This window comes from Mauremys reevesii, linkage group 6 (genome assembly GCF_016161935.1).
Source record: "Mauremys reevesii isolate NIE-2019 linkage group 6, ASM1616193v1, whole genome shotgun sequence".
Classification (NCBI taxonomy): domain Eukaryota; kingdom Metazoa; phylum Chordata; order Testudines; family Geoemydidae; genus Mauremys; species Mauremys reevesii.
In genome coordinates, this window is record NC_052628.1 from 46,265,838 (window position 1) to 46,368,035 (window position 102,198).

General features: G+C 43.5%; 2 long non-coding RNA genes across 4 annotated transcripts; one reads left to right on the top strand and one right to left on the bottom strand.

Moving 5' to 3' along the window:
• Positions 1–5,669: 5,669 nt before the first annotated feature.
• Positions 5,670–14,653, bottom strand: LOC120408155. Of its 3 annotated transcripts, XR_005600469.1 has the most exons (5): positions 14,557–14,653; positions 14,142–14,256; positions 8,016–8,188; positions 7,407–7,575; positions 5,670–7,279 (listed from the first exon to the last, which is right to left on the bottom strand). It is a non-coding gene; the product is annotated as an uncharacterized LOC120408155 (long non-coding RNA). The 3 variants fall into 3 exon arrangements; XR_005600467.1 differs by having other exon boundaries at positions 7,407–8,188; XR_005600468.1 differs by having other exon boundaries at positions 7,407–8,188; positions 14,503–14,623.
• Positions 7,435–64,927, top strand: LOC120408156. The gene is made up of 4 exons (XR_005600470.1): positions 7,435–7,502; positions 19,334–19,475; positions 57,076–57,223; positions 58,216–64,927. It is a non-coding gene; the product is annotated as an uncharacterized LOC120408156 (long non-coding RNA).
• Positions 64,928–102,198: the final 37,271 nt, after the last annotated feature.

Here is a 102,198-nt window from a genome sequence, read left to right on the forward strand (position 1 = left end):
TTTCTGACGCCGTTCTCCCGAATGGTTCTGAGAAATGGATTTTAAATTGAAGACTTAATTACAAATCCAACTTCCCTCTCCTGCCGTGGTTAGATACTCTGGAATAAAAAGATATGTACATTTTGCTTTTAGTTTTATTAGTTGACATTCGTATATAACAGGATATGTTCATTACCTCATGTTTTTACTGGGAGCTCTTTTTGAAAGATAAATCTCTTAATATAAGTACAGGAGAACTGATTTATTAGAGTTAGTGCACATTCACAGCCCTATGACATAAATGTCTTTCCTAAGCTTTTTTCCCCTGGGGTGTGTTATGCATCATTTTCATCCCTCCCTCCGCCCCTTTTCCTCTCTTTTAGTAAACTAATGTGTTCTTACCCCTAATCTTTAGCCCAGGCAGGACTCCCATAACTACCCCTGGTTATTTTCACCATAATTCTAGATATGGCTCTCCTCACGAAGAGTAAGTGCGAACTTTACAATGTCACCCTGACCCAAGGAAATCCACTCATAACCAACTAGCGGATTTCAAGCCAGGGGTTTCGGGTTAGTCCTGGGTTTTTCTTACTGCTCTTCAGAGCCAACGGAGACAGATCATTCTATCTTCTAAACACTTCTGCTGCCATCATCCTTCCAAGCATAGAACAGCGACATTGAGATAATATAACCAAATAAAATTAAAAACCCCTCCACCTTCTCTTCATTAACTCTAGCCTGCTGCGCACAGATGCTTTAACTTACTGGCTTGATATGACCAAAGTGCCTTGAAAAAAAGCTCTCACTTATTACTTGGTAAGAGACGACCCCCCAAAAGTCAAATTAGAGCTCATTTGAAGAGTTACATTCCCCTGCGTCTGACAGGCCGCTGAGACTCCAGTGTGTTTGCGCAGCAAGGAAGTGGGCATGCACAGCTGTTTTTGAAGATTGTCCTCATTTGGGAAATGAAGCCGAATGGCTGATATTTCTCCAAGCTGTTTAATTTGTCGGAGAGTTACACTGGGAAATGGCACTTACTCCGCTGCCGCCAATGGTAGGACTGGAATTTCTACCGGTCCAGCTTTATCCCAGCACATTCAGAGCTGACAACATAGGGCATCGTGTTTGCCTCCAGAATTAATATGTGGGCTCACTCTTTATACCCTCCTTTACCCCATTCTTAATGTTACAGCACAGAGCACTCCCAGCAAGGTGAGGATTGAAGCCAGCAGGTCTACCACGATCCCACCCCCAGATACATTGTATTTCCAATGCACGCTAGGTTAGTAGACTTGGGAGAAGTTTTACAAATATGCATTATTGGGTGGATTCATACTGATCATTACTTAAACCTGTTAAATCCCAATCCCCACATTAAACATTGGCAGAGGGGGGAAGCATTCGGGACCAAATCTGCTCCCAATATAATCAAGGGGTGTTTTGCTAGAGGAAAGCCGGGAAGAATCTGGTTTTTGATCACAAAGGAGAGGAAAGTTGTGGAAATCCCACTACAGTGGTGGATGGTCCCAAACTTGTGAGAAGGAAGGGAATGGAACCAGTGTAGAACCTGCCCCGTCCCCGCCTAGGTGACAGAGTCCCCTGCGAATGGCCCCCACTCCAGGCTGGCTGTGGCCAGCTGCAGAGTGAAGGAAGTCTGGTCTGCGGCACACACGGAAACGGTAGTGGGAGACACTGCCTCTGGCGGGTTCGGTATTAACTCCCACTCGCTGTCTTTTATTACTCATCGTCTTCGGAGAGGCGGCTCACGGGCAAGTTATGGATGGGCAGTTCCTTAGACGGTTATGCTGCCAGCGGGAGGGGAAGGCAAGGAGAGTTTTATGAAGGATAATTCACTCCTCAAGGCTACACCAGGAAACATGGGGTTTGCCTTCAGATCTCAGCATTTCAGGGGGTTCATTCATTCCCTGTCTTCTCCTGCTTCTCCCAGCAGAGGGGTTGTAGTATCTGGAACTCTGTGCGGTTTCCAGGATAACTTTCCCCTTCTTGTGTGGGCTCTCCCTAGTCCCTATACCCTGCAGGAGTTAATAATGTCAGGACAGAATCTGCACATGTGCGTAATCCTTACACTTGTCTCAGTGAAGGCAATAGTGCTGGTCAAGTGCCTAAAGTCTTCTGGCCTGTAACAAGGTGCAGGACCTGCCACGCTGATTGTACTATAATCATTCCGTTAACTCTTCGCTGCAGTGTGATGGCTACAGAGGAGAAACTAGCTAAAGTAACTGGCCAGTACGGTTCTCTTTTCTACCGGAAGCCATGAGAAAAGCGTTTCCTTAAACAAGTAAAATAGAATAGTCCGTGTGTGTATATATAATATTAGGTATCCTGTGATAATGGGAGACATGCCTCAGATACAAAGTTTGGATCTGTAACTAGATCTGGACTTCTGCAAAAAACTCAAGGGAGTTCAGCTCCTGTGTTCCAGTTTGGCTCCGCAAGAGGCTGAGAGTAGGCACAATTAAATGCATTTATGATCAAGAATTAATCTGTGGTGAATCCTGAAGGAAAAAAGCATACTGGTCCTGAACACCATACTGGTGCTATCCATGTAAAATGCTAATAGAACATGTAATAAGTTAGGCCTTATTTTTCTCTCGTGCCAGTTTTAAGTCTTTTTAACTCCATGGTATTGAATGCAGTCCTGCCTCCCACACCCCCGATTTACACGGGGCTAGACCAGAGGAGGGTCAGTATCGCTGTGGAATGTTCTATTCGAATTTTAACAGATACAACACCAATTCTGATAAAGGAAAGACACGGGACATTAGTCCCATCTTTCTAAAAAAGGAGTGACCACGGAGGTGTTTTTATTTGATAAATACCATGAGTCTGCAGGGCGTTTAGAGGTGACTCTGGTCAGCTGTAAGGAGGGAAAGTAGTACGGTGCAGTCGGTGCTTCTCCTACTAGTGACCACTAGCGTCCATCATGAAAGCTCAGGCACTCTTTTTCTGGACTGGCCGCAGACCAGATACTTAGAGGATGCGAGTCAGTGTTTTCCAATGATTTTTTGTCTTTCGGAGACTTTTACTCAGGGCCAAAGAATGACGAAGAATATGATTAATCCATCAATTGTTCCTACCCTAAGAGGACACTTTTGTTGTTTACATGTTATGCTTTTTGCATGTGAATGTTAAAAATGGATAGTTGTTTTCTGGAAGAGCAGACCAATACAAGAAGTCGGAGCACGCCTCTTTCTGCGATCCAGCAAAGTTCATATAGATTCGTTTGCTCCTCCTCTTTACACCTTCTTCGGGCAGACGTGTGAAACAGAAGAGAAAGTATGAAAATGAGCATCATAACCTCAAAAGCATCAAATATGTGTTACCAAATAACTTCAAGCTGTAAGTGGTTGCTGCTGATTTGCTCACAGTAGACACTTGGAGATAACACTGGCCATTCACAATATTTTCAGTTTATGTCAAAGGCAGGAAACATGCTTCTTATCCTATTTTGTTTCTGTAAATTGAACAGGAGGGGGAAGGTGCAGAAGAGAGTAAAGACCTTGAGAGAACTCTCTAAGGGGCGGGGCCCCATAGTGCATGCCCTAGATCTGTGTGCACAACTCTCATCTATGTCAGTGGGAGTTCTCTTGGACTGAGGTCACTATCTGGCCCCAAGTATTATCCAACATATTTGTATATTGTCTACACAGCCTGGAACTTTTAATCCTGCTGGGCAGTACTGAACCTTCTCCTCTGGGCTGAGGAACCTGGATAACTTTTCATCTTGTTCATTTGGGCTGCTGTTTTAAAAATCGCAAAGCAACTAGTAAAACAAACCAAAATAAATAGACAGTGAATACATAAGTGTCATGGATGAATACATTATGGGAGCTGAGCTGGTGGTTTTTACAATCTTTTGGGACCAAATCCTGTTCCCTCTTCTTGTGCAGTCGGTCCTGTTGATTCTAGTGGGATTACCTGAGTGCGGCAGATAAGCGAGATTTGTTGATTTGTCCCTTTAGAGTTTAGCACTGCTTCCCCTGACTCTCCTGCCAAAAGTAAATGCCCTTATACAGCCACGTCTGAAGAGGGCTCTGAAGTTTGCGTATGTAGAATAACTATTTGTGCATATCTGCAAGTAATTACATCTCCAGCTCAGTTAAATCTTGTGCTCCTTTCTTCTAAATCGCTGGTGTGGGGCCATTGCAGGGCCATTTGGAACGGGCTGCTAAACCTGTAGATTCGGGGACAGCAGGTGGTGAAGGAGGTATCTTCTTACAGCTGTGAGTCTACTTGAGTTTAGAGCTTCACGGATTTCCCTAGGGCCAGTACCCAAGAAGCTATGAGCCTGATGACCTTTACAGTTCTAAAAACAAGTAGATCAATGGCTTAGGATGCGCCCTCCCCAGATCCAGGGTCTTCGCAGCTGAAGGCTTGGTAGCCAGTCTCAATCAGCAGGTAGTTGAAATGTTTGTCTAAGTTTTTTACATGCTTTTAGAGTGTTTCCCTTGTGGGTGTTACTGGTCAGTCTTCCTCGTTAGCACCGGTGGAATTTTTTTTTTAACCAAATGCTAGACAAAGTTGGGAACTCCGCTAATTAAAGTGAAATTACAATACAAAAGGTATAATTTAGACCACATCAGTACTATCCCTCTCCTGTACTAACCCATTCCAAGGATCTGGCAGTCACCAGCCACCTTTGCCCCCTGCCAGACTTGCAATGGATCGGACCGCTGCATCTTGTAAACGTGATCAAAACATCCACTTTATTCAACAAGGAAACCCCCCCACCAACTTCTGTGCATTTCATTGCAGAGTAAGAGCTACTGCTAAGTAACAGCTGAGGAGCGACTTGTAATTAATATACACTAAGATACACAGCAGTTTAGAAGAACCTCAACAGCCCCGAACCAAGCACCCTAGCTAGAGGCATACCCTCTCCCACACTGGTCACACCCCCATGTCCACACTACGCCACCACGGCATTCCTCAGATGGTTGGCTCAGGTGGTTTTCTGTCTGCTTTGCATAGAAAGATGACCAGGATCGAGCCATGGGTTAGGGATAACTAATTTCCTGGCTTTTGTGGATTTCACATCTCAAATTCAGAGTTGAAGTAAAGGGCCGAGTACTGCACATTGATATCAATGGGAGTTTGAGTAAGGACTACAGGATCAAGACAATGATATAGGTTTCCAGCCATTGGACTATCATGCTTCCTTTCAAATACTTACCGGTATATTTCATTTCCCTTGCTTATATAGTTCGTTTTGCATAGGAATCAAAAGCAAGAAATGGTCTTCTAAGAAAATGGAGGTGTGAGCAGAAGGGAAAATATTTGAAAATAATGAATTACAACATCGTATTCTTGTGTTTTTGCTACTGATGACTCTCTGTCTCCCTGCTCCTAATAAAAAACTTGAAGACAAAATTAAAGACCATTGTGATTTTTAAACCATCTGCAATCTATAATTCTGTATATTCCATTGCAGGTGATGGGAGGTTTGAGTGCATCAGGTCCAGTCCCTAGAGTAATTCAGAGCAGCTGGAAAAGCCAATGGAATCGGAGATTTCTAGGGCATAAGACAGGCTTTTCCTTGTGATGCTCCATACAAAGGAGGTTAGAGAGGGGTTGGTGTGGAGCCACTGCATCGCCTGGAGATTTTCTGTGCAGTGCGAGAAGAACTGGCCGTGTTTCCTACCAGAGCAATACAAAGCCTCGGAGTTAGATCACGCCATGATCTGAGATATCAGCCGAATATATTTCAAAAGTACTTCTCGATTTTTTCCAGGAGGAGTCAAATAGTGTTTAAATGGTCCAGGTTACCAAATACTCAAGAGAACGGCACTGGGAGTTCAGAAACAGGAATTTCTATTTCAATATCACAACCACAAAATGATAGTGGATGGGTTATTGACACGAGACTATGACAGGAGTTCATCAGGTATATTGTATAGGTTATAACTGTTGCTACAAGCAGCAGGAACTTCTGAGGAGTCTAGGAGCTAGAATGCCTCAGCTACATAGTTATATCTTTTCTTTTTATCTGCCCAACTGACAAAAACCCATGAACTTAAAAGGTTCACATTCTTCAGCTCAGTTAGTACAGTGCCTTATGATATGGTTATACGAAGAAACAACATTTTCTATAATTTGATAGTAAAAAAAGAAAAATGAAATTAAAATAAATATTTACCCGTCAGCAATGGAAGTTATTAAATTAACACACCAAAGGTTGCACCGTCTAATGAGTGCTGTCAGACATTATTTGTAAAAGAAAAATAGGTCAAAATACATTGTTTTTCCTTTGGCCAACTCAGCCCAGCATAAGAAAAACCTATTAATGTACATCATCAAGCCATGTAAGTCAATATTGCACCCATATAACAGAAGGTAAATAGATTATTTTGTTTTACCATGCTGAAAGATTTCGTGGAATAAAACTGGAGAGATCTAAATATTAATAGATTCGTTCAAGTGGAACAAAAGTTACAAATCATTAGCTGAAGAAAGCTGGCTTCCAGCCCACATTCTATAGGGGCACGAGGGAAGAGCAGTAACTGGGCTGTTAACATCTACAAAAAGGCCAATATTTGTATATAATTTATTTAGATGAAGTGTGCAGAATGTTTTTATTTGTTCTACATCTCCCTGTCTCACCTCTCTATGAACTCCCCAAACCCAGATCTACTCCAAATGCCGCTGCTCCCCTCTTCTGCACACTTCCCTCCAACGTGTTTGCTTTGGCAACTTTCATGTTCTTACAAACAATTCTTCCAACGATATCAATCACTCTTGCACCCAAAGAGAAATACTGTACACTCAATGCGATGACAAAATGAAACATGTTTGAAGCAAACCATGTGTTCTAGTGTGCCAGAGATTATGTTATTTGCTCGAGGAACCTGGTTAGAATGTGTTAGGTTTCCGTTACTCCTGTGATTGTAAATTTTGGAATTTATGATTTCAGAGACAACACAAATACCTTTTTATAGTGGGATAATTTCCAAATGTGAAATCTACCAGGTATTGCATGGGGGAAATTTATTGGAGAATAGCATTTTATTTTCGAATGCTGTTTGTCTTCGGATTCTTACAAAAACTCCGGCAAGTGCTTCTGAATCCTGACAGGAGCTTGTGGGTGAAGGCTTGATTTAAAACTCCTTTTCACTTTCAAATCTCGGGTGGAATAGGCAACCAGGGTCAAATCGAGAAGCTAGTGGGCTCATCAGTGCAAGGATAGGACGCCCTTCTGTGCACTTATCACGCCAGACTTCCGAGAGGGATTCCAGCTTTTACACAGTGGGAATAGCCCCGGGTCTCCCATCTCTCCTACGGCCTGCAAGAGAAGAAACCAGTCTGTAGGGGCAGATCGTCAGCAGCTGATGCAACTTGCCAGACATCAGCAGCTGAGGATTTGCCCTCACAGTATATGGACTCAAGCCACAGCCTGGCTCATTACTTACGGCTTAAGGAGTGCTGCTGCCTTCCTCAGCAGAGGGGCGTTTGAATGGTGGCGGAGGAGCTAGCTTGTGATGCGTTGGATTCGACCGAATTTTATGGTACAAAAAATCGTCAATGAATTTTGAAACCAGCTTTTGTGTCACTTAGCAGAGCAGAGGCTGCCTGAAGATTCTGTGTGGAAGATAGGAAAGAGCTAGTGGTATTCAGTGAAACGTTGTCTATGGTCTTTTCACTCTCTCCTTGACTTGCGTAGTTGGCGGAGGGCGGACATATCTGATGCAGCACCCACCTCCAACATCTGTTCTGCAAGTCAGTGGAAAGGCACATAGGAGAAGGGTGGAAAGTGGCAATGCAATGCAGTTATAGGTATCGTGCGTGCTCTTATTGCCACAGCACCTTGGCTTTGTCTCAATATTATTCTTCCCTATGATGAATTTTCTATTGGTGAAATATTGGTGTGAACTTTAACTCCCATCCAGGAGATCACATATTGCATAAAGACTAGAATCCCGGTGAACTAAGCTTAACGAGCTCTTGTCTCTCCGTTTGCTCTGGGTTGAAATTAGATAGTCTGGAATGTTGTGTGTATCCCACAAATTAGAAAGTCTCACACTCTTGGCATCTTCCCTCTGTAGACCTCAAGGAGACGTGCATGATGTCCCCAGTTGTAGCCTCAATATGTGAGCGAGGTGTACATTTGGTACCTGTAGTCTCTGAAGTAGAAAGGATTCATCTTTCAGTGTAACCGAGAATTCATGAATTACATATCTAATGTCCATTTGTTCTGTTGGATTTAATGAGATATGATTAAAATCCTGTTTTTTCCCACGCCTGTTTCTAAAAAATGGTCTGGGATGGACAAGTATAATACCTTTCCTACACGGAGAAGGACTCGGCCCATTAAAGAAATGGGTCACTCTGTTCATCCCTATCAGTTTATCACCAAATCAGTTTATTCGTGACCATTATGATTTTATGTTGTTATTTCTTTGTATTACCTTAGCTCCCAGGAGCCATGTTTCTCAACAAGGACCCCACTGTGCCAGGCGTTATATAAACACAGAACAAAAAAACTGTTGATCTCTCTATTCAAACCTAACTCCTTGAGTAGACCATTGTCACCAAAGCCTCTTTAAAATGTTGGTCGACCTTTTTATAAACACAGTATGACAGAAAACAGCTGAAGAGAACATGGTTTATCAAGATTCCAATAAGATATGATGTAGTGTTTACATATTGTGTTGCTAGGTGTAATTCAGTATCTAGCAAGACTTGCAATACGCTAGAATATTAAACTCGTTTCTGTCATAAGATCTTTCTGTTTTAGGGTCTCTCTCTCTCAGGATATCTTTCTGCCTTTTGCCAAGCCTGATCGAGTCTTTTAGTCTGGAATTCTGATTGGACCTTGGAGACATGTAATGGGGAGAGAGACAAACAGACCTCTTGAGGAAGGAGGTCAAATGTAAATGCATCTCCCATATTTTACAACGACCTTTGTAAAAATTTCTATTTCATGTCAAGATTATTTTTCTTAGTGACAAGTGTTTTGCTCTTTTTCCTCTTTTCTCTCTTTTTACACAATGACCAAAGGCAGAGGAGAGAACAGACATACACTAATGAAGACTAACCTTTTAGATGGATCAAGTTTTAACTATTGATTCCATTTCATGAACCAGAGTAGATGGTTCCCCTAGTCAGGGCGGGCAGGCTCTGTGTCTGTTTGTTTTTTAAATTACTATAAATCTTATTATTCTGTTTCCATAATATTTCCTATACTGCGATTGGAGCCCAGTCCTCCTTACCACAAGAGATGTTATGATTGTTTGGTTAGCACAGAGAGAGAGAGCCTGTTCTTTAGCCATAACAAGAGGATGGCTTTGTCTCCCAACAGGAGACTTCAAATATCATAGGAAGTTTACTATTGGATTTCATTATTGTATCATTTTCGATTTGGGCACTGCTTTTTAAAAAAAAAATGAGTTTTACTATGTCCCTCTGTGAATGATAATTCAGTGGATACAGGCATAGTTCTGGTCTGACCCTTCCTCTAGCCCAGTGGTTCCCAAACTTTAACAACCTATGCGGGGGCGGCATGCCTCGGGGGGCACTCTGCCGGTCCCGGGAGGGCGGCAGGCAGGGTGCCTTCGGCTGCATGCCTGCGGAGGGTCTGCTGGTCCTGCGGCTTTGGGGGGGACAAGCGGACCCTCCGCAGGCACGCCTGCGGGAGGTCCATCGGAGCCGCGGGACCGGTGAGCGGCAGAGCGCCCCCGCGGCATGACGCGGTGCTTGGGGCGGCGAAATGTCTAGAGCCCCCCCTGAACCTATGAACCCCTTTCACTAAAATGTCTAATCTTCTGAACCCCCTCCTAAAAATGAATATTTCCAGTAATTTTCTCCTTTACCTGAGTATAAATTATAAAAGCAGTGATCTTGGGAGTATAAAATTTGTTTTTATGACATGCTTATTATACACTTACTTATTATTAATCATTACAGTATTTTATTACATTTATGAAAACAGCAACACTCTTCCAAGATCTCACTTTGGTAGCTTGTATCACTTTGAATAAGCCTGTTTATAAGACAAGGCTCCTATGTTTCATCAAGGAGTATCAGATGTGAAACAGCATGAAAGTATTTAAGAATACAACTCCGAGTTCCTCCTACATAAACATTCAGGTCTTGAGCAGTTCAGGCAAACATATTACAACAAAACTTAAACTTGTTCTTCATAATTTAAAAAACAATACTAGCTGCCTATTTAATTTAAAAAACAGCAAAAAAAATCCATCTCCCTTTCCATTTTTATAAGGAGTCTTGAAGTTTAAATCTCCTCAGTGTGATAGACATGCTTGCTTTGATCTGCTTAGCTCTTGGAAGTCCAGGGGCTCCAGGCTGCAGGCCCTGTGCTGCCCGAGGTCCCTAAGGGACAGCTCTGTCTGCCATTAGGGAATTTTTTCCAGAGAACCCCCTGTAACATTTCACAAACCCCAGTTTGGGAACCATGCCTATCTTCTGAACTTGTATGAGACAATACAGTGGTGTGTCTGTGGGTCCACAGGCTTTGTCACTTCTCCTAAACCCTGGTCTCAGTTACACCGGTGGAAGTCTGCAGTAATTCCATTGAAATTGACAGTGACTCCAGATTTCCACCACTAGGGCTGCAATCAGAATCTGGCCTCGAAGGGTGATGGCATATGAGGACCAAAATCGCCCAATTACGATGCACAGGCAGGCTATATGTGTCTGCAGACCATATTCTCTGGCATGTTTGTTTTATTTTGATTTAGAACAAATTAATTTTATATTACTGAGTAATATATTGCTGAAGTGTCACCCGGCCAGTCAGAGTATCTGCTTTCTACTGGGGCCCAGGAATGTAGGCCTTGCTTATTGGTGAATACTTCTGGCCTTGGCCCGTGCAGATATTGCTGTTACCATGCCGCAATGGGCCTGATTTTGATCTGGCTAACATCAGTTTTATACTTCAATGGAACTACTCTTTCAATTGAAATAAATGAGAGCGGAATCAGGCCCTGTGTCTCTTAAAGTGCAATTATATTTTTGAAAGTGACTGGAGGTGACGTCACAGGGTTCCATGTTCCTGTGTCTCTGTTTCCTTAGCAAACTGGCTGTGTTCAAAAGTGAAAAGAAGTTTCTGCTATTTGCCAGCTCTGCAAATTCAGCCTGAGTTCTGAAGGTCAAGTTGTGATATTTCTGGCTCAGTAAACAAGATAATCAGTAATGAAGATTCTTCAATTAGAACTTAGCTAACAAATGTGTTGATGATGTATGAACCACATTTTCCTGTAGTTGTATTGATTCTGATGTTAACAGAAGTAAAAGGTAGTACAAATTTGCTATTATCTTTAAAGTAAGCAGATGTGTCTGACAGGAAGCAAAACTGTTGAGTAAGTAGGTGTCCTAATTACAGTGTCAGTTTTCTGATCCCAAACACGTTTAAAGAGAAGATCATACATTTCCACAGATCTAAATTTTCAACTTGTATGAATCTCATCTGGCAAGTGGTCAGGTTATGCAATGATTATTACAAATGAAACAGCTCTGACTGAGTCAGGCAGGTAAGAAAATATGCTGTAGGCCATAAAAGCCCCGAAGAGTGCTTTAATGGTCTCTGATGACAGTGTGCTTATGGTGAGAAAAGAGATTGGAAAACTTGGTACCTCAGCAAATCTATTTCCTGTTTGTATTTAGAGTAAATACCTTTTAGTTTTCTGACAAAAATGGGTTGATTTTATATCTCCTGTTGGCACTATAGAAACAAAACAAGAAGATTATTTTATGGCTTAGGCATTGATATCTCACCACCTAGTCTGCAGTGAATATTTAATATTCAATAAGTTATAATATGGGCTTGGTAGAGTTGGAGACCAAGCTTTTCAAAAGCAAGGCATGTAAAAGATTGAAGAGGATAACTGTTCGGTATGTTTTCTAAATCAGGCTTCTTTTAAGGTAGACAACAAAAGTGGAGGCACGTAAAATCACCAGGGTGGGGGTTTGTTTTTTTTAAATCTCGTCTATTTTTTAAATAAAAATATTCGTGATCATGAGCTTGTTTTAACACCCCTTTAAACACCTAAAGCCAAAGAACTGTACATTCCATTATGTTTGTTTGTTTCCTAGTCAGCGGCTGAACAGAGGGTAAATGTATGTTTTGTCTCTCAACCAGCACTCGCAGTCTCCTTTGCTTTCGGGAACATATGGTTATGGGACAGTGAAATGTGCTGGAAAATGCCAAGAGAGATGTGCTTGTGAATGTTCATTTCGCGTCCCAGAGAAACATCTCACGAATGATTGATCTCCGGAGTGATGGCAGAATAATCCCAACCACATTTGATTTTATAGCACCATTAATACCGCAGCCTCTATTGTTTAAGGGGAAGGCAAAAGCCAAACCAAAACCTCGTGAAAATAAATACTCATCAGCAAATATTTTGATTTAAGAACCTAAATTTTAAAAAGAAAATAATAATCAGAAAGGAGCGGAGGGTACTAACACCCCGGCCCACAGGCCATCTGTGAGCGAGAGAGAAAGGAGCCGCCAGTGATTAGTCCGCCATGGTGTGAGACACTAGGAATAGACTCAAAGTTTTATTTGCTATTATGTCATTTAGTGGCTCTCGTGATGTTGCAATCCACCCATTCAGTTAAAGGGTACGAAAGGGCGCGGATTAAAACCAGCCCCCCTGACGACATCTCACCCTGCCGAAGGAGATAGAGATCTCATTGTTTTACGGCTAAGAGCACTTTCCACGTGCGGCTATCAGGGAATTGACATTTGCACTGGCTTTCTCCTTGGCGTGTTTGGAGAGAAGTCTAACAACTGCACCTCGTGCAACAATATTTCCTAGCAGTAAACTACATCTTCCCGACCACGCTGCTTGTATCAACATGCGAGCGTTGTTGTGCAGGTTATAAACAACCCATAGAGTTCTCAGCTTTCTGGTCTGCGGGGCAGGAGGCTGGAAACCTTAAATGTCCAAAGCTGCCACAGTTCACAAACTGAAACCTCTATAAACTGATTTCCCTTAAACTCTTTATTAACTACCCCCAAGGACCATTACTGCTGCTTCTGCTCTTGCACGGCGGTGGTCTGGCTCCTCCACGAAGCACACATGCTAAACAGATTAACATGCTTTGGCTGACCCACACTTCACAAACCAGGGATAGAGTTTCTACAGCTCCATGTGGAAATTAACCTATATGTAGCAATGGTCAGCTGCAAAGAGGGAGTTCCAGCTCAGACCAGGCAATCTAAACAACCCACCGTGCTCTGTTACTCTTGGCCTTTCCCTCCCCTGCTCATGACTAAATATTTATTAGAAAGAAGCGATTTCCCCTCTTTGGCTGGGGTTGGGCATGTATCTGGAAGAGCTTTATTTGTAAGTGCTTTGGGGGCAACTCAAAGCTCTTTGCAGAATGAATAAAGCCTTGGCTGAATGGCTTGTTAAATCCTCTTGAAGGCCAGTTTAGATGTAACTACAGGTTTGGGACTGTTTGTGTGGCATTAAAGCTTTCAACCTCATTACCTTATTGTCATCTTCCCCCTCTTTGCCCCTCCTCGCCCTTCAGTTAAAAGTAAAAGCACAGGGAGGTGGAGCTCCTTACGGAGGGAGACAAAGCCAGTGTTTGGGATATTAACCCGCACCGACCGCTTCCTACGCTGTACGTTTCGGAGTTCGAGTCCTCCTTTCCCCCCCCCCCCAATTTAAACTCTGCATTTTTAGAGGGGGGTAGCAGCAAATGAAAGTCACTGTTGGCTTGTGTCATGAAGGGCTGTCATGGTAATAAACACACAGTGTCTCCTCCAGGAATTCCTAATCCTCCCTGTGTGGCTCTAGCCCTGTGGATAATATCATTACAGGGCTAAACAAATAAACAGTCTCTCCAAATCAAGCAGGAGGCACTGGGGACTACAGTTCCTCTCTGCAAAGAAGATACAAGTAAATTTACACTCATGACTTGGAGTCAGTCCAGTAGCTATGAATAGCTGTTCAGTTCTGTGGCGCTGGCTCTGAGCTGGGAAACAGCGCTGACCCTCCTGCTCTGTGTTTGCTGCAATCAATGTGAGCTATTCAGGGCTGTGTTTTCCTTACTATCCTCCGCGGGGAACATCAAGGACCAGGAACACTTTTATGAACCCAGGCTCAGCGAAGACGCTTTTAGTACAAAGTTAGCGTATTAAACCCACTGACATGAATTAAAGGTTAACCTACTTCTGCCAGCCAGGAGTCCAACGTGATCATGCGATTTCCTGTTGTTGCCGCTGCATCGGGTTTGACAAACGCACTCACTCATGTCCTGAAGTCCACAGCCACGTTCTTTCTAAACCTGTTAACAACACATACACACGCGAATCCAGTTGCAATCAAGGAGATCCAGCCTAACCAGACATTTTAATAACAACCCGTCCATTCTGGTGTCATGCCGCATGACGTATTGGAAGGGCTGAGGATTTACCTCCTCCCCCCGCAACAAAAATTTCAGGAATCAAACTTATCTGTTTGCAATGGCATCAAAACGTTCCATGACCCCGGGGTATTTTTAAAAATACAAATTCCGCACCAAATTCTACACCTTATTTCAGTGCATTGGTGTTCTATGCATTTCTTAAAGATGTTTTTAAAGCACCTAAAACTTCTGCTTTCAGGGATGGATGTAATATTTTTTCCTTCTTAGAAAGATGAATACAGCGTAGTTTTCTTGGCGAAAATTACCTCCGCCAGGACTCGGCAGAAATGTGATTTCTGCAGCTGAGAATATTTATAGCTATTTAGCTCCACTTAAAACCCTTTGATGTTTGGACAAACACGGGAGAAAGGTTTACACTTTCGACGTCGCTTATTTTTCTCTCTCTCCAATTACTAAAAGCCAGACAGGAGTAATTAAATAGTGTGGTTTTTTTTTAAACGTGTGAAGATTATTGATTGAAGTGGAAAATCCAATGTGATACAACGTACCTAACCTATTGCCTGCCTGAGAATAGATAAAGTAAGTTGTAACATTTATGATAAACGTTGGGCAGGGCTGCCTCTTGCATGACACTGAGTTTGCTGAGAGGAAATAAAATCTGGAGCCAAGTTTGATTGTACAAGTTGACAAAGAATTTGCTACATTTCTCATGTTTGTTGCTAATCTTGTGATCACTTAATTATTTTGTTGGAAGTGAGAGAACAACAGAGATGTCATTCTGGCGACGCTTTCACTATGTCAGGACACGGTAGCTCTTGATACATATAGTATCATGGTGTATGATTTATTCAAACGCCTTAGGCTGGCTCCGTGAAATCTCCCATCCCTCTTTCTAGGGCTATCCGTTATACTATCTGCACCGAAACCACACGGATTCGCTGATTGTATTTGCCATCAGGTTTTCTGTACGTGAAACGGTTTTCTATTTAAATCCGATTTCCTTTCCACTCCTCCAGTGTGAATCCAGCTGGACTACTCTAATTGTTCAATCAAGTAAAAAAAAAAAAGGAACGAGAGGGGGGCCGGATCTCGCAATCCGTAATGAGGCGTTTGCTTGAGTAGAAGAGGCAGGATCCGGGTTTGGAGGAGAAAACCTATTTGCTTCATTTTGCACTACCGAATCCTCAAGGGAAAGCAGCACATTTTGGTGTTGCCTTACGCTTTGTAGGATTGACATAGTTTCTGGGGTTGGAGGCTCCTTTAATCATGGATTTGTTAATGGACAATATTTCTGCGACCTCTAAAACTACTGCTCAGGTTGGTGAGTTAATCTGGATACACCGCAGGGCAATGAGCAACTGACCGCTGTGTGAGGTTGTGAATGTCACTTATGAGTGTTGTATAAAAACCATAACCATCACACAGCACTTAAAATCCACAACATTCAGCCCTCAAACCAAAGCGTGAACAGGAAACAATCTACTTAAAAAAATGGCAACAGCAGGTTGAGTTTGGTGTCGTTTTAACTGGGCGATAATAGCAATCCAGACAATCATTGCTATTCCCCGCTCCTCCCCCCCGCCCCCTATGGGCTGGATAATCTCACAGACCTCTCCCAGCGCAGCCCCTGGCACTCTCTCTTTCTGAGCCTGATGCTGCTGCTTTTAAAAAATGGTAAGAGCCAGAAAGGACAAACCATCCATAAATGAGCATATATACCCACTCACAATGCTGCTAAGCCATCCTTGACAAGAAACCCAGGGCTTGATTCTGTTCCTATTCGAATCAAAGGGGATTGTGCCATCGACTTCAATGTGAGAACTTGGGTAGGCCCCTCTATGACAATCATCATATTTAGATGATGTTCACAAGAATTGGGACAGTCTCTGATACCAATTTTTAGGCACCATTTTAAGTTTTCTGCTGACAGAGGGGAGACGGGGGTGGGGGTAGGTAGGGTGCTCCCAGTCAGATTGTTTCTTCTATGAAGTGAAATCACAATTGACAGCTCTTTCCAAAAATACATTGAACCTGGGGGAAGGGGCAGGCACATTTACTTCTTGGTAAAAGTGACTCTGGGATCCCCTGTTCTATTAGCGCCCTGTAACACAAACACCTTGGCCGGAGGGGATTTGCCTGAAATGCTTGTAAGATCGCTTCCTTAGAAACTCCCGATGAGAATAATCAAATCTGCTAGGTCTGTATTCAGTGAAGACAGAGTTCATCTATTCGAAGCAGGGGCCAGCAATGGAAGCCCGAGGAAAAGGCTCAGAGAAGAAATCGGATTCATTTCCTCAGTGAGATGTGTTCGGAGAATAGGGTTAGTTTCCTTGTGATGCTCAAACCACAAAAACAGTTGTAAGATCTACTTTGCCTTCCCCAGGATCTGTCACTGCCTGCCCCGATGTTAGTCTAGTCTAGTCTTATCGGGGGGCTTACACCTCTGTACCTTCCTCAAGCACGTTTATTCACACTGTCTGGTTGTCAGCAAAATCCAGGCATTACTGGCTCCTACATCTCTTTTCCATTCATAACCCCCAGCAGTTGACTCATTGCCTCCGGCCTCCTTTCTGCTGGAGTCAGAGGATGTGGCTGCTTTTACTGGCAAAATTGTAGCTACTTCAATGATGTGAAAATGCAGGGTGAGATTTAGAGCTCAGAACAGGGTGGACTTTCTGGGCGAAAGGGCTCCTCTGTCAATCCCCCTCCTGAGACACTTAGGTTTAAGGAAATGTTTGCACTGCCCTGGAGAAAAAGTTGGCCGTGTGTTTTTCTTTTGTGTTTAGGCACTCTGGAAGGAATTCCTCGGGGCACAATTATCTCACATGTGGTGAGTCAGAAAAAGTCCAAAGAGACAGATCATTTGGATGCTTCGGCCCAGCACAGTAAAGGGGGAAATCCATCTTGGCGAATAAAACAGATTCAGGGAGAGCTGGAAACCAAGCTGTAGTCAAAGGAGCAGGCAAGTGACCCCAAGATAACAAGCAGTCGACCAGTTAAAAACACCAAGGCAGAGTTCCATTCTGCACAGGGGCCCAAATGAGTCATTGGGGATCTCAAGGGAAAGGGATGAGGTGATTAAACTGTACAGGGAAAAGTCACCCATACATGCCTCAGGGTTGGTAGGAAAATATCTGTATAAAACCCCAGAGAACTAAGAACTCAGCAGATTCAGGGGAGGTACACTGGAGACAACAGAGCTGTTTCACAGCAGCTGAAGATCTGGCCCTACATCTCCTATTAACTGCAACTGCAACCTTCAGTCCTTTGAATGGAGAATATTTAGCATTCCGTGGAGCTGCACAGAACAATTAATCACCACAGCATCCTTGAGAGAGAGAGAGGAGTAAAAATATCCCCATTTTACAGATGGTGAAATTGAGGCTGAGAGGTAATGAGAAATTAATCCAAATCCTCCCAGTTAGCAGGGTAAGAACTGAGTGTCTTGATCCTCAGCAGCTTACTCCATCCTCCATGGCATAGTGCCACCCACAGGAAACAAATGAAAAGCAGGGGTGTGTTGTTTCAATCCAATTGCTTGAAAACCCCAGTAACTATACAGATGTCAATATTTACTACAGTAACTAACAAGGACCCATCTAATTCAATTCTAGGATGTCAATGTGTTGCTGTCTGCCATCTTGGCCCATACACTGGGGGACTGAACAGGGAACCCCAGAACTTAAAAGGATGAATTGCTACAGCTTCAGTTAAAGAGCCAGCCTCTGTAACTAGGGCCTGTAATAGACTCACATATCCTGTAGATTAGGCACAGAGAGGGACACAACACACTGACTAGTGGGTAACAACAATTTCTTGTTCATAAAACCAAATTACCACCACATCAGTTAAAATGGGAATATTCCAGTAATGCCTGAGAAGAGTTGGGGGTGTAGATAACAGAAGAAAGTTGAAAGGTTGGTAACAGAAAGTACAGGTGTAGGTGGGGAACAAGTGGACAGTTTATTGATTATAAGCAGCCCAGAGGCATTTAAAATCCTTATTCAAAAGCTCATTTTGTAAAGAGGAAACTGTTTACAGATCTCTTTACAATTCAAAGACTCATTAGCATCCGAGGAGTTTAAAAGCGCAGACAATTGCCCTATGCTATTTATCATAATTTTGTTATTAAATGTTTGTGCCCGTTGTGACTGTGCATGGTGATTTGCAAAGAGAAAGTCCCTGTGCTGAACATCTTAGAATCTATTAGATTCCTTGGCCACTTTCAGCCTCCTCCTAGGCAGGTTCCTGCTGTACCGCTGGTGTAAGTGGCCTCAGAAGAATCAGTATAAGGGATCCTCTGGTGGTGAAGAACCAGCATTGGAAAACACTCAGTGCACTACTAGCCTTCCTCAGTATTAATACCACAGAGTGAATCCTAAAAATGATTCAGTACCTACTGAAGTCAATGGGAGCTGGATCCAGCCTCAAGTTCTGAAATCACAGAACTTGTCAGATTGGGTTGTGGGGTATCAACAGCCTGGTAGACTCAGAGGTGTAAAAATCAGGGAAACCCCAGCATACAGGACAGCTTCCCAGACTGTTAGCATCTCTTGCTGTCTATTTTGGTACTGAGAAAGACAAGGCCATGGCAATAGTGGGTAATTTGCATGCCTGATTTTAGTTTTTCTAGCTTTGTTATGCACTCAGATATAAGTACAGTGAATCACATGTTTACCCCAAATCTCAGTGTAGAATAATAAGGAGGTGACATATACAACAGGTTCGACTCCTACCAGCATCTATCAACTGGGAGAATTAGAAACCTGTGTGCCTCCCACCCGTGTTGCAGTGAAATAAAGGATAAGAAGAATATAACCTTAAACAGGAAGAAGATTTATCAAGAGATAGATACAACTGGGGGAAGATTCACTATGGGGAACACTACAAAATACTAGATTCCAGTAAGGGGGGCATAAAGCCCAGGCCCTTAAACTCTCCCTTGGCTAAACTAATAAATGCCTACAAATAATTACTGTCTCTCTTTTAACTGTAGGTGGAGGACACTGGCAATGGATGGTCCGTCTTAGGATCTCTGGAACATCGGAGGATCTGGCTCTCTTACTGCCGAAGCAGATCAACAGATCTGAGCTGACAGCAAGCCTTCACTGGATCCTTTTGTGGATTACAGGAATTAGGTAAGTATCAGAGTCATTGACAGACGTTAGTAGCCAAAGTCTTGATCCAATGCCGCGCAAAGAACCTGGACGTGGCTGCTGACAGTTCCTTACATGCTCTCTGGGGTGCGCCTTTCTGAGGCACACACGGACAGGCACATACTGACAGGCCCTGCCCCCAAACGGTTCCAGACAGTTCTCAGTCCCTCAAGTTCTGTCTGGAAACAGAGTTTTGGCAGGAAAATGCCATGAAGAAGGGCATCAAGATGGAGTTCAAACCCTCCCTAACATATGCACCATCTTGAATTTCCAATCTCCATTTGAATTGCAGCAACATTCCTAACAGAATATAATCATGTACCAAAAACACCTTATACACAATTGCACATATTTGTACCTAAAGTGAATATGAGTCATACAGCCAGCCGATCACTACTATATATGCACCCGAAAAGGATACTTGTGATACATAAAACTTTGGGGGCCAAATTGTGACCTGTGGCATGTATCCATGCTGGGCTATCCAAGGGTCACAGTGCAGGGGAGAGAGCATTCCCTGCTGGGCCTCTACTTCCTTTCCCAGACATGTGGGCAAGGAGTGGATGGAGCGTTGGCTCCATCCCTCTCCCATCATGCCAGTCATTGCAGCTGAACTGGAGGAAGCAGCAAACTCTGTCTCATTTCTGTCCCTGGTCTGCTCATCATGCACCAGAACTATGTGCTGACCCTTTGTCAGGATCTTGCTCACTCCCTAGTCTAGCTCCTTGTAAGCACTCACTTTAAACAACAACTTGTACTATAATTCTTAGGCAGCCATGAAGTAATGCTAAAATCTTTAACATTGGGTCAAATTCGTCCTTGATGTAATGCAATTGATTTCAGCAAGTTTATACCCAGGATGGATTTGGTCCAATCTCAGTCACAGAGCACAAAGCTGAGACAAAGCTAGGTAGCATACTCAGTTCTTCCCAGACTTGACTTGTCCTGTAACAGGTTTTTTTGAGAGGTGGAAATATATATTATAGACTTGTAGACTTTAAGGCCAGAAGGGACCATTATGATCATCTAGTCTGACCTGCAGCACATTGCAGGCCACAGAACCTCACCCACCCACTCTTGTAATAGACCTTTAACCTCTGGCTGAGTTACTGAAGTCCTCAAATCATGATTATAGTATATTCCTGATTTTCTTAGGCCTGGTCTACACTAGGAGTTTATGTCGAATTTAGCAGTGTTAATTCGACTTAACCATGCACCCGTCCACACCAGGAAGCTAATTAGTTCGACCTAGAGGGCTCTTTAGTTCGAATTCTGTACTCCTCCCCGACGAGGGGAGTAGCGCTAAATTTGACATGGCTATGTCGAATTAGGCTATGTGTGGACGGAAATCAACCTTAGTAGCTCCGGGAGCTATCCCACAGTGCACCACTCTGTTGACGCTCTGGACAGCAGTCCGAGCTTGGATGTTCTGACCAGCCACACAGGAAATGCCCAGGGAAAATTTGACATGCTCCGGCGCCTTGTGGATGTTCTGCAGGACCGCAGGCAGGAGGACAGAGCCCCCCTGCACTGTATCTGCAACCGCCCTCCCCCGCCACAAAGTCCCAAACCCCCCTCACCCAAAGTAACAAGAAGGAGGGGCGACAGGGGCCGTGAAAACTGTCACTGCACCCCTGCAGAGTGCACAAATACAAGAAGGCTCTCATTCCCTAAATGTTGAGAAGTCCTTCCCTTCCTGGCTCACCAAAGCCCCAATCCCAGTTTCATCCCCTAACTGTGTAGTTGATTATTAAAAGTAGTTTGCTGTTAATTACTATTTCCGTCAAGTTTTTCTACAGAAGACTGTCTGTGAAGGGGGGGGAGGGGATTGTTAATTGCATAGGACAGTCACCTTTACCAGGGTACAGACACGGGGGCAGGATCAACAGCAGGTCACACACACAGTGCAGTCAGTAGGCACCCTGGTCGGTCTGGGAGGTGTTTTCCATGTTCTGTGTGGGTGGGGGGTACGTGACTTTGTGGCATGGGAGGGCGGTTACAGAACTTATGCAGCGGTCCTTGTCCCAGACCACAGAGCCATGCAGCAGGGGAATCTGTAACCGTCCTCCCCCGCCACAAGGTCACGTAGCCCCCGCACACAGAGTCCCGAAAAGGAGGGATGGCAGGCTCCGTTGAAACAACCAGTCCGGCACTGCAGACCACTCTAGGAGCAGGGGCCTATCATTCCTCAAGTGTAGAAGCGGTGTTAACATCACTGCACACCCTATCCACCACAGTCTGCGTCCCTGTTTCAACCCTTTAACGCGAATTCATTCATAAAGAAAACGTTGTTAATTAACAATGTTCCATTAACTTTATTTTTAAACGTGTGTTGGAAGGGGGGAAACGTGGTGAACGGGGTATGTAACCGCAGAAGAAAGTCACCAGTAACTGAAGCAGGGGCAGGTTCAGCTTCTCTGTAAAGAAACTGAACAGTCACAGGTTACCCTGCTCCCTGAGGAACCTAGCTTTCAAAGCCTCCCGGATGCACAGCGCTTCCCGCTGGGCTCTTCTAATTGCACGGCTGTCTGGCTGAGCGTAATCAGCAGCCAGGCGATTTGCCTCAACCTCCCATCCCGCCATAAAGGTCTCCCCCTTGCTCTCACAGAGATTGTGGAGCAAACAGCAAGCTGCAATAACAATGGGGATATTGGTTTCGCTGAGATCCGAGCGAGTCAGTAAGCTCCTCCATCTCCCCTTGAGACGTCCAAAAGCACGTTGAATGATGACAGTTACCCAAGACCACCCTCGACACATTTTTCCCCCCAGCATGCATTGTGGGGAAATCCCAGAATTCAAATGGGCATCAGGGACTGCGGGAACTGTGGGATAGCTTCCCACAGTGCACCGCTTCCAATGTCAATGCTTGCCCTGTTAGTGTGGACTCACAAAGTCGAATTAGTGTCCTTAGTGTGGACACACAAATTCGACTTTGTAAGGTCGATTCCACAAATTCGAATTAAGTTAAATCGAACTAATCTGGTAGTGTAGACATACCCTTAGTTAAATCTAGGAAACAGAATTTCTCTCAATCTCTTGTGAAACAGAGAGATTATCTTTATGCTACTTAACATTCCTTCAACTCTAGACTAAGAAAAAACTTGAGTGAGGAATTAAAATGAATCTTAATATAAGGACTTTTAAATAGTGCGTGTTATACAAAGGAAATTCTGAAGATTGATGCATACTGCACCCATAAGTCTCCATTATGAGATACTTCTGCTATAAGATTTCTCTGTTATGAAATGCAAATCTGTTTCCCTCCTGTGGTAAAACTGAAGACAATTTAATGGAAGGTAGAATTTGGCCCAATATTTTTGCAGTTCAGATCTCATTATAAATAAAAAATGTTTGGCTTCCAAAAGCAGCCGCCTAGTAATTATAAAATTTTTATACAGCATATACTACTGTATGTGTGTATGAAAGATGTACTGTTTATTTTTCTGGCACAGAGTTAACTTTAAAAAGAGATTACTTAATTGAAGAACACATTTCTTGACATGCAGAATCAACATTTGAACCAAATCTTCTCCTTTTGCATAAGGAGAGGATGGGTGCATTCTAGCCTGTTTAATCCATGAGACTCTCAGTTAATTCATTTTAAACCACTGAGACATTTGGTTGGTAAAACAAAATGTAGCACAGTGTGAAACAGCTTGCCATCAATTAAACAGTTTTGCTTAGGCAGATTGCTTTGGTAATCATTTTTATCTTGCAGGACTTTAAATAACTCCCCTAGAAATGTCCTATGAATGCAGTGTCTTTTTCTCTGTATATCTGACTGGCTGTTACTGAATATATTTTGTTTTCTGGGTGGTTCAGATACTTTTACTATTATTCTTTTATGCTTTCTTTGGTGGTGGGGGATTAAGACTATTATGTAAATTTACTAACATTTCTATTTGTATCAGCATTCTTCAAACTGGAAATACAGTGGGGCTGCCCAACTGTTAATATTTGACATTAAATGATGCTTTCTGAATATTGAATGGAGTCCTTTAATAACCACATTATTAATACTGGAGGCCTGAGATATTATTATATTTGTTAAGTACAATATATTTAATATTGTACAAAACAAAGATAAAGACAGTCTCTGTTCATGGAATTTGCCTTCTAAGGCCTGCCTCAACACTACTAGAGACTTACGCATGTGCTTAACTTTATATGTGAGTACCACTGGTGACGCCAATGGACCTGCCCACATGTCTAAAGTTACACATATATATATGTCTTTGAAGGGGTGGAGCCTAAAAGACAGACACAGTAGACAAGATGCATTAGAGCAGTGGTTCTCAGCCAGGGGTCAGGGGCCCCGAGCACATTTCAGGGGGTCCACCAAGGGGGACCAACATTAGACTTGTTGTGGCCCAGGGCAGAAAGCTGAAGCCCAACACATGGGGCTGAAGACTGGGGTTCCAAGCTCTGCCACCTAAGGCTGAAGCTGAAGCCTGAGCAACTTAGCTTTACAGGGCCCCCTGTGGTGTGGGGCCTCAGGCAATTGCCCTGCTTGCTACCCCCTGTCGCTGGCCCTGCCTTTTATATGCAGAAAAAGAATTGGTGTGGCACAGGTGGGCTGTTTTTATAGCATGTTGTGGGGCCTCAGAAAGAAAAATGTTGAGAAACCCTGCATTAGAGAATCGGAGTACCTTGAGCCACAATTTTCAAATTGGCAACTAAAATCCAGAATTAGGTACCTATATAAGCGACCTAACCTGTGGCTCTCATTGACTTCAATAGGATTTAGATGCCTAACATGGCCACATTTTAAAATCGTGATCTTAGATTTTTGTAACTGAATGAATGAATTTTATCCTTTATGCTGATCTCTCTCTTTTCTCCTCTCATGTATGCTTGGGGTGCAGAAGGCACATGCACAAAAATGTGCATTCAATTGCATGCCAGGGGACTTGCTGCAGCCAAAAGATTGGATAGGGAACATAGCAGCATGAGCAAGAGACTGCAGGGTCCAGAGTCAGGAACTGACCAATGTAGGAGAACGCTGGCTTGGATGAACTGACTAATATCACAATCCATTTTTTAAAGTTTTTTTTTTAAACAGGCCTCATTAAGCATGAAGCATTTTTTGACTTTTCCAAATAATTTTTGGTAGTTATTTATGTAGAAAAATGAGTATTAAACCCTTTTATTTTATTGTATTGATTGGGTTTTTTATTCCCATCTTCCAAACAGCCAAACTACATAAATAACTTTGCCCCACCACACACTCTCTCTCTCTCTCTCTCTCCGATATGCCAAGTTAGAGGCTGACAAAATATTTTGCTAAAATTATGAGCAATTGAAAAAAGGGGGATTTTTTATTGGAACTCCTCAACCTTTAGTATAGCATCACTAGTACAGAACTATAATTCATATGCATTAAGGGAGGTTAAATGGGTTCAGAAACAGTCAGGTATTCTAGGCACAAAAGGGAGTAGTTGGCTACATTACAAATGGTACCCCATTGTGGCAAAATAGTGGAGGCTTAATCTTCAATGGTACATTTATTTTCCTGTTTAAACTTCACGCCAGGCCATTAATATTCTTTTATTGTAGTTTATGATAGGTTAATTTCCTCATGTTTCCTTTTCTCCTTGAAGATTCCATATAGTTTCTGCAGCCCAGAGACTAAAGTTAAATTTACTGACAGAAACATTAAAATGTTTTACTATGTGAACTCACTGAGTGTAGTACTTGCTTTACCTGTGCATAGTACATGATTTATATGGTTTCCACATCCAAATGATAGAAATCACATCTGTTGCATGTTAAGCCACATTAAGCCTTCAGTAAGTCTGCTTTCACAATGCCTTCAGTTTTCCTAGAGCATGAATATTTTCTAAAAATGCTAATATCTCTGTTATATTGGACTAATATCCAATTTTGAAATAAACACACCCAAAACCACTGTAACAAGAAAAGCAAATTACAATTCATGTTAGTTATAGTGTAGAAGTACAAAAAGGAATTGTAGAACACCTCCTGCCACCCTTGTTATTCAGAACCCAACAACATTGTTTTTGGCTTATAAACTCCTATCCTCAAACATTCTAGTCAAGCTTTAGAAACCTGCATTTGATTTATAACTATAAAACGTAGGATTTGCCAAGCTGGACCACACCCATATCTTGCTCCTGGCAATTGTCAATACTTGATGCTTCAGAATAAGGTAAATCCTCTTCCACACACCCATAATCCACCTAGTTGACTGACGAATTCTGTCCATGTGGATGAAGGGTTCCTTCCTGACTCCTTCTCTGATCATCATGTACCCTGAAACACAATGCTTGGATTATTTTAACTATGTGGTTTTAAGAGAGGATATACAATTTTAGCACAATGTAATAATTGTATAACAGTTAAGTTTATAAGATTTTATTGTAGCTCGCGTTTCTAAATGACACAATAAGCCATGGCAGGCTGCACTGAGAGAGCTTTGTATCTGTGCCTCCCAGGGCACCAGTTCTGCAATGAAATCCATGTGGGTGGACCCTTGTGCTAATGCTTAGCTCTGCTGAGGCCAATGAACAAACATAAGGCTCCAGCCTTGTGGCTGAGAGTACAACTAAGGAATAAGGGAATTTTGCCAACAAAAGCAGTTTATTTACTGGGTAACAATGAAGGTTTCAGACCATGAAGCATCTCAAGGACAGTACTTATTTTACACACAGTATACATGCCTTCATACAGGCTCAACCAGACTGTGTTCTGGGGTTGGTACATATCACACCACTGTTGCCTCTTCCAAAGAAACCATCTTATTTGGTGATTGCTTACTTCCTCCTAACTGTTCCCTAGTACAGGTTTGCCAATTTATAGGAATTTTATTCCCATCAGGCCTTTTGGAGGGGATGGCCCTTTAAATCTGGCAAAGTCTTAAAGTCTTTAAAATGGCCATTTTACAAGTAGGTGTGGTCTACTAGGTCTTCCTCTCCTCCTTAATCCTTATGATGATTCCTTATCTTGTTCCTGAGGAGATAGCCCATTGTCACAGGGGATTTCAAGGTTTTTCATAGTGAGGAACACATCTTAATAGAGCAGGAGTGGGCAAACTGTGGCCCAGAGGCCACATCCGGCCCTTCAGACATTTTAATCTGTCCCTCGAGTTCCCGCCGAGGAGCAGGGTCCAGAGCTTGCCCTGGTCCGATGCTCCAGCTGGGCAGCAGGGTCAGGGGCTTGCCCCGCTCTGCACATGCCGTGGTGCTGTGCGGCTCCTGGAAGCAGTGGCATGTCCCCCTTTCTGGTTCCTATGCGTCGGGGCAGCCAGAGGGCTCTGCATGCTGCCCTTTCCCCAAGTGCCACCCATGCAGCTCCCATTGGCCTGGAAGCGTGGCCAGTGGGAGATGCAGGGGTGGCACCTGCAGACGGGGCGGTGCACAGAGCTGCCTGGCTGCCCCTCTGCGTAGGAGTTGGAGGTGGGACATGCTGCTGCTTATGGGAGCTGCTTGAGGGAAGCACCACCTGGAGCCTGCACCCCTGACCCCTTCCTGTGCCCTAACCCTCTGCCCCAGCCCTGATCCTTCTCCCACCCTCTTAACCCCTCAGTCCCAGCCTGGAGCACCCTCCTGCACCCCCAACCCCTCATCCCCAGCCCCACCCCAGAGCCTGCACCCCCAGCCAGAGCCCTCACTCCCTCCTGCACCCCAACCCCTAATTTCATGAGCATTCATGGCCCGCCATACAATTTCCATACCCAGATATGGCCCTCAGGCCAAAAAGTTTGCCCACCCATGTAATAGAGAAATGTTGTGGACATTTTCTCTCCTATTCATGATCATGTGCCATCCCTGTGGTGGCTACTGCAATACCTTTCATGGAATAGTAATAGGAGGAAAGTAACTTTTGTAGCTGTTTTAATGCAGTATGTGTTTTGGACTTTCAAAATCATCACATGATCTATTATGGGTTTTCATTGCTTTCATCCCTTGCCTCCTGTCTCTTCATCTCTCTCCCACTGCTCCCTCCCTCCACACACCCCATGTCCCGTCCCAGAGCCTGCACCCCGCACCCAAACTTTGTCCCAGAGCCCGACCCCCCCCCCTGCACCCCAACCCTCTGTCCCAATCAAGGTACTCATTTTATTTTCATTTACTTCCCATTACTTATAATATAGGAGGAGGATGAAGAAGAAAAGAATGAAAAATGGGGGGGGGGGAGATAAGAGAATGTTCTTTTTCTTGGCTGGGTCCCGAGGGGGGCCCCCCGAAAATGAACCTTTGCACAGGGCCCCAATAACTCTAAATCCACCACTGTCCAAGGGGCTGTTTAATTCCGGTGTAGATGTTTGGGTTTGGGGTTGTAGCCCAAGCTCTGGGACCCTCCCACCTTGCAGGACTTTAGATCCCAGGCTCTCGCCCAAGCACAAATGTCTACACAACAATTAAGCAGCCCCTTAGGCTGAGCCCCAGTCCATTGGCATGGGCCAGTCACAGATGTTTAATTACCCTCTGATTCTATGTTTCCCTGCTGCATGGTTCCCCTTGCCCTTGGACAGACTTCCCAGCCATGTGGTCTTCACGTTCCCCTGGATGTCTTGCCTGGCTGCCTTGTTTCCTTCTCCCCAGACATTCCTCTCCTGCTGGTATCTGACAACTCTAGTTCCACTAGTGGCTACAGTCCCAGAGGGTGGCTCCTATCTCATTTTCTCTTTTTATAGAGGACTAGGCACTAAGTTCTTCTTTACAATAAAGAACCAAGAGGCCTGTAGAAGCAGCTGGAAACATAAAGGAAAGCAAGCACCATGTGGTCAGCCAACTTTCCATCAGCCACCAGCAAATGATCAGGGAACATCGGCGGAGCCGGATAACAGTTTAGGAATTGCTGGGCTAATGCACTGTGCAGTGCGGTCTAGTAATCAGAGCTGAGGAATAGGACCAGGAACTCCCAAGTTATAATCCTTGTTTTCTCACCTTCTGCTTCTTCTGTAAAATGGGGAGATTAATTTATTTACCTGCCTGACAGGAGGTTTCGGGGATCGCTTAGTTAATGTTTGTACAGCGCCCTGAAGATGAAAAGTAGTAAATGTTTTGAGAGTCCTTTTCACATGATGGTCCCAAGGTGATTTGTCAGGAAAAAGGCATTTTCAGTTCATATTTATGGCGTAAGAACAATATATAGTTCCTGGGAATCCTCCACTCTACAGGTACATTTCTGCTCATTTTCCCTTTCATCCAGCATTTGTTTAATAACTTTAAAACATCAGTGGTTTTTATTTTTATCACCATTATGACAAATTCATAGCAAACATATATTAACTTATAAAAAACCCAACAACATACATTCATAGTGTTTTGATTAGAAAGATAAATGCTAAAAGGCACCTTGGGGAAAAAAAGAAATTGAATACAAATCTGATGTAGTGTATGAATCTCATGCAGTAAGTGTTGTTCCTCAGACTACCAGTGGTTTATGCAGCAGTAATGACAACTCTATCTATGCTTTTACAAGGCACCCATCACAATATTTGGTACCTTCTAAGTGTTGAGGAAAAGGTTTCTCTCTTGCTGCCTCACATTGGTTGGAACTTTTTTCTACCCTGCACTTAGCACACAGAACATCTGAATAGTTCAGCAGCAACCATTGGCTTAATCCTGCAGTGTCCTGAGTACCCTCAGCTCCTATTGGCTTCACCTGAAGTGGAGGGCTCCCAGCCTTTGGCTGGATTCAGGATTTGCCAAAGAACACTCCTAGGATTTTTATGCTCCTTATCCTTAAATTGCAACCTTCCCCATTCAGTGTCTGTAGCCACTCATTTTGATCACTTAGTTTCTGCATTTACGGCAAACAGCTTCCTCTCAGAGTGACAATACCACACAACTGCTTCTCTTCACAGAAGGTAAACAGGTCACAACTGCAAAGTACTCACACTCCAGTTTGATCTGTAAGAGTTTCAGGGCTCCAGTTCCAAACTCAGTTTGAGTGACTGCAACACTGAGCTAACTAAGTTTTCTAGCCCTTTGTTTGTAGTTCAGTCATTCTTTGCATGCAGTTCTCACTGTACAAAGCTTTAGCTGCAGGGAATATAACAAACAGCATATCCAAGAAACAAAAAGACACTTGTCTGATTGTTTAGAGGAACAGATGTAAAATGTTAGAAACAACAACAAACTACACCTGCGGCAATATGTTTCAGTACAGATGGGTACCCCAGTTAAGACATTAGAGACAAAGGCATGTTTTTTTCTAAGTATCTGGAATTTGATTACAAAGCCCCCTTTCTGATTTTGCCAAATTACCCATTGTCTCATATTGTTTCTGCAAGACCACAATTATAATATGACTTATTGGAAGAAATAAGAGGCCTGGTGTACTCCAATGAAGATAAAGGCTGTAAACTGTAGTTTATAGACAAGCAATTTTTGCCATGCAACTGCCCATGGCTCTTTCAAAGTAAACAGGAAAAAAGTAACACTGTATTTGAATTGTACTTAACGAAAAAGCAGATTCAGCAAGTCATTGAATTGTCCAAAACAAGCACTTACTCCTTGAATACTAGCTCTACTAAACCCACCGATCCAATTTAGCTTTAACTACCTCATAATACATCCATTCCTGAGAACAGTTTGCCCATCTGACTCAGTAATGAGGTTGGAGAGCTAGGTGCTCAGTAGAAATCTCTCAGTTCACTGATGTTTGCATCACCTTATCAGAGATTTGTCTTTATAGCTTTCCTGTTTTAACCCAGGTCATAAACACTGTAACCATTAACAGGTTTCACTGTTCAGAATACACAAATGTGCTCATAAATGGAAGTGCAAGATGCTGATCTGTAATTTCAGGCCAGTAATCAGGCCTATAAAATTGGGAGTATGGGGAGATTGAGGAGGGAAGAATGAGGGATGTTCTTATCACTTATGAAATATGGACTTCCAGTGACTCCTTTTTCAGCTGTAAATTTAAAAAAAAGTCCTTAAAAGTGGGGGGAGAGGGGTCTTTTCAGAATCCCAAGGTTCCCAGCTATTCCTAACCCCACACTGCTTCTCCTTCTGTCCTCAACTCTGTGTCAGATTGACCATCACTTTAGTAAAGAAGGGCTGGATACAGCTTTCTCAGACCTTGTTGATAGAGCTCCTGAGATGGTCAAACGGGCAGCTCAAAAACAGTGTAAATTGTCCCTTCCTTGCTGGGGCATGGAAAGCATGTTGTGCCTGTAGCACTCCCAGTCTTGCAAATCTGGGCAGAAATGACCAAGCTAGAGTCCTGAACTCAGACTTCCCCTCCTCCCCAGTCCTGTGTTACCTCTAAATTGCTGAGCTGGTTTCCAGAATTAATCTTTGAGTTTTCAGGAAGGGTGGGGGAGAGAGCGTGATCTATATGTGTACACACCTTAATTTAGTCTTGAATTGTAGCTTTGGATGTGCCTAGGAAGTGATTAGTGAATACATCCAGTGGCTACCAAATCCAGCTTGGAATAGGTTCTTTGGGCTTCAACGTTTTGACATTCCAGAACCATTGCTTAAATATCTCACCAAAGGATTGGTGGATGCAGAGGAGGCATGGACCTTTCCTCCACAACCATGTGACATCAAATACATTCAACATTGGAGAGAACATTTTCAAAAACTTAGTTTAAGTGGCCAGAGAGACATCTAACTGAATACCTAAGTAGAAAATGGGATGTAAGCAATTTTCAGAGGGGTGCGTAAACCCATGCAAGTATTGTCTGAGTACAGGGTGGTTGTGCCTAATATGTGGGTGCTACAAGTGTGGCCAAAGGTGGGGGCACCTGAGGACACTTAGGTGGTTGAAAGCTAGAGATGGTCAGGTAATGCCGGAGGTGAAAGGTACTGGATTGCATGGCCCTTTGGTGCCAAGTCAGTGCTGGAGAAGTTGCTCATGGAGAACATGTGAGGCTTTTTGCTCATACAGAGAAAGGTTAAAGGAACCCTGCCTGAGTGAGTCTGAGGCACGTGTGAATTTGATTTTAAGTGGTGTGGGGATTAAAGGAAAATGTAAAGGTCTGAAGTGCAGTGGTGAGGGTGGGGTGTATGTGCTTCTTATTTTGTTTGTGGCTTTTCGGTTGGCAGTTCTGAGCTGAACTAATACTATGCACTCCCCAGCTGGATGCTGCAACATGCCTTTACTCCACTTAACAAGTGGGATGGGGCACTGGCCTATGTCTGGCAAACTTGGGCTGAAGGACAGAGTCTCAGACAGATTAAGCTGTGGGAGCACCCAACTGTACGGGTTGCCACCCCTAGAACATGGGACAGGCAAACTGGGATCCCTATGCATGGCAGGCCTATCAATGATGCTGTTCTGGAGCCATGGTGGTGCTCAGGGCCACCCCACTCTGATTCTCTGCCTTTGTGTGAACCCCAGTTAACAATTCTGAGTGCCATCTCTTGGGCTTCCTATGAACTGCAGCCTGATTCACTATGCAGCCCTGCCTCATTCAATGTCCGTCCTGTGCACTGAAGGTGACAGAGGTCCAATGGCAAAAATAGTGTGCAATAATGTAACTAAGGGTTCTGATAAGCCATATGCACAAGGGAGCAACGTTACGATTACATGGCCACTTCCTACATTTTGAGTGCTTGACTTTCCAAGCCCAGTAACCTTCTTTTAACACAGGTTGTATTTGGATGGGTTATTCATTACTCTTGAGTTCTCTTTACAAGTGGAACACCACAGGACTCATTGTCTCCAGTGCAAAGAAGCTCAAGAGAAAAAGGCGGCACCAATGTGTTAGTTTTCTGAATAGCTTTCCCAAGCCACAATTTTAATAATCAGATTTATTTCATGTGGGATTCCAATATTCCAAAAGAATGGGGAAAAATGCCTCCAGAAGGATCATACTCAGCTGTACAATGTTTTCACAACATTTGAAGAGCCAATATCAGGAGAAAAACCCAGCACAAAAGCTAATAATCATACTTCAATCTCTAATATGCTTTAGAGTAAAAACCCAGTGGTTACCAAATCCAACTTGGAATAGTTTCTTTGGCCTTAAACTATCTGTCATTCAGGAATTTCTGTTTACATATTTCACCAAATAATTTGAATTTGTCTAAACTGGCCTCTTTCCAGACTTATGATGACAGAAGTATTTTGAGTTGGCTGTTTTCTGAGCATTTGCTTTTTAAAATATATTTGGGTCAGACCCTCAGCTGCTGTGAGTCAGCATAGCTTCACTGACTTTGATGGGCTTTGCCCAGTGCTTCATTTGTAATGAAAGAGATGCCAGGGCTCAAGCAATTGTTTTTACTTTTATAACTGACATGCAAAGCCTAGACGTGACAGAGCTATGAACCAGGAGCTACAGAAGCGCCCTAAAAGTGGGGGGCCACCAGTTCCCAAACCGAGGCCTTGTCCCTTCTCCCCAAGGCCCCACCCCTCTACTTGCTCGCTCCTCTCTCCCCTGTCGCTCATCCTTACAGCTGGTAAGAAGTGGCTATGCCCTCCCACTTTTAAAAGCAATGGTGCCATGGCCCCCTGACCTGCCCTGTTCCAGTGCCCCTGCTATGAACTGCCAAGCTTGGAGGTGCTGGGGCTCGACCTAGCACAAATTAAGCACTGGCTTTGTCAGTTTCCATCAGAGGATCTGGTCCACTGATATTTATCTCTGCCTAGTGTGAGGTTTCAAGTGTAATGGATTCCATTAACCATATCCAGGTTCAGCCACTTGACTACCAGTTAATGTAATTTGAATAAGCATGTGTGTATGTCTTAAAAAAGCTGCATTTTTAACTTGTTGTGGGATTTGCATAATGTGTAAATGGCCAGGCTAAGACTTACCTGCATACATGAGATGTTTGTTCAGGGTATGTTATGGTGCACTCTCACAACTCACCACCAGAATTACGGGCATCTTTATCTCCAGCACCCCTTCCTTATAGGCCATCTGCCTCTGTGCAATTCAGCCCTCCAGCTGAGAAGCATCTAGTTCAGATCACTTTTGAGGTAACAAAACCCCAAACTAATATCCAAAGTCTGTCAGCAAATCAGCCCTACCTCTAGGCTCTGTCTTCAATCTCCTTTCCCCGCTAGTCCAGAGTATTCTCCCTGAACTCTGGTACTGAGTGCTGGCCCCTCAGACTGTCTTCCTGAAGTGTCTGGGTATTTTCCTTCTAGCCCCTTCACAGGAGTCCTCCTAGTCCCAGTGATTCCTCCTCTGACTGAACTCTCAACAGCCACCTGGGCCTCATAATTAGCCTATCGCCTGGAGTGAATGTGGCTCTTCAACTGTTTCTAGCCCATGATGGAGTTTTATTCTATCACAAGGTAGTAGCAAAAGTAACTTAGTAGAAGCAACTTCTGTGGGAGTGGGACCTTTTTGGCTCCAAATGAAGAAAAAACTAGCTATCTACTGTAAAACATCCAGTGCAACCCTGTCTAATGTTATTTTCTATAGAATCTTACACACCAGTGATTAGAAGTACCCTTTGCTAAGCTGCTTTAAAGCAGTGGCAGAGTGAAGTAATAAACACTAGCAGTGGAAGACAGCAGTTAGGAGCTAAAGGTAAGGAAAGAAAGACCATCTCAGCTGCATTTTAAACTGAGCTGGACAGTCAGCGCAGCAGGGAGAACCCAGAAGGTGTCCAAGGCTGCAGAGAAAAAGGATCTTGGATGGAAAGACTAGAGTTGAGGGAATTGTTTGTAATTAATGATTTATTCAAGGAGCGTATGTCTCCCCTCTTCTATTGGTGAATTATTCATAACCCTGCCACAATTTTTTCTCCAGTTCACCCATTGCTCACGGATACTTTCAGAATACCTGTGGGAAACAGACTGTCTGCACAGCTTTTGGGGACTAAACTAGAAGACCCCCTGCTCCTTGTAAGGTTGCAAAGGAAGTAGCAGTCCCTATTCTCTTCCACCTCCCCTTGCAGGAAGCTGGATACTGAAAAGGAGGAGGAGGCAGCAGGGCCATATTACTGTATTTCCTCCATACCTCCTTTGGAATGGGACCAGCACAAGGGTGGGGAGCATTCTGTGCTAGACTACCACCTGGGGTAAATGTTCACCACACATAGGGAGAAGCATCTGAGGCAGAATTTCCTTAGTTCCTCCTGTGTGGCCCTTCCCCACTCCCTACTCCGGGTTTATGGCTAAATGCCACAGTCTAGCCCAGAGTCTATAGATGGTTTGCAAGAGATTCAATGAGGAAACTCTGTATGTAAAATTTGAAATGTATTGGTAATTTTCGTTGGCCACATGATATAATTTCTGTTATCTGATTGGATGAGCATAGCTCTTAGAATTGGGTTTCTGGCATGAATACTCAAACTGATGTATTCAAAATTCACCTCTGTGAATGTTCTGACATCTGTCTTCAAAATGTGCTGCTTCCATGACCATTCCTGCTAGTCAGTTCATTCACAATAGCCTAATGCCAAAGGCGTGTGAACACAGCTGAAGTAAATTAATTTTTGTATTCAAGTAAATTGTACTAGAACATTTTTCAAGGAATACACTTAGCTCCTGGAGGGACAAAAGGAGCAGAATGCTGAATGATCAGGAGCAAAGAAAGGAACAGAGAAAGAAAGAGAGACTACAGGAGAGAGCTCTCTGTGGAGAGCTTTAATAACAAAAAGGACAGTTTTGAACTGGGAGCCTATAGGATTGTTTGAAGTTGAAGTGAATGTTGTTTTTTGACACTTGCAAAAGAAACAGAAACAGAATCCTGCACATGCAGAAGAGGCCACACAGAAGAGAGCTGTGATAGTCCAGGTTACAGGACAGGTCCAGCTGATGCTGTGGAGTACACGTACAATGTGCAGAGGTAGGAGTAGGCAGACCTGCAAATCTGGGAGATGTGGAAGGAGAAAGAGGATTCCAAATGAGAGACTGTGCCAAGTTAACAGTCAATGGAGGTAAATCACAGGAGAGAAGAGTTGGAGAGTGAAGTCGCTCAAAATTCAAAGCGAAACTCTGCAGAAGTGGCAAGATTGGCCTGGTTTCAGGTTGAAAGTGTGGCCTGGAAACATATATTGTCCTACAGGTGCAGAAAGTTTTACAAACCAGGCCTGAGTTTTGGGTTTGTGAGCAAATCACAAACTAAGCAAACATTATTTTTGGGGAGATTGGGGTTTCAAAGCAAAAGTTTCTCCTGGCTGTTAGTGGTGGAGTGTGGAGAATTGGGTTCTCTTGGTTCCAAGTGTTTTCTTGGACAGGTCTCCCTTGATCCTCTAACCCAACTCTCTATTTATATTACACCCCTTGTGCCTATGCATTCTCTATTTAAGAAACTCATGCATTTTGCTTTGTTCTGAACCGCTGGGGGTCTTTCAGCAGAGTACTCACATTGCGTCAGTTGTGGTACAAATCAGAAGTGTATGCTGCATTTTGCCCAGCTTGGATTCTCTCATATTGAGCCAGCTAGAGCCATTGGCATCTACTTTTTCTAGTCACTCTCCTTTGCATCCTGAAGGGGGATATTTAAAGGATCTGAGGAGGCAAAGAGAGGGGAGAGAATGATGATTAGAGGCTTCTGAAGGGGGGGGTAAGGAATTTGGAACTATACCCTTTGAAAATTTGCGTGAGGCTTCTTAACGGTCCTTGACTCATTTTCCACTTGGCTGCTTTATGACTGAACTGTAAACTTAAAACGACATGGGCTCATTAATTTGGCAGTGACTGGCCAGATTTGGTCATTTAGCATACCCAGGAAACTATTGTTTAAGGCTGGGTCATGTCAAAGGTCAAGCTAAATATGGCTGAATCTCTGAAAGACTGAGTTTAGGAGTCCTAGAGCCTAAACCTCCTCTCTAACCTCTGATTGTCCTCAGCAGTGAGACCAGCTTGGGATTGCCGGGGAACACTTTACATACAGCTGCCAAGTTACTAGCAATATTATGTCAGTTTGACTTTTTTTTTTTTATAAAAGCTTTAATTATATCAGCCTCTCTTCACATCTGATAAACAGTGCAAAAGTGTTCACAATGTGTGCTTCAAAGGAAAGAAATTACTATGGTGCAGGGAACTATCATGAGGAACAGTTGCTAATATGGGATGAATCCCAGTCCAAATGCTTAACATGTCAAGTGCTGCAGAATCAGTGAAATATCCTTAGTACAGTGGTTCTCAACCAGGGGTATGTGTACCCCTGGGGGTACACAGAGGTCTTCTAGGGGGCACATCAACTCATCTAGATATTTGCCTAGTTTTACAACAGACGACATAAAAAGCGCTAGCAAAGTCAATGCAAACTAATATTTCTTACAGACAATGACTTGTTTATACCGCTCTATATACGATACACTGAAATGTACAGTATTTATATTCCAATTGATTTATTTTATAATTATATGGTAAAAATGAGAAAGGAAGCAATTTTTCAGTTATAATGTGCTGTGACACATTTGTATTTTTATGTCTGATTTTGTAAGCAAGTAGTTTTTAAGTGAGGGTACACAAGACAAATCAAACTCCTGAAAGGGGTACAGAAGTCTGGAAAGATTGAGAGACACTGCTTTAGTACATTGGGTTGATGCATCAGTTTGGTTTAGACCGTGGATTGTTAGTCCTCGTGTTGTCAAAAAAATGAACTTCCTGATAAGCAACCAGATCTCATGACTGAAGGCTGGAGGAGTTCTCTCCGAGCTTAGTTTTCATATATCCTCACGACGACTGCAGCCTGAGTAACATACAAACACATATACCTCTTTCAGATGTAAAAAGGGAATGAGAAAAAAATGGAGTCTTACAAAAGCCAGGGGCTTTCCCTCCCTCCCCCTTCCTCTTTCACGTCTGGCAGAGATGTTCTTTGTGTCTTTTGTATTATATTTGCTTCCACTTTCCCTTGTATTGATCCTGAAATAAAGGATGACAACCTGGCGCAAACCTCTCTCTTGCCCAGAGCTGCCCCTCAGTCAGGCAGGGGACTTGGGAAAAAAAAATGCTTTCCCTGGCTGGTCCATTCCTGACCAGGACATCTACATCTGAAAATAATACCTCTACTATTTATGCACGTGGTCCTGTCATGACCTCGTCTACTAGGATAGATTAACCAAATTTCTCCAATGTTTTCTTTTCTCCTTGATGGCTGCTATTGACATTGCTGTGTGATGAAGGCTTTCGAAGGAGCTAAACATGTATCAGCGCAGGAAACTTGCCATGCTTGAACTTTGGGGTAGCTTGCTATTCTGAGAGCTTTCAAATGCAATTTCTTCCTTTTTAAATGAAATCATACAAAGGCAAGAAGGACAAATAACTAGACAGGCATTTCCTCCCTTGTAAGCAGTAATCCTAATGAATTTCACAGAAGGCAGATCACAGTTCTTGGGTGTCAAAATTTAAGATTGCTTTATAAGTGCCAAAGAAAAACATTGGGAAATTTTTTGCAGGTTTACATTGCAGCGAAAAATGGTCACATTGATTTTTCATTTCTCGCATTTTAAAGTTCAAAGACAAAAACAAATTAAAAAACCCCAACCCAATACACATCCCATTTTTGACAAACTCATATTCTTCTGCAACTGTTCTTTTAGGTCTAACGTATAAATGTCTTGCCATCCTGGTTAGCCATTCAAATGAAACTCTTTTCATGTCAAGGACAAGCTCATTCCCCTTTTCAGTTCTGGATCATTCTGTTCCCCCCCTCTTCATTTCCAATTATTTTTTTTCTTTATATTTCTACATTTTTAAAAGGAATTGCACATAGGATTGATTAATTTTAGCAAGTTTCCTAGAAATGACTTAGCCCCTTTATGCCTTAAGGTGAAATTTTGTGACATTTAGCAGCAAAGAAAACTATTTCCTCTCCCATTCAAAGCTAACCATGTTTAATTGGCCTAGAAGTCTGTTGTAGTTTGAGAAAATGTTTGTGATATCCCATATGTTTTTTCATCTAGCCATTCAAGTGAGTCTGTGTTTATCTTCTTGTCGAGAAAATTGGTTTACATGTACAGTGATTCTTGATATGATGAAGTATTCCCTTGAACTAATGCTCTGGATCATATAGTTTTTGTATTGTTAATAACCCTTTGTTAAATATGTCAAAAGAAATTTATGTAGACTTAATGGTAAATTTCATAAAGGAAATTAGATCTTAAGTTTATCATAACTATTTGGAAATCAAGTAATATCTGTTGATAACACACACACACACACTCAACTGGGAGTAAAGAACATTTGGAGTACTTAATGGGAACTATATGTTAGCTTTAGTGTATAGTTTTCTATCTTTAGACTTTTGTTTGAAATTAATTTTTTTCTTACAACATGCAATCTCCTAGTGCTAAAGCTACTATTTGCATTTTCCCCTGCAGATCATTAAGCGGCTAAGATTTTAGGGTGACAAGCAATATATTTTGTAAAACAACAGGGATTTAAGATGCAGACATGTACAGATGTTGTGTTTTCCATACGTTTTTGTGGTCAGATAGCAATGTTTGAAGATGTATGTGTGAGGTCATTTGAATGCACTTAGAGATGGGGGCTTCCTAGGCAGAGACCATCTGGCGATCAGATGTGGATTGCAGGTAGACCCATTTGTTTTTAACTGGAGTCACTGAGAAATGGAAATGTCAAGTACCCTAACACTGCAGAAAAATGATAATCGCTAGCCACCCAGCACAGCATCTGCGTAACCAGGCTCACAAACGTAATCCAGTCAGTGAAGTCTGAACTTACAGGCTTTCTTTCTTTCTTTCTTTCTTTCTTTCTTTCTTTCTTTCTTTCTTTCTTTCTTTCTTTCTTTCTTTCTGTAGCATGCCAAGTCCTTGCTGGAGCAGTGAGAAACAGTGATCTTAGGGTGTCTGCCCATGGCGGTCCACATGAACAAAAAGACTGGTCATTGGAGAAATTATTCTAAACTCACTTAGCCTGGCGGGTCTGAAAAACTGTAATCAGACTTTGACGTGTGTAAATCCTGATCTTTTGGATGTTGTTTGACTCTGGTGGTAAAGCTTTCTGGCTAACTGCTCTGCTGCTAGGTTCAGTAGGGCTATGTGGAGCGGTGTAACTTGGAATATCTCTCAGCTCCCTTTCCAGGAATCCAGCTCTCAGATTTGGGTGTCAGTAAGACTGATGAGGGCATTTGACTGATGACACTGGCACCTGAGCTGTAAGAGAGAAGAGGTCTGGCTTAGTCTGTTACAAGGTGCCAGAGACTACAGTAAAGTTGGTGGAGAGGGAGGGGAGAATCACAGTGGAAAATAGGAATGAAGACAGTCCCATGCCACCTGAAGACAGGGACATTCTTCCACAAGCTTTGGTATGTTTCCAGATATAAGAATGAGTTGCCCCTGGTCTGCATCTCAGCCTTTCTTTGAAAGGAAAAAAAAAAAGAACCACACACACTTGTAAAAATTATCTTGATTGACAAGTAACATATAGCCTGATTTGCGTACTTTTAGTACGAAAACAAAACGTGAGGCATAAAACATGCTGGACTTGGCCCTGACAGCATGTCCTATAGCTACAGTTCATGCAAACTGGGAGTGCAGGGCACTAATAACTGGACATAGCTTTTTACCTTGAGTCATGCTGAGAATTTGTGTCACACCTTACAGTTACCAGGTCATGTTCTATCCCAGTTTCGAAGTGACCCACATCATCTATTGTACTGTATAATGGCAGAGATATTGGGATTGAGGTAATAGCTTTTATTGGACCAACTTTTGTTGGTGAAAGAGACAAGATTTGAGCTCCACAGAGCTCATCTTCAGAGCTTGTCTCTCTCACCAACAAAAGTTGGACAAATAAAAGATATGAGAGAGACAAGGTGGGCGAGGTAATATCCTGGTACCAACGTGGCTACAACAACACTTCATACATGTAAAATGGCAGTTTGGTGTCCTTTGTGAAATGATTTGGTGGTCACGGTCCAGTTCCCAGTGGAAACGTATTTACAAGACAAAAGTCTCAGTCTGACTCCCTTGTTGGCAGTGTATTGGAAGGGGCTGGAGGCTGAACTATTCTCTCAGAGCTGAAACACATTGCCATGGCAAAGGGGAAGAAGACTGCACAGGCAAGCAGTGAGTGAGCTGGGGCTAAGGCAAGCTCTCTCCCCCACCATGCCAGCTGGGCCTGCCCTTGCCCTTCACATACACTTACAAAGGAACTGTCCTCTTAGCTGCAAGGGAGGGAGGGGCAAACTTGCTCACTCTCCTCCTCACTCCCCTTGGCTGGCTGGAAGGAGAAGCCTTTGTGAATTTCATACCAGCTGCTTCACCCTCCATCTCATTGCTAAAAGGGAGACCGACTTCACTCAGGTGGGTGCTGCAGTACATCCCTCCTAGCTTCTAGAATGGTGTCTCGCCTCCTCTCTTGGGCAATGGAGTGAGAGCTCTGCATGGCTCTTTAGTGCCTCTGGGGGTTTTGGATGCGAGGATTTCCACTCTGCTTGATCCTTCGATTGGCACTCAGCTCGCTTCATCCTAGACCAGGCTGAGAGAATGCAGCCCTGCTCAGTACTCAGCCCGAGACCTTTTGTGGGGGAGCTATCACTCCTGTCTGCCCTTGACCTGGCACAGGTCAAGCTCCAGTTAAAAAAATATAAATAAATTAGAGAATGGACTTGGGTTCCAGGGTCAACACTTGGAGGGCAAAGCTAGGTCTCTTGGTCTGAATCTGGGTGGGTGGCAACTGTGCCAGTTGGGTGGATAAACAAATAGTGTGTTCCTCAGAAGTGTCAATAGCGCATATTTCACTAGCACTAAATTCACTTAATACTGTAAAAATTTCCCTACGCTGGCAAATCCCCATCATTTTGTTGTGCCCCATACTGTCACCTTCAATCTTGAGAATATAATGTTAACTGGATTATCAATTAATGAAAAAGCCATGGCTTCCTCTATTGCAATTCAACAGATGTTACAGTGCAGAAAGTGCAGAGCAGTTCTACCATCAAAGGATTAATCTAAAGGATTTAATTGGCTGAGAGTAACTTCTAGAAAATGCTTGATAAAATGTGATTACAAGGAAGAAAAATGTGTGGACTACTGAGTCTGTCCTGTGCCTGCTTTATTAAAAAGGACTCTTATCTTTTAAGCCTTTAACAAAATAATGTCTATCTTTGCAGATGCATTTGAGTTTGGTTTTCATGCGCATCTTAATGTGATTAAAACATTACAGTTAATGTTAAGCCATCTGATTTTTCTTCAGTCATATTTAATCTAATAGTATGTATATAATATTATATCTGATGTGTATAGAGTTTGATCAGCAGTAGAAAGCCAATGATTGGAAGACTGAATACAGATCTTCCACCCTTCCCACTCCTTCATTTTACCAAGTAGTGTTAAAAAATCAGCATAAATTAGGATGCTGTGCAGAAGGACTACAGGTCACTTTCTGATCTCCATTATATAAGTGTCAATCCAGAGTAACTCCAGTATTTTACCATCCCCCAGTCGAGTTATTCCAGATTGACACAAGAATAATGGAGATCAGAATCTGGCCTGAATGAAAACTGTAAGCACCATGATGGTGGTGCATGTACTAATATCTTCCCCTTAAAAAGTGGGTTGTAAGTTCCTTGTCTCAGAGGGTGAGGGATCCATGCAGATAAAATGTGTGTGATTCTCTTTGCAGGGAGAAAGACATCTGCTGGTCTTAATCTATTAAAGTGTATTCAGTATGAATGCAAACTTGTAAGAGGTTGAAAACATGTCTGTTTTCATTGTCACTGAATTCTCATATTAATAAATTAATTTTTCTCTTGTATTTGTAATAATGACTTAAATTGGTTAACTTGCTTTCAAATCTAGGATCAAAAATGTTTTTTTAGCCTGGTTCCAAATGCTTTCATTTCTAATGTATATTTAGGAAAAAGCTTACTTTTAAAAAATGCAACAACTTGGCAGATGCAAAAAGATTTATGCATGTAATTCTCATTACATATTAATGAGACTTAGAGTACATGTGTAAATTTTCCATGCATGGAGATGAGAATATTATCATTTGGGGCCAAATTTTACCCTTTTGAGGCTGTGATATGCATGTATATGCATATCAACATTTGTTGCTGTCTGCATGATGCAGGGCAGCACAATTTACTTGAGTTGATGCCTTTACCTTCTTTGAAGATCTGTGTTGGATCTGGCTAAGGGCAGGGTTTCTGTCTCTGCATTTGGCTCTTCTATCCAGCCTTATATAGTAATGTTTTAATCCATCCTTTTGCTCATCTGGCATGTTTGTTTGTGCAGTGTCTCTCATTATGGCTTTCTAATATAGAACAAATTTCCTGGCAATTTCTTTGCTATCCTTCAGTCAGGAACAATGGGTCTGATTCTGATCTCTCTCTAACATCAGCTTTGCACCACTCTAACTCCACTTCAGTTGAGTTACTACTGATTTACACTAGTGTAAATGCAATAAGAATAGGGGACCCCATGCCTTTTGTTTGCCTGTAAAGTGAATTATACACATATGATGTCTTGCAGATAACTTCTTTCGTATTTGATCATTTCACTATCTGTAAATCAAATCTGAAGGGCTCTGGAGTTTCAGAAGAATAAACAGCTAATTTGAAATAATATTACTGGACTAGGTATCCTGGATCCAATTAGCAAATGGCATGTACTCAGAGGAACAGAGTGTCTAGAGTAATGCTCTTTAGGATTGGCTGTTGGAGCAATGATTCTTCAGCCTATATAGTGTAATAATGCTAGTCACAGGCAGATGATCAGTAATCTTGTAAATAAAAACGTCTCATGAAATATCATTTGAAGGATAATACAGAAAAGTGAGACAATCAGAAAAAAACATCATCTTTGATTAACTGGAAGCATAAGATTCAACATGGTCCTCACTTCTATAACTTCTTTATAGCTAATATACATCAGACCTGGCATTCAGTAATACTGGACATACAATTCTTGCAACAATTCCTCTAGGTAAATTCCACTCTCTCGTCACTGTTTGTATTTTGGAACTCCACTGGGATACCATCATTTTTTCACCTCTTGACTTTCCCCAGCACTCTCATTGTCTGCACCTTGCAGCAACTTTCCCTTTGGATGAGAAGGGCTGGATGGCCCTTTTTCTGAAGCCCATTCGTTCTGCTGCCTGGATCAGCCAGAGGAGGTGGCTTGGGGACCATGCTCCCTCCCTCCCTCAGTATTTAGCACATGGCTGCTGAAGCACTGCAGTCTATGCCATTGCAGGAAGCTTGGTACCAAGTCGCTTACCTGAATTCTGATCCATACATGGCAGTGCATTGTGCTGCCGCTAAAGTATTGGGTTGGCTAGACCACGTGTTCTTAAAGATATAGGAAATGGAGAAGAGTCAAGAGTCTCTTCAGAGGTTAAAACTGCTCTGACAGAACCAGAGTTGTTTGATGTGCTGGGCATACAACAAGGTGGGGGTGTCTTGATGGGAGCATGTTTGTTTTTCAGGATCTGTCTCTTTATGTAGAGAAAGATAGGCATATCTTTTAAATAAAACAACTAAAGTTAATGGATCAGTGGTCAGGTCAGTAGCCTAGGGCTTGTCCAAGGATTGGATTCAAGTCCTTGCTCTGCCACAACCTTCCTGTGTGACCTTGGCAAGTCACTTAGCTGCTCTGTGTATCAGTTCCCCATTTGTAAAATGGTGACAAAAAGCATTTCCTTACCACACTGACGTGTTGTGAGGATAAATTCATTAAAGACTGTGAGGAGCTCAGACACTACCGTGAAGAGTGCAATATAAAACGTAGGATAGCTAGATCAGGGTGATCCAGCCACCCTTGCTGAACCCCACAGATTCAATATGTCAGTGTGATGTTGCAAAGTAGAAGGTAAACAAAAATGTTTGCTAAAGTGAGTGCTTTGTACTGTTGTAACTATCTTGCTGGCCCATATCACAGAAGTATGCCCAGTGGTCTGTGATGGGATGTTAGATGGGGTGGGATCTGAGTTACTGTAGCAGGGTGGACCCCTGCTCCTGCCCTGAAGGAGTTAAAAACAGCCCTGGGAAGGGGCTGTGGCTGGAGAAAGCAGCCTTTAGGCTGGGCTGATTGGGGAGGTGGCTGCAGCTGGGGCCATGCCCCAAACTGAGCAACAGGGCCTTATAAAAAGGCCAGGGAAGCCAGAAGCCAAGTCAGTCTCTCTCTGCATTTAGAGGGAGATGGGCCTGGCTGCTTAGGAGCTGAGATAGAGTACCTGGGTGGAGCAGGGCTGGGGAAAGGCTGAGGAGCTGGGGAGCTCCTGCCTGGAAAGCCCCAGGCTGCAGCCTAGCTTTAGGCCACGAGGTACTGGGGGTTGCAGGGGGCAACCCAGGGGTAGGCAAAGGCAGCAGGTCCAAATCCCTTTGCCTATGATGAGTGGCTGATACTGCAGTCTGCCCCAGTGAACAGGGGCTAGATGGAGACTGGGCAGTAGCCAATGCTGAGGCAAAGTGGGGATAGTGGGGTGGGGGTTCCCCTGGGAGGGGGAGATCCAGTTAAAGGGGCACCGGGGACCTGGGAGGGACACGGGGGCCAGTAGCTGGAAGGCGGATCACCGGCCTGCAGAGGGCGCTCTGGACGCTGGACTGAGCTAATTCCCGAGGACGACCAGTAGGAGGCGCCACAGGGGTGAGTCCAACCCATTACAGTTACTACAGAGAATTCTTTCCTGGTTTCTGGCTGGTGAGTCTTGCCCACATGCTCAGGGTTTAGCTGATCACCATATTTGGGGTCGGGAAGGAATTTTCCTCCAGGGCAGATTGGCAGAGGCCCTGGAGGTTTTTCACCTTCCGCCGCAGCGTGGGGCACGGGTCACTTGCTTGAGGATTCTCTGCAGCTTGAGCTCTTCAAACCACAATATGAGGACTTCAGTAACTCAGACATAGGTCAGGGGCTTGTTACAGGAGTGGATGGGTGAGATTCTGTGGCTTGCGTTGTGCAGGAGGTCAGACTAGATGATCATAACGGTCCCTTCTGACCTTAAAGTCTATGAGTCTAAGTGCAGGGGGCCTACATGGATGTAATTACCTCAATGCAAATTTCACTAATCAAGGCAAACTCTAATGTTATAATCTGATTTAAACTCTTAAAGTGAGGCAACAGGAGAATTAGATCTGCTACTCCAGTTTTAAGTCACTTAAGACCCTCCCGCATCTCTGGGTTTCAGAACCCAGGCTCCAGCCTGATCCTGAAAGTCTACACTGCTATTTTTGAACACTGCAAGCCCAAGTTAGTTGATCTTGGCTCTGAGACTCCCTGCCATGAGTCTTTTTTTTGCTGTGCAGACGTACTTTTAGTGCCTAATTATTGTAGCTCCTCCCACTATTCTGACGCTTCTGCCATATCTGTGGCCTTAGAGTGAGTTAAAGGTTCTAATATTGCTTACATCGGTATAAATCAGTGTTGAAGTCACAGGAGTTACAGTGCAACAGCAAACTAGTGTAAAGTCAGAATCCAGATCCTTAATGTTATTTTACCACAGTTTTTGTATTTATATGTATAAACACAGAGTATATTGCTGCCAATTGGCATAGATTGCGGTAAAAACTTATTTCCTCTTTACACATTCTAAATCAGTGCACAATAGCCTGCTTTATGTAAAACACACCAGTCTTGCTTCTCTGCATGTGCACGTTAATTTAACTAAATTAATACCATTATGATGTGTTCAAAGAGCAGATCTATGAATGAAGTAGGGAAGGAACTTCTTAAGGTTGCTATTTTGAAGTTTGAATTGAAACACCATATTCAGAGAAGCATCTAATGGAAATTCATTTTAACAGGCTTTTGCTTGATGACTTGTGTATAATTTCATTAACCAAACACTTCTCTTGACAGAGTATGTTTTGGCTCACTGGTGCTCTTGACTCACTTCAACAGCACCGTAGACCAATTTATAGTAAATGAGTCCTTTGGAAAATTAGCCAAGTATCATTCTGATGCTATGACTTTTTAGGTGATAAGATGAAAATATTAGTTACAGGTCATTGAATATTGCCCGAGACTTGTTCAGAATGAGTGCTTGGCATGATCTCTGTGATGGTGTTTTGGTTTCTTTAGTCGCATCACTGAAAAACAGTTGAAATCAAAGTTTGATTTTGTGTATGTGATGAATTGATAAAGAATTTGGGGCCCAATCCTGCAAATCCTTGCTTACTTAATCCTTCAGTGGGACCATTTGCATAAGGACTATTGGCATGAAAAATGGTTTCAACTCTTCAGCCCGATTCAGCAAGGCACGTCAGCACATGCTTAATGTTAAGCGTGGGCATTGACTTCAATAGGACAACTGACACACTCAAAGTCAAGCATGTGCCTGAGTGATTAGTTGGATAAGGGCCTTGGCTTGTAACTTTACAAGTAGTGTAACTAGTTCCAGACCACTTTTTCCACTATATCATTCCTACGTAAAGTTTCCATAATACATAACAAATATGTTATTTGTTGTGCACCAATGGTGTAGTTGGGACAGCCCAAATATATAGCCCAAGAGGCATCCATTATACAAACCCAATCGCAGTATTCCACATTAACGATTCAATACACTGCAGCGACAGTAAGGCGTCTAGTTTGGGAAGCATTACCAGGGCATACTGTAGTCCTCTTTTAAGAGGAATCAAAGATCTGCAAATTGGGGATCAACTTTTTATGTATGGTACGACAACATTATTAATGGAGCAGCGTTTTATTTCAGATTACGATTTATAGCTCATTGTTCCAGGGTTGATTTCCATACAAATAATCCAATAACTGAGTTCAATTGGAAGAAAAAAGTATTTCTATGCCTTCATCCTAGTTAGCCCATATGTGTACAATAAATATTTCTCCAAGAGAATAACTCTTGTGGATAGGGAGGGGCTGCACACTGGCAGAAGCTCCCAGAGGCAGTGTGCTTGCAGCAAGCATAATGCCTCTGGGAGGGTTTAGAGAAGCACACGCAGCAGCAGCAGCAATCTACTCTCTTCAATAGATTGCAGCATGCGCTCCCCACCGCCCTCCCTCACCAGCTCAACTCTGCTGGTTGATGTGGCTGGGAGAGTTAGGCCAGGCCTTGCTACTCCAAATCAGCGGAGAAGCTGGGAATAGAATCCAGGTCATTTGACTCTCCCCCAGACCATGCTATCTCCCAGAAGCTCTGCTTAGAGTGAAGAGGAATGAAACTCTCAAATTGTTTCAGTGCATTGCAATATGCAAACTGTAATTCCAGGTAGTAAAATTGCTTAGTGAAATTGTTGCATGTGCGACACTGATGAGATTTCCTCTGTATACTGTTCTTGTGTGCAAGCAAATGTTCGTGTCTTTATGGATCTGCATACATGCATCTCTATAGGTACAAAGTATGCAGGGTATATCCTATGGATATTTCTTTATATTAGTAAATCAATTATTATAACGAACACGTAGATTTCATACATGAATATTTTTCCAATATTAGACACAATATTGTACAAGTAAAATAACATTGTATCAGAAAAAACAGTGTGTGAAAAAACTGACTTATTTTGCTGCTTTGATCCTATTTTCTTGTAAATGAAGCAAGCTAAATTCTGCTCTGTTACACCACAAAAGTCAACTAGATTGCACTGGTGTAACTAAGAACAGAATCTGACATCTCCTGCCACTAGTAATAATTAAACAAAATCAGGAATGAAATCTGGGTAAAATAAAATTTCTCTTAACTGTGCCAAATACGTTAGGACCAGATGCCGGCTGCGTGTATATAATCACTTCACTAAAATATCATAAATGCCTAAATTAAAATCAGATTCACTCCTACAGTGCCTAATGTTAGCTGCTAGGATTTCTGTTACCGCAGAATGGCACAAGACCAAAAAAATATAGCGCTTGCTGCTACAAAGAGCTGAACATCCTCAGCTCCCCTTGACTTTAATAGCACATGAGGATGCTTCACTGTCTTGCAGCTCTGGGCCCCTAGCCAGCAAGAATTTGGGCAAGTCCTTACTATGGGGAAACTATCTAAGATACATTTGTTAGTTACTTGGCAACGTCGTTCCATGTAATTGAAAGAGAAGGGACTGATGGAGCCTGCACTTTTAGCTTTTTGCCAATCTAACCAGTTACCATTTCTCACTGAAGGCCAATTTGGATATTAACCTTTTCACCTAAGAAGCTGTATGACTAGTTAGTTTGTATACTGATGTGTCACCACCCTTCTGGTATTATGCTGGTAAAATTTACCGAGAGCTGCAATTAATAAATAAATCTTTTAAAGAATTAGTCTTTTCACAGCTATTCAGGAAAGAGAGTTTCATTGTTTCATGGACAATAGGAATGGGAGTATCCCCATTGTTGTGCTTTTGGTTTGATATAATAAAACCTATTCAGTTAATACCTTGTTCCCTCTATAGGCAACTTTCTAGGATCATAGAAAGATTATTGGCTAGGTAGAAACCATGAGCCCCATCAGAGTTCAGCTTTGTACACCCTGAAATTATCATTTTTTTTATTTTGAGAGGTACTTGTAGTTTACTCAGTATAATTTCTTGAACAGGTATTTGTGACACTCGTAGACCAGGTGCCAGCTCTTCTCAAGATCCCCATCCATGGGTGGCGGGTATCATATGCTGTGGGAGGCTGTGCCTCCCCAAACAGCCAGACGTGTTCCCACCAACACTTTGCCTCCAGGTCCCCTCCTGCCAGTTCCCCTGTCCCTGTGTCATAGCCCCGGCTGGGGCCATGCAGCCCACCCAGCGCTCCAAGGCTGGGGGCATGCCACCTGCCCTCCCATCACTCCTGGGGGCACTAGACTGGGGTGGGATGAGGGCTGGCAGCTGTGGTGGGGGGGCTCTGGGCTCTGGGGTGGGAGGCGCAGGGGGTGGGGTGGGGGCTAGCCTCTGCCAGCCAGTGGTTCACGTGCCACCTATGTCCCCATCCATCAGTGCAGCACTGACAAATACATAGCTGGAATCATTCTGGCTCACCTGTGTGTTTGTATTGTTAAAATAGGTATTATAATTATAAAAATGTGCTTGTGTTTAGTCTTTACCGAATGCTTGTAAATTGCATTAATCTCACTTATAACATCCATATCCCATATTGTATAAGTCTCTATGACAGGGTAAATCACCAGAGGGGAGAGAGACATTAACTAGTGTAAAATGCTAATCTCCAACAGAAGGTGTTACATCCTGGCCAGCAAGGAAGGCCAATCAACACCAGATAAACTATTGTGGAACACTGAAGAGTACAAAAGACTTTGTTGTTTGCTCTCTTCCTCTCATCTCCCCCCCCCCCCCCGCCTCCTGAAGATGAGTCATGCAAGTGAATTCCTCCCATCTGCTGAGTTTGCGGCTCAAAGCAGAAGGGAGAAGGGAATAAAAACTTCTAACAAGAAAAAACTTTTTTTTATGATTCTTGGACTTGGGAAAGGGAGGGGTTACTAGGCATAAGCAAAAGATCCCCAGCGCTTAGCCTGGGTTAGCCTGAAGGACATACAGAGCCTGTTTATTATATAAGCTTCTATTACTTTTTGAAATTTAAGGTTGGAACTCATTAGTGTGTATATAAATTTACCTGCGTTAACCTTGTAAATCGCTTGTTTCCTTTTCCTATTTCATAAATCTTTATATAGTTTAATATAACATTGGCTACAAGTGTTGTCTTTGATGTGAGATCTAAAGTGCAATAGACCCGGGGTAAGTGACTGGTCCTTTGGGACTGAGAGTAATGTGAATATTGTTGTGATTTTTGGTGTAAGGGACCATCTATCACAAAGATAGGCTTGCCTGGGTAGCAAGACAGATTGGAGTATCCAAGAGGATTGTCTGTCACTCCATTTAATGCTGTTATAGTGCTTGAGGAGTTCACAGTTGATAATTTATTGGTGAAATCTCGCTGTGAGTTCTATGCTTAATTTGGGGATTGGGCCCTGGTTCTTAACAGTCTGCCCTGAGGTTGGTACTCGCACTCTTGAATCACTGCAGGACAGCTTGCATCTAAAGTGGTGTGACTGTACTTAGCATGATTGGTATGTGCAGAGACATTTGTCAGCTCCTACATGATACTGCAAGACTGAATACAACAGGACCATTTAGGACACTTACAGTACTTTCTACTTGTTGCTGAGCTTTGTCTACATCGGTATGTCTTGTCTTTTAGACTGTGTGCTTGGTGGTACAGAGTCTGTGTTCTCTGAGGGTAGACAGGTTGCAGAGTGGTATCCATGTTAGTAGATATCAGCAAAAAGAACGAGGAGTCCCAGTGGCACCTTAGAGACTAACACATTTATTTGAGCATAAGCTTTCGTGGGCTAAAACCCACTTCACTGGATGCATGCAGTGGAAAATACAGTAGGAAAACATGTATACACAGAGAACATGAAAAAATGGGTGTTGCCATACCAACTGTAATGAGGGTAATCAGGTAAGGTGAGCTATTATCAGCAGGAGAAAAAAACTTTTGTAGTGATAATCAGGATGTCCCATTTCCAACAGTTGACAAGAAGGTGTGAGTAACAGTAGGGGGGAAATTAGCATGGGGAAATAGGTTTTACTTTGTGTAATGACCCATCCACTCCCAGTCTTATTCAAGCCTAATTTAATGGTGTCCAATTTGCAAATTAATTCCAGTTCTGCAGTTTCTCACTGGAGTCTGTTTTTAACGTTTTTTTGTTAGAGTATTGCAACTTTGAGGTCTGTAATCAAGTGACCAGGGAAGTTGAAGTGTTCTCCGACTGTTTTTTGAATCTTATAATTCTTGATGTCTGATTTGTGTCCATTTATTCTTTTGCGTAGAGACTGTCCAGTTTGGCCAATGTACATGGCAGAATTGGAATTAACTTGCAAACTATTTCCCCATGCTGATTTTTCCCCCTACTGTTACTCACACCTTCTTGTCAACTGTTGGAAATGGGCCATCCTGATTATCACTACAAAAGTTTTTTTTTCTCCTGCTGATAATAGCTCACCTTACCTGATTACCCTCATTACAGTTGGTATGGCAACACCCATTTTTTCATGTTCTCTGTGTATATATATTTTCCTACTGTATTTTCCACTGCATGCATCCGCTGAAGTGGGTTTTAGCCCATGAAAGCTTATGCTTAAATAAATTTGTTAGTGTTTAAGGTGCCACAAGGACGCCTCGTTCTTTTTTATGAGGGTAGAGTGACTAACACAATGGGGTCCTGATCCTGTAATGGGGCTTATAGGTGCTATCAGAATACTACTAATGAATGGTCTCAGCTCCAGTCTATTGCTGGAGTTGGCCTTTATGCGCTAAACTACCCAAATTCAGCCAACAGGTTTACACATGTAGTGAACATGCTGAAGAGAAAAGAGGTGAAGATCTGAGGAAAATCTAAGGAATTTGGAATGGGTGGAATTTGGCACTATACGTAGAAAATGTGCCACTTAATAGAGTTGTTCTCTCTTTTTCAATTACAGTTCTGCACTAGGTGTGTGCTAGTGTGTTTTAGGGTAATAAACTTGTCACACTGAATAATGGGGTAAAATGGCACAGTTACACACAGAGCCAAAACCAATCCTCTGAGCATTTTAATTCACTAACTCAACAAATCACATTTTAGGAAATAAAGAAGATGGAAAAATTAGAAAATTGAATGGAGCCTTACTTGTGTAGAAGCCACATGAGTCTGAATGAATCCAAATATTATTTATAGGAGGAAAATATTCATGTTCATTGCCAGCTATTAAATCTTGTTTATCCTCCTTTAAACTAACCAGAAACACATTTTGTCCAAATGCTTTTTAACAGTTTCAGTGCTGTGGTTATATTGTAACTCTGTTCCTGCTTTTTATATTTGTTAAAAAGAAAATAAATAATTCAGGCCCTGACCCTGCAGCTGGAAATCCCAGTGGGAGTTCTGCCTACGAACCCGATTCAGGCAGGGCGCTGAAGCACATTCCTCAATTTAAATAAGTGTTTAAGTCTACTGAAGTCAATGGCACTTGGGCATATCCTTAAGTGCCTTGTTGAAACTGGGACCCACTGGAGTGCCCACAGTCAGCCCCTCTTATTAAAGGATCATAGGCTCACTTCTGTAAACTTTGCCTCACCTGACTAACCCAAGCTAGTTCAGTGGCACTACTTATGGGAAGAAAGACTATAGATTCCAAAGCCAGAAGGGTCCATTGTGATAATATAGTCTGACCTTGTAGATAAAAGAACAGCCCCAAAATAATTCCTGGAGCATATCTCTTACAAAAACTTCCAATCTTGGTGAAAAAATTGTCAGTGATAGCAAATCCCCTGTGCCCCTTGGTAAGTTGTTCCAGTGATTAATTAATCGCATTGTCAAAAATGTACACCTTATTTCCAGTCTGAATTTGTCCAGTTTCAACTTCCAGCCATTGGATCATTTCTCTGCTAGATTGAAGAGCCCATTATTAAATATTTGTTCCCCATGTAGACACTTATAGACTGTGATCAAGCTGCCTCTTAACCTTCTCTTTGTTAAGCTAAATTCATTGAGTCTTTGAGTCTATCACTATAAGACATGTTTTCTAATCCTTTAATCATTCTCATGGCTCTTCTCTGAACCCTCTCCAATTTATGCTCATGTGAGGAAAGGTTTGCCAATTTTAATTTCCTTTTTCTACTCTACGCAGAAATGTTATAACTAGATAAAATGCAGCCAATGAAATCGAATACAAGTGCCACATCTACCATGCCTGCAAAGTTCCTATAGGACAGCGATACTATAAAAGCAACCAAAATGTATCAACATAATCACTGCACAAAATTAACAATAATTCCGGTTGAGTTCTTCTTTATGCTACGAACCACAAAAAAGCTTTATTATCTGTCTTCAGATAAAGGTGGGTTAGTTTCACCCTCTTTTAAACAATATGATATAAGCCTTATTTTTCTTCCAAAAAATAAGTCAGAAGTGTACAGATTATCACACTTCAGTAATAAACATCAGTAGGTGCATGAGTAGCTTCTGCTGGAAGCGGATATAAAGAGTAAGCAGCTGTAGACAGCATTACAGTTGAGAACTGTATGTATCTTTCTTTTGGATGGCTGCAGTTGTGTTGACAGGTGTGTCCTCATATCTGTGGAGCCCTATGTAGCCTTGACATCTGGGACATTCTGGGTCACTTTATTGTCAGAAGTTATATTTGTTTGACATATTACTCTCTGCCTGAAGAAAAACACAGCCAGGCTGAGGCTACCATAAAAGAGGACACTAACCTCTTAAGTTTTGTTTGGGAAAGCAATTGATGAACCAGGGATGGGATCAAAGGTAAAATTAAGATCTATATTTTTAAAGAATAGCTAATCAAGCAGCCTGCAGACAGATCTGTTAGCTGGACAGTCTCAGGTTCAGTGTCAGCAGTAGATTACAACCACTTGATGTAAAGTGGAAATGAATAGAACCCATGACTCTGAAGTTAGTTAACAATGCAGTTGACTTGAGAACAAATGTATTTCATATTGATATGGCTAAATTGTATTGGCTACTTCCAAGGATCACACAGGGCAAGTGAAGAAGGAAGGTGTGGAGGTGTCATAAAGCTCACTTTTGTTATCCCCTGGTCTTGGGGCTGCTTTCTATGGGGCCAGTCCCCAGGTGTAGCTAGAGCAGCCTGAAGAAGCATCTAACTTACACCAGCTGGTAAGGTCTGGAAAGGCTGAAGCAGCAGGCAGGAATCAGAATGCATGGTTGCCCTTTGATGCACATTCCTCCAGCCAAAGGCCTTACCCTTGTAGTTAGAAAGACAGGTAGCATAGCAGCCTCTCCATTGGCTCTATGTGACAGGAGGAACTGCTGCTTGCACCATTAAAAAAGCACCTCACATTTTCTGAGTATAGTTTCCACCAGCTGTCTGAGTGAAGAAATCAGGAGTTGAGCTGCATGCCATTAATACTAGCTTTGTAAGATTGTATTAATCCTACTGAGCCACTTGAGAAACATGTCATGTGAATTTGAATAGAAAGCAAAGAATTAAAAAGGCACGGAGACCTGCAGATTCCCAGCACTGTAAAAGGCAATTACTATAATCCTATTGTATCACCTTATATTCCTGTTGAAAGAGAACGATAACGTTATCCTAAAGAGCTAAGATACTAAGGAAAAAAAGACTCAAAGCAAGCCCTACAGACAGCCATGTGCAGGGCTGGTTATTACTGTTTGGAAATGATCAAGACTTCCTCCAGGATTCTTTTGCAAAGTGGACTTTATCAATTTGCAGTTTACACTTCTCTTTGAACAAGTATTGATGGAAAGGCAGAGGAGTTCAAAAGGGAATCCTTCCTGCTTGTATGAATTCAGGGTAAAGCACTAAATAATTCCACAGCAACAAATAATAAATATTTTACATTTATATGCAACCTTCATCTCAAATTGCTTTATATGCTATGGACCCCAATTCTGAATCCTTTATTCAGACTACAATAGGAATAAATCTTTAGATACCTGTGCCGGTCAGTTTTGCAGCTCAGGTGCTATGTAGACAAGAATCACATCAATTACTGTTGAAATGCAGCCAATTCTGAGGTGGAATGTGGTAGCTTTTTGAAGAAATTTATAGGCAAAATATAATTACCTTTACAGGACTATAGCCAGGTAACTTGAGTTAACACTCTAATTTTGTGACTAGCTGGGCCAAACACTTTTAGTGATCAGTTATCATATTACTTTAATAGCTCTTTTGAGTAACTGTGGGCTTGTCTACACCATGCAGCTTTTAGCAACAAGGCTGCGTCGACAAATGTCAGTGTGTGTATAGGCTTTTTGTCGGCACTTTTGCTGACAAAATACTTCCAGCTAGCAAGTGTGAAAAATCAGGACATGGGGTGGGGGCTAATAAGTGTCTATATGAAGACAAAGCCCCAAATATCAGGACTATCCCTATAAAATCGGGACATCTGGTCACCCTAATTCCAGCCCTGCGAGCGGCCTTCGCTTTGTCGACAGGAGAGCACCGCGGCAAAACTTTTATCTTTTGGGGGGAAGGGAGCTTTTATAAATACCCATGAAAGACAAAAGTTTTGTCAACAACTTGGCAGTGTAGACAAGCCCTGTGTCTCTGAATCAGCACAGCATCCCATGCCTTTTGCTGTGGTATTGGCTTAAGCCAATCTCCCAGGACTTGCCTCCACAATTGGGTCATGTTGGAGCATAACCTTGAGCAGTCATGTTAACTAATGCAACACTAAACATCCGTTGGTAGTCAACATAGGCAGGGATGATCACATTTGATATCATATCAAATGATTATAGATAAACTTATAGGATTATCTATGATTAATTGGCACAAGGCTAAATACGATGGTCCCTGTCTTCACAAAGTGAGGAGTTGTATTACATATTATGCTAATTAACACAACTCCTCAAGGCTGTGATGAGAACTGGTCATGAAAAGGAAAAGTTTTTTTTGCCAAAAAATTGGAAATTTCAGTTTTCTTTCCAAAATGGAATGTGTTGGTTTTTTAAAAAAAAATATTCATGAAACATTTTGTTGAAAAATTTTGAAATTTTTTTTGTTTCCTCCTTTTCTTCCCCCTCCCTCCATATTTTCCTGTTCCCCACTGACTATAATATAACCAATTACATCCAGGTATATTTCATTTTTCATTTTCCTTTATTTTGCTTTTTTCCTTTTGCAACTCTAAGTTTTCAAAAGTGAAAAAGGCCATTTTTCTATTGAAAACAAGTTTTGAACAAAAACAATTTGACCAGAATTGTATCCTAACTACTACACGAGGAGAACATAAACCATTCCCAAGGCAACGTGTCATCTTCTTTGCCATAATTCTTTATATTACTGTAAGAGCTAACTATAACTCAGCTTGATCTATAACTTTCTGTATATTCTTATTCATATACACTATGTTCAGAGACCCCTATACTCTGTGACAAGCTGGGCGTAAATATTCTGGCAACTTCATTTAATTAAAAATCACAATTTTTCATTTAAACATGCAAATGAAAAATGCAATCAATACAGTAGCCCCTCCCTTGTTTCTTTGGATATTCAGTGTATTTTATGCTGGTCTCACATTTTCAATTTTCAGTATGCCAACTGGAGGTTTTGGAATCCAGTTAGGTGACGATTGGGGCTTTTGGCCTTAGGGAAGCCTGGGGGAGGCATTTTGGGAGGATAGTTTTCCCAGGTTTCTGGGAGGGGACTTGAGCTGGTGTTATTTGATACCAGAAGGAACTCCTAGATAATTGAACCTAGTCCTTTTTGCCGCCAGCAACACCTGGCAGAAGGGTTACAGGGAAATAGTTAACAAGGTTGGTATCTAAACTGTCATCTACACATTTTAAGAGTTAACATTTCATTGAGATGAATGAGTCCAGTTTGTACCTCTGAGCTATTGGAAGGCGTTTTCTATAATGACAGAGAAACAGTGACCCAAAGATGGGGGTAGGGGCTATAAACATACTGATACCCTTTTATGAACCCAGGGAAGGAGATAGGCTTCCATCTCCAAGGATTAATAATGGAAAGGAGAACCAAGTACAATTTTTAATATGTAAATTATAATGATCTGTAATCATAATTACTGCTACTAACATGTAAGCTCTACTAGTGTGGCATTACTGGTCCCCTGATCCTCCTTCCCCCATTCCTACTGACTGGTTGTTGCACCCTCTTATTGCATCTTATCTTAATTAAATTTGTAAGTGATTCAGGTCAAGGACTATTTTTTACTGTTTGTACAGCACCAAGCACATTGGGGCTCAAGTGTGATTGCACCCTTATGGAGCTACCATAATATCAATACATACAATTTTTCTTTGTTTTTACCTGTTTTTTCTCTCTCGTTCTTAGTGTCTTGTGGAACTGGAACTATCATTTGGATTTGGCGGTCAGTGTGGGGATCCAGGGGCTGACTGAACATCCCAAGAAATGAACAAATCTCTACATTATGTGGAGGAAGATAAAACAGTGGGGGTTAACTGGAACAGAGGTTCTCAAGGTAATAAAAGGCTCAAGATAGGTTGCAGCGCCTACTAGGGAAGGTCAAGAATTTTCCATTGAAAAAACAAAGTTTTAGACTAGATTAAATCTCTTGTGGGAAAAATATCTCTGCTTTCCATGGAAACTTTCCATTTTTCATCAAAAAGCAATGCCTGGAAATGGAAATATTTCAGTTCTGAGATGTCACAGTGATGTTTCCTTGGCACTATAATTGGTGGGTATTTGGGAAAGTGTTGGTAAACCTGGAAAGTCTCACAAATTTCAGCACAAACTGATTATTCATCCAAAAATCAATACCAGAAGTACATTGATCAATTTCTAGTTGCTTTCTGTTTTTAGATATTCTCTTTAATATGTTTGTCAGCCAATCAGGAAGAAAAATCAACACCACGTTACTTAGGTGAACAATCACACAACCCATGTAGCAAATAATGAATAACGCATTTCCAGTACATATTGGTGAACAAATAATAACTTGTACTAAAACTCATGGATCCAGGAAATGTCATGAACACATTAACAGAACCCAGAAGTTTTTCCCAACTGAATGCTGGAATAAAACTAGGTTGAGGCAGAATGTGTTTTGGGCCTGATCCCGTGCAGAGGGTGTTATCTGGTGGTAGACAGAGGCAGCTTGATTTTCCTCTTGATTAAGAGTAAGTTAGAAATAATTCTATAGAAATCAATGGAAACATACTGGTTTAAAGCTAGTGAAAGGGAGAGGAGAATTGGGTGCAATTTATAGAATTTAGCAGGATCCAATGTACATTTGTTCCAAGAGGCCAAACTCTGGGAGCTTGAGCTCACAATTTACACTGTATTGGTCGTGCTGGCACCAAGAGTTTGTAGCCCAGTTAAGAGAAGTGTGGGTCATTAAACACTAGTGCAAACTCTGTTGACACCAAGGATGAATTAGGCCCCCTGTGTTGTTGGACGGGATAAGGGGAAAGGAAGGTTACTGAGCCACTCAAATCCTCTCTCTTTCATTAGGTCTCAACCGCACAACGTGTTCAGGAGAGTCCCAGTCTAAACTGGGATAGAGAGAGAGAGAAAAATGGGGTTGGGGGAGCAATGGACTTCTTGATATTTGCTTTCCCACTGGAAATTGCAACAAGACATTAAGCAACAGGATTTGCTCCACTCAGTTGACTTAGAACAGCTGCTCACCAATTTTTTCAGCCCCGGGAGGAAAAGCAGAACTTTGCCCTGGGTCTGAGCAGCTTTTCAGAAGCAATCCAAGTCAACCTTCCACTCAATGACTTCATTCAAAGCTGGTTTACATCATGAAGAGAAACTCCGTTTATTTATTTGTAATAACTTCGGGGTTTATGGACCTGCAAGGGGATGTAATTTAAGAAAACAGCGGCAAGCTTTTTCAAATACCAAGGTTTCAAAACAGGCCCTGTGAAAAACTCATCAATGGAAAGAGTTCATTATTAAAAATCAAAAACTACAGCAAAACATCTTTGTAGAGGACTTTGGAGAGAGAGCTTCTGAAACTTTCTGTCTGCAATACATAACCTTTAAATGGCTAAAGGAAAAGACGAGCTTCCTTCAAGGTCACTGAACTAGCTTCTGAACAGAATTGGTGATAGTGTAGTTTACTATCTCAATGGCACAATAAGCACCTTTTTAAAATACCTCACCTAGCAATTTTAAATATATAGAAAGAGAATTTAACAGCTTTGATTTTAAAAAATACTCTGAGTCCCACTTCAAGCTCAGGAATGAGAGTCAGAGACTATCTTCCAAGCTCTGCCACGGAACCATTCCCACCATAGACCATTCTCCATGTGGATAGCAATACATTCCCATCTCCCAGGCGTGTTTGTGGGTTTAGAATACTTTAGAAAAATTTAGAGTCTCAGCTGCTGGAAGGCAGTTTGAACTGGTGACTAAAACAGGGAACCGGCGGACAAAACCCCCGTGTTTCATTCGCAACCTACTCCATCATCTCGGGCAAGTCATTTCACCTCTTGGTGCCTCACTATCTATAAACGGGAGAAGGTTTACGCCTCATTGCAATGCATGTTGGGGCTCTTGGACAGAGGATGTTGTATAAATGCACGAGCCAATATAACCAGAAAATAAAACAGACACAACCCTTGTTAGTGACTCAGGCACTACCACACAGTGCATGGTTTCCATTTGTCTGAAGAACAGACTGGCCATCCACCCAACAGCATGGAACAGTGTGTGTTCTCTTACCAACCCACACAGTGCAGCCAAAGCACAGGCTGCCAAGCTACCAAGACAGCTCATCCCAGCACACTGCTCATCCACCCATGTAACACAACATGCTGCTTCCCAACTGGACCACCATGAAACCCAGCTGTAGAGTGCAGTGACCTCGGGTCTACTAGTTTTTAATGGCTACAGCAAAGAAATGTTAACCCTTTCCTTCCTTTTTGTTAAATTCAGAGGTGGAGAGAAATCAATATTGGTAGGAGCTTGTTGGAAGGGGAGAGTGGCAGCATTGAAAGAAGGGAGAGGGAGCCAGAGAAGTTCAGCGTGAAGTATGAGAGGTTGGCATGGGAGGAAGAGCAGTGAGGGGAACTGTACAGGTGGGGAGGCCATAAGGATAATTTAATAATTACCACTCTAAGAGCCTACAGAAGGAGATCCAGCTACTACCAGGTGTGCACAGCAGAGGAGTGGCCTGCTGGATTGGTGCACCTGGGACTGGTGCCAACTCTGTGAAAAGAGTGACAGTGGGCACACTGCAACCCTTTGATCTGAGTGACATCTCAGTACTAACCAGGTAAGAATACAGAGACTCTGCCCATGATGTCAGAAGTTATGGGTACCTATTGGGCTGAGCCAGCCATGCTAATCTATGTGGACAGCACATATCAGACATCTCCTATAAGGAGATCACTGTTGCTCCTTAGGATTTGACACCATAACAGGCTCTTGTAGCTTCCACACTGAACACCAGTGGGGTGGCTATTACATCCATAATTCTATTGTTCGCTGTATGGAGGCGTTGGAGATTCCCAATGCCATATGTGAGGACAATCTAACTTTGGAATCTCTGTATGGGCAGTACATTAGTATTCTTTTGCTTTCTATGTGTTGCATGTAGTCTTGAGGATGCCAGCACACGGCTAAATCAACTCTTTATAAATCCTCAGAAATCTTCCATTGCAAATGTGGAGTGGAGGATGGTGCACTTAGTGCTTGTGAAAAGGCACTGTGACAGTGCCAGAGCCTGAAGACCTCTACTTATATAGCAAATACAGCAACAATACAAACTTCCACATGGCACCTCAACAACAAGTCTCAGCCCTCTGGAGGGGTCACATAGGGGCAGAAGGAGAAGTCAGTCTCCATATCCATTCAGTTTTTGGCTTCTCTCATGAGAATGCTATCAGTGCTACTACCACTGTTCTCAACCCATCTCCATGCCCCTCCCTTAGTGTTACTGCTGCCCTCCCACCTGAATACCCTCCCCCTTCCAAATAGAGTTGTCTTCTCCAAGCTCTCAAGACTGTTTATTTTCTCTTCCCAGTTGCAGTAGTCCTGAAACATCCCAGAATCCGTCTGTGCATGACAGGAGCAAAGCCGCCTTCTGGGGGTCGTTAGGGTTGTTGAGGTGGGCAGGCAGCAGATGGAAAGTGAACGAGTTCAGGAAGTCTGAGAAACATGAGTAAGGAAGCAGGGAGGCAGACAATGGAAAATAAATCTAGATAAATAAAAGGCTTTTTTTTCTTTTGCTCCATCATGCTTCGCATTAGGATGGGAACCCCAGTTCTGGAAGGGAAAGAATTGCCCTCTTGCAAATGACCCCTTTGAATCAGAAGCTTTACCAAGGTAACTACCCCAGTAGCAGTGCAATAAGGCAGGATATTAAAAATCATATCATTTAAAAAACCTCTCCCCTCCCCCTGTCCCAAGCCTATGGCAACATTCACAGCTGACAAAATGTGCCTTCCAAATAAAACCGGGTATACGTTATGTACCTTCCGCTATGCCTGGGAGGGACGCTTGGGAGCTTTCCTTCCCAAGCCCATCCCCTGCTGCTTTGGGGCAGAGTGTTCAGCTTTCCCACCAGGATGAGTAAGGAAAATGCCTTGTTTGGGCTCACAGACTGAATTGTTTTCCCAACAAAGCCTCAGCTTGGTTCAGGCAGCCCCGATATTCCCAAGTTTTCCAGGGCTTTTTTTCCTGCTCGAAGAACACATCACCTAGTGTCTGCCAGGCTTCTGCTTCTTGTTTGACATCCCTTATTTACAAAGCAAACAGAATGTTCCTTTTAACACACATCATGCTAAGTTTATTAATGAAGAAAACAATCCCAGGGGGTCAACCCAGGGGACCCTTGAAACCTGCCAGCAAAAACTCTTCAAACGCTCAACGCGTCAGATCCTCCAAAACGATATTTCACACAATGAAGTAAAAATAATATTTTCCTTTCGGCCTTTCCAGCCGCTTTTGGGGCAAGCAGACAGAAATTATTTTCTTACTCTGCTCCCAGAGCAGAGATCTGTATGAAGCTGCGTTTATTTGTTTAACACGATGATTTCATCCTAAATGTCTCGACAGCAAATAGTTGGTGGTTTAATAAAGGCCCTTTGAAAGAAGGGCCTGAGCAGTTATTTGTACAGGGAAAATGCAAAGTATGCAGCTCTCAGGAGGAGAGCTAGAAATGGCTGTTGTGATTAAGGGGGTGCAGGGAGGACCCTGAACTCCTCTCTGTCTGCGAGGGGAGAACAGTAACTCCTGGGGCTCTGTTTCCTCATACTGAGCTGCCACATCTGACTATAGGGATGGAAGGAGTCTGACCTTATTATTAACAAATGACTGATACTCCCTCTCCACCCCAAAGCAAATACTTTTACAAAAGACAAAGGACCCATTCTTTGTACATTGCTGTTAGATTATGAAAATAATAAAATGATGATAAACACACTTGTATTGGCTTGTGGCACCAGTACAGTAATCTGAAGGGAGAAATATATGTGGAGGCTGCTAGAATAAATCCTCAGACTTTACAGGGCTAACTCATCATGGGCCAGGTTTTCCAAAGGTGAGTATAGGATTTGCACCTACCAAATGCCCATGTGCACCTGTTGTGCCTGCATAAACTCTCGTCTGTGTCTGCAAAAGTATCATTAACAGAGTGGATGCACACAAACACAACTGGGACTGCAAATTACCCTATTTGCACACACAAATGCCTGTTTGCAGGAACAATGGGGCCACACACAATTTTTGTGGATGTAATTAATACATGCTGTGTGGCAAAATTTGGCTCTAAAGGCACAGAGAAATAAAATCTTGGATATATTTCATTTGGACTATTTTTCATCTGGCTATGCAGTATTCTTTGTTTGGTTCTGCATAGGAGAGTAAACAGTCATCTGATTCTTGACCTTGCATCTGCCTTTAAGTAGATGTGTGTCTGAACCACAGAGATTGGATCAAGATCAAAATCCAGGTCCAAACATTCCCAAAGTTCAATGTTTTTTGGATCTAAGATTTGATATTGGCCCACTTCTAATTTAAATGTCCTTTTTTAACAAGAAAAATGCAACCAGTAGTGTTTGATGCTTGACAGTAGTTCTAAGATCTATCAGAACTTTATTATGCATAAATTATGGAGTTTGGATTAATGGTTCATCTTAGTTTAATGTTAGGATTTTTTTAATATGTTGTGCAATGTAATAACAATTACCCATAGCTATAAGTAATGAACCAGGCCAAATTCAGTTCTTTTAACCAGGTAGAAGTTTGGAGTAACTCTACTGAAGTTAAAGATACCTCAGAGGAGTTAGTCCAAGTTTTGTTTGGCATAAAACTGAGAACACAATTTGTCTCATAAGCTTTGCAAATATTTTTGTCATATATAAGGGGAAAGCATTTCTTGACAAATTCATTGTGAGGGTTTTAATTGCCTTTTCGCCTTCTGTTAATGATATTACTTACACTATCACTGACATTTGAAACAAAGTTAACGGAAGGGCTTCAGTGGATTCGAGCTTTTGTCCAAGGAACACTGTAGTACTTTGATGTGAAAAATAGTTGGGGGGTGTCCTTTATCTTACCCAATATGTTCAGATTGTGCAATTTCGAGTGACGCATATGGCAGCAGAAGTATTGCAAAATTCAGTACCATCTATTTATGCAATATTCAGCAAAACATATTATATATTATTTGGCTATGACCTGTACAATAATTGCAAACAGTCAAATAATGAAAAGAAGGGATCCAAACAATATGGATGTCCTAAACTTTAAAAATGTGGGGAGAATGCATAATATGCCCACAAAAAAGTGGGACTATGGGGTAGAAGGGAAGTTAAATAACATGGCATTGCGTCCTGGGTGAATGTGCAAAGTAACTATAAATTCTTTAGAATGGAGATTGTGGGCTTGCTTTCAGTTTTACTCAAAGCAGCATAACTGAGATCAGAATCTGGTCCATTGTATTTGAAGTGTTTGTAAAGTGACATCGACATTTATTCTATAGGAGAAATATTAACTGGAGCTGGTTGAATGGTGATAATTGAACACTAAAATTTGTAAACGTGGGGGAGAGGAGTTGGCTTGGTGAGGAATTCAGAAACCAGTCCTATTAGCTGAGCATCTATTTGGTTCAGAAATATTCAGTCAACAGCATGAGTGAGCAAATGGCAATGTGAGCTTTGAGTCATGTGACTTAGTTTCTGGTCCACGATTGGATGACCTAAGCTGGACGCAACTCATTGGGGGTTTGATTGTCTCTGGTGGAATTGAGAGTGTGAGCACTCTTTGAGAGAGTTGCCAGGACATATTAACAGAGAAGCAGGAGCCCTAGGGAATTGACAGATGAAGGAGATTTATAAACATCTCTTTCCAGCTGGTTTCTCACAGCACTAGTGAATCCAGTTATGTGTATTTGACCAAATCATCCAGACCACCTCTGAAGTGCTGTGAATTCATTCATGAATACCAATGCAAGAGGGCAAGGGGCTCACTGGTGTCTGGTAGTGAGTTTCAGCTGGCCTGACCAGTTGAATGTGCCCCAACTTACTAACGTCATAACTTTTATCTAAAAGGTGCTATATAAGACATCAATAGAAAGCTAATATCTTAATGATAATTAATATTATTGTATGGTGTATATATGGAAGACAAATTGAAAATTACAAACATTGGGAATTATGTTCTGAAAGTGTGTCTGCCAGGCAGGGGTAACATAACCCCACCCTAGACAAAGGAATGTAGTTCTGCCATCTGGAAGATATTTCTAAGGTACATTGAGACAATGGGAATGCAATTGACATAGAAGGTAAACAGGAGCATCATGCTAGCAAGGGGAGGACACAACCACTCAGCATCACAGCACAGGGAGGAGATAGCAGGAAGCAGATCAATGTACATTTTAGCAAACACCAGCATGGGAAGAAGCCAGCCTGGAACTTCCTCTACTTGGAGACTACATGTTGCCTTCCTCACAGCTTGAATGAACTTTACTTTGGAGTGTAATCTTCAGAAGAATCAATTGCAAAGGTCCTCTGGACTATAAAAGAGAGGGGCAAAGAATCCCAAGTTGTCTTTTATCTAAGATGACAAAGAAAAAGAGCACTTTGGACTTTGTGGGAGAAACTGACCAGAGGGTTTGGTCAGCCATCTTGCTGGAAGATACATTGGAAAGGAAAATACCTTGAACAAAGGCTGTAGCTTTTTGTGTTAGAAAGATTTGTTTCACTCCTATTTACTTGTAACCATTTCTAACACTTTTCTCTTATACTTGAATTCACTTAAAATCCTATTTCCTTTCATTAATAAACTTGTTTTATTTTTAATCCTAACCACCACAGTGCTGTGTTTGAATTAGTGTTTGTTAACCCTGGCCAATGGGATAAGCTGTGAGGTTTGTCTCTTTTGAGATATTCTGAGTATTCCAGGACAGGGCTAGGCACTTCAGGGCAGATGGTTTTGGGGAAATTCAGGACAGGAAGTGTGCTGGGGTCACCTCTGCATAAGGTAACTGTGTGAGACATTCTACAGTGGTTCTGCTGTGTTGTAGACGGGCTGCTGGAATTGGAGTTGCTGAGTCAGAGCGGTTGAATGCACAGACACTCAGTGCATGCTTGTCTGCAGGTTGTCAGTGTCCAGGCTGTGAGCCACCAGATTTTGTGACAACCAATGAGACAGAACATGGTCAAAATTGTACCAATGTTACCCACACAAAATTCTCTGTTACTCGCACACCTAGGGCTCAAGGCATAACCCTCTTAATTTAGGCACCCATCCTTACCCTTCCCTGGGCTCAGGGCATAACCTACACTCTGTGGGTTTGTGGGATCTTTTACCAGTGAAAGAGCCTTACACAGTAATATCCTCCTTAACCTTTATTTATTAACAATCACCAAAAGAGAATAGACATGCTAAGAATATAATGCTCACCACTCCTAATAAGGCAGATGAACTTTTCTTGATGGCCTGTCAGGATCAGGTCAGCTGGGGACTTCAGCTTCTGCACAGTGTCATTAACAGAGTATTGAGGTCTGGCAGCTCTGATCTCGGGGCTGTGTCCTGGAGTTCATTCCAAATAACTTCCTTTTGGTCCCCAGTTTATATATTGAAACATGCTTAGCTATACCTTAATACATCATTTTACTAAAATATTGCTAAACAATTTTCTAAACAATCGTAATATATTGTAAAACAAATCCTTTTACCAATCATACCCCACCACCTTAATTGACTTAGCAAAATTAATTATGTAACAGACAGAAACAGTCAAAGAACCATACAGACCATACAGATAAACAGTAGAGAAGTAGGGACCAGAAAAGCAAAACAATAGAAGTATAGATTTTACAGTCACAACTGTTGATAAGTGATTTCTTGCCAGACAGACGCTATCAAACAAAGTTTTCTTTAACCATCTTAAGCTCTGTTTATCTGGTGATGGTGGGTGCTGTTAGGACAGGATCACCTTCCTAACAGCCCGATATTACATTGTTTTAATGTAATTTAGATGGAATGTGAGGATGTGACTTTCTGCTTCTCAGCTAATGGCTGCTGCTCTCTGCAGAAAAAGGCCTTAGAATATGGCTGCAGGAAAAGGCCTTATCCTTACACCATAGCCAAATTTTCAGAATATTCACATTTCCCCCCCCACACACACACCGTCCCAGCGGTCTGCAGCTAGTTCTTAGAACTGCTCTGCGTACATTTTTTAAAATAGTTTGACCACAGCTTGCTATTTTTCTAAGACTGAGATGATGATCCAGGACCTATAATTCACACTTTATACTAATATTCCACATAAAACAGCTTTACAAAATACAGGCTTCCTATAAGTTTGAAAAATAATGTGCTTCCTATTAAATCAACCACTTGTGCAAAAATGACAAAAAACCCAGCTGGGAATAGTTCTGGAGTCCTCAATCATTTACGATACAGTACATGTAATTTCTAAGATTCAGGTCAGCCTTTCTACTTAGTTTATTGTAATGCTGACAAATCAAAACCCACAAAGAGGTAGTGTGATGGGGAAGGTTGAAGCTGCATAACAAAGAGAAGCCTGGTTGGCTGGGAGTATGCACTGCATCTAGAGATTTACCTGGTCTGTTATTCCATATATATGAGGTTGAATTTTGCTAATGCTGTATAAAAAGGTGTCTGATCATAAGAGTTGCTGAGCACTCCCAATTCCCATTGACTTACATGGGGGTGGAGGCTAGAAAGCACTTTATAGGATTGGGCACTTGGTTTCAAATACATTTGTATTAAATTAGGCCATATCTATACATACAGCACTGCAGCAGCACAGCTGTACGGATGCATCTGCACCACTGCAGTGTATCTGGTGAAGATGCTCTATGCCAATGGGAGAGAGCTCTCCCATCAGCATAAAAAAACCCACCTCCATGAGCAGCAGAAGCAATGTTGATGGGAGAAGCTCTCCCACCAGCATAGTACTGTGTACACAAATGCTTATGTAGATGTAATTTATGTTGCTCGCGGGGGGGGGGGGTGTTATTCACATCCCTGAGCAGTGTAAATTATGCTGACATAGGTAGAGTGGCTAGGTGTCTGGTTTTCTATTAGAACACCCGGTCGAAGAGGGACCTTGGCGGCTCCGGTCAGCACTGCTTATTGAGCCATTAAAAGTCCAGTCAGCGGTGCTGCAGTGCTAAGGCAGGCTAGTCTCTACCTGTCCTGGCTGGCTCCACACTGCATCCTGGAGGCGGCCAGCAGGTCCTAGGCAGGGGGCCATGGGGCTCCACACACTGCCCCAACTCTGAGCACCAACTCCACACTCCCATTGGCTGGGAATTGGCCAATGGGAACAGGAGGGATGGTACCTGCAGGCGACAGCAGTGTGTGGAGCCTCCTGGCCCCCCTGCCTAGGACCCGGACCTGCTGGCTGTTTCCAGGGTCCGTGCAGCAGGGTGCTAGGACAGGCAGGCAGCCTGCCTTAGCCCCCCCCCCCATTGTGCCGCTGACCAGGAGCTGACCGAGGTAAGCCCACACCCCGACCCTCAGCCCAGAGCCCTCACCACCTGCTGCACCCCAACTTCCTGCCCCATCCCAGAGCCCCCTCCAGCACCCTGAACCCATAGGTGCTGGGACCAGGGGTGCAGGGGGTGCTGCAGCACCCCCTGGCTTGAAATGGTTTCCATCATATACAGGGTTTTGGTCAATGGCTCCCAGCACCCCCACTATAAAAATTGTTCTAGCACCTCTCCCTGAACTCCTCATTTCTGGCCCCATCCTGGAGCCTGCACCCCCAGGTAGAGCCCTCATCCTGCTCCCGCACCCCAAAACTCCCTGCCCCAGCCCAGTGAAAGTGAGGGAGGGTGGAGGAGAGCAAACCACTGAGGGAGGGGGAATGTAGTGAGCGGGGGGCAGGGCCTCAGGGAAGAGGCGGGGCAGGGATGGGGCCTCGGGGAAGGGTCGGGGCTAGAGTGTTAAGTTTTGGGCAACTAGAAAGTTGGCAACCCTAGACATAGGCTGATGTGTAGACATAGCCTTAACCCATGTCTACACTTACCGGGGATTGACGCTGCTGCAATCAATGCAGCGTGGGTCGAAGACCTGCTAAATCAATGGCAGAGCGCTCTCCTGTCGACTCTGCTACTCCAGCAGAACGAGAAGAGTAAGATAAGTCCACAGGAGAGTGTCTCCTGTTGATGCAACATGGTGTAGACACCGCAGTAAGTCAACCTAAGCTATGTCGACTCCAGCTACATTATTCATGCAGCTGGAGTAGAGTAATTTAGGTCGACTTACCCAGTGTGTATCTTCATGGGCACTCAAGTCCTGACGTTTGAAAAAGGTTGGGTTTGAATGAACCCATTTCTCCATAGCAAAATCTCACTGCAAACCCAAAGGCCAGGATTGTGTTCAACTGGTTCTTTCATGTTCGCTCAGATTCATCGGACTCCATGTGCGATTAGTGTCCAGTATTAGAACACCAGGCAGCTTATCCCTGTACATTGCTAAGCAAACACAGTTCAAACTTACCAGCAATAGCAGCCTGGGGACATATGTGGGTAGCCTCATAAAGCAAAAAAATTTGCAAAGATCTTTGAACAGTTCAGAGACACACAAAAAAAGAAGTTCTAACAAACCACTTCTGGTTCATGGATGGAAGGCCAACTCAAATCAAAGTTGGTTTTAAGTGCTTGGTGGTTTGAAATAAACATTTCACACAACTCTAATTATTGTACATTGACATGAGGCTGCCTGAATCCTATTCTATGCTGCAGCTTCTATCATTGCTATTACCAGTGGAGCTGCACTGGTGATGAATTACAAGTACTATGTTTCCCAGGATAGATGCAGCCCTTATGAAAGGGAGAGCAGAAGTTTTCTCTAAATCCTGATGACTTTTTCAAATTGAAGTCTGTGAGGTGTTCTCTGCATGTGGTACCTACTCCTGCAGTCCTTGCTTAGGCAAAATTCCAAACAATTTCAATACTGGTGGACTAGAAACCCTTCTTGTTTTTGTTTTCATTCGTGTTTTGGTGTCCTCAGAAGCATATTCAGCTCGTATGGGGTGCTGAAAGGAGGAAAGTGTTCACCAAAAACCAACCCACTCCCAGATCTGAAGTGTATGGAGGGAAAACTCCCATTATCTCTAGCTCCAAGGGAGAGATTTGTCAAGGAAATAGTTTCAGTGTAGAATGTTCCTTTAAATAGAATCCAAATCAATCAGGGTTCCAAGTGACATACAGGCTTGTGTTAATAAGGGTTAAACCCCTTCTATCGAACAGCTGTAATAGTTCATTACTGTCAAGCAAAATTCTCATTGACTTTGGGATTTGGCTGTGTAAGAACATCAGACTTTCACTCTGTATCTTTAACTTTTAACAATATAAAATTAATAAGCAGGACCAATACTGCACATTAGAAATGAACTAGCCAATACTAATAGTTGAAAAACTATAAACCATCAAGTATCTGCATGATGTTTGCAGTTCTTCAAATGAATGTTGCAGCATAGACTTGCCTAACTTTGACAGTGAAACCACAGAACAATAAATACTTACAGCATAATCCAATAATTCTATTTACAATAATTAACCCTTTTAATTATTTACAGAGTGCCACACCAAAGCAAATGCTGAAGGAATCTGAAAGCTGTTAAAGACTGAAAATAATTAGAGGCCAGAAAGTATTTCTAAAGAGTAATGTGAACGGTATTTAGCTAAAGAACTTATTGTGGAAATCTAATTAAGGGTTTGCATGCTCGTGAGTGAAAAAGCCTGGACATTTTCCTAATCTTGGCCAACATGTTATTCTGTGCCTTCATATCCATTTTCCACATTGTCAAATCAATCAACATAGGTAAGTATATCTTACCTCTCCAAAATACAAAAGTTGTGGAATTCAAGTTCTATAGAACAAAGTTTGTACTTTGTTCTAGTTAGCTAATGACAGGATTATAGTATTAAATTCTGTAGTCATAAGACTCTAGAAAGGCAATGTTTTAAACAAAAAAAATTATGTAATTCTATTATTATTAATTTGTGTTTCATTCACTCATTTACTTTTAGATGCTGACAATTTAAATCATATCCTATCAGTCACTAAACGTATACATTTTCATATCATGTTACTTTAAAGTATAATCTGCCTTTTGCATCACTTCTCTCTCCTTCCTTTTAGTCCTTTACCTATTAAACCAGTGTGTAAGGAAAAGGAAACAGAAGGCTTCTATTAGCCAGAATAGTTCAGTGCCTTCTCATTGTAGTCAGGGGGCCACAAAACTGAAAACTTTGGAATGAAGTTCATAATAAAATCATCTTTTAGACCGTACACATATCAAAAACCCTTGTTTGCCATAAAATTATTTCACTTGAAAGGGTTAACTGATGCATGACAAAGATACTGTGAACAATTCATAATGAAATGGCTACATTTCTGTTGATAAATATTGTTTTGATACCAGATGCCTAAGGAAGCCATGTCATCATTAGTATCAATAATGGAACAGATTCTGGCTTCTACCATGTCCAAGTGCAATCATGCATGGACATGTGATTTGCCCACCTGACTCCAACCACTATCTTGTCACCTGTGATTTTCCACTAGCTGTGCTGAGGGCTTCATTTGAAACAACGGGTTTCCTTCCACACTGCAAAAGCTATAAAAGGCCCTGGAAACACCTCCATTTTGCCTCTTTCCTGCTTAAACCTCTGGACTATGGACTTATATTAGTGGGAGCATTCAAACCAAGGGACTGAGGTCCTTCCAATGATTTGGAAGCAACCAGAAACTTGACTTAAACCAGCAATTTATTCCATCACTACTACAAGCCTGAACCAAGAACTTTGCAATTACTGTATGTGATTCCTTTAACCAATTTTAACTCTCACCTTTCTTTCTTTCTTTCTTTAAATAAACCTTTAGTCTTTAGATATTTAAGGATTGGCATCAGTGTGATTTCTGGGTAAGATCTGAGTTATATATTGACCTGGGTGTGTGGCTGGTCCTTTGGGATCAGAAGAACCTTTTGTTTGATGAGGCTGGTTTTAAAGAACCACTCATCTTTAAATCCAGTGGGTTGGTGATGATACAAGGACTGGAATACCTAAGGAAACTGCTTTCCTGACTTCTTATTAGCCAGTGTGGTGAGAGAGAAGTTTACTGTTGTTGCTGGTTTGGTATATCTTATGGGGGAATACACCCCAACACTGGTGGTTATCTGCCCTATTTCTCAGCAGTTTGTCCTGAATTTGGTATTCTCAGTTGTGAGTTTGAGAGTTTGGGTTTATGGTCCAGTTTTTTAAAGGTACTTAGATGTTGCTGTGCTAAGCTTTGTAATATTTAACTGATTTAAGAGCCTAAGTCTCATTTTCAAAATGGATTTCGTCACTTAAGTCTAAATCCCATTGACAGACGATGGGGTTTAGACTCCAAAGTGCCTAAATCCCTTTTGAAAATTAGATTTAGGCTCCTAACGCAGGTGTTGCAACAATGAAATCAGCAACACCTAAATACCTTTAAAATTCTGGGGCTAAATGCCTTGCCTAAGGTTACAGAGGAAGTTAGTGCTAGAGCTAGGATTCAGACCTACAGATTCCAGGTTTCCTGTCCTGTGCTCTCAGACCACTAAACCATATCACTCTGATTTTTAAAAAATAATGATATGGTAAACAAAAGTAAGGCTCCTTTAAGTACAAGGGGGAAAAATGCAAGCATGCACTCTGCACAGAAGCAGGTATTATTTACATGAAAACAACACTGCTTTACAAGATTGGTTTTCATTGAGGTTTATATCATCAGTTAGCCTAATTTTTTTTCTTGGCACTCACAAAATGATAATGTAAGCTTTCAAAAGCAGTTGTACTACTTTGGTGAGGATCATACTATGACAGACATAATATCTGAAAAAAATTATATGGTAGTCTAAACCCAGAGGGGAAAACATCATTCAGCTTTGAAGAATTCATACCAAAAATCTTGGATCTGAGACTACAGTATCTATTATAAGAAATAAGTTAGATTCACAGGAATCCATGTCATGTGCCATCTTAGAAAAGGGCCAGTTTTCAAAAAAGGCAACCAGGATGATCCAGGTAACTATTGGTCAGTTAGGATTCAGTTGATAAAGAAGGAGGGGAATATAATTAAAGCCAATGAACATGGTTTTACAGAAAGTAAGTCTTGTCAAACAAACTTGATTTCATTCTTTGATGAGATTGCAAGTTTGGTTAATTAAGGTAACTGCAGATGTTACATACTTAGAATTTTGTAAGGCGTTTGACCTAATACTACACAACATTCTGGTTTTTAAAATTGGCACTATACAATGTCAATAGAGCACATGTTGAATGGATTAAGAACTGACTAACTGACAGCTCTCAAAAAGCAGTTGTCAGTGGGGAATCATCACTGATTGGCACTAGGCCCAATGCTATTCAACATTTTCATCAGTGGTCTGGCAGCAAATATAAAATCACTGATGATAAAATTTTCAGATGACAAAAAGATTGGTGGAGTGGTAAATGATGAGGATAGGGCAGTCATAAAGAGCAATTTGGATCGCTTGGTAACCAGGCTGCATTCAAACCAAATACATGTTAATACAACCAAATGCAAAATTATGCATCTAGGAACAAGGAATCTAGTCCATGCCTAGGAATGGGGGATTGTATCCTGGAAAGCAGTGACTCTGAAGAGGATTTAAGGGTTGTAGTGGATAATCAACTGAATGTGAGCTCCCGGTGTGATACTGTAGCAAAAAGTGCTAGTGCAATCGTTGGTTGTATAAACAGGGGAGCAGCAAGTATGAGCAGGGAGGTGATTTTACCTTTGTCTACAGCATTCGTGAGACAGATACTGCAATACTGCATCTGGTGTCCATATATTAAAAAGGGTGCTGAAATATTGGAGAAGGTGCAGAAAAGAGACACAAAAATGATTCAAGCAATGGAGAAAATGCCTCACAGTGAGAGATTTAAAGAGCTCAATCTGTTTATTTTATCACAAAGATTGAGCACTAACTTGATTATGGTGTATAAGGATCTTCCTGGGGAGAAAATCCCAGGTATAAAGGACTCTTTAATCTAGTAGAGAAAGTGATAACAAGAACCAATGGCTGGAAGGAAGCTGAAGCCAGACAAATTCAAAGAAGAAAAAAGGCACACATTTTGAACCCAAAGGATAATTAAACATGGGAACCAAACTGCTAAGGAAAGTGGTTGATTCTCCATCTGTTGATGTCTTCAAATCAAGACTGTATATTTTTTCTGGAAGTTATGTTTTAATCAAACACAAGTTCTTGGGCTCAATATGGGGTAATGGAGTGAAAAGTAATTGCCTGTTGTAGTGGGGTGATCACCCCGCTCCGGCCCTGGAAGGGTGAAAGCAGCCCTGGAGAGGGCTGCAGCAGAGTAAGAGGGATTAAAAACAGCTGGGGAAGCTGAGGGGGTAGCTGGTTTAATGAGGGCCCAGCTGGCCCTTATAAGAGGGCTGGGGCCAGAAGCCAAAAGACAGTCTCTCTCTAGCTGTGGAGGGAGATGGGCTTGGCTGCTGGGGAGCTTAGAATAGGGTACCTAGAGTGGAGTAGGGCTGGGAGAAGGCCAAAGGAGCTGGGGAGCTCCAGCCTGGAAACTCCCCAGGCTGCAGGCTTTGTTAAAGGCTGAGAAGGGTATTGGGGTTGCAGAGGTAGCAGGTCCAAATCCCCCTTGCCAATGATGAGTGGCCTTTACAGACTGCAGTCTGCCCCAGTAAACAGGGGCTAGATGGTGACTGGCAGTAGCCACTGAGGTGAGGTGGGGATAGAGGTTTGGGGGTTTGCCGGGGAGGGTCTATGGGGGTCCTGCCAGGGGGCAGCACCCAACGTAAAGGGGCACCGGGGTCCGGGAGGGACATGGGGGCCAGCGGTAAGTGGGACATCGGCCAACAGAGGGCACTCTGGAGCTGAAAAAGCTAATTCCCTGGACAATCAGCAGGAGGCACCACAGCGGTGAGTCGTTGCCCCGCTACACCTGTGAAACAGGAATCAGACGTAATAATCTAGTGGACCCTTCTAGCCCCAAAACTCTATGAATCCACAAAAAGCAGCATAAAACAATAAATGTATAATAAAGTGAAAAAGAGGGACGTTTATAGCAATGACTATAAATTAGCACTTATGAAATGCAGAAAAATGTTACGGGCAGCTAAAGGCATCAGTGAAAAATCTATGGCTGATAGGGATCAGGATAAGAAGAAGGAATTTGTAAAATATATCATGAGTAAAAGAAATCCTATCAATGGTTAGGTTCACTAATAGATAGGGATATTAAAATTGTGAATCATGATGCAGAAAAGGCAAAAGTGTTAGATAAATATTTCTGTTCTTTGCCTGGAAAGTACTGGATGATATATTAATATATAGATAAAGAAATTATTTCACTGTATATAACTTTAGCAAGCCATTACTGGAATACTGTGTCCAGTTCTGGTGTCCGCACTTTTTAAAGGATTTGGACAAATTCAGAAGGATTCAGCAAAAAGTTAGAAAAAATATTTGAGATCTAGAAAACCCACCTTACAGTGAGAGACTTAAAAAGCTCAATTTATGTAATTTATCAAAAGGATTTTATGGAATGTGTGTGAGTTGTTGTAAGTGAGATTAATGCATATAACATCTGTATTCCATATTGTAAGATAACTGAGTCTTTACACTGTAGCAAGGTGCCACAGGATTCCTTGCTGCTTCTACAGAACCAGACTAACACGGCTACCCCTCTGATACTTGACTGTAGCCTCTGTAACTTGTGTAAATCACCAGACAGGAGAGAGATATTAACTAGTGTGAAATGCTGGTCTCCAACAGAAGGGGTTATATCCTGTGCAGCAAGAAAGGCCCAATGACACTAGATAGACTAGAGTGGAACATTAATGAGGACAATATACTTTGTTGTTTACTCCCGCTCCCCATTAAGATGGGTTTTGCAAGTGAATTCCTCCCATCAGATGAGTTTGCAGCTCAAAGCAGAAGGGGTGAAGGGAATAAAAACCACTAACAAGGAGAACTGGATCTCATTGCTGCTTGGACTCTGGGGGATAGTTTTCTAGGCATAAGCAAGGGATCCCCAGCTACCAAGTCTGGATTAACCCTAAAGGACATAGAGCTTTCTTATTATAGACACATATATTATCTTTTTAAATTTAAGATTTGTGTATATATGTTTACCTGCTTTAACCTTGTAAATAACCCTCTTATCTCCTTTTCCTATTTAATAAATCTTTAGATCATTTATTGTAGGATTGGATGCAAGCATTGTCTTTGGTTTGAAATCTAAAGTGCAATTGACCTGGGGTAAGTGACTGATCCTTTGGGACTGGAAGCTGAATGCTGCTGTGATTCATGGTGTAAGGGACCATCTATCACAGTCAGGCTTACCTAGGGGACAAGATAGATCAGCATGCCCAAGGAGACTGTTTGTGATTCCATGTTAAGGCTGTTATAGTGCCTGTGGAATTTACACTTGATAATTGGATGGTGAAATCTAAATACAGAACTCACAGCCAATTTGGGGTTGATACCCTGGTTCTTAGCAGTCTGCCCTGATGTTGGTACCCATTCTCTTGAGTCACTGCAGGACTGCTTGACTTCTTGATCACAGTCTATAAATATCTACACTGGGAGAAGATTTCTGATAGTAGAGGGCTCTTTAATCTCTCAGACAAAGGCTTAGCAAGATCCAATGGCTGAAAGCTAAAACTAGACAAATTCAGGCTAGAAGTAAGGTACACATTTTTATCAGTGAGGGTAATTAAGCATTGGAACATCTTACATAGGGATATGGAATGGCTTGCCAATTACAGAACCAGTTTCTCCTCCCTTGGTTTTCACACCTCAGCTGCTGGAACAGGGCCTCATCCTCCCTGATTGATCTAACCTCGTTATCTCTAGCTTGCTTCTTGCTTGCTTATATATACACACCTGCCCCTGGAAATTTCCACTGCTTGCATCCGAAGAAGTGGGTATTCACCCACGAAAGCTCATGCTGCAAAACGTCTGTTAGTCTATAAGGTGCCACAGGATTCTTTGCTGCTTCTAGGGATATGGAAGACACTCTGTCACGTGAAGTCTTTAAGTCAAGATGGGGTGCTTTCTAAAAGATGTTCTAGCTCAGAGGTGCCCAACCTATGCCCCCCTGCTCAGAGCATTTCATCAAGCTCACAGCCAGCTTCAACACAATATACTAGTGTTTTGTCATCATGTGGACATTATTTTAGTTTACACAAGTCTGTAAATAGGTTGTTTCTATGCACAGTATTACATACAGTATCTAAATACATTTGAAACAAGCTGAACTTAAAAGCTAAACCAGTACAGGTAATTGTAAAACTTATTAAAATATGTGGAATCGGTTTGACCTACACAAGGTCTTGCTCAGGTTTATGTGGCCCTCCTGTGTAATTAGGTTGGGCACCACTGTTCTAGCTCAGCCAGAAATAATGGGCTTGAAGCAGGAATCACTTGATGAAATTCTATGACTTGTGTTATGCAGGAGCATTCCTTCTGGCCTTAAAATCTATTAATCTATAGTATATAAGGATGGCCTTACTGGGTCAGATCAAAGGTTCATCTAGCCCAGTATCCTGTCTTCCGACAGTGGCCAGTGCCAGGTGCCCCAGAGAGAATGAACAGAACAGGTAATCCATCTAGTGATCCATCCCCTATAGCCCATTCCCAGCTTCTGGTGAACAGAGGCTAGGGACACCATTCCTGCCCATCTTGGCTAATAGCCATTGATGGACCTGTCCTCCATGAATTTATCTAGTTCTTTTTTGAATGCTATTATGGTCTTGGCCTTCACAACATCCTCTGGCAAGGAGCTCCACAAATTGACTGTGCGTTGTGCGAAGAAATACTTCCTTTTATTTTTTTTAAAATCTGCAGCTTATTAATTTCGTTTGGTGATCCCTAGTTCTTGTGTTAGAAGAAGTAGTAAACAACACTTCCTTATCTACTTTCTCTACACCAGTCATGATTTTACAGGCCTCTCCCCTTAGCCATCTCTTTTCCAAGTTGAAAAGTCCTCGTTTTATTAATCTCTCCTCATACGGAAGTCATTCCATACCCCTAATGATTTTTGTTGCCCTTTTCTGAACCTTTTCCAATTCCAATATATCTTTTTTTTTTTTTTGAGATGGGGTGACCACATCTGCACACAGTATTCAAGATGTGGGCGTACCATGGATTTTATATAGAGGCAACATGATATTTTCTGTCCTATTATTTATCCCTTTCTTAATTATTCCCAGCAGTCTGTTTGCTTTTTTGACTGCCGCTGCACATTGAGTGGATATTTTCAGAGAACTATCCACAATTACTCCAAGATCTCATTCTTGAGTGGTAACAACTAATTTAGACCCCATCATTTTATATGTATAGTTGGGATTATGCTTTCCAATGTGCATCACTTTGCATTTATCAATATTAAATTTCATCTGCCATTTTGTTGCCCAGTCATGTAGTTTTGAGAGATCCTTTTGTAGCTCTTCACAGTCTGCATGGGTCTTAACTATCTTTAGTAATTTTGTATCATCTGCAAATTTTGCCACCTCACCGTTTACCCCAGGGGTCTGAAAGTCCCGGTCTGTGGGCCATCTGCAGTCTGAGAACCTCCCCAATATGGCCTGTGGGGCTCTAGCAATTTTGGGGCCAGGTCTCTCCCTGGGCCCCGCCTGTTGCCCCCAGATGCTCTCCCCCACATGTCCCCCGGGTGACATAAAATGGCCTGGGGCCTGCTCGCTCCATGTGGCTGCCAGACCCTCCCTGAGGCCCCAGGACGGGGCTGTGCCTCTGTGCACTGCCCTCCCCCCCCACCCCACGAGCACCCCTGCAGCCAATGGGAAGCTGCAGGGGTGGTGCCTGGTGGCAGCAGCGCACGGAGGCCTCCAGCCCACCCTGCCTTGGAGCCCCAGGTAAGTGCTGCACCCCCTGACCCCTTCCCAGATCCTGCACCCCCACCCCTTTCCCATATCCCCTTCCCACCACCAAACTCCCTCTCAGAGCCTGCACCCCCCTCCCCACACCCTTCACCCTGAAACTCCCTCCAAGAGCCTGCACCCCCACCTCCTGCCCCAGACCAGAACCTGCACCCAGCACCCAAACTCCATCCCAGAGCCTGCACTCCAGACACCCTTCCCCACCCAAACTCCCTCCCAGAGCCCAACCTCTCACCCCTTCTGCACCCAAACTCCCTCCCAGAGCCTGAACCCTGCACCCCAATCCCCTACCCCAGACCTCCTGCCCCATCCAAATTCCCTCCCAGAACCTTAGGCAGGTGGGAGTGGAGTTTTTGGGGGGAGGAATTTTGGGGGACAAGTTTTGGGTGGCATGAGTGACATTATTGGCCCACTAGGAGGATTTGAGAACTGGCACTGGCCCTACGGTAAACTGAGTTTGAGACCACTGGTTTACCCCTTTTTTCCAGATCATTTATGAATATGTTGAATAGGACTGGTCCCAGTACAGACCACTGGGGGACACCACTATTTACCCCTCTCCATTCTGAAAACTGACCATTTATACCTATCCTTTGTTTCCTATCTTTTAACCAGTTACCAATCCATGAGAGGACCTTCCCTCTTATCCCATGGCAGCTTACTTTGCATAAGAGCCTTCGGTGAGGGACCTTGTCAAAGGCTTTCTGAAAATCTAAGTACACTATGTCCACTGGATCCCCCTTGTCCACATGTTATTGACCCCCTCAAAGAATTCTAGTAGATTGGTGAGGCATGATTTCCCTTTACTAAAACCACATTAACTCTTCCTCAACAAATGATGTTCATCTATATTATCATAAACAGATAGTTAAGGGTTAAGGTCTCTTTTACCTGTAAAGGGTTAACATGCAGTACCTGATGACCACCTGACCAGAGGACCAATCAGGGACAAGATAATTTCAAATCTCTGTGGAGGGAAACCTTTGTCTGTGTTCTTTGTGTAAGTGTTCGTTCTCTTTTTGGATCTAAGAGAGGCCAGTCATGTCTCCAAGTTCTCCTGGAGTAGTTCCTACTATTCAATAGTGAGTATTAATTAGAAAGGCGGATTAGTCTTATAATTTGATTTCTACATTTGCAATTGTGTGTTTGCTGAAGGAAATTCTTTATTTCTGTTTGCTGTTACTTTGCTTTTACTGAGAAAGAAAGGAGGGGGGATTCTCTCCAGAGATTGATAAGTTTAGACCCTGTATTTTTGCATCTTGGGTTACAGAGACAAGTTACTTTCTTTTTATTCTTTAATAAATCTTTTCTGTTAAGAACTTGGTTGATCTTTCCTTGGGTGGATTCTCAGGGAAAGGGGAGGAGGGAAGCATCCCTCTGTAGTGGATCCCGGTATCTCTCCTAGGAAAAAGGAGTGGGGAGGAAGCAGGGGGAAATGGTTTATTTCTCCTGGGTGTAAGAACTCCATGGATTTGGGGCTCTTGGGATCCCCAAGGATTTTGGGGAAGGACTGTGTCCCAATACACGTACCTTATTGGGTGGTGGCAGCTTTTACCAGATCTAAACTAGGATTTAAGTTTAGAAGAATCCATGCAGGTCCCCATATTGGAACCCAACAGCTCCAAGTGGGGGTGAGACCTATGACATATATATAGGTGTTTAATTCTTGTTTAGGCATTTTGAAATCCTGACGTGGAAGGTACCACATGTAAAATGTTGATAAATTCCAGAATCACTTTGCAAGAGACAAAGGTTTCTTCATTCTCCTTTTTAAAAATACAACCCTGTTTTTCACATCATATAACAAACATCGATCTTTTCACAAGTGAGAGAGGTAGAAGATAATTAGTCCTTTCTGCGATAGCTAGTGTGACAGATGTGGAAATCATAATAACCTAAGAATACTGATATGCAACTTAGACTTGGTCTACACTACAGTTAGGTCGACTTAAGGCAGTTTATGTCTGCCTAACTATGTCAGTGTCTACAATAGAGCCTTGCTCCCACCAATGTAAGTGCCATACTACACCGACATAATAACTCCACCTCCATGAGGTGTAGGGCTTATGTTGGTGTCGTTAGGGTGATGCAGTGTCTGTGCAGACACTGTGCTCCTTACATTGGTTCTTGTCTGTCTTACATTGGCTGTTGGTGGAGCCATGAAATTGACAAGAAAGCCTGCTCCCAGCTCCCAAGCCACATTGTTGCAGGGCCTCCAGTCCAAGCTGGACTCCTGCCTCGTCTCCCCACTAGTTCCTGGCTCTCCATTCTCCCCCCCTTCCCCCCCCCCGCACACACACACAGGTTCCCCCAGATTCCTGGCTCCCAAATCCCTGCTGGGAGCACAGTAGCCAACTGGACTCCAGGCGTGGATCTCCCCACCAGAGGCAAGAAGTCCAGGGGCAGCTGAGCTCCCAGTGGGGAGCTGTGTGGAGCTGAAAGCCCTGGCTCTCAGCCTCCAATACTGCCCCTCTTCAGTTGGTGGAAGCACTCCTGGTGAAAACACACACCACCGACAGAAGGCTGTAAGTCAACCTAACATAGGTCAACTTAATTTTGTAATGTAGACATGCCCTTAGTTATTCTGATAGTTTGTATAACTTATACTGAGAGTAGTGGAATGTTTATTATAGGTTTATATTGTTCGATTTCAGTGAGGTCTGTGTGGAAGACAACACAATCCCCAGATAAGAATGTCCAGGCACACACTTGAAAGACAATGGGGCAGACTGTTAACTTCAAGGATCATGTCTCTAACAAGTTGCAAGCTTTGTTTTACCAAAGCTGGGGGCCAGGAGATCAAAAGAAAAATTAAAAAGCTCTTCTTTCTCTGGAGAACAAGAGGGGTCAGTTGTCAGCAGCTGTCAGGAAGACAGGCTGACACAGAGAGAGGGTCTATGCAGGCATGTGAAAGAGTTGGATCTTTCCCCTATAGGGTGACCAGATGTCCCGATTTTATAGGGACAGTCCTGATTTTTTGGGTCCTTTTCCTCACATAGGCACCTGTTACCCCCCACTTCCTGTCCCGATTTTTGACACTTGCTATCTGGTCAGCCTATTCCCCAGATCCAGGGAATGGTAAGCCATGGAGAAAGGCAGATGTGCAGACAGACTGCTTGATTGTTCTTAAGATCTGTTTTTCTTAAATGTTGTGTTTGAAATAAATAATGCTTTGCTTCAAGAAGGCTGATGGGTTACTGGTTACCATTATCATTCTTTCTGGAGGGAACAGAATTGCTGGTGCTGAAGATAAATCAAGCCAGCTGAGGTAACAACTGTTAGCACCTGGGGCCTGCAGCCCAAGGCCTGATCTGAGAGGGGAAGAACCATGTGACTCCATCCCAAGGTGGAGGTGATGGCTTGAAGCCGAGCAACTGAGGGGGTTTCAAGCCATTAAAGAGACCAGGAGCAGTCAGAGCTCAGGAACTGTGACAACCACGGTGGGCCAGATTTTCTGAATAATTCAGCTCCCATTTAGACACCAAAATAACTGGCATTTGGGTACTGAGCTCTTTCTGTCCATTTAACTTGTGGAATGTTCTTTATACAAACTAACATAATGCCAAAAAAATCATTAAATGAGCCAGGTTTTTATGGGCAGCATTTAGAATAGACGTTTCACTGAGAGAATGAGAGAGAAAACATAAAATGTCAATCCCCAAACAGACACTTTAAACTGAAGTTTAGTTTATCCAAGAAAAGAGACAGACAGGTGAGTGTGATCAAGAATTCTAGACAGATTGCACAGGCCATGTAATAAGACATGTTCGTTCTCCTTGCAAAGGGGATGCCTTTCTTTCTCCCTCTCTCTTTCTCACGCTTTTAGGGAAGAGAGATAGTGATGAATTCAGGGTGACATAAACAGATACAGTTCTCATTGATTTCAGTTAGCAATATGTCTGTTTATACCAGCACTGAATTTGTCCCCCCAAAAGTTTAATACGAATATCTCTGTTAAAATTCAATATGATCCTCGTTATTGCCCTTGATCCACCTTCACTGAAGGCAATTAGTCTTTCCATTTATTTCAATGGTGGTTGAATCAGGCCCTTTTCAAATTGCTTTGGTGACGCTGATAGTTTGTCTTCACTGCAGAGTTAACCTGCCCATTTTGCAGTGAGGACACAGGCTAAATCACTTGAGTGCTGATACTCTTCCAATACCTACCCACAGTTCACCCTGTGTGCCTGAACAGACAGACAAGTTCTCCCACAATTCATTGAGAATGAATGTGCCTCAGTTTACTGAAAGTGCAAAGAACCATGGGATATACCCCCCAGAAGTCCTAATGAGACACATGGAGAATGCAGCAGCAGGGAGGACACAGTAACTCGGGTAGGGCTTTGAGGTGTGGCTGCTCACTCCCAGGCGAGGCTGACCCCTGTGCCAATCACACAAGTTAACTCTGCAGTAAAGACACACCCTAAATCAGTTTGAATAATTGAGAGTCAATACAAAAAGAATTAACGGCTAATCAGGATTCTACTGCATTAAGTGGGGGAAAACAAATTAATGCCTTGCCTAATAATAATCCTCACCAATATGTGAGAAACCCAATAACATTGTTTCAGTCAAATATCTTAAGTGAATATTTGAGATGCTGCAGTTCCCAGAAAGGAGGAAGTGAAAAGCATCCACTAAACCCATCTTCTGAAGCAGGCAGAAGGATCTTCTTTGGATAGATAGAGCAAAGTGATATCCCCAGATCTCAAGCGGTTTTGTTTTTGTTTTGTTTCTTTTACTATGGAGTTACCACCAGGAATGCTCAGAGTTTAACTCTCAGCAGTAGACTAAATGGTAACTACTGGAAAGTTAAGCTCCAAGAAGAAGCATGTGATTTAGAATTAATGACATGAGAATCCTCACTGTTGAGAACTAGGGATCTAAAAGGGATATTGTCACCTGAGTGAGCCAAAGGTGGCTCACAAAAAAAATCACATTATGTAGTGGGGTGTCTGCAGAAGAGGGTTAAAGGAGCCCTGAGGAGGCTGTGCAGGAGACAGCCAATTAGGAAAGGGCTTGTAGAGACAGCCAATCAGGAGAAGTTTTATAGAGAGACAGCCAATCAGGGCTAGGCTGGACCATATAAGAAGGGCTGCTGAACAGAGCAGCTTCAGTCACTCCTTGGAGTTTGAGGAGGGTGGACTGGCTGCGCTGAAGGAGGGAGAAGAGACCTCACCATGGTTAGAGCAGTGATTGGAGGGGTTAGGGGAGCATGAGTGAGCTCCCAGACTAAGGCCCTGATATAAGGACGTAGAAGGTGCTAGGGTTGTGGGGAAGTGACCCAGGGAAACAGATGGCAGGGGTTGGAGGTGACACAGTGCATGACTGCAGGCTAGAGGGTTCTAGGGCTAGGATCTGGAGTAACAGTCAGGCCCGGGTTCCCCACCCCCTTTGGCCCCAGTTGCCACTGACACAGGTGGCTAGACCCTGGACTGCAGCCTGCCACTGAGGCAAGTGGCAGGGCAGAGGCCTGCTGGCCCCCCTGAAGTTGGGGGGAGAGAATCGAATGGGGCACAGCCAGAGGGCTGCATCCAGAAAAGGACACTGTAGTCCTGAGAGCAACAACAGAAGCGATGGTGACAAGATGCCACTAGATGAGGGCACACTGGCAAACCAGAGTTAATTCCCAGGATGGCAAGCAGGAGGCACCGCAGTGGTGAGTCGTGGCCCATTACAGGTTGATTTTGGACGTAACCTACTTCGGTTCACCAGGCAAGATGTTGGAATAGCTATGAGAAAGGCGCTTAAAAAAACAAAAGTGTTTCACTACATATGATCACTATAATAGTTAGTTCCATTACCTCAAGAATGCCTCCTTTCAGTCATTGCCAAACATGCTGTTGATGCTATACAAATAATACATATGTAAATATAACTATAATGAAGAAGTTAATTACAACAATCTCAAACAGGCGCATATTGTGATAGTGTTGTGCTGAATCTGATCAGCAGCCATATGTCAGCAGAAGGCAGCTTGAAGCATCTGCTCAGATTCAGAATGAATCTGCTGTTCTCTCTCCTGAGTGCAGGATGAGAGGTGACAGCATGAGAGAAGGTTCCAGGCAGTTGGGAGGACAGCTGGGGAGGAGTGGGTTAGTGAGACAGGAGCTAGTACCTAAGCTGGGTTAAATTGTCATTGCTTCCTTCACTTCAGTGGAGCTATGGCGATTTATATCCACTCCGGTTCTGCCTCAGGGTGTTGGAAGGATCTTGGAGAAGTGTTGCACTGAAGGCATTTGGCAGAGTGCCAAGTCAGAACAACCATGTGCTAGAAACTGGGGCCTGGCTGCTGAAGCACTTTAACCTCTTGCTGTGAGTGGTACATGTGACATGTTCCCAATATCTGAAGGAAGTTGGCATACCGTGGCATTCCAGCAACCTCAGAGGATGGGGATAATTACACTGTTCTAGCTGATGCCATTCACTTTTCTCTCCCTTTCTTCTAGTGTACCAATGCAGCTACAATTTGACCCATACTCTGTATTTATGAATCGCAAAAAATAAGGATAATTAATGTTAAGACACTTAAGGACTCAAATGATAATCTTAAAATTCCAAGATGTTATGGCCAGAAGGGACAATTATAACATGTAGTCTGATCTCTTAAATAATCACCTTGATTTGGTCCTTCAGACCTCGTATAGATTGCACCGATAACACGTCTTCCATTCTTCTTGTATCCTGGCCTTCCTTCTCCATGTGCAGCCATGTCTTGTTGTTCATATAACTCAAACTGCTAAACCAAATTGTCTCAAACTTTCTTTAAATAATAAAAATAATTATTTGGAAGCCAAGACCAAGCATGAGATTTATTAGCCTTAACTTGGCAAAGAAATTTGTCTGAGAAAGTTATGAGTAAGTCTGGGTAAGACTAGACATGAGAACTCAGCCAATTAGAACTTCAGTATACCACTAAAGCTATAATTAAACAGAGATAGATAGCATGTCTGGATCATAAAATCTTATTTTTGTGACATGTTCAGTTAAATCTGTGTGCGCCAATGTGTGTCCTCCAATCCCAGAGAGTAGTGCTCCTTGGATTTTCCAGTAGACTAACAAAGCACCAGCCCGATAGAGGGAGTCTTAATTTTCCAATGGGCAGGTTTTTTTAAAAAAAGGAAAATAAACAAATTAGACAGTAAACCATTTTGATTGATCACTTGTCTCTCCCCTGGCAAAGATTAGGACCTAGTATCACAAAATGTAGGTATAATATTAACCTCAATCATTAAAGTAATCCTTTGGGGCTGAAAGTATGCTGCTCCGCTTCATATAGACCATTGGATAAATAAAATAAATATAAAAAAATATAAAATCTATAATGGATCTGTTCCATCTTCTTGACTTATAAATTTCAGATATGTCGTGCTCTCAGGCTTGACAATTTGCAATCATTCCTCATGTTTGGAATCATACAGCTGAAAATCTTCTCAGTATGAGTATCTTGTGTGTGTGTGAGCCATATTCCCTTTTCTTATATTCTACTGAAAAGTTGTGCTGATGAGTGAGTTCTTGGTTTATTATGGATCTTCGCTTTACCTGTCCTCCAGGGAATAAGGAGCTATCCCAGAATTCCTGTTCAGCCACTCTGCAGTTTGCGCAGCAGCCAGCAGTTGCAGAAGGACGACTTGCAGTAGGAAACATCTTCCAGGATTAAGTCCTGTGAAAATGTTGGGAGACTCTTTAGTGAAGAGGAGAACTTGCAAGTGAGAACTCCTCAGTGTAACAATTCATGTCTGGAGATAGTGGATACAATGCTGCTGCCCGTAATAAATGTCATTTCTGTGTGTGTACAGTGACCTTGACTGGACTGCAGATGTGTTCAACACAGAGGCTTCAAAATTTGAGAAAAATCAAAAAGAGAAAAGAGAGGATGCTGAACTGTGTTCTTCAGCACTTTGTGCCTTGTGCCCCAATGTCAGCTCCAAACCACCTTTCCCAGCATCCAGGCTCACCACCCCCCAGCTGCTCCAACACACCTGCCCCCACCCAGCCTAGCTACCACCCCCCCCCACCCCTCTCCTACCCCAACCCCCCACCCACATAGCATATGCATACCCTGAAGTGCAGGTTATTAAACAAAGCAATCCACATGGCATATATGCAAACTTGTGACTGTACAGTTCCACACCCTCACACTCTTGCCCTCTTGTGTTGTTGTGTGTCTGTGTGTTGTCTGTCTTGGTTTTTTTTCTTTTTTTAAAACAATTAAAAACTTTTTAAACAGTCTTTATTATAGTAAAGAGGCACTGCAAATCATATTATTATTATGGATAATAGAATAACAGTGTAGCAGTGCACTCCCATGCAGGCAGGCAGCAAACATGTTACTGCTGTTGGCTTTCTTTTCTCTTCCCTCAAAGGCATCCTAATCCTTGAAAGCCCTGTGCTGGAGCCTCTCCTCTCTCTCTCTGTCTCTCTGGTGCAGCAGCAGGACAGGACTTGAACCTGGGTGGTCCATGCCTCACTGAATGTCACCCCTTCCTTCATATTAAGTTCTGCAGCCACTGCTCGTCATCCAGACTTTCCATGACGATGTGATCCCACCACTCAGTGCTTGTTTCCGCGCCAGCGCGGCGGCGTCGGTGCGTGAGCATTTCGTGAATGCACGCAGCACTGCTGTGTGTGTCACGCGCGCAGACAACCATATCCATATTATCACTCCGGGACTCCACACTGTCACTTTGGAGCTGGAAGAAGCTCGACTGCTTGTGCTGTTGTTGTGTGACATCAGATCAGTCCTCACTTAGATTTTTTGTTTGTTTGATTGGTTTTGTATCATAATATAATAAACCAGACCTTGTGGATGGGAGGTGCGCCCCACACTCACCCTGAAGGGGTTTACTTAGGCCAGATGGGCCAGTTAACCTATTAGATAGCACACTGGGGGACATTTAGGCTGTGAGGAAAGCCCTAATTAAGGGAAGCTCACCTGTGCAGGAGCAGGTGGGGCTTCTATAAAACCAAGGGGCTAGTAGCAGAAAGGAAGGCTGCAGGGAGGCGAGTGGTAGTCACTCTGTCTAGGACAAGGGCGAAAAAGGGATTGAGACCCAAGAGGAAGGGTTTGTCTAGCAGACCAAGGAGAGAAGGGTTTAGCTAGAAGGGTGGAGAAGGTGAGCCTGGAAGGTTTGGGGTAGTACAGACCTCAGCTGCTGGAGATAGGACCCCTGGACTAGAACTGAGTATAAAGGAACTCTGGTCTGCCCTGTACCAGCCACTGAATGAGTCACAATCTTGGCAGTGAACTTAAACTGTCTGGGATCATTTATTCCACTCACTGAGGGAATGGCTCAGCCACGGTAGTGGGCTTAAGGACTGCCTGGGACTGTGTGGAAGACTTTGAGAGTAGCCAGGAAGAGGAGGACTATTATGAGTTGCCCAGAGGGCTAAGCCACGAAGAGCAGGCAGCAGCTCCTAAGGAACAAGAGAGGCTGCAGCACAAGAGAGCCAGACTATGGGCCAAGGAACCATGAGAAGAGGGTGTCAGGCTTGCAGAGCTAATCCCCAGCTATGGCTAAAAGGAGATGATCCAGCAGTGAGTTGAGTGCCCTTTGACAGATCTATTAACAAAACAAAACAAAAATGAAGCATGTGGTTGAACAAAAAGAAGGTAAGAACCTACAGGAAACTAGTATGGGAGGGAGAGGAAGGAATGGTAAGAAAGATCATTCTTCCTCCCTAAAAATCTTTTTTTTGTTTGCTGTTTTGTTTTGTTTGACAAAAGATAGCAGCCAAAGTCACAAAAGTGGGCTGTGATGATCAGGTATTGTTGCAATCTGCACTATGCATGGCTCTAGCTAATCACATTTCTTCTCCCTTTTGGCCACTTATTTAGGGCTGGTCTACGCTACGAGGTTAGGTCAAATTTAGCCACGTTAGGTCAATTTTTTTTATAAGCAATGCAGCTACAAACCAACCCCGTTCCGTCGACCTAAAGTTCTCTTGAAATCGACTGCTGTACTCCTCCCCAACAAGGGGAGTAGCACTAAAATCAACCTTCTTGGGTCGAATTTGGGGTAGTACAGACGCAGCGTTGTTCAATTCGACGGTATTGGCCTCCAGGAACTATCTCAGAGTGCTCCAATGTGACCGCTCTAGACAGTGCTTTCAACTCTGATGCACTAGACAGGTACACAGGAAAAGCCTCGGGAACTTTTGAATTTGATTTCCTGTTTGGTCAGCATGGTGAGCTCAGCACCACAGGTGACCATGCAGTCCCAGAATCACAAACGAGCTCCAGCATGGAGCAAATGGGAGACACTGGATCTGATTGCTGTATGGGGAGAAGAATCTATGCAGGCAGAACTCTGATCCAGCAGAAGAAATGTTAATACAAATGCCAAAATTGCACAGGGCATGGTGGGGAGAGGCTACACCAGGGACACACAGCAGTGCCGCTTGAAAATTAAGGAGCTCAAGCAAGCCTAACTACAAGACAAAGATGGCAAATGGTCACTCCAGATCAGAGAGCCATACATGCCACTTCTATGATCAGCTGCATGCTGCATGCCATTCTAGGGGGGGACCCTATCAGTACCTCACCACTGTCTGTGGACACCTGCAAGGGGGGAGTCTCACACAACAGGGGGGAGTCTCACGCAACAGACAAGAGGATTTTGTGGATGAGGAGGAGGAGGCTGCCAGGACCTTTTCATCACCCTGGAGCCAATACCCTCCCAAGGTGGGTTCCCAGGCCCTGAAGGTGGAGAAGGCACCTCTGGTGAGTGCGCATTTGTAACTACATTTACAGGGGTTAAAAGCAAATGTGTTTAATGTTTGATTTGCCCTGAAGAATTGGGATACATTTGCGGCCAGTACAGCTTCTGGAAAAGTCTGTTAACGTGTCTGGGGATGGAGCAGGAATCCTCCAGGGACATCTCCATGAAGCTCTCCTGGATGTACTCTGAAAGCCTTTGCAGAAGGTTTCTGGGGAGGCTGCCTTATTTCATCCTCCATGGTAGGACACTTTACCACACCAAGCCAGTAGCAAGTTGTCTGGAATCACTGCAGCACAAAGCATGGCAGCAAATGGTCCTGGGTTTTGGTCACATTCATGCAACATTTGGTCTTTATCTTTCTGTGTCAGCCTCAGGAGAGTGATATCATTCATGGTCACCTGGTTGAAATAGGGAAATTTTTGTAAGGGAACAGTAAAAGGACCCCATTCATGCTGGGCTGTTTGCGCTCAGCTAAAAGGGATCATCCCGGAGACTAGCCATGCGGTGAGGGGAGGGGTGTGCTGCGCATCCACCCGAAAGCAGCCCTTCCTCTTAAACGGCAAACCCAACTGGCATTTCTTGCTATGGGAAAGGAGGATGCTGCAGTCTGAAACCATTCCCACATGTTATGAAGGCAGAAGAAGCCAGCCCCGTGTACTCTTTAGCTTACCATGGCTGCCTAGAAACAGAATTCTGTTACCCAGTGGTGTGTGATGTGTCACCATACCAGCAGGCACTCAATATAAAAGGCAAAATGCGACCTTGTACCTAAAGCACATGTGCTGTCTGCTGTGAATTGCTTGATTCACTGTGAAAGTGTCTCACTTTTGTTCTCAGAAATGTATCTTCTTAAATTTTACTCTCCCAGGTGCAAATATATCTATGTTCCCTATATCAACTCCGTCCCTGAGGTTATCGCAGATTAGAAGGTGAAAAAAAAACGCACTCACGATGACATGTTTTCCGAGCTCATGCAGTCCTCCCGCACTGATAGGGCACAGCTGAATGTATGGAGGCGTTCAGTGGCAGAGGCCAGGAAAGCATACAGTGAGTGTGATCAGAACACACAGGAGGAGATGCTGAGGCTAATGGGGGAGCAAATGGCCATGATGAAGCATCTGGTGGAGCTGCAGGAAAGGCAACAAGAGCACAGACCGCCGCTGCATCCATTGTATAACCGCTGCCCTCATCCAGACGCCCAAGAATGCGGGGCGGGGTGAGAGGCTCTGGGCACCCACCCATTCCACTCCAGAGGATGGCCCAAGCAACAGAAGGCTGTCATTCAAACAGCTTTGATTGCTTATTGTAGCCACACTAAAAATGTGGCCTTGTCCTTCCCTCCTCCCCCCACCACACCCAGGCTACCTTGTCAGTGATCTCACTTTTCTTTTTTTAATAAATAAAGAATACATGGATTCAAAACAATAGGGGCTTTATTTCCTTTGCCAGCTGTGGTCGAAGAGGGGAGGGGGATTGACTTATATCAAATTATTATTATTTCCAATTTTGTTAAAGTCCATAATTGTTTTCTATAAGTTCCCAGAATCACAAATATTATAGTTCTGGAAAACATGGGGGACTGCTGAAGGACCAGTCACTTACCGAAGATCAATTGTACCTTAGATCTCTTATCAAAGACAATCCTTGTAGCCAATCCCGTTGTGATGGGTTCGGTCACAGAGACCCCCTTGGGACTGTCACCTGACATACTGGAATTACCTCTGAGCCCATTTTCCACTGCCAGCTTGAGACTCCAGAACCCCGTCTTGTTGATCCAGACATGTTAGCATGCTGCAACACAGACCCAGGGTCTGAACCATGCCCCCAAAACTGCAGACTTAACTAAAAAGAACTTAGCAGGTTTCCTTTCTCCAGCACCCAGATACCCAGCTCCCAATGGGATCCAAACCCCAAATAAATTCATTTTACTCTGTATAAAGCTTACACAGGGTAAACTCATAAATTGTCCAGCCTCTATAACACTGACAGAGAGATAGGCACAGCTGTTTGCTCCCCCGGGTATTAATCACTTACTCTGGGTTAATTAATAAAGTGATTTATTAAGTATAAAAGTAGGATTTAAGTGGTTCCAAGTAATAACAGACAGAACAAAGTAAGCTACCAAGCAAAATAAAACAAAACACATAAGTCTAAGCTTAATACATTAAAAAACTGAATACAGGTAAATCTCACCCTCCGAGATGTTCCAATAAGCTTCTTTCACAGACTAGACTCCTTCTAGTCTGGGTCCAATCCTTTCCCCTGGTACAATTCTTGTTAGTTCCAGCTCAGGTGGTAACTAGGGGATTTCTCATGACTGCAGCCCCCTTTGTTCTGTTCCACCCCCTTTTATATCCTTTGTCTCTCTCTCTCTGGGTTCCCACCCTTCATTCTAAATGGAAAAGCCTCAGGTTTAAGATGGATTCCAGTATCAGGTGACATGGTCACATGTCACTGTAAGACCCCATTCTTCATTACCCGCAGGCTGGCCCCCATGTCCACAAGAAGGCATGCAGGTAAATAAACCATCTACAGCTAATTGTCCTAGTCAATGGGTGACATCAAGATTCTAAACCACCATTAATGGCCCACACTTTGCATAATTACAATAGGACCTTAGAGTTAACTTCATATTTCTAGTTTTAGATACAAGAATGATACATACATACAGATAGGATGAACACACTCAGTAGATTATAAGCTTTGTAATGATACCTTACAAGAGGCCTTTTGCATAAAGCATATTCCACTTACATTATATTCACAATCCAAGCATATTTTCATAAAGCATATGGAGTGCAATGTCACACCTGTAATAAACTAACAAAAGATTTATTAATTGAAAAAAAGAAACAAGAGTTATTTACAAGGTTAAAGCAAGTAAACATACACGCACAAATGAGTTATAGTCTTAGAAGCTGCTGTAATGTGCAAGATCTGTATGTCCTTCAGGGCTAACCCAAGCTAAGCAACTTGGGGAGCGCTTGCTGATGCTTAGAAATGTTGCCCTCTCCAAATCCCAAGGAGCATAGTGATACAGAGCCGTCTGGTCAGGGATTTTTATTCCCTTCCCCCAGAGTTCAAACTGTGATGGGACATGCACATACCCTTGTCCGCTCTTCCTGGGTATGTGGGGAGCAATTAATACAGTCTTTTGTCCACTGATGTTCCACAATGGTTCATCTGGCCTTCTTTTGCTGGGCAGGAGATGCCACCTCTTATGTTAAACTAGTCATTCACACTAGGTAATGCTTCTCTCCTGATTTGGGGGTGTTCCAGTTTCATAGCAAACACTTATCTTATAACATAGGTTACAGATATTATAAGTGAGATTAATGCATGCAGCAACCCACATGGGTTTCATAAAGTCCAAACACTAAGCACATTCTTATAAACTTAACATCTGTTTTAACAATGTTAACACACAAGTGAGCTAGACTGGTTTCCAGCTATGCATTTGTCAGTCTTCAGTGATGCTTGGGGCCTTGGCATGAGCTGCCAGTGGCATGGAGGAGACAAGCAGGTGGTTGAGACTGGTCTTATTGGTGGCTCTGGCTCTCTGAGTAGCAGGGAACTGAGTTCCAGAGTACTCCACCGAGAACACCCAGCCATAAAGCCCCCAACTCTTTCATGAGGGCAAAAAAGCACTTGGCCTTAAAGAAGGGACCTTGTCTATAATGATCTGAGCTCAACCATCACACACCTTTTTAAGGATCCCCAATTGCATATGCTTGTCATCCCTTTGCTGTGGGCATGGAACTCACTTCTCCTTCTCAGCCTATCCCACCACACTTTTAAACAGCTAAAAACATCATTTTTCCCATTTGTGTTTTCTAGCTTGACCTCTGTTGGTCTCAGACTTCGAGCCCTCCTCCATCCCCTTGTTCCCGTTTGTGAGGAAGTGGGACTGGTTTTAATGTTCCCTCTGAATATTGTGTGGGGGCCTCAGCTCTGGCCAACCCTCTGTCGCCTAGCAACTAATGGCCAGGCCCTTCCCCCCTGCAAAGGGATGCTAAAGGTGTTGAAGACAGAGAGATTAGGTGACCTCCTGGCCCAGGAAAGAGACACGGCCCAGAGAGGAGGGACTGGAGGGGGTTTGGTAGTTTTTGGATGCTGGCTGAAAAATTGAGGGGAGCCCCGAGGATGCTCGGGCCTCCGGCCTCCCTGGGGTCCCAGGTGGACCTAACTAAGGGGGGTCTTGTTGTCTGTACTGGCAAGAAATGTTTTGGACTGTGTTCCTGTCATCTAAATAAACCTCTGTTTTACTGGCTGGCTGAGAGTCACGTCTGACTGCAAGGTGGGGGTGCAGGACCCTCTGGCTTCCCCAGGACCCCGACTGGGTGGACTCGCTGTGGGAAGCACACGGAGGGGCACATGCTGAATGCTACATGTGAGCATCCTGCCCTAAAGATAGTCTGCTCCAAGGGAGAGGAGGCTCCCCAAAGTCCTGATTGGCTTTGTGGGGAGCAGTTCAAGAGCATCGCCGGGACTCTGTGACACTGTTTCAGCTCCTCTCCCATCCCCTCCTCACCCTATTTGTTGTTCTTCTCATCTGAAGTGCTGGGAGCTGTTTTAACAATGTTCTAAGCTATGTTTTTGTTCCGTTATGCTGTGTTGCTCAGAGCACCTTGCCAAGGGAGGTGGTTTATAAATACAATTATTATTGTAAAGATGTAGTCCTGCAAAATAATGAAATGTGGCTAAGTTTAAACATGGTGTTTCACTGTTTGATCTGGATTATGGCTTGGCCCTGCTGAATGATAGATATATGTGAAATAAATGCTATTATCTGTAAGATACCAATGGCAGGTCTTTTTTGAAGATACAGTCTGAGAGAGACAGGGAGGTGGTACCTAGAGCTGCCTGACCTAGACAGAACCCTGTCTCTCCCTGATGCAGAACAGACAGAAGGAGTCATTGCCCCAGATCCTGGAGTCCAAGAAGCCCTTGCCTTAAGGCAAAAACAGAGCTGCTGACTGTATTGGTACAGGCTAAATGTCCAGGGAGGTCAAACTATGCTGCCACGGCCAGCACTGACAGGACACTGAAGCCTGGTCTACACTAGGTGTTTAAACCGGTTTTAGGAGCGTAAAACTGATTTAACGCCACACCCATCCACACTAGGAGGCACCTTATATCGATTTTAATGGCTCTTTAAATCGGTTTCTGTACTCCTCCCCGACGAGAGGAGTAGCACTAATATCGGGATTAACATATCGGAATAGGGTTAGTGTGGCCGCAAATCGACGGTATTGGCCTCCGGGCGGTATCCCACAGTGCACCACTGTGACCGCTCTGGACAGCATTCTGAACTCTGATGCACTGGCCAGGTAGACAGGAAAAGCCCCGCGAACTTTTGAAATTCATTTCCTGCTTCCCCAGCGTGGAGAGCTCATCAGCACAGGTGACCACGCACAGCTCATCTGCACAGGTAACAATGCAGTCTCCTGAGAATCGAAAAAGAGCAACAGCATGGACTGCACGGGAGGTACTGTATCTGATCGCTATATGGGGAGAGGATTCAGTGCTAACAGAACTGCGTTCCAAAAGACGAAATGAAAAAGTATTTGAAAGAATTTCTAAGGCTATGACGGATAAAGGCCACAGCAGGGACTCAGTGCAGTGCAGAGTGAAAGTTAAGGAGCTCAGACAAGCCTACCAGAAAACCAAAGAAGCAAATGGAAGGTCCGGGGCAGGTCGAAAAACATGCCGCTTCTATGCTGAGCTGCATGCAATTTTAGGGGGCTGCGCCACAAGTACCCCACCCCTGACCGTGGATTCCGAGGTGGGGGTTGTAATCTCTGCCATGTCTGAGGATTATGCAGACGGGGAAGATGAAGATGAAGAAGAGGAGGACGACCTAGCAGAGAGCACACAGCACTCCGTGAGCCCCAGCAGCCAGGAGCTTTTTCTCACCCTGACGGAATTACCCTCCTCCCAGCCCTCCCAAGCAACTATCCCAGACAATGACGCCATGGAAGGGACCTCTGGTGAGTGTACCTTTGCAAATAGCAAACATTGTTTTTTAAGCAAGCGTTTTTTAATGATTGATTTGCCCTGAGGACTTGGGATGCATTCGCAGACAGTATAGTTACTTAGAAAAGTTTGTTAACATGTCCGGGGATTGAGAGGAAATCCTCCAGGGACATCTCGATGAAGCGCTCCTGTAGGTACTCCAGAAGCCTTTGCAGAAGGTTTCTGGGCAAGGCAGCCTTGTTCCGCCCACCATGGTAGGACACTTTACCACGCCATGCATGTAGCAAGTAATCAGGTATCATTGCATGGCAAAGCATAGCAGCGTATGGTCCCGGTGATTGCTGGCATTCAAGAAGCATCCGTTCTTTATCTCGCTGTGTTATCCTCAGCAAAGTGATATCATTCAGGATAACCTGGTTAAAAATCAGGAATTTAAGTAAGGGGGATGGCCATTTTCCTACTGGGTTCGTGGACTGCAGCAGCTTAAAAAAAATCCTTTCCTGCACGTAGCCAAGCGGGGGGAGGGGAGGAGTGAAATGCCGATGATCTTTTTTGTGTTTGGTCAGCGGGGATCTTCCTGCTACCAGCCACGCAGTGGGTGGGGGGGTGGGAAGGGTGTTGATTATCAGGGAGCTAGCGTGGTATTAGCCATGCGTTGGGGGGAGGGGTAAATCACTACAGAAGCTGAAAGACAGTGGCTTACCATGGCCGCATGCAAGCTGAATTCTGATGCCCGGACCTGTGTCTGTGAGATCTGTAACTCCAGAGCTGCAGGCACTCAGTATTAAGATGAAAAATGCTACCTTGTAGAGAAATCACATGTGCTATGTAAGGTGAATAGTGCTGTTCACTGTGAAAGAGTATAACCATTGTTCTGTAAAATGTATCTTTTTAAATATTTCTCTCCCTCATGCAGCTGCAAATTTTTCAAGTGTCCCTCCTCCATCCCAAAGGCTAGCACAGATAAGGCGGAGGAACAAGAAGACGCGAGATGAAATGTTCTTGGATATTATGGAAGTTACACTGAATGAGTGGAAGGACGTGGTATCAAATTACAGGAAGGATGCCAGTGAACGTGAGGACAGGAGGGACACCTGAGATGAGAGGTGGCGGCAGGAAGACCGGCAGGAAAATCAGCGGTGGCGGCAGGAAGATCAGCGGTGGCGGGATGCAACTCTGGGGCTGCTGCGTGATCAAACTGACATGCTCTAGCATCTGGTGGAGCTTCAGGAACGGCAGCAGGATCACAGAGTGCCGCTGCAGCCCCTGTATAACCACCCTCAACCCTCACCATGTTCCACATCCTCCTCACCCAGACGTGTAAGAACGCGTGGGGGGAAGCTCCGTGCACCTGCCCACTCCACGCCCGTGGACAGCCCAACCAGAAGGCTGTCATTACTGTGAAATTTTTTTAATGGCCTTCTCCATCCCTCCTATCCTCCTCCCAAACCACACCCTTACTTCTCTCCCTCTTTTTATAATGAATTAATAAAGAATTCATGATTTTTAAATGAGAGTAACTTTATTTGCATAAGTAAGCTGTACTCGAAGGGGGAGGATGAGTTGCTTACAGGGAATGAGTCAATCAAGGGGGTTGGGTGTTCATCAACAAACACAGCAGTCACACTGTACCCTGGCCATTGATGAAGTTTGTTTTCAAAGCTTCTCTGATGCGCACTGCTTCCTGGTGTGCTCTTCTAATCTCCCTGGTGTCTGGCTGCACGTAATCAGTGGCCAGGTGATTTGCCTCAGCCTCCCACCCCGCCATAAAGGTCTCCCCCTTACTCTCACAGAGATTGTGGAGAATACAGCAAGCAGCAATAACATAGGTTACATTGGTTTGGCTGAGGTCTGAGCGAGTCAGTAATGTGCGCCAGCGCGCCTTTAAACGGCCAAATGCACATTCCACCACCATTCTGCACTTGCTCAGGAACAGATCCTGACCACTGTCCAGGCTGCCTGTGTATGGCTTCATGAGCCATGGCATCAAGGGGTAGGCTGGGTCCCCCAGGATAACGACAGGCATTTCAACATCCCCAACTGTTATTTTCTGGTCTGGGAAGTAATTCCCTTGCTGCAGCCGTTTAAACAGAGTAGTGCTTCTGAATACACGAGTGTCATGAACCCTCCCTGGCCATCCCACCTGGATGTTTGTGAAACGTCCCTTGTGATCCACCAGTGCTTGCAGCACCATTGAAAAGTACCCCTTGCGGTTTACGTACTGGGTGCCCTGGCGCTCCGGTGCCAAGATAGGGATATGGGTTCCATCTATCGCCCCCCCACAGTTAGGGAATCCCAGTGCAGCAAAGCCATCCACTATGGCCTGCATGTTTCCCAGAGTCACAACCTTTCGTAGCAGCAGCTTAGTGATTGCTTTGGCTACTTGCATCACAGCAGCCCCCACAGTAGATTTTCCAACTCCAAATTGATTCCCGACTGACTGGTAGCTGTCTGGCGTTGCAAGCTTCCACAGGGCTATCGCCACTCGCTTCTCTACTGTGAGGGCTGCTCTCATCTTGGTATTATGGCATTTCAGGGCAGGGGCAAGCAAGTCACAAAGTTCCATGAAAGTGCCCTTACGAATGTGAAAGTTTCGCAGCCACTGGGAATCGTCCCACACCTGCAACACAATGCGGTCCCACCAGTCAGTGCTTGTTTCCCGGGCCCAAAATCGGTGTTCAATGGATAGAATCTGCCCCATTACCATCAGGATCTCCAAAGCGCATGGGGCCCGCGGTTTGAGAGAATTCTGTGTCTACGTCCTCATCACTGTCATCGCCGCGCTGCCATATCCGCCTCCTCCTCGCCTCGGTTTGAAGGTCCTGGTTCACCATATACTGCACGAGAGTGCGTGAGGTGTTTAAAACATCCACGATTGCGGTATTGAGCTGAGCAGGGTCCATGCTTGCTGTGATATGGCGTCTGCACAGTTCACCAAGCAAAAAAGGTGTGAAACGGTTGTCTGCTGCTTTCAAGGAGGGAGGGGTGAGGCTGTACCCAGAACCACCCGCGACAATGATTTTTGCCCCATCAGGCACTGGGATCTCAACCCGGAAATTCCAACGGGCGGGGGAGGCTGCGGGAACTATGGGATAGCTACGGGATAGCTACCCACAGTGCAACGCTCCAGAAATCGACGCTAGCCTCGGACCGTGGACGCACACCACCGATTTAATGTGTTTAGTGTGGCCGCGCGCAATCGATTTTATACAATCTGTTTTGCTAAACCGGTTTATGTAAATTCGGAATAATCCCGTAGTGTAGACGTACCCTGAGAAATGGATCCCAGTTATAGCTCTTGGTGAAGCCTGAAATCTGAAAGTCCTGGAAATCTGTATTTGGATTAGTCCTTTTTCTGTCTTATCTTGACATATGTTCAAGGCTATTTTCTGTCTCTGCAGGGAAAACAATGATGCTGTTAGCAGCAGACTCACTAGTTCAATGAAGATGGATGATATGTTACTAGAGCACCACCAAGAGCTGTAGTAGAGCTAATAAGAATTAAAGAACATGCAGCAGATGGTATTGCCTGTGATTGTTGTATCCCTTCCCTCTTCCCCACCTTGGGTGGCTAAGCATACTCAGTGCTCCCATCCTGTCAGCTGGTGAGCTCAGGAATAACCTGATTCTGACTCCCAACATGAAATCACATTGTACAGCTTCTAGACCTTGGGGCCGCTTCTGCACTTCTAAATGTGTTCTGATAACTAAGTAAGATGGAAGGAAGGTGACAAAGCTGGTGATCCAGATTCCTTGTATAGAAGATATGCCACTAGCATGAGTGGTTTTTTGAACTTTCATTTTTAAACTTGACTGGAAATAATAGGTTGGTAGCACTGACATGAGCAGACTTTGAGCCATACACAGCTCTAGATCTACAGAAGGAAGGAAGGAAGCTGAGGCCTGGGTATACTTGTGTGCTCTCACTCTCTTCCAGGGCCTCTTAGCATCATAAAATGTTTCTCTAATGATCTGTTCTTTTAACCAAGTCTGAGGAGAGTTTCGTCCCATTCCTGTACTATTCATAATGGAACAGTGAATGAGTTTAAAGAAAATTAGGCTCTGTCCAACAATGTGCACTCTCCAAGATGGTCTCATTGCTGCCCCCTCATGCTTGAAAGCAGACAAACAGTTGTCCTGGTTATCAGGGAAGGTCTAGCCGCAATCAAATGGCTAAATTCACCCCCAGGTCTATGCAAGACTCTTCCAGTGGACATAGGAGACCAGTGCAGCCAAAAATGGCTGTCTAGGGAAAAGGCATGGCCAGGGTGGTGGAGAATGCACTGATTCAATGCATCTGCCTCCATCAGCAAGCACCTGTGGAGCTGGCAATATGATTTCAAGCTCCCCTTCCCTGGCAAAATCCTCAGGCGAAAATAGGAAGCAGCAACACCACCTGTCCTCCCTCAGTGTAAATCCCCACTCCAACACAACAGGACCACACTGCTACAGGAGAATGTAAGGTACACCTTCCCATGCCAGATTCAATCACTCTGGGTGCAGGAAACCATTTCTCAAATAGACAGTCTGTCTTCCCTTTTGTCTTCCCTTACTAGTTTTAAGCTAACCTGAATTAAACCAAAATAAGAGTGTCCACTCAGCCTTTTGCACTGAAATTGGTTTAAAATCACACCTTTGATGAGACCTCGTATATAGACTTCACCACAGTGACCCTTGCCTTTGGCCTGGTCTACATTACAAGTTTGTCGAATTTAGCAGCGTTAAATCGAATTAACCCTGCACCCATCCACACAATGAAGCCATTTTTGTTGCCATGAAGGGCTCTTAAAATTGATTTCTGTACTCCTCCCTGACGAGGGGAGTAGTGCTGAAATCGACATTACCATTTCGAATAAGGGTTAGTGTGGCTGCAATTCAACGCTATTGGCCTCCGGGATCTATCCCACAGTGCACCATTGTGACCGCTCTGGACAGCAATCCGAACTCGGATGCACTGGCCAGGTAGACAGGAAAAGCCCCGCGAACTTTTGAGTTTTATTTCCTGTTTGCCCAGCGTGGAGCGCTGATCAGCACGGGTGACCATGCAGTCCCAGAATCAAAAAAGAGCTCCAGCATGGACCGTACGGGAGATACTGAATCTGATCTCTGTATGGGGAGATGAATCTGTTCTATCAGAACTCCGTTCCAAAAGACGAAATGCCAAAACATTAGAAAAAATCTCCAAGGCCATGTTAGACAGAAGCCACAACAGGGACTCAACACAGTGCTGTGTGAAACTTAAGGAGCTGAGACAAGCTTACCAGAAAGCCAAAGAATCAAATGGACACTCACGGAGGGAGGGGCGACTGACGACTGTAGCTATCCCAGAGTTCCCACACTCTCTGAAAACAATTTGAATTCTGGGCTGAGCTCCCAGTGCCTGAAGGGTCAAAAACATTGTCGCAGGTGGTTCAGGGTACATGTCGTCAGCCCCCTCCCCACCCCCCCGAAAGCAAAGGGGAAAAAATCGTTTCTCACCTTTTTTCAATGTCACTGTATGTCTACTGGATGCTGCTGGCAGACGTGGTGCTGCAGCGCTACACAGCAGCATCCCCTTGCCTTGCCTTGCCGACGGCAGATAGTACAGTATGACTGGTATCCATCATCGTCGTCCCGTGGGTGCTCCTGGTTGGCCTCGGTGAGGTTGGCCGGGGGCACCTTCGCAAAAATGGGAATGAGTCCAGGTCATTCTCTTCTTTAAGTTTTGTGTAATGGAGATTCAGTCCTGCCTGGAAAATCCTGCCAGCTGGAGGCTTCTGCCTCAGGCTGCTCTGCCAGTCAGCAGCACCATGGGGTCACACCTACCCCAGCCTACCCCTTGCTACCAGGGCTCACAATCAGATACTTAGACCTCTACATTTTGCTGCAATTAAAAAAATTAAGCTGCCGTTTAGAACTGTCCCCCAACATACATATCCTGGGACATTTTGTATTTTACCAGTGTCAACCAAAGGCCCACACACAAATGGAGATTCAGTCCTGCCTGTGCTTTTATCCTAGTGCTTATCACAGATTCCCATTTTCAGCTATAGGCTGAGCAAGTGCAGAATGGTGGTTCACTCTACTTCACTGTAAGCCAACCACCTTCCCCCTCCCCCTTTGATCTCTGCTTGCAGAGGCAATAAAGTCAGTGTTGTTTCAAATGAATGCATTCTTTATTACTTCATCACACAAATGGGGGGATAACTGCCATGGGGGTGAGGGAGGAGGGAAGCAACAGGTGGGGTTGTTGCAGGGGCACCCCCTAGAATGGCATGCAGCTCATCATTTCTGCGGGATGTCTGGGGCTCTGACCCGGAGCAGCCATTTGCCTCTCTGGTTCTTTAGTAGGCTTGCCTGATATTCTAGGCAGGACTGACACTCCATTAGACAAAACTTAAAGAAGAGAATGACCTGGGGAGTCATTCCCATTTTTGTCCAGGCACCCCCGACCGAACTCACCGATACCGGCCAGGAGCACCCATCACAGCAGCAGATGGCACAGTATGACTGGTAACCGTCTTTGACAACTTGCAAAGCAGCATACGGTACAGTATGGCTGGTAACCATCTTTGCTAACTTGCAGAGGCAAGGGGATGCTGCTGTGTAGCACTGCAGTACCGCGTCTGTCAGCAGCATCCAGTAGACATACAGTGACAGTGAAAAGAGGCTGAACGGGCTCCATGGTTGCCGTGCTATGGCGTCTGCCCGGGCAATCCTGGGAAAAGGGTGTGAAATGATTGTCTGCCGTTGCTTTCACGGAGGGAGGATTGACTGACGACATTTACCCATAACCATCCGCGACAAATTTTTGGCCCCATCAAGCATTGGGATCTCAACCCAGAATTACAATGAGTGGGGGAGACTGCGGGAACTATGGGATAGCTACCCACAGTGCAACACTCCGGAAGTCAATGCTAGCCTCGGTACATGGACGCACACCGCTGAATTAATGTGCTTAGTGTGGCCGCGTGCACTCGACTTTATACAATCTGTTTCCAAAAATCTATTTATGTAAAATCGGAATAATCCCCTAATGTAGACATAGGCTTTGTATCCTCTCTATTAGATTATTGCAACACGTTGTATATAGGAGAACTCTTGAAGCTACAACTGGTACAGAATGTGGCTGCCCACAGAGAGTGATGTCAGACACAGGAAGCATCTAACGCTCCTCTTTTGTCTTTCCTGAGTGCAGTTCCGAAGTGTTGATGCATCCATCAGAGGCTATGGTTTGGCTCCTGACTCAGGAGTCCTGAGTATCTGCGAGACCATCTTTCTCCCTGTACTCTGCCAGGACGGCTGCGATCAGACGAGGGGCTTAACTGTCTAAACGGTAAAGACAAGGTTTTCAGTGGAAGGTCCTCAGGTCTGGCATTCACCCCCTCCTCTACGC